The sequence below is a fragment of the Xenopus tropicalis genome, chromosome 8 (assembly GCF_000004195.4).
Source record: "Xenopus tropicalis strain Nigerian chromosome 8, UCB_Xtro_10.0, whole genome shotgun sequence".
NCBI classification, from domain to species: domain Eukaryota; kingdom Metazoa; phylum Chordata; class Amphibia; order Anura; family Pipidae; genus Xenopus; species Xenopus tropicalis.
Window position 1 is genome coordinate 113,242,284 of NC_030684.2, and position 122,476 is coordinate 113,364,759.

Sequence of the window (122,476 nt, forward strand, 5' to 3'; positions counted from 1 at the left end):
CGCTTGCATTTGCTTGGCTTCAAAAGCCGATTGAGACAACTGACATCCAAGGCTTTTGTGATTTCCCTTGTCAATCCACCATACATGCACTGAATATTTCTTATATACCTTGTTGCGTACGATAATATCAGTGCGTTTATGGGCACCTTAAGCTGTGGAGAAATTAATATTTGTAACATCAGAGTTTTAGTCCCTCCTCCCCCGCAGAATTTCTAATGATGCAGAAAGAAGAGCTGTTTTACAGCTGGATTTCAGCATATAAAAAAAATCTGTATTTATTCACACTTGTGAAGGAACAGATTACAATTATAGGTCGATTGGTAGCCGGAGTTCCCACTTAAATAAATCAGCATTAGGGGGCAGAACTGTCCCCCCCTTAGTACTCTAGCCCTTGCATCCTGGGACTTTTTCCAGATAAGAGCCTCATATTCATGTAGACTAAATGTACACCTTCCCTCGCTACTTACCAACAAACATGGTGATGAGATTTTTGACTCAAACAAAAATGGCAACTTTTGTTTTCAGGAACAAATATTTCAAAACAATTTCTTTTTTTTTTTTTTAATTTCTTTATTTGTTTTTTTTCTTTTCTTTTTTTTTTACTTCAAACTGCAACAAGTTAAATAAATGTTTATAATATACAAAGAAAATACAACCAGAGAGCAAAACTTGTTTTCAACCCCTTAAGTGCGTGGAACAGCTTCCTACACTGTAGGTTACCCTTGACATTAAAGGGGTAAATCACCTTGCACTGGTATATATCTATGTTTGTGTGGGGGCTGATATTATAATAGCTTTATTTGCACTTTGCACAAACACTTCATTTCGAAATGCATAGCAGGGACATATCCAAAAGAAATAGGCGGGGGGATCATAATATCCTCTTAGGCAAGAGGAGGAAACTAAAATAACCAAAAGGTGCTTGAGTACATTATGGGACTCAGGGTGGGAGGGGGAATCAAGGAAATAGTGCAGGCACCATTAAAAAGAAAATGAGAAAAGGCTAAGGGAATAAATTCCGATGTCCGTTAACGCTCTATGTTCCGAGAAAGCAGCTTTCTGATGAGTTAGTTTAAAGCTAGCGAAATGAGGAGCCAGATGCAATAGATGGGGAATGCTGATGTAGTGTTATGTTATTACAACAGACGCTACACTTTAACAAATGTCTTCATGGCGGCAAGCGTGGCCCCTAACAGATGCAGAACAGAGGCATGGCTCTGCGTTCTGATTCCTTTCATGGCCAGAGGAGGCCTAGAGAAAAGGGCTTATTTTAAATGGAAAGGGGGGGGGGGGGGGGGGGGGGGGGGGGGTCAGTCATGCCTTAAGAGACCATTTCATCATTAGCAGCTAACAAAAAGAAATGAAAGGCATTACACCCGCTCCCTACTTCAGATCCTCACAGAGAGAGTGTAAGGGTCACACAGCGAGAGGAAGAAAGGCCAGGTCTTTTCTCAGCACACGAACACAAGTGAGATAGGGAGTGCCGCTAGTGAAAAAAACACTGTCCCACAATGGCAGCTCTCAGTTGAGATGGAATCCTTTCTCCATGGTAGCAGCAAGCAGGCGGTCTCTCATGATTTCCTCGGAGGAATACTCCGGCAGCTTCAGGTAATGCACACATGTATTTACAGATGGGTAGCTGGCATCCGTGGCATCAACCTGGCAAAGAACAATATAAGATATGCAATCATTTGACCACGTATTATTACAGTTGGCTAAAGCATTATAGGGGTTTTGTGTTGCCTTCCTTTGAATTAATACTAAAAGTGGTTTATGAAAGCGTAAATTTGATGTACATCAGTCTTTTTCCAACCTCAACTACTATGTTACAAATGTGTATTTCTCTCTCTGGATACCAAAGTGCCATGTCGAATTATCAAAAGATACTGCCATGGATATGCCCTGTGGCACTTTGCACAGACCAGAAGTATAGTTCTGTAATGCCCATGCAACCCTGCAGGAAGCTAGGAACAAGATGGCAGCAGTGTGCTCTGCAGCTTGAAATGTTATGTATTGCTAAGAACAGGCAACAAGCAAACTTTTGGGTCTATGGTTAAAAAAGATTAGCTATGGCCCATGTGGTTGCAAAGGTTTAGCCCTGAAATTTAAAAATAGACAGAAAAAAGGGCCATCCTTAGAACACCAGGGTCTGCTAAATATTCTTGCCCCTAACTGCACTGTGTATAGGGTATATTTTGGGATTTCTTTGTAATATTATACCTTGCGCACGACTGTGAGACGCGGATGCAGATTGGCCAGTCCTCCTGGAGGCAATGTGGAGCACCCCGTTGTAAACTGCAGGAACGCTTTCCTCTCATCTGACGACATGCCACATAGGACTCTCACGAATCGAAGGAACCCAGGACTGTAACAGCAGCATAATTACAGTTAGATCACAAAATGGGTTCTCTAAGTACCAGCCATTGCGCTAATGGCACATACAGTGGAGTAGTTTAGTGGCCATAGCTCCCATGCCTTACCTCTCTCGGGTATATCCTAGCTTTGGTTCTGTGTAATTGATGATGTCCTCAGCGGACCAAGAGGGAGACTGGTTTCCACACAGTATCATTTGGACTTCCTCGGGGCTGAAGGAGCCCAGTTTCTCCATAGGGAACACTTTATTAAAGCCACCTAAGTAAGAAAAGAGAAAGTAATGACCCCTACAAATGAACTGCTTACAACTACTGCGTCTTTGTGAGTGCCAGAGATAAGCTGTGGAAGCGGTTTTCACAGTGGGCCAATAACTACGGAAATATAAATATATATATATATAGCCTAGTGAATATCAGAGCAAGAATCACTGGGAGTGACGACTGTCATTTAGATACTCACTTCTAAATGCTTCCATTTGCTTTTGTACACCAGTCTGCATGCAGAAATCAAACATAAGATCAACATACTCCTCAGCGTTGTCTATCGTCACCATCTGCAAAGAAGAATAAACAGGTCAGTTGTAAAAAGAGATTTGTTCAAATGAGGACTAATTACCGTTATGTAAATAAAAGGCAAACATTTTTCCCAGGAGCAATAACCCATAGCAATCAGTAAGAAGTTTGCTTTTTAACGGATGACCAGTAAATGCTACCTGCTGATTGGCTGTTATAGGTGACTAAGCTTGTATCAAACTTTGCACCTTTAATAACATAATCCAATAATTCTAAGGGTATGACACTTTGCTGAAGTGACAACTGACACTTGTATTTGTATTTCTGCTTCCCAAGTGAATTTCGCTAAACTCATAGTGGAGACAGTAGACGCTTACACATGCAAAGTGAAGTTGTAGGATGTAAATCTGCCTATATACCTTATGTGCTGGCCAAAGTGGGCTGATAAGATCATTGGCCCAGTTGGATCATACTGCAGGATTATGGAGAACAGTCAGGAGAGTATAGCACAAAGCACCAATGCTGTCCTTGGCCAACAGCATTTTTATAGATCATCACAAGAAAGGAAAATTTGTTTCCAAGTGAAAAGAGAAAGATGGCTGCTTGTACAAAGGCAAAATGAGTAGGCTATTCAGCCATTCCAGCACCAGAACAAGCACAATGGACAATGTTACAAAACCCATCTCTGCCAAACTATACCCACATAAACAGCATCTTGTGATGTCAGAATGTGCCATTTATTCTTATAGTGAGAAGGCCCATTGTAGTCCCCTGTCGAAGAGCATGCCCAGGACACATGTTGATCATTCAACCCAGACTGGACAGTGGGTCCATGACTAGGGCAAGCTGGGATTTGGCTGCCTGGAGGGAAGGAGCTTTGAGAAGGTAAGGTGTGATGCAGTGCAGCTGCGGGTGCCACCATTATCTTGAAAAAAGACCATGGGGGCCAATGTCAGGCCAAAGGTAAGCAAGGTGAATTAATAGTGAGGGGGTTTTGAAAGCAAACCGTAAATGTTCCCTCCAACTGGGAGGGAAAATGGGGACATAGCGGTAGGTATCCTTGATGTCCAGGACCACCAGGAACTCATTTGGGTTCATGGCTGCATTTACCAATCTGAGGCACTACATCTTAAGCACAAGAAGGGAAGGAAGGTGTTAAGTTGTTTTAGGCCCAAGACAAGGCGGAATGATCAGTCTCTTTTTAGGACAATAAATAGGTTTGAGTAGAAACTTCAAAACGTGTTGTCTGGGGGCACTGAGACTATCACTCTTTCATCTAACAGGTCTTGGACAATGGAGAGGAGTGCGTACTTTGCTTGAGGGGGGTCAAGACATAAAGAACTGGTTTGGAGAGGAATTCTAGGTGGTATCCTGACGACACTATTTTGAGTCCCCATGGGTGGGTCCGTGTTGAGGCAGAGCCATGCGTCCCTGAACAAAAAAATTTTCCTCCGACTAGGAGATGGCCTGCTTGTGGGAAGACAGTCATGCTGAGGAATACTTGTCAGTGGTCTTGGACTGGGTTCATTTGCCTTGTCAGGAGAACTTGGAGCGGTTCTGGAACCGGGTTTTTCTGGAAGGGTTTCGGAAAGAGTAATCCCTGGATGAGGTAGTCTTGAAGGTAGTCAAAAAAAGTTTTCTTGATGAAAGGATGAGGATTCTTTGGTTGAAGTAGAAGAGTGCTCTTTTCCCCTGTAGCCTGGCTAATGATCTTATCCAGTTGCCCTTAAAGGGAATGGCAGTGAGCAACTTTTTGGATGATAGATCGGCCGACCACAGCTTGAGCCATTAAGAGCAGCGGGTTGGCACTGAAAGGGCACCTGTTAAGAGAAGCTTCACAGAGGTATTAATTTGGGTCCCTAATTTTGGTTGCCAGGGATGTCAGTTCCTGTTCCTGTCTCCCGCAGAGATGAAGGCAGACCGAAGGAAGCCATCCAGCTTTTTGTCCAAAGAGTCCATAAAAGAAGAGGAATCTGGGACTAGAAGGGCTGTATTCTTAGAAAGACGGGAAACTGGTGCATCTGCAGAGGGCAGAGTGGACCACTTTTTAAAAACTTCCTACGGGAAAGGGTAAGAGCATTGAAAACGGTGGTTGGCCTGAAAACTTTTCTCGGGAGCGTCCCCACTCCAAATGGATGATGTTATCCAGCTGCGTGTTAGAGGGAAACAAGGACAAATGTATCTTTTGGATATCTTTGAGAAGAATTCTGTGTGGATTCTGGGGCCTTAAGGTCAAGGCATAAGATGACTGAGGCAATTAGCATGTCCACTGCCTCTGAAGGAGATTTCATCAAAGTCATTACGGTTGTCTGAGGAGATTTCACCCTCTCTCAACGATTATTCTTTCCAAGTGGCTAAGTGACAGACTCTGAGGCACTGCCATGCTCTATATAATGAGGAACGTGGCTTGTCTAAGAGCTTATCTAGGCATGCTGCTAACTTGGAATGCCAGAAGACCGTTCAACAGCCCATGGAGGAGGATCCCAAAACATCACTTTGCAGTTTAACACTAAAGAGTAATACCTGGGACTTAGCTGTCTGTAAACCAAACACCCTTATGTGCAGTCTACAGCCAGACTGCCTTGAGGTCTTAAGAGACCTTTATCTAGAGGTGCATGACAAGATTTCAGAGAGGGCTGCTATGAATGTAGTGTTGAAAGCCAATGTGAGCAAATTGTCATCAGACTATATCATTCTATCAGACCTTACGCTGCTGAGATGTCATAGGACTGCTAGCCATAGACTGTCTGAACCAAACAACTTGCAGCCTTTACCCTCAAATTCAGAGAAGACTGCTATCAATGATAGAGTTTTCTATGCTGCTAGATTTCACTGCATAAACCACCTATTGGGAGAAGGCAGAACCTATTATATACATAATAGTGTAGAGGGGACCAATGACAGTGACCATTTAACTTAAAGCATTAGAATATCCACCTACCTCATCCTCTCCATTTGGCCTTAGATCGACTGCAGAGAAGCCATAAACCCGGGAAGATGGACAGAACTGGAAATTGAGTCTAAAAACAAATCACACCGATAGCAGATTTAGAATTCTCCAAAATAAACGTAACGAAACACAGTAAATAGAGAATAACTTACTGTACAAAGGGAGCAGACATTTATGCCCCCTTTTCCTCCAATAAGGATTAATTATATCCTAGCTGGGATTAAGTACAAGGTATTTTAAAATGTGAATTAACTAACATGGAGTGCATGGGAAAAGGCCTTCCTGTAATTTGGAATGTTCTGGATAACGAGTTTCTGCTTAAGGGACCCCATACCTGTATATTGCAACTGGAACCGTAATATGGTGTTGGTTGATATTGGAGTCTCTACCTACAGAGCTTTCACTCTAAGGGTCCCTATCGCATTTGCACACAGTATGGTCTATGTCATCAGGAGCCAATTAACCTGCCTGTATTTCTTTAGGGTGCAGGAGGAAATCCAAGTAGACAGAACATATAAATTCTTGCAGATGCCCTGGCTGCAATCACACTCAGGGCCCCAGCAAAGCAAGACAGCAGTGACAACTGAACCACTGCGCAACAATCAGCCTTACCCCAAATCCTCAATGCTGACTGGAGGCCCAGATCCAGAAGGATTCTTTAGCATAAGTTCCTGAAGTTGAGTGTTCTTCTCATCCTCAGATAAGCAACGGTTCCCCAGAATCTGTCTCCTCTTTACAGCCAACTCCCTAATGTCCCTAAGGAAGCGAGCACGATGTGGGTTTATTAGCTCAAAGTCCTCCCAAGTTAAAATACCCTGAAACCAGGCTGGTGGCTTTGGTTTGGGTGGGTCTAGGATGAACTCAGATTTGCAGTCTTCCTCAAAGCTTCCTACTGAAAGGGCATCATGCCCATCCTCAGTAGAGGCCTCCGACTGGCTCTCCGTGCAGTGCTCACTCTCCTCTCCCCGAGAGGCATACAAAAGCTTGCTCATGTTGCTCTTAATGTCACCCATACACATAAGCTTAAAAAACGGCTTTGAAATGGGCAAGTCCACTAATCTATTGTCCTGGATGCACTTTGCAAGGAAAACACCAAGGAAATGGCAAAGTCTGGTCACTCGGTCTAGTTCCTCACTATCCTGTGGGTAGGGTGCAATGAAGAGGCCACAGGAACGCTGCACATAGTAACCAGGGGGCTTCAAACCACCACCTAGATCCACCTGTAAAACAAAGTACATTTAGTCTGTACAAGCAGAATAGCTACAATCCAAACCAAACACAACTGTGGCATAACTGAATACCATGAGATAATTTAGAGATTTTTGCGCACAGATAACTGGCAGCAGCCACTGGTATTCATGTGAGCTGTGCCAACTATATGTACCTATGTAAAGCACATTTAACCTAGTCATTATTTCTCTCCTACTAGCTAAACTGTTACTGAACATATTTTTTACCCAGCAGCTGCATGTTACTCCCCAACTAGTCCACAGAATCCATCATTACTTCTATGTTGGTGCTGAACTGGCGACTGATCTTATTACCTGCCGAGACTCATCATCTGGGAAGTCATCATCACATAACCAGATCCCCAAATCTGTTTTCTGGAACTCTGCTGCCACCAGGGCATAAAACTCAAGGGTAGGGCCCAAGCCTGTTCCTTCTTCTCCCAGAAACTCCACCTGAACATAAAGAAAATTATTACAGGTAATTATAGGAATTGAGTCGCACAGAGACAACAAAGTTATTTCAAAATCTACCCGACAACTGCTCAGAGACCTCACTGCTGCCCCTATGTACATGCAAGCTGGTCATGTTGATTTTATCACTGGTGCTTTTCAAAGTAAACAAAGCCCACTTCCAGGGCCAAGAATACTAAAAGGCAAAACTATAGGGGTAGCAACCCTATGTTGAGAAGGAGGGCCCAGTAAGAAATAGTGACTACCCTCCTACACCTGAAAAACAACCTAAATTCCCTCCGTTACCACTGGTCCAGCTGGAGGGCAAAGTACAAGGCCCGAGCATCCATGATTATTCCTTAAACTGGGTCACTAATTGTGCACTAATTGAGGAAACAGGTAAAGATCTAAGGTTGGCCACAGAAAGAAGTCAAGGGGCTGCACTTCAGGCATAATGAAGTTTATATAGCTCAATTTTTTTACATAACTTTAAAAAAAAGCAGGGATATTTTTAGATGACTTGTCGCTTTATGTTTACTTACCTCAAGCACAGATTTTCGGTCTGCGTGGATTTGCATAACATTCTCTGCCCACTCCATCAAAGACTCCCCTCGTGGGACCTTCACACGTTCGTGTTTTAGACGGCCCACTCTGAACTCCCCTGGGTCGTCTCTGCGCACTGCACTTGCTGTTCTGCTCCTCTCAACTGTGGCTTCCCGCCTGTTCTGCAGCCACACAATAGCCCTAAAGGAAGCACAATAATGTTACCATGCATCAGGCTACACAGAGCCCACAGGACACAAAGGACACCAAACAGGAGATTACCTTGAGGCACCAAATGCTGTGCATGTGAAGTAAAGCTGCCGGGTTTCAAAGGGTATTAAGAAGGGACATTTGCTGGTCAGCTGTTCACACCAGTCTGGCAAAGCTCCACTTGCTAAAGCTAAAGGTTCCTGGTAGAGGAAAAAAATTCACATGATTTCCGAGCCCCAGACTCAATTACCCCAATTACCCCATTCATACTCGTGTCCCTACCTCGATTTGCTGAACAATCTTTGTGGTGATTTTCTTGCTAGTAAACTCCTCTGGAGGAACACTGAAAAGGAGCATATCTTCTCCATCTAAAAAAAAAAAAAAATTATATATATATATATATATATATATATATATATATATATATATATTAAAAAAAAAACTGATACAACAGCTTGAGGCCGCAGAGTGGACAGTAACGATTTAAATGCACATTTACTAAACTAGTGCAATGTGTAAAGCAGGGAAGCACATTGTATAGTGGGTAAACACTGGGTCATGAGAAGCACATTTGCGCCTATGGGAGCAAAACCCTTGGAGTAATTCCAGTCTCCTATAATCTGAAAGAAAACGCTGCAACATGGAAGGGAATGCTGCAATGAATTGTGTTTCCTATGAATATCATAAATTCCAATTCTCTCACCTTCCTGTGGGGTCCTGGCAGAATATGGGTCACTGGCTACAATAAAGAGAATTCGCAGGAGCTGCAAAACATCTTCTACCCCGCAGGAGTTTTGGCTGCTGCCCGCTTTGGCTTGTGCCTGCTCTCGGGAATGACTAAGGATATCAGCACTCTGGAGTGTGGCAAGAGCAGCTGGCATTGAGAGAGACTTGCAGCCATTCTCACAGAAGTCCTGTTAGCACGAAAAACAAAAACAAAACAATATTCTTTTAAGGCACACAAATGGATTTCGCTCTCCTAACCTTAGGTTAGGGTCAAATATTTATCTCAAATAGATTTGTTCCTGATAAGCTTCTTAAACCTTCAGGCTGGAGCCAGATGGGAGACTTTCTAAAAGCTTTTAAACACGGAGAGAAAGTCAACAAACAAGCTCAGCACCATTCCTCGGAGACTAGAGTAAGGCTAAGGGCACACAGGGCTGCATTTTGGCAGAAAAATCTGCTCTCTGTATCTACAAACAGGGCGACACCTGTCAGTGCAGCTGCACAAAGTAGAGGATGGGAGCACAGAGAGAGAAGCCGAGGCACAGCTCCATATGCCCTTAGCCTAAGGGTGGAGCCCAATAAGCAATAGACTGCTGAAAATATTACTGCCCCAAATCCTAATGCTATTTATCCACCATTTTACATACATCTATAGCTCTTCTTCTGCAGGCAAACACTGCTCACTGCAGCTATCCCGATCCTCAAAGGGCCAATAAAGCCAATTTTTTTTTTTTTTTAAAGCAATTTGCATTTAATTCTTATTAACCAACCAAGTATACTGGAAATTAAAAGACAATGGAAAGCTAAAGCTAGTGAACCAAATTAGCATTACTCACCTTGTAAGCAGCAATAAGCTGGGAACAGTTGCGGTTTTTCCTAATGCTTTTGTTGGTTCCTGTCAGTTTCCAGCGTCGCAAGAACCCTGGATCTGCATTTCGCTGCAGGTAAGTGATCAGGTCATTCTTTGGCAAGGCATCTGTGCCTAGGGATTGTTCTACATGCTCTACAGACCAACAGCCCTGAGAATGAAGGGAATATTGTAACAATGCATGACACCAGCATGCACAACAGTTAGGGCGAAGACACACAAGGTGATTAGTCACCATGACTTTTAATTAAAACCGTTGTGGCGACTAATTGCGGCGACTTTTCGCCCATAGGCTATAATGGCCATCGCCGCAACTAATTGCATGCGCAATTTTGCTGTGCGGATTAGTTGCCGCAAAATTCCTTAAAGTCGCTGCGACTAATCGCCCCATGTGTCTTCGCCCTAAGGTTACAAGTTTAGCTGCAGAGATGTCTGCAAACCCCATGTCATTAAAGAGACAGTGATCCACTGAGAATCTAAGACCTTATTTCATGCCGCCACTTAGAGGGAAGAGTAATTAGGTTTTCAGAAATCCTGGACTGTATTGTTATAATCCTAATGATATAGTGTTAGTTTATACTCCTGCTGTTTGAGAGTTGTAATATTTCTGGAATGAGTGGCATCAACTGTACTTTAGAACCCCCCAACACCTTGTTTTTAGGGTAGCCTGGCTTGCAGGAAAAAACACAAGGATGGTAATCAGGAGTTTAGCTAACCTGTCCCCAGGTAACAATATTCATCATTATTATTTATTATTATTTCAGAAGAAACTCACCAGTCTGCCACATTCTTTTTGCTTATCTGAATCCTTCATCTCTCTGTACATAATCCTGTAAAGAAATGTGTAATGTGAGAACATGTAATGAAGTATGAGCAAATTATGCTAACAGATTATATATATATATATATATATATATATAAAATATGCTTTAAATGAGTTGTTTATTGTGAAAGATGGGCCTTAGGCCTAAACATGCAGTAACTGCTAAATACAAACAGAGCAGAACTTATTAACTTGGGACACATCACTAATTTCAATTGGAAAACAGGAGCCAGAAGATTTATCCCAACTAATACAGCCATATGCAAGAAGCAGCTTAGCATAAGATATCCCTTACGTGTAGGTGGGCTCCCAAATCCTTCTCAGCTTGTCAGTTTTGATGGCTCCATTGCAGGAGAGTTGCAGCAGTCTCTGTACATAGAAAAATATGGTGGAACGGAAATTGTTCAGGGGGAGCTCCACCTCTCTCCCGCTCCCAAGGCCTGTCACCTTTAGGGTGAGTGCTAATCGTGGAGCTGGGGCACATTCTACCTCCTCCAGTAGCTCAGAGTGGGGCGTGCCTGCATAGAGGAAAAAAAAAAAAGCTTAACATACAGACAATAAAAGCAGAAAATATACTGTGTCCTTTAAATTAGGAATTTAAATGAGGATGTCCAGTCTGATAATGAAGATACAACTAATGGTGCCCATTTCTGCTTCCATTTGCTATTTTACTATTTTAAAGGATGGAGGGCCATGCTTATACGCTTGCATACAGCAAGCAACAGAACAGTTGTGTTTATGCACCTGGAGCAGGAATTTCAAGATCAGTGGTCTGCTGAACATTAGTTCTCCCTGGGCGTGGGTCAAAAGCCGGGACCAAAGCAGAAAACTGCCTCTTCAGCACATAATCATCATCCCAGGTCCTGCGTCGGCCACCTTTGGTCTCATACTCTTCCTCCTCCTGTTCAAGGCAGAGAAAAAACAAAAACCCCAGACAATTACTAAATAAAATCTTTCATATTTTAACATTTTATCAAAAATCATGATAGATTATGTAAATGTGTTATGTGCTATATGCTTATTTTTTTTTTTACCAGTTTCACGCTCTAAACTAAAGGGTCATGATTTCTAAGTGCAGTTTTTAATATGGTATTACACTGTGTTTCCAAAAAACTCATTTAACCATTTAAAATTTTAAGTTCAAAATAATAATGAATTGTTAACGTTTTATTAAGTGTGTGTGGGCAGCCATTTCAGTTCATTATGCATGATCCTGTGCTTCAGCTATTCAATTTATATCTCCATATCTGACACAGCTCCTATTTCTCCAGGTGGGTGCTATGCTCATATTTACCACTAGATGGCATATTGAAGCACTTTCATCATTTTCCTTGCAGAATGCTAAACCTATTTCAGACTTTTGGTAATTTGTTTTTTTGGAAGGGTAAGTGGGTCTCTGGGGTGTCAAGACCCATTGCATCTCACTGTAGATCGTTTCTGGGGCTTAAGTTCCCACTCTCTCTCATCGTATACAGGTAACATCTGCCTCTTACTGTATAAATTACTTAGAACACAGAGACAATGGGGGTAATTAATTAACACTGGGCAAATTTGCTGCATTCATTGTTCTACCTGGAGCTGGCTGAAAAAAGCCAATCACGTATTGGCTGCAATGTGTTACTGCCCATTACTGGTAAATGGGCCTAAATGTTGTTTGCAACCACTGTACACACATTAGAGCATTTTAATAACCACCTGTACAAGCAGTGCCAGGCAGTTTCCATTATGGGCAATTTGTCCACGGGAGGTAAGTGACAGGCCAGGCCTGTGTATTAAATGTTGAGAATCAGGCAAACTGAGGCACTGCATCAGAAGTACAGAGCGGATTTCGGCACAGAAACACAAGTGTATTTGGTCTCTGCACAGACACGGGGGGGGGGGGACAGAGCCTAGCAGAATCTTAGAGAGAGACCAAAAGCTTTTCACAATTCACAAGTCTTGGGAAATGCAAGAAATTGCTTTGCCTCATGTTAAATTTCAAAATGAAATATAAAATAAAAAGAATATACTAAAAAACCAACATCAGGATCCTTAAAGGGGCAGTAGTAACTGATAAATTTTCAAAAAAACATCTCCCACTTTCGGCATGATAGCATCCTTTTAGCGCCACTCCCAGTCCTTTCATGTGACGTCTCCTTGTGTTTGCATAGGTTTTTTCCATACTTCAATTATATATACATAATAAATAGCTCCTTGAACATCTCTTACCATAACTTCTTCATACTCTTGCTCTTCCTGATTATCATCTTCGTTTTCATCATCTTCCTCATCGGGCTCAGGGAGATCCTCGTCATCATCAAGTTCAGCAAGCAAAGTGCTGGCACGGCAGCTATCAAGAAAGTCTGTGGAAAATCAAATAAGAGTGGAGATTCATACAGTGCTTTGACCATCATAAGAATGGCTCAAACAGAAGAACCACGGCCAAATCGGGCCAGCCAAGCTTGACACCTTTAGTGAACCAAGTTTGATATTGCTTGGACTTTGCAGTTCTTTAAAGGGGTGGTTCACCTTTAAGTTAACCTTTAATATGTTATAGAATCAATTGTTCTTCATTATTTATTTATTTTACAGTTTTTGAATTTTTTGCCTTCTTCAAACCCCTTTTGCAGCTTTTAAATGGGGGTCGCTGACCCCAGCAGCCAAAAAACTATTATTCTGTGAGGCTACAAATTTACTGTTACTTATTTTTCTATTCAATCCCTCTCCTGTTCATACATCAGTCTTTCATTCAAGCCACTCCCGGACTACTAACGTCATTTGGACCCTAGCAACCAGACAGCTGTTATACCTCCAAATTGGAGAGTTGCTGATCAATACAAACGATCAAATAATAAAAAACGAAGACCAGCTGCAAATTGCCTCGGAATATTATGCTCTACATCATACTAAAAGTTAACTCAAAGGTAAACAACCTCTTTAACCAAACCTTTTAACAAAAATAGTAACAAAGGGGGAGCAGTTCCACCCTTAGCACTTACCATACAGGGAGTATTCTGCCTCCTGCCCAGTGTCACTCTCACTGGATGTCGAGGTTAGGCTTGTAGTCAGGGTGTTACTGAGGGACTGACCTACAGACAACCCTGTAGTGGCTGTTGCCACATTACTGCTGGTGACACTGGATGTAGACATTGTAACGGTGGATGTGGTTCCTGTTGTCGTCAGGTTGGGAAAGCTCTGAGCTCCCATAAGTGGTGAAGCTGCAAGAAAGAAACATTTTTAAATCCCTCAGTGCTTTTCATAGCACAGCACCAGGATGACATCTTTCCCAGTTTTATTCTTCCCGCCCCCCACTTCCCAATCTAGTGTTTTCCCATCCCTCCATTAACATCAGAACTGCAAAATTTCTCAACCCCCACCCCACACGGATTAAAGCATTTTCCCTATATATCAATTATTGTTAGAGAACTTTTTCTACCCCAGCACTTACTGGCTGAGCTGACTGCATTCCTCCCCAGAGTGTTGGTATTGTTATCACTGCTGCTACGACTCAGGTTCATGTTGTTGGTTGCATTTGTCCTGGCGATATTTGCCACTCTCCTTACAAAGGACTCCAGACTGGACGTTTCCCTGGAGGACAAGTTTGGTACACTGGCGCTAGAACTCATGGGTGCCCCAGCTGCCAACAGTGAACTGACAGACAATCTGTTGCTGGCAGAAGATCCCAGTGGTCGTGGAACTGCCACTTCCTTGTTGCTGAGTTCGGAAACGGAACTGACATCAGGGGAGCTAATGCTCACCATACCCATTGAGATTGCTGGTGCTTCTCCTGCCTTTCTATCTCCACCTTCACCCACAGTCTCTCCTCCAGGGGGGCAGGTGGAGGAACCCGAGGCTGCTTGGTTAGAGGACAGAAGCAGGATGGGATCATGGTGAATGTCGGAGACTTGCTCCTCTGCCCTCCTCTCTGTCTTTGCACAGCTTAGGCTTACGTCGCTGCTGCTTGCCACGCTACAGACCGAGCTGCTGCTTCCTTTGCGGCTGCCTGAGCCCGCCACGCTTCCAACGACCACACAAGAGGATGAGGAAGAGGGAGGGGCTTTGTCAGGACAGTTGTTTTTCACCAGGCTGCTCCACGAGGGCGGTGTTCCTGCAACAGTGGATGAAACAGGTTTGGGTGACACCGCAGACTCTGGGTCATAACCCGGGGCCAGCTTCAGGTCAAATTTTCCTTCCGCGCCCATGCGGTAAGAGTTAGAGCCACCGGCATCCCATATGACATCAATCCAGCCTGGAAAGGGATAGTAGCGTGTAAGATGGAAGAGCGGACAGCAAAAAAAGGAATGATTGGAGTCACGCAAAGAGATAAAGCTAGCACAAGCATATTAACCACTCTGATGCCATAAAAGCCACCTGATGACATCAGAGGGGTTAACTTAACACCCTTTAGCAAATAGCATAAAAATTTGTTCCCAACAAAAGCAGACAGATCTAAAATTGCGGATCTGGTAAACATAATACGATATCCAGTTATTTTCTGCTTATGAATGGATTTAATAAATGGATGCGAAGGAAGAGAGGAGTTCAGCATGTATCTATAACAACAATGCTGATATATTGTGAGGACACGCAATATAGGGTCTCGCGCCTATAAGCTATTCAAACTACAAGCAAAGAGCAGCCTCTTTAGAAGAGATGATGATTAAGGTAAATAAAACCTAATGATTTTATCTTCCCTATGTGGAAACCCTATGGTTACTGGATTACACCATCCGCTTTAAAGAGAGCACTAAGAATTGTAGGTCTGTCTGAATTCGGAAAAGCCCAGCCCAAAGGTGCAAGCAAGAAACAGAAAGCTGAAGATATGGGAAAACAAAACAGCAAAACAAAGAGGCATTATAGGCATTAATACTGCAGTACTCGGTATCCCATAGCAGTACAAACTGCTTAACTCAAAACAATGATTATTATAGGGGGTCGGTTAATTCATACTGTAGATGTGTTACTGTGCCAAACAACGATATGAGTGCATATCAGCGCTGCGAGAGAATACGGCAGCCTGCCAGCAGGAGCGACTTCCTTGCTTACCATTGTGCAGTTCTCCTGTAACAGTGCCTTCTCCTTGAGCACTGCCATCTTGGTCTCGCCACTTCCAATCAATGCCCCGAATAACACGGGCTCCAGGCACCATATATTTTAGCACCTGAGAGCGTACCAGCCGCCTCTGGCGCCTTAAGTTGGCTTCTGCCTCTTTGGCAGCTTTACCTTTGCAGAAAATATGTGCTAATTAGTTTTAAGAGGAACACAAACACTTTAGCATTTGACACAGCATTTGAATAGCAAAGGGTATGTATCTCTTGATCACCAAATTACTAATGGCCAGTGCATGCTCAATATCTGCCAAGTAATGGAATGAGGATTCTGGGGAAATCAAATGCGCTTGGGAAGGATTTCTCAGTTAAAATGTAGTTTACAAGCCCAATTTAAGGGCCAAAAGCTTAAAAATCAATTAAAATGTACCGGATGCAGGCAATAACATGACAACCTCCCATTTCCCCGTGAACCCGGACAGCTTTCATGGCTATGAGAATGACAATTTATGGTCTTTTGTAACATGTATGCACTCATGTGTGGTTAGCACAAGTCCAGTATAGTTAAAGCTCCCATTTAAAGGGAATACTTTGTTAAAAAAATTGTGCTATGTGACCACAAAGCACTTCAATATGCATTTTCTTCATGAATTGTCTCTAACATGGTACAATATAAAGTGCCCTAAGTATGTGATTTGTTTGATAATCAGCTTTCCTGCCACAGCGATCCTTAGCCCTTACGTAGCATGAAGCATTAGGCCCTGTGAGGGCTAACACAATGACCTACATAGACCTTTCCACCAGACCAAAGTATTGGAAGCTATGTGCATCTCTGGTTTGTAGTCAGTGTTCCCTGTCTCTCTGGAAATGCATAACAAAAGATATTTCTTTGAGGAAAACAGATGCATTCTGAATTAAACATTCAAATATAAAGCGAAATGTATGCAATTTCATGATGTAAAAAAAGAGGCTGCCCTAAATCAAACACTTTGGAAATCATTCTATTTAGTCTTGTTGGTAGGTCTCCCTTCCCATCGTAGGTCCTGCTGCCCTTATGACTTACCAAGTTGGTCTTCACACACCCCAGTCACATTGCCATAAAGCTCAAAGCCAGAAAGTGAGAGGTAGTGGGTCTGGCCACTGGCATTCTTTCCCGTCTGCTTTATCCGGACATGACGCCAACCCTGCTTTTCTTCTCTCGCAGGGTCCAGAGGCCATGTGGCTGTGGAGCTTAAAAAAAATCAAAAAGCATCTTAAGTAGATATTACCCAACATCTGCTACCTTAGGTACAACTGCACAATCAAAGCAACACATGCCTCTAATACTGGTATCTATGTATAATAAGCAATTTATATTTACATTTTTGCCATAGATGTGCCCTCCTGTTTCCCTTATTATACAGAATACTAGTACTAAAATGAGTTGGAGTAAACTTATTCAGAGTGGTCCTCTAATCTGAGATTTAAGGATAGTTTTATACTGCTATGAAGGCCTCAGCCCAACAACTTTTTGAAGGCCCAGAGTGTGAGCGACGCCAACTGTCTATGTATTGTCTATACACATTCAGTTAATACATGGATTGTTGACTTTGTGTAGCCAAAAGCCTTCCATTAGCAAATATTTCAGAAGCCACAAAATGAATGTAAATTGTATACAACAATTAAAATTTTGGGTTTAGATCTTCTTTAATCATTAGTGTACCCAAAAGGTAGTAGCTGCAATGTGCACTGCTTAGCCCTACTGTTGCTTAAAGTAGATTACAGATGGCGTTAGGAATGAATTCTCCAGTTACCCAGGTTCATTCAGGCTGCAGTCATCCATGTGGGTGTAGAGGGTGGTCCAGTTCTGACCATCTTTAGACACCTGGAAGACCCAATTGCGAAGAGCGGAACGGCCATATCCACGAGCATGACGCAGTGTATAGGCAGAAGGCACAACCCACAAGCCAAGGTCAATGGCAAACCAGGCACTCTTATCATCATTAGTGTGGCAATTAAGGGCAGAGCTATCACGGCTCAGGATATCCTCAAGGCGGCCATATGGCAAATTGCGGCCTTCAGAAGATGTAACAACTACTAGTCCGTAAGCAGCAGGGTTGACCCACTCATAAGCTGTCCTAAAAGAACAGGAAACATGATAACTCAAGACAAGCTGATAAAAAAAATGACAGCAAGTTAAAAGGTATACTCTAACACAACAAGGAAGGAGACTGCTGTTTTTAGTCAATGACAAATCCAAACCATCAGTACAAAATAGCCAAGAACTGTTGAGAAGACCCACTCAGCAGCCTGAAATACACCTAAACTGATTATATGCTAAGTAACTGAATATATTCTTGAGTGCCAGATATGCATGTAAAACAGTAAAGTGTATTCTAGCTGTAGTAAACAGGTCACTGAGGTCTGCACCCTGGGTACAATTTTACTTACTTTGCATTGGTGCCAATCCAGTACATGATTCCATTATCATCAAAGTCATGCTGGTGGCGGAACACACAACTCTGGCCCTCGCGCAATTTGCGCACAAACACAAAGGACGAACGGTCAAAGTCGTACCACTGCTTAGCCACCTGTGCCGAAAAAAACGTCAGAAAGGTCAGTGCCAGCTTATGTATAGGTCATCACAAATGTGCTTCTCATTAACAGGAAGAATGGATTTTAAAACAGGGCATCTTTATTAGTTACAGAGTGGCAGGTAGTATACCCTTGCCATTGGCAGCCCAGCACTCACCATTTTCAGTAAATACTGCTCCAAGGACTCTACAGTTGCCAGTGGCTCCATTTTCAGCATCCGACCGGTACGGTCGATTAGAGACGTTTCTCCAGGTGCACGCTCCAGCCGAAACCGAAGCCTACGGGTCAGGATCTGAAAAGAAAGGTGGAAAAGTTGTTAGAAGAGAGGCTTGTGTGTAAAATGTTCTGTTTGGGCTAGTTTAAAGAGTACGCTGAACATGTTCCCAAAAGTAGGCCTATCCTTGAAACAGGGTAAGGAGGTCAGATGCAAACACAGTGACAATACTGTACCAGCACTTTGGGTACATCATGCAACAACAAGCAAGCTCCTGCATGTCTCTAGCCTAAGAGACACACTATTTTAAAGAGCTCCAAGGAAACGCTAGATCAAAACTAAAGGAAAGAGGATTCCAATGGCCCTGAAATATGCCTCTGCATCTTTCCAGTCAGCAAACCACCTTACTTAATCTTGTTACAGTGTGCACAGAAGCAGGAGAATCAATTTTTACTCTTCAGTCAGCTGACTGGGTAGTTCACCTTTATGCCAATTGTGAGCATGGTGCAGAATGTCCCAATCTTAGCAATTGGCATTTATATATAAGAGGTTACAAAGTATTTGCCTTCCTCTTTTTATTACTTATATTTCTATTTAAGCCCCCTCCTATATATTTTGTAGTCTCATCCCAACCATGGTCATTCTAGGAAGGTAAATTGGATCCTAGCAATAAGCTTTGAGATGTAGCCTAGCATATGGGGAATAGCCAACTTTAACTGTATTTATCACCAGAATCTAAAAAAGAGAAAAGGGAGAAAGACACAAGAAAGACTAAAAGATAAACTTGAGTTTGTTTAGAGCTTGGTAATATATCTATATATATTCTCCTGCACTAGGCACAACTCGGCTAAACACATTTTGAGCTTATAGTAACATAATTAAAGTCCTAAATTAGGAATAACAGAGGGAATTGGGGATCTTGAAATCAGTAGCATAAGCCCTTAAGACTGAGTTTAACTCTTTTTATGCTTCAGTTCAAACCTATTGATGGTGAAATAATGCTGTCGTAAAAAACAGCATCTTTACCTGCAAGTTATAGCTAGATCCAGGGGTGTCATACAGGTGAAGGGGCAGCCGTTCTATTGATTCAAGCACAGCAATCAACTTCCGGACGAGGGCAACGGCAGGGCGGCTGAGGAGGAAACAGATGCCAACATTTAACCAACCTTTTTATTTGTTTTGTTTACAGTTATGTACAAAGTCTATCACAGGCGTTTCCCATTTCTGGCTGGTACTAGGCAATACTGCGAATTCACCATTCACCATTTTCCAAAAATATCTGTGAGCATCCTTGCCTGACAGCTTTGATGGAGAATAAGAACAGATGTTATCTGCCGCCATTTATCTGCCTTAATTCTCATGTTCCTTACATTTTATACGAAACAGAGACGGAGTTTAACTAACCTTTCATCATCTTCATTTTCGCTGAAGGCAGTTTTAAATACATTAAGTCTCTCCACCAGCTGCCCACAGTCTTGTTTTATATCACAGTCTTCATTCTGTGTGAGGAAGAAAGCACCAGTGTTATAACCAGACAGTGATCAATCACAAATTCCCCAGCAGTGCACGAGGACCAAACACAACAAATACATGGCTCTTCTATGTCAAGAAAATAGAAGTCCAAACAGCAACAGATATTTTAAAAATAAAATCAAGACTGGATACATAGAATCAAATGACCCTTTGGAGGTGAAACAACTGGTCGCCCCTTAAAGGCATAACAAGGCTACAGATCTACTATAACACTGCTGTATCAGTCATCTTAGTTCTAGTAACAATATACACCACATCTGACCTTCACAATAAGCTTCCAGAAGTATCTAAAAAGAGCAGTTACAGATTATCCCCAAAGGGAAATTCAGGGTGAGTCCCAGCACCACTACTGCTGTGTAGCCACTGCGCACCAGTCAGTGTGGAAAACAAACATGTTATATAGCAGATAAGCTCTGTAAAACGCTATTGTATTTTACAGAGCTTATCCATTATCTGTCATGTAACAAGTGCCTTTTCTCTTTTTTCAGCTTGAACGGTTGTCCTTTTGGCTACACTGCAGCTTTATTTATATAAACTACAGTAGTGTTTCTAAGCAAAACACACCAGTTTTACCATTGCAGGGCAACTATAAATAATATTTTAATTACTTTACAACACATTCATTGTTTTGTGTTACAGTTCCTTTAAAGGGACAATATTCTGACTTTTATATATTTTGAAATCCCTAACTCTTTGTTAAATTAAATACCTTTGTAAGTCACTGGGGGCAGTGTTTTATTAGCAGCTACATAAGCATAGCAAGCAGTATCACTGCCACCGCACATAAATAGGATTCCGTTTTTCTTTCATTCAGCTAGTCTTACATTATTGAGCACCGTAAGCAAAGCCTGCACCAGTCCACTGCTGCACATCTCATAAGGGGAAATAGTATTCTCATCCTTCAGTAGCACAATCAGGTTTTCCAGGGCAGTTTTCATCAGATCTCTCCATGTGTTCTCTCCTTCAATACACTTAAGGAAGCAGAGAAAGCAGGTTAACAGGTGGACAAATTTAATTATTATTTACTTGACACTGTACATGCATGGTACAACTGTAACAAACATACATAAAAACCTTCTAACATTACCAGAGTAAATACACATACAATTAGCCATTCAGAAAAGGATAGCCAAAATACAGAATGCCCATGTACGATGTAGACAACTGTATGCTCGGCCATGTTCGGTTTACCTGTCTGTTTGTATGAAGTTCCCAAGCAGATTCCAGCTGTGTTGCAATATTTCGGAGCGTCACTACCACTCCTCGGGGCATGCTTTCCACTGCCTTAAAATGATCATCATACAAATCTCTTGCCATTGTCCGTACCTGATGGAAAACACAGTACAAAGATACAGACATCATTCTCTGGGCAATACATAGCCTTTAACTTCTTGTATATCCAAGGTGTGTTAAGCTACAAGAGTCTGGCTATCCTCATCTCTTACCTTCTGTTTAGTTTTCTCCAACTTAGACTTCAGCTTTCTGCCTCTCTTTCCTGTCCAGCCAGTTACAAATTCAGATCCTTGAATAAAGAAAGGGAATATCAATTTATATTCTGTAACCCATTCTACCTCCTATTATTTTACATTAAATTATGCTCCAGGGGGTGTAAAGATTTTTACTATAATGCTGCTCATATACAATTAGGATTATCTCCAATAGTGGCTCTGCAGTTGGTGCTGAATAAAAATCCCTTCATTTGATCTGGAATTGTGGAAGATGTAGTTCCTTGCACCCACCTAGTGATGTTTCTGCCGTGAAGGAGTGCTTGGTACCCCTGTTTGACTCAAACACAAAGCCTGGTAGATCCTCCTTCAGTATTGTAGCCTGCTGCCCGTCCGAGTTGTGGATTGCAATCTCACCATCTTTCAGACAAGTGAGAGACCAGTTGCCTACTGTTAGCTTTCCTGGACCAGGAGTGGACAAGATAGGCTGGCTAGAAGTGGATGGTTTGACCTGGCTGCGGGCCCGCTGTAACTTTTCTAAAAATTCACTTCTACTTTCTGCACAGATAAGAAAGGATAAGAACATAGAATGCACAATCAAATACAATCATGTAAAAGCAAAATTCACTATTTATTTATTTATTTTTTAATCCCGTTCCTGCATAGTATTTGGGCATGGTAAAGTGCTAACTACATTTACTCACCTGAGCTATCAGAACCCCCCTCTGGGCTTCCACTTGAATACATGGTTGCCAGTTTCCCATCTAGGATAAAGCGGAACCAGCCATTGCTACCATTAGAGAGCTCCAGAGCTGCAGCATCACTCCAGATGTACAAACAGTCCCTACCGCGAATAACAGACCAGTCCCGCCAATGGTAGGGCCGGCCCTGTTGCAACTCCTTGGCATCTTCCTGTGGCTCATCCTCCTACAAGGGCCATGTGTTAAAATATTAGTAGATCACTCAAAACATTATATATATGTAAACAATTTCATAAATCATAAAACTTCAAATAAAAATAGCAGTGATAATTTAACACTTTATTGCCTGAGTGACAAAGGCCCACAGTGACTCACTTTAAGTTGTGATGCAGCTGCTTGTGTTCCTTTGTGGGCACTGTACAGAGGAAATAGGTGTATCCTCACCTTCTCTGGCTTGCTATCCTCCTCATTCTCATCATCTGATGTAGGTCCAGCTAGTGTAGAAACCTTGCTTATAACACCAAGCCGGGCCAATTGATCAAGAAAAAGGTCATCACCTTTGTCCACCAAATCCCTAATGATTTGAAGTGCCAGAAGGTGACCATCATCATCGTCCTAAAAAATGGGGAAAAAAAAAATCCCACAAAAATTAAAAGGGAAGCGTTGGACACCAGTGGTAGGTGATTTACCCAGGAAATAGTTAAGGCACCTGAAAACTTCAATTCGGTCTATGCTGTATATACCCACATCCCAGTGTCCAACATGCCTTCAAGGGTTTTTCACAGTAAACCTCTTATTTAGTGTATTACTTACCTCCTGGTCTAAAACAGTGGCTGTTATCTCAACAAGAACAGTGGGCAAATTGTGTCCAGCGTCTGAGTGACAAACTTCCTTAAGCAGTGCTTCTGAGCAGAAATGGATCATCTTCCGAATAAGTGCTAAGCTTGCTTTCCTGCAAATCATAAAAAGCGCCAAATAGTTATAAAAACTCACACGCACATACAAGTGCCTAATATAAATTAGTACTGTAAGAACTCTGTAAGTACTGTGTTGAGGGGGGGGGAAAAAAATAAAAAACGAAAACAGCAGCACACAGCCACTGCATTCAGCATTAAAAGCCAGCACCCAGAGAGGCAGCTGTTCCCTTCTAATACTTCTGTTACCTGTAACTGAATTACTACTAAATGTCTTTTTCCCCATAATTTTACTACACATTATACCCATTCAAAAAGTAATTGCATCTTTTATGGTAGGTTGTACCTGATAGAGGGAAGCATGGTTTGCTGAAAGGTCTGTGCAAAGACAGGCAGCAGCCTCTTTAGGTAGATGGGGGCCATTTCTGGGTCTCCCTTTGGCTCATTGCATTCTTCCTCTTCCCGGTTAGAGTCTTTCTTTTTCTTTTCATCTCCTTTGTTTACGGGGCACATCCAGTCCCCTAAAAATTTCATAACATGGAAATAAATGTAAGCTTAATTTTAGCTTATATGCTTTAAAGACCAGTATGAGCCAACATATCCTGAAGCATTGTAATTAATAGGGGGAATACCTGAAATAGTTTTGCTGTAAATCATGGTGTAAATATGTCAGAGCTATATAAATAAAAGATAATAATGGATCTTGCTGTGTAAGCCAAGAGCAAACTCAAAAACAAATTCCTACTAATGTAATCCCCATTCATGTTCCATTGGCCATGTCGCTACCATACGCCCTGGGCTATAGCCCATGCTTTTGTTTTTGGCTTGGGGCAAGAATATTAAGACACAGCAGTTGAATAGGCAAGCTATGGCAGTGGAATGATGACAATAGCACATTTACACAACAGTGAAACTGGAAACTGCTTAACTGAACAGAGACAACAAAGCAAGAAGGAAATTATTAAATTTTTACCTCTAAATAATTTCACTTCACCAGTAAAAAGGGAAAATAAACAAAGTCATAGCCCAAAGAAAGATTACTATTGCTATATACAAACTAGACACATTTAAAGCAGTCGGTACATTTACCATAGCACCCCACCTACATCCAGCACATATCTTTTTTTAATCCCCCTGTTGTAGTTGTAGCAGGGAAGCTGTAATGAAAACAATTAGGAGATCTCTATCAGACTGATAGGTAAATCTCAAGAGCAATGAACCCTGTTGCTCAGTCTGGACTGGTTAGTTCCGTCAAACACATATACTGGTGCTAAACTGCACCTATCCACTTACCCACTGCAATCAGTTAGTCCTGTTTTCTTACTATGCGTTTACTTTGCTGGGGCATTTTAGCACTTATATTAGTAATGTGCTAGTTATGTGCTCTCTGATCATTTCATGCTGACTACCAAGATTAAGTGCTTCAGGTGTACCCCCTTTACTTTAACCTTTAGCAGGCCACTTCACTCACATACCAATGGTGCCACAATTCTCCACTCTATAAAGCCTACATCTCTAATATATATCCATTGTTCTATTTAAATATATGACCAGAACTTGGCAAAACAAACCTGGGGACTGCAAAATGGCCACCACTTCGCTGTGTCCTCTCTCCCGGGCTTTATCCAAAGGTGTTTTTCCATCCTCATCTCTTAAATCTGGGTTGGCTCCATGGCGAAGCAAGGTCTATGAACATTGGGAATCATATAAATTAACTGTCACAACACATATTTCCATTATAATATACATTTCCAACAGCAAAATGGGAAACTCTATGCAGATCACTGGAAATCAGGTTTAGAGACAATCTCTAAGAACAAACTGAACTATTTATGGATTATAGATGCATGCTGTCCTTTTAATTTTAAAGTGTTCAAATGTAATTATACTTTTATAATCTAAAAAGTATCTGACTTATTAAATTAAACAGTAGACATACACAGTACCATACTCATACATACTTGAACGAGTTAAAGGAGACACATAGGTTAAAAGGAAATACCTTAAATCTTGTAGGCAATTATGACTAATATATGGTGCTGGTTTCACTTTGGTCTAAAATTAATACTATCTGTAAAAATGGCCCTTTTATTGGAGCTCCCTATATCCTCCCAGGTCCCTGTCCCTGTTTTAAATAAGGGGTGGGCGTGTCCTAAAGGTCCCGGCCAGAAGCGCAGAAGGAGGGGAGTAGCCAATCACAGCCTTGCAGTCACACAAGCAGACAGGCTTCCATTCCCCATCAGGTCAGCCTAGCTGCTAAATGGCTCCTATCCTACAGTGCAGTGTGCTTAGTGCTACCAGGCCCCCCTGCACAGCCTGGGAAAGGAGGCAGCAGGAAGTGGAACAGATGGGGGGGAGACTAGTGGGTTTTTCAGACTTTCAATAAATCAGCCAAAAACACTATTTTATAAAGAACATTCCTTCTATAATTAGAAAAGTACAATTCATTGGCACAATATTGTTTTTCACACAATATGTCCCCTTTAATTTTCACTCATTTGCTAAAAGCAGCAAATTACTGAAAGAATGTCTGGTACTGACAGGCACAGCGAGTTTATAAATCATAAGGGCACATGAGAGGCCAGACATTCAATAAAGATTTAAGCTGCCCAATATAAGCTGCCCACTAATAGAGCTGGTGATTCAGAAGGCTTTCCCCAAGCCGTGCCACAGAGCTGACCCAATTCCCTGTGACACGACAATCCTAATGCCGACTGTGCGCATATTCAATCCTTTAACTTCCTACCTTTGCCACCTGAGGCCTTCCGAAGCAAGCAGCATAATGCAGTGAAGATGACCTCTGCCCTCTATTTACATCGGCACCTCGCTCACACAGGAATTCAACCTGGGGGGGGAGGGGGGGTTAAGAATCAACATTACTGGCAGTGTCCTTACAATAACAAAACTTCTCGCTCAATTACTGTTAAAGACTTGCTTCCAAAATAAGTTACCTGGCATTTGTCAGTTTATATAGTTTATATAAACAAGCTGCTGTATACCAAAGGAGACAACTGAAATAGGGCTAAATGGCACATGTAATATAGTGGATAACATATAAGCTCTGTAGAATGCCATTATATTCTATACAGTTTATCTGCTATGTAAAAAGTCTTTACTCCTTTGTATGGCTATATAGCAGCATATTTCGATAAACTATAGTAGTTGGGACAACAGTTTTACCAGTTCAGGGCAACAACACGTTACTTTAAAACACTTTCACTTTTTGGTGTTACTGTTACTTTAAAATTATTTTGTAAATGTCCTTGCATGCAGTATTTGTCTATCCATATCATTTTCTCTGGTTCAGATTCTCGAAACAATGTACCAGAAGTCAGTTCTCCTCTAGGTCTTTTAATCATCTGGCTTCTGCTAATGCTCTAAGAATGATAATGTACAAATACACCCCAGCATAAATGTACCTTTGTTTTCTTAGATTTATTAACTTGATATAGGCAAAAATTCTGGTTCATAATACTAAACACATGTTAAATGGGTGATTTTTGTCCCCTACATGAAAATGCCTCATGTGTCTATTAACAAGCCTACAGAATAATAACTTCCCCTTAAAAACATAGCAATCACTTGTTTTTCCAGTTTGACATTACACATCGCATTGCATTCACAAACACAGGAGTGTGTGTTTATAATTATATAATTAGTTCTCACCATTTCCTGTGTGCCAAAAGCAGAGGCCCAATTCAGAAGAGTCTGGCCAACATCATCCATAAAATTTACTTCAAAAGCTAAAGATACAATAACAAAAGAAAGATGTGTAAGGTAAGGAGAACCACCCTACAGCCTTCCTGTTAAGAATCCTTTGCAGTGCAAGATCTTTTTATTCCCTTTTGCTTTCTTTCCAAATGTAACAGTCATTTTCTTTTAAGACTCACCACCTGTATCAATGGCATCTATGAGAGCATCTGTGTCCTTGCTGCGGATGCAGTCTATCAGTTGGCGGTGAGATCGCTCTCCTGAGCTGTCAAGCCGCCGCAGCCCAGGAATACGACCTGTGGACCCAGCACTAGACTTAGGCAGAGCTTTGCGGCCTTCAAAAAGCAGCACCAAAAGAAGGTCTACAAGGCGCATGGTATCCAGCACACAACGCTCGTCACCTTGAAGAGCACTTTCCATGGAGTCTAAGAGTTCTGCCCGCAGTAAATCCTATAGCATAAAATAAAGATGAACAGTAATCTCAAAAACAAATATTATATATAAATATATATATATATATATATATATTTTTTTTTTTTTTTTGAAGAAGCCGCTTCACACAGGACATATATATATAGGTTTGTCCCTCTGTTACTTACATGTGTGACGACTGGAGAACCACGGCATAGTGTTGATAACAGGCTGACTATAGTGGAGACCTGATTGCTGATTTTTGAGTCTCCAGAGGTGGAAGGTCCCCCACTGGTGCCACGGCCTGTTTTACAGGCTGAAGATGGACCTGATACAGTGCCTCCGGCTGCTGCCATTCGGGACAGCAGTTCCTCAGTGAGCCCATGCTGTGCAAGAGGAGCTGGATCTACACCACGGCGTGTAAAGCGGTCAGCAAGGGAAGCAAAGCAGCGGAGAGCTCCATCTGATACCTGCAGAATGAAAACAGTTATACTGAAGCTCATGTGGGGGAATCAATATAGGCATGCTGGCTCCTCTGCTGTTCTAGGATGCTATTTTAAAAAAGGATTAGTTCTTTATTCAATCCCATCCTCACCTGGTGGTCTTCGTGCTTCAGCAGGCTGGAGAGAGACTCCACACACGTTTCTAATGATGCATCCTGTGGCTCCATCTTACCACACAATCGGGACACCACAGCCATTGCAGAATGCAGTGTATCCTTGTGAACTAGGTGTCCGCTGTCCCGAATGAATGTCAACACGCAGTTCAAGCCCCCTGCCTCAAAGACAGCCCCAGACTCACGTGTACAGATAAGCTCCAGCACCTTATGGAGAAAAGGAATTGTTTTGTTTAATTATATTTGATATTAATTCACTGTTTGTTTTGCTGTAAATTAGAGAGTGAGTGCAAATCACCAGGTCTACTGGGAGGGTAACCCATAGCTAATCTAACTTTGTACCTTTTATTAAAATATCCCTAGATTCCTTGCCTTAAACACAATGGATAGCAATAGATCAGTAAATCATTTTTAAAGGGAAATTTGGCCTTTAAATTATTGAATTACTGTAATTTTGTTTTGTGGTATTTTTATTCTTTTTCCTTTTAATGTTGCCTCTCTGGATCTTAACGCATTGCATTCTATTTAGCTGCAAGGTTTAGAAGAGTGACCCTAAACACTCCCCTGTTCATTCTCCACAGCAACATCTGAAGCCCTGACTGGTTGATAGCTAATACTGTATATTTTATGTATCTCGGCCCATCTCACCTTGACACACTGTTCTGCCAAATCCCGACTGGTTCTGTTGTTGAGCTCCACCACCACAAGCCTATTGCACAAAGCTTTGATAGCCCCTTCCACTCCCACAATACGCCTCGTGCACTCGGCGGACACATCTAGGTAATAGGTTATTGCACGGGCTGTTACTTCCAACACATTGTCTGGGGCGCTTTCATCCAGGAATATTTTACACAAGGCTGGCAGGAAGGTGCGAGGTGGGCATCTGGAATGGAAAGAGAAAGAACAATTCACACAAGAGCTATGTGCTAGCCTGTAAATCCAGGGTACCATAGCCTGGCAATCAAAACTAAAGAGCAGTAGGAAGCAGCAACATTTATTTTGGAATTGCTATGTGTATCATCTTCCCAACTGCCAAAAGCTGTATGTCCTCCATTACACTAGGTTCCAGGGCCTCTAAACCCCCTGTGTTCTTGCTGGGCAGGGTGGAAACATTGCTTGGGATTCTTCAAAGTGATACAGGCAAAAACTTTGATAGATCTGCATTTCTTAAAGAGATACTGACACCTAAAATTAAACAGTTTTCTAAATATATCATAACATTGTTCAACTTCCACAGCAGCAACTGCAGAATTTTGCCATAAAAGTACTTCCCGATGCTTTAATATTACCTATAAGATCCCCCAAGTTCCTCTATGAGGGGGCTGCCATATTTGTGCTACAGGAGTCCTGCATTAAGCTGGCCATACACACACCGATAATATCGTACGAAACCTCGTTTTGTACGATATTCGGTGCGTGTATGGCAAGTTGACCGATATCGCAGGAAGCTGCTAATATCGGTCGACTCGCCGATTGGGCCAGTTAAAAGATTTTGATTGGGCGCCATAGAAGGCGCCTGACCAAAATCTGCCTTCAGCGCTGAATCTGCAGAAGGAGGTAGAAATCCTATTGTTTGTACCTCCTTATCTGCCTGTTTCAGCCCTGAAGGTTGAAAGATCGCAGATCGCCACGTGTGTGGCCACCTTTAGCATTAGAAGCTGTAATTGACGGGCGGGGAAGAGATAGTCAGGTTGGCAAAACTATAAGGTTTAGGGACTTCAAGTAACAATTACTTACTAAATCAAACCTAAGAAAAAAACAATCATCATGACCTATAGGGAACTTTTTATGTACATTCATATTTTGAAAAACAGTTTTTTCATTTCTTTTTCATCATTTTAAAAGGAAAACTACAGACAAAGTGCACATATCTTCAGTGTGAAAGGAAATGCTGCAACGTCCATTAAAAAAAACACGTGGAATCGGAATTGCTCGCCCTGCACTGACAGCAGCATATAAACTTGTATGAGTCACTGCTATAGGAAGCAATCTATTTAAAAGCAGATTATGTTGTTACCTTGATTATACAGTGGTAACATGTCGCAGGGCTTTATAGCGATTGTTCACATTATAACCATACAAGCTCTCCACCATATCCATTCATAAGGCACATTTTATATTCACATTTTCGGGCACCAATTAATTTGCCTGTATGTTTGAGTGTTAGAGAAAACCCAAGCTAGGGGAAAGCCAATGGAGGAACTGGGAGAACACACCTTTGTGTTTCTGGAAAATGAATACAGCGTACTGCAGGTCTGCATATTTCACATTCACCAACCCTGAAGCAGGGGCGCAACAGGGAAGGATATTTTGAAGTTTTATAAATTGTACTTATGAGAAAATTGGTTCTTGTGCAGAACAGAGACATTCTGGGTTATTGCAGGATGACAACATCAGAAATTCAGGGACATAAATCAGTGTGGCCGGACATGGGAATGATCCACATTCCAAACGCCTCTTGCTATGTCATCAAAAGATATACAGCAATCATAAATAAGTTTAACAGCACTGACTCAAGGGTAGTGCTGGGCGGTATACCGGTTTAACCGGTATACCGGTTTTAAAAAAAAAAACGGTATAAGTTTTAAACATACCGCTATACCGGTATGCGCGCCTCCTGCTTTTTTTCTCCTGTTACTTCCGGGTTGCGCCCGTGCGTACGTGACGTCGGCGCGCATGTGACGTCAGCGCGCACGCTAGGACGCATCGCTGGAGCTGGAGGAACTACAAGTTGGGTAAGTTCTGCTGGGGGGTTGTGGTTGGGGGGGGTTGGGGCTGCGGTTGGGGGGGGTTGTGGTTGGGGGGGCTGGGGTTGGGGGGGCTGGGGTTGGGGGGGGCTGGGGGGGTTGGGGCTGGGGGGGGCTGGGGGGGTTGGGGCTGGGGGGGGGCTGGGGGGGTTGGGGCTGGGGTTGGGGGGGGCTGGGGGGGTTGGGGCTGGGGTTGGTGTTGGGGGGGGGCCACCAATATTTATTATTTATTTTTTTATTTATATACCGTCAAATACCGTGATACCGATATAATTTTGAAAATACCGTGATATAAATTTTTGGTCATACCGCCCAGCTCTACTCAAGGGTGATCTCAGTTTTGCTGGAGCAGGGTGCCCTCATGTCTGTAAGCGAGTACTTTGTATAACTGGTTCTTTCTGATGTCATTTGATTTATTCAAATTTGTGTATTATAAATAAATAAGGATATAATACACAGGAGCCATGAATATCCTGTAAATGATATCCCTATAAACAGTGCTTAGTGATGTCATTGGTTAAAATTTGTGCTTAGGGACGACATTTCTGTCACGACTCACTGAAACTTGTGTATTATAATAAATAATGTATCTCCTGTTGTAAAATATGAGGATATTAGAAGACACATCAGCGTTCCATGACCTGTATACAGTGTCGGACTGGGACCCCAGGGGCCCAACAGAAAACCTTAGACCCTAGGCCCGCTTTACAAACTATTTTACTGCTTTGCTCACCCAACTTTTTTATTCTCCCAGTGTCTTATTTTCATGCTCGTATCTATTCTTCCATCTATTTCTCCTCTTTCTTCCCATTCAGAAATAGGGAATGAGCATGAAACAGGCCAAATGGTGAAGAGCAGGAGGGCCCACCGGGAGTTTTCCTGGTATCCTGGTGGGCCAGTCCGACACTGCCTGTATATAAGCACTTGGTCTTCAGCCTCATGCCTTTGCGTGGTCCTGGAACTTCTTGGTGACTTATAATTTCTGTACTTTTTACTTTATTCACTAATTAAGTCTGTTTAAAATTCATGCAGAAAAGACCTCATTCTGCTGCCTTGTGTCTTTATATGACCATGGAAGTCCTTGGCATCCTCAAAAACCCTTATAATTTACCCCTTTACTGTAAAAATATGCCTTATATACAAAACTGTGATTAGTAATGTCATCAGATAAATGTTACTTGTGTCACACGAGGCTTAAACCTTGTGTATCATTTAAAATAGTTATAATGTATCTTGTATAGTAAAACATGTAGATATTAACAGTCACCTCAAGATTCCATGAAAAGACAGACAAACAAAGCCTTTGGCCTTTATATGGTCATGGAAGTCATGGCTACATCTTCTATATATCCATATTTACAATAGGATATTCCCTATATAAAGCAAAAACATAAGTATCCTTCTATGAAGATAGAATTTCTTGTGCTTATGAGGGTATGAGGGTAATGTGATGTGGAACAGCTTAAATATCATGCGTAAAGTAGGAGTAGGTACTTACAGAAAGCCCCAAGAGGTCAATATTAATTACTCACTTTATTGCAGAAAAATGATAGGATCATTACTACACATTGCAGGTCGAAAGATGTTTCAGTATTAAGAGGCTTCAGCACAAAACACATAAGATCTGTAATATGCCTAACATTTACTCATAACTACTGGCCTGGCCGTGGGGCCCTATGTGAGTGGCTCCTCCTCCTGTGGTCAGGGCTGTATGAAAATGTGGGGGCACCCTAGGCACTGCACCTAACTACGCCCCCTTAATGCATGCACCTACGTTGCAGAAGTCACATCTCGCACAGGGTGTGCTTTACATCACTTCTGCAGTGCAACCTGACTCTCCCCCTACCCCCCCAGCTCTGTGGCAAGATTTCCTTTGGCTTTTGTATATTTTTTTTAAATCCTAAATCTAATATATAGGGACCCCCACAAACCTGCAGCCCTAGACATAGGCCCACGGGTGCCTAATTATAAATACGGCCCTGTTCGTGGTGTCAGTTATAAGCTCAGGCATCCAAGCCCCAAGTTAGCCATGTTTAACTGCATTCCAATAACTACATACTGTGTGTGGATTTCTTTTTAGTTATTTAAGTATATTTTTCCGCTCCTAGATTAGGCTCCTTTCCAGGAACTAAGGAAGATTAATAGTTTCTATAGGCTGCAAAAAAAAAAAAAAAAAAAAAAAAAGCAGAGGAACTTCCATGTCTACAATATTCCATTTGCATTACAATCGGGCTCTTTCTGGACTGTACCATAAAGTTCTGTAAAGGCCTGTACTAGGGAAGTGTGCCTCCTGTGCTTGTGGTACAGTCCATTCTATCACAGTGGCTCTTTATGAGCAGCACTGTACTACACTTTCTCACTTTATTAAAGCCCGAGCTTCATGGCTAATGGAAACTATTCCGTGAATGTTATTCTGTCCTCTGCAGACCTGTTGTTTTAGCACTTATCAAAAACATTTAGAGCATCCGAGGGGCCACTTAGGCTACAGATCTAAGGGTGCTGTTTAGGAGTGACATTTTTCAGCGGTAGTTTTGGGAACACAAAGCTGGATATTCACAGATCTAATCTGTAACTGTGTGGGAAATAACTAGCATGGGAATCTGTATGAAGGGCTTCATGGACGGCACAAAGCTGCACCCCTTTTTCAGCTGTTGCACCTTACTACTAAACTCAGCATGTGGGATTTGCAGTGTTAGTAACCATGCAAATCCATTTCCCACAATGCCATGCACGTTCTGGCAATAACTGCAATGTAAGACATGGAGTCTTGGCTGGAGCAGAGGAGACTACTGCTACCTTCTTTCAAATGGTACATGTAGTCAGAACCAGCAGTGCAGATAGTGCTAAAGGACATACTGCTTTTAATAGCAGTTATATCTACACTAAAATTGCAAATGTAAAAGGGAGTGGCGAACAGGACTGCTTAAGGCAACTACTGCCCAAGAAATATCTAATTTAAGTCTATGGGGGTGGATATCTGGGTGCTCTTTAGATACTTTTAAAAACCCTGGTGTTACTTAAACACTAACTAGCCCTCTTTGTTGTATTTGTATATTGTAAGTAAAAAAAAAAAACTTTTAAACATTTCATGCAAAAAATAAATATTAAGGACCAAAGCACTGGACCAAAGCACTGATAGTAATAATAATGCAAAATTGTTACTCACAGCAACCAATCAGATCTTTGCTAACACATAGCACATCAGACACCAAGAAGCACATTTTTCAAAGGCCAAAAATTTCTCATCATAAAAATAAATAAATATCATTAACCCAGTTGGCTTATTTGTCCGAGTTCTGTGTAATTGAGCTATTTGTACCCTTTAATGACTATACCCCTTATTAAATAAGATAATTTTGTGCAGGATTTAATCATCTTATTTTACTCTGTCGCTCTTGTGTGTTGTGATGCTGCACAGGGTACCATTACTAAAAGTATAACTAGCAGGCAGATATAATGATAATATACAGAGACCACCCTGTGAGCTGCAACAAGATGAGGCGGGGGGGGGGGGGGGTAGGGTGGCCAGACCAATCACAAAAGGGAAAAGGCTTTGGGGCTTGGAATGGATTGGGTTGCTGTATACAGTCTATACAAATATGCAGGGGAAAAGTCTCTAGGATCAGGAGTCTCATAATAAAATGATAACATACAAAGCAGTCTATGGATCTACTATACAAGCTATGGGTATACTTAATTACACATGTCCAGGGTTTTTTTATTTTCTGGTGTTAACGGCTCTAAAGAAAGTTAGAGGAGGACACTGAATTAAAAATCAAACAAAATATTTTTAGAATAAGAGAGAACTTTATAGGCAAGCAGAAATTGCAGGCAGAGGGCTATCAGCCCCCAATCGATTGGCGATTATCAGCATGGTTTGTGATGCAAGGGAGAGAGTAAGGTCACAGGGGGTGTATTGCGAGCCTGTGGAAAAGCGCAGGCTGACAATATGTCCGTACGCTTCAAAAAAAACTTCTTGTTGTGCACCTGAAAGCACTGAATGTGTGTAGGCACACACAGCCAATATCTTTCAACTAATGCAGGTTTGTTGGAGGATATCAGCTGTGGGTGCAGGCACAAGTTTTTTTTTTTTTTTTTTTTTTTTTTTTTTTTAAAGTGTACGGGCATATTGCCAGCCTGCACTTATCCGCAGCAGGCTGACAATACACCTGTGTGACCCTAACCTGAACGCATTCCAGAGAGGCAGAAGCCTGCTATACAAAGAATATAGAGCAAATTGAAGAAAAAAAAAAAATAGACTTCTGTAAGGCTAATGCCACAGCGTGCAGATTATCAGCATATGTATAAAGGCAAAATCAGACCCTACGCTGGCATCAGCATTTCCCTGTGCCATTGCATGGGCACACAGAGTGGATTTAGGCACTACAATGAATAATCGCTCATTTTGAAGCCACAAACCGCTCTGTGTGGCTGTACCTGTGTGATGCAGTGGTTCCAAGTGAAGACACAGGGAGAGGCCGATGCCAGTGTAGAGGTTGATCCTCGAACCGGTTTCAATCCTTGTAAAATTCCACCTCCATAACATGAAACAGAACTCTACAGACACATTTTTCCATAATATGGACCAACTGGAGACCTGTGGGCTACATGTGACCCTTTAAAAGATTTTCTGGCCTCTCAGTATGTTTAAGGGCTCTACAGACTTTGTTGTATGACAGCATGATTTTAATATAATCCAGCCCTGGAACATGCTGTGTGACAGATAATCGTCCAACTACATGTAAAAGACAGCACTGATTATGGAGAAATATATAAAACAGTGTTTATTTAGAAATCATATGGAAAGCCCAATATCAGTAATTCTGGGCCCACACTGCAGCTGAGAAGATGCTCCATGAGAGTGTGAGCAGGAATTCACACCAAGAGTGAGTGAATGAGTGAGTGGAAAATGAATGCTTCCAGTGAAGTAATGGGGGCAAGGTGGGGAGAGCACTGCTGGAGGGCGCCAAACAGGTATGTCAAGGAAGTGCACACTCAGCTCTGATGCTCCTGGATGGGAGCCTTGTGGGGGGTGGGGGGGGGGCCTAGGTTAGATGGGCTATGATGCCATACTCTAAGAAGGCTGAGCTTGTGGAGATCTCTGGAACAACCCCTGGTGCCAGGAAAATACTGTCTGCAGAACATCATCTAGTAGCACAAGATAGTTTTAACTGGCATATTCAAATCTGAAAAAATCCCCCAAAAATTGCACAATGTAATAATACACTGTCAATTATCCACAGTGTTAAAGTCACATGACTTGATTCAAGTTTGACTGAAGTTGAGATTCAAGCTTTGACAAATTTACAAAAAAACAACTGAAAACTTGTATTTTACAGCTTCTTATGGCAGAAACATGTCCGTTCTTTCTAAATTGCTTTCCCCCCCCCCCATATACATTGGATAAAAAATAGAAAACTTTGTTGCATTCAGAGATATTTCAAAGCATAACGATAATGAGTGCACACAAAATAATTAACAGAGAAAGCAATAAAAAGCAATAAAAAGCTATTCCCAACAAGACTTGTGGTCTAAATCCACACATCCACTGGTCTTACTAAACATTTTATGGGCCAGAACAAGCAACAACAAAATGTCACTGAAATAAAATAGCAAAATCTAAATTGCAAAAAAAAAAAAAAAAAAGCAAATAAAATAATGTTCACATTGTAAAAGTGAACATAATTTAAAACAAACGAAACAATTTCCAGTTATTTGTAAATGTAACTATTCAGTATTGGACTGTCCTTTGCTAATTTCTGCACTGCTGGTACAAGCCCCATTAATATAATGTAGCGAAAGACAGCTCTTCTCTGGCCATGACTCAAATTTCCACAATGCCTTTCATGTGGCCTTGCAAAAATTATACAAGTGGTACAGCAAATATTAATCCAGCACAAGGCTGTTCAACTGGGACCCGCAGGCCAGCTATGGCTCTTTGTAGCATTACCATGAATTCCCCTTAACTTTTTCAAACTCATAAGAAAGTTGTATTTGTACTTAAAAAAAAAAAAATGACGTAATGGACAAACAACTTACGTTTCAAAACACCTATCCACATTATCCGACATGAGCAGCAGCATGCAGAGCTGTTCCAAGGCAATGAGCTGCATGTCTCTCTCATCCCCCTGCCCCATCTGCAGCCATTCCAGTAGTGTGTCTGGATCTACGTCAGCCATGGTAGCACTGCGCGGAGAGGGATTCCGCGCTGGCTGGAGGGGACGGCGCCCGACTTAAAGAGTTCTTCCTTTCCACAATCTGTAATGCTGTCAGCCAGGGTCCCTCACCTGCGGAGAAAGAAGGAAATGCAACCGGTATTAATGGCTTGCCTAAAGCAGGTTAATCCCTGCCTGACCACAGCAAGGCACAGGCGCCGGGAAAGTGTCAGAGTATAAGCCGATTATGCGTGTGCTGGACTTCAAACAGCAGCCTGCCGTGACACTGGCGTAGGACACTGGCAACGCTTACACTGATAGCTGAACTCTATGCTTGAATTTTACATCTTCCTGCTATATAAAATGTGCAAAACTAACCATAGCTGCATGGATTTCAATAACGGGCAGGCTGGCCGGATACCCAGGGACTTCCAGGTTTCCCCACGGGTCAGTCGGGGGTTAACAAGTGAGCCACATGCGCACATTATAGCCCATCAACACAACCATCTCCTTTACAATGTTAAAAACTGCAATTCAGGGCATTTTGTTGTTCTGCCAGTGAAGCTTCCTATTAATGTACATGATAATCACCTGGATCCAAGTGATTCAGACAGTCGTCTAACCCATGACGGACATTAAAACGAATTGGAAGCAATTTCAGGCATTTTATTGCCTTCCAGCTGAGCTACTAAATGTCTGGGGCCCAAAAGCCTGCTGTGTGTGCCATTGCCCCAAGACTATTTACTTTCACGAATATGTGGGAGCTGTCATATGCACGTTTTCATTTAACACCTTTTAATAAAACATTCATACCCGTTATAAATGTATTTAAATCTCTCAGCTATCAATCATATTTTGCCTGCCTTGCCTCTATGCCTCAGGCATTGAGGTGAGGCTGGCAATTACTTTCACTTTAAATTCTGAACTTCCTAGATGTCACTGCACCCGCTTATTTCCCCTCTCCTCTTGGGGCATGGGCCTCAGGTCCCCCATTGTGGCAGATAAAATTTAGGGGTGATACAAAGCTTGCCTTAATAACAGTGCCCACAAAATGGTGCCTGCCTGCTTGCAGGGATTATAAATTCCTAGACTGAAGGAAACAAGATTTAAATAATTTATACAGTCTAAAGAAAAGTTTATTTTGCTTGACTAACATGATAGAAAAGGATTTGCAGTTATTAGTGTGCCAAATCCCCTTCAATAGAACCTGAGCACCCAGGTCCCTGGCCAAATTAATCCCACACATCAAGGGCCAAACGGGCTAATATAATGCACAGTCAGCAGAATTACTGAATGTCTAGCCTCCAGGTAAATTAGAAAAGATTCACTACTCTCCTTTTCTATTTCCACCCAAATCTGATAGATCAGTGTCATCCAATTGGCAATGTACAAGCAGGGCTCCATCCAAATGATTTTTATTAACATATAGTATATGGAAATAGAAATCCTCCTTCAAAGGGCCAGGCAAAACATACACAAATGTAATAATAAATAATAATATTTAATAATAATAATAATAATAATAATAATAATAATAAGTACACTTTTGAAAACGCAGCCCCATTTCTAAAACCCTTATTAATTGTATCTGAAATGCTCATAGATACTCAGGAGGATGTCAATGAATATTCGTTACCTACAGCTCCACTGAACACACTGGAACTGGCTACCTATTAATGAAACATTCAGAAGAATTAGTTGTTAATAGGAGCAAATTGTGGTATCCAGCTTTATACAGAGAGCACTTTATACAGAGTGAGGCAGAATACACGTAAGTGGCAAGGCTCCAGCAATCTGTACAACAGGTGACCCTGCAGTAATGTGACGTATAACATTTCTACACAGGGACATTTCTATACAGGGTAGTAATAAGCATGATGTGGCAGTGCCATGCCAGACTTGAATTTCCACCCAAAAGTGAAATAGCATTTAGGAAGTTGCACCATACCCATGACACGTGCAAGAGCTGCGTCAGGGCCAATAATAAGCTCAGAGCTAGAGGTACCTCTTGTTTCCAAAACCAGCAGTACTTCCAGTCCTTCCTGTACCTGACGGAACACTTTATACCGTCATCGTCTATCAACACTGAGAAATGGTAATTATCACACATCTTTACAGCTCTAGGGTTTTTTTTTTATAGTAGAACACATTCATTATGCAGCACTCATCCTTGATTGGTCACAATGGCATGATAAACAGCTACTCATCCTGGGTGACTATGGGGCTAAAGCTCATACATAAAGCTGTAACTCTCAGTCCTTAGCACCCAAAGGCAACATTACTCACAAGATGCCCTTGCCTATTCACCAGAACACCATGATGTGTCTGGCAGAATTCCACCACAAGCCTAGGATACACCACACAAGACCCATGCCAACATCCTTTTTTGGTGCAACTGAGCTTCAAAGGCTGGGGTTAAAGGAACAGTAACACCAAAAAAATGAAAGTATCAAAGTAATTACTACATTATGTTTTATTGCCCTGCGCTGCTAAAAGCCATGTATTTTCTTCAAAGACCCTACTATAGTTTATATAAACAAGGCCTATATTTTTATTAAAAAAAAAAAAGCCCGCAGATTTCTATAGGAAATCCAATGATGGAGCTGGGGGTAGGGGTGTGTTTAGGTTAGGTCCATTTTCTTCACAGTTCCAATACAAAGACCATATCATTCTTCTTCTAAAGGCTACCATATATGTTAAGATTATTCTCTCCCCAACAACCAATTTTAGTGTGATCCAACAAAGGTTAGTGGGCACTAACAACTGCACATCTAGTGATTTTTCATCCGATATCAGATCAGAAAATCGATTGGGCAGGTTTAAAAAATTTTGCCCATTGCCCAATTGTATGCAGGACCAAGCAGGAGGTTTTCCTAACTTCAACTAGACAAAATTGCTTGAAATGGACATTTTCGTTGATAGGCATTTCATACTTTTAAACAATCGTTTCAGGATAAGCTTGGTCCTATGATAACAAAAAGATCTTTTAAAAATCTTGTACAGCCAGCTTAACTCCATTGCCCAACCATCCATCCCAACCACACAGTAAAACATAAGGCTATATCACACTGGCCTTTAAGGTGGCCACACACGTGGCGATCTGGCGATGTTTTGTGCGACCATCGGTCAGATCCGCCACACACCGTCAGGGCTGAAACAGCAGATAAGGAGGTAGAAACAATAGGATTTCTACTTCCTTCTGCCGATTCAGCCCTGATGGCAGATTTTGCTCAGGCGCCTTCTATGGCGCCCGATCAAAATTTTCTGACCTGGCTGATCGGCGAATCGACCGATATCAGCAGCCTCCTGCGATACCAGTCGACTCACCGACTTGCCATACACGCACCGAATATTGTACGAAACGAGGTTTCTTACGGTATTATCGGTGCGTGTATGGCCAGCTTTACTCCTTTTTCTAAATCCTCACATCTCTCCAATCTATACTCTTTCATTTCATCCCACAAAGCAAAGAGTGTGTTCCCTACATCCCTCCCACTTAGTTACTTGTCCTCCGACCCGTATTACTTCTTGTGTTTTGTTTTTGTTTTTTTTTAACAAAGCGAAACTTTTTAGTCCTACACAGGGTAAAATATGTATGTAAAACATTTATCAGTTGACAGAGTAAAAATTTAAACTGGTGGTGAAAATAGCCATCGTGGTCATCAAGCTAAGGTTAAGGACCCATGGAGCGGTTCAGTCGCCTTCAAACTTATCTGCCTATTATCAAAAGGAAGGTTTATCCTCGTTAATGACTTGGGTAAAAGTTTATCCAAAAATCCAGCTTTTCTAGTGCAATCTTGGACAAGCAACTTGCTTTTTTTACTTCAACCTGACTGCCCATTATTCACTTGTATTTCTCACAGTATCTTCAGCTTTATAACCAACCCCAATGTTCAGCCTTCTACTGTTTTTATCAATGCTACAGATGCCAAAACACAGGATTCAACCACCCATTGCTGGGGTTCTGCCCATTCTGTAATGGGGCTATATTTAGCACTCAAGCCTCTTAAATCACCTGTACTCCACTTGGACAAAACAAATAACTTGATGCTTTTCCCGATAGGGTGTAACCCATGCTCAATTGTTCAAAATTCCCTGCAGCATTCACCAGGGCACACAACATTTTACAAGTGTTCAAATCTTTAACTGCTGACATTACACAGCAGCAATGTATTTGTTTCAGAGCTATGTATATAGTAAAGTGACAAGTGACTCTGGCATTGGCAACTCAAAGTCTATTAACCCTTAAGCCCATCCTTTCCACTCTACTTACTACTCCACTGTTGAAGCCATCATTGTTGGAGGCATATAACCAGGGGCATTTCTACTTTCATTTTAAGGTTAATTTTGTTTTCAATGGTCAAGGTTAATGCCCACTTCCATAGGCACAGAGACCATAAAGGAAACAGTGTGTGAGAAACAAGAATGTGCCAGCGCATTTTAGGATTTTGATGTAATATTTGGCCACGTCCAAAATCATGCAGTATGAATTTAATAAAGAGATTGTTCATCTTTAAAGGGATTCTGTAATAGTGTACTTTTTATTTCTAAATAATAACCTATTGTTTCTCCTACTCCCATGTAACTGGAGGAGTCCCAAGCCAGACTTGGATTCCTTACTATTGAGTGCTATCCTGATATCTACTGGGACTGCTATCTTGCTCCCTTCCCATTGTTCTGCTGATCAGCTGCTGGGGGGTTAGCTTAGAATTTCAGCAGCTAACCGGTTGCTAGGATCCAAATTACCTAGCGGCCAGGCAGTGATTTGAATGTGAAACTGAAATATGAAAGGACCTGAATAGATGTAACAAAATACATCAAATTCTAGGCTCACAGAGCTAGTGGGTTCAGAAAGTTGGAGGCAAATAAAGGCAATTAATTTGAAATCCATTAAAAAAAAAAATTAAGACCAATTTAAAAGTCTGGCCATTCTAAAACATACTAAATGCTTGAAGATGAACCACCCCTAGACCTAACAGCTAATGCTCTAACCCAGCTAATGCCCACCCAACTCTGGGATGCTATCCAACTACAGTAAAAATGAAATATTGTTAACAAGCAATAGGTAAGTGCTATGCCACAATCACTTGCCACACACTTGAGGGAGGGGAGTTGTTTATACAAAGCAATATCTATTGTTTGTGCAAAACTGTCGGTTGTACTAACAGTAGTTATGTCCCCAGTTTCAAACAATGTGGGATAAAAAAAAACAGCTACCAAACAGGACAGGATAATTATAAGATACAAAAAGCCCCAAAGGTTCCAGAATGTAAGCTTTTAAAAGCAATTAGAGTACAATGTTATAAAAATATATACTGTATTTAGCTCAAATACAACAACAACAAATAGCTTGGTACAAAGAACCAGTGGATACATATTATCCAATGAAAATTCTGCTTGTCATTTGATATACAGGCCACAAACATAGCAAAAATCTCTTGCAGATTGACCAGATTTCCCCCCCGATTACATTCCTGTAACGGAGACAGGGTGCTTTTTGCTCTGTACAACTATGTGGTGGGATGAAACCAAGCAACACACACTCAAAAGAACTCCAACCCAAGGCTTAGCAACCATGCAGTCAACATAGGAATATCACTGAGCGCACATTCTCATAACAGTCTGGAGTGCTCTACCAGACCAGTCACTAAAACTTTAGGCAGGGTATAATTAAGCCCCTCTTCCCCACAGAGGGAAAGAATAATGCAGTGATCCCACACCAGTGGCTCGTGAGTAACATGGTGCTCACCTTCCCCTTGATGTTGCTCCCAGTGGACTCAGAGTAGGTGCCAGTTTTACATTTCTGGCTTGGAAACATGTTTGGAAGCAGAGACACAGTTTTACCCCAAGCAGAGCCTCCTGCAGGCCAGCAGGCCACATGGGGATACCAAATAGCCAAACACAGCCCTTATTTGGCATCCCCAAAAAACTTTTGTCTTTCTTGGTGTGGCTCACCAACACGTTCTAGATCTTGAGTGTGGCTCACGAGTAGAAAAGGTTCTCTGTATTAATATAAAATAGGTAAAAATGGAAAGCTGTGCTTTGAAATTTGTGCTTGAAAAAGGTCCTATTGCCGACTTCTGGGACTATGTAATGTGTTCACAATAAAATTGTGATTTTTTTTTTACATAGGGTGTGATGATTTTTGGCATGAAAGAGACACTCCATGAACAGAAAGAATTTATATATATATATATATATATATATATATATATATATATAATAACCAAGTAGGTCGGCACTCACAACAAATCAGTAGTGGAAGCCTGGGTGCAGTCCTCAAAGGAGTCAATCAAAAAAGGGGCCACTTCACACAGGTCTTATCACGAATTTTAGTAGTTTATTAAGTTATTAAGTTTCAGCTGAAATGTCAGTTCTTCGTTTTTCACTAAATAAACTACTAAAATTAGTGATAAGACCTGTGTGAAGCTGCCCCTTTTTCGATTGATACACACACACATATATATATATATATATATATATATATATATATATATATATATATATATATATATATATATATATATATATATTTTTTTTTTTTTTTTTTTACACACACACAGACATTGAGATATTCTGTGCATTAAGCTACTAAAGTTAGAAAAGAAGTAAGAAAAACGTGAAGATGTGAGATATTTAGATTACCAAGCCAGAACCTGAGCACAACAATGACTGTGCAGTCCCAAGTACACCAAGTACCACTTGCAAAAAACAATCCCTCATAGCGGAGGCTCCAGCAGGCCAGTTCTAATCCCAGCTGCACAATATTAAACAAGCGGAATACTTCTGAGAGTCACAGGCAGTTATCTAAGTAAAGCCATAAAGGCAAACTAAACAAAGGCACACTTACCTTGTATTCTGTGTGCTGTGCAAGGACAAATCCCTACGGTGCCCTCACTAAACACTCTGTTCCCGATCCCACCCCTCTCATTTGCTATAGAAACAACCAAGGGAGCTAGGGGGTCCCGTTACTAGATCCTATTTTTAGATGTTCGAAGTATCCTCCCATAAACTGATCTGCTGCCAGTAAACACCCTACTATGCTCCCCTGAACACTCACATAAAGCAAAAAAACGAGTAGCTGCTGCTAACACATCAGACATAACAAACATTATATAAAATGCCGTCTGCTTTCCCTCACTACTTCTTGGCGTGGGCAGCTGACACTGGATTTGTTAGGAGTTATTTTTTTTTTTTTTTTATTTAGTGGCGGAATGCAAAGTAAAAAGGTTTTTAAAAGGCATTTATACATGAAAAATAAACCCACACCTATTGTACATTTGTCACAGGCGTCACACATCTGCAGTGCCGGAAAGGGTCATGGTGGAGGTGGATAGAAAGAGAAACCGAGTTTGTTTACTTTAGAACCATAACCCATTAATTAGTCCTGATTGGTCCATAGCAGTTAGACCCATGAAAGCTAACCCCTCATTGGTTGCTATGAGCTACTCCTCCTCCTAATTAATGCTGGTTTTAAAATTTTATAACTGGTTCTTTAATTTAGTACAACCTTGGCACTAAGCCATTTATCTTTAAACCCAACATGTCTGTGGGTCAAAGATTGTGTTTTGGGGCCACATGCCCCTCATCCTCCGGCAGGACAAATATAATTAAAACTGAGTTAAGAATACTACATTAATGGGAAACTCCACATTAAAACTGTTTAATCTATGTTAGCATGCTGGTGAGAATTTCAGTTTCTTTCCTTATGCAAAAATAAAGTGGTAGTTATCCTTTAACTTAATATTTAGTATGATGTAGAAGGACCAGTTCTTAGCTACTTTTCAATTGGTCTTCATTATTTTTTTTTATAGTTTTTAAATCATTTGTTTCTTCTCACTCTTTTCAGCTTTCAAATGGAGGTTGCTGACACCATCAGCTAAGAACTATTGCTCGTTGAGGCTATAATTTTGATATTGTTGTTTTTATTACTTATCTTTCTATTTACAAGTATGGGATCCCTTATCCGGAAACCTGTTATCCAGAATCTTCCAAATTACGGAAAGGCCATCTCCCTTAGACTCCATTATAAGCAAATAATTCTAATTTTAAAAAATGATTTCCTTTTTCTCTGTAATAATAAAACAGTACCTGTACTTGATCCCAACTAAGATATAATTAACCTTATTTGAGGCAAAACAATCCTATTGGGTTTATTCAATATTTAAATGATTTTTAACAAACTGAAGTAATGGAGATCCAAATTACGGAAAGATCCCTTATCCGGAAAACCCCAGGTCCCGAGCATTCTGGATAATAGGGGACCTGTATTAATCACTTTGTGCTCTCTGGTACCATCTCTTGAAACAATGCAGTATTTGTCAGTTCATCAGCTGGCTTCTGCTGCATAGTTTCAGGAGTCAGAAGCAAGAGTGCAGAAAATGCAAACAGACAGATACTGCTTTTCATTACATTTACATGCAACTTTGAAACCAGTGAAATTGTGTATATTGGAAAATTGCTTAGGTTCTTCCCTTTTAAAGCCTAGCAGTTTTTAATGACAATTGATGCATGCTGGGAGTTACCACTCATCAATAATAAAAATTACAAATAAATAGAAACAGGAGCATCTCAGGTAACAAATTACAGTAATATGGTTACTGTACTACACACAGGACATTGTTTTGGGTTAATCAGACTTGATAAAGGTTATCAGCTGGCACAGTCACGCTGTCTGTGTAATAAGGCTTGGAAACATCTGTCCCATATGCCGGTATAGTGACCTGAGTCTGTGTATCTAGCTGCCGTGCTTTAAGAAGAATGCGTCTGTGCATGACATCCTCAATATGTATGGCCTCGCCATTCTCTGTGTGTATGAAACCATGAAGGAGCTTGTTCAAAGAATAATTTTCAGTTTGGGTGCTGAATGGATGGACTAACTGTTTGTTTAATCTTAAAGCCTAAGGCTACAGTCACCTGGAACAGCTTTGCTTTATTCTTGTGAGCAGCTCTGCACCTTGGTGTGTTCCACCTGCGCAGGTGTGCAATGTACCACATGGAAAGGAGGTGGCGCAGGAATGATCATTATTAACATGCATTTATATAGAGCAGACATATTCCACAAAGTCCCTATCAAACTCAAAAACACACTATGGCCAATTCTATCAGGTGCCATCCAACTTGTATGTTACTGGATATGGGGGCAAATACTCAAAAACCTCCCACACAAACATGTTGTGTTGAGTCCAAATCTGGACCCGAGACCCAAACCTGCAACATTTTTCACTTGTTGGATCCACTACCTTATCCAAGCTGCACATTCCTCTCCTGCAATCAGATCCATTGGCCAACTTGAAATTAAAACACTGGAAGGTGAAAAATAAAATTTGAGAACAGTGTCCCGGACCAATACCTCTCCACAAACACAAAAATACCCTCCTTGTTGTGGGTAACCCAGGGGTTCCCATACGGATACAGAATTCTAAGGGTGAAGACACACTGAGCTACTAGTAGCAGCTACTTTTTCACGGCTACTAAGGGCTCTGGCACACAGGGAGATTAGTCGCCCCGAACTACCATCCCACCAGCGAAAATGTAAGTCGCCGGTGGGATGGCACATGCTGCGCAGGCGATTTCGGCAAATCGCCGAAGTTGCCTCGCGTGGCATTTTCGGCGATTTGCAGAAATCGCCTGTGCAGCGTGTGCCATCCCACCGGCGACTTACATTTTCGCCGGTGGGATGACAATTCGGGGAGATTAGTCGCCCGCGAACATGGAGATTTGTTGTGGGCGACTAATCTCCCCGTGTGCCAGAGCCCTAAACTCCAGAAAATACCTTGCCATAGACAGTAATGAGAATTGCCTCTGCTTAAACACACGTAGAGACAATTATCAATAAATGATCCGCATTGTCTGTTTTAGAAGCCATGACAAGTAGCTGCTACTAGTAACTGTGTGTGTCTTCACCCTAACACACAGAACATACAAACTCCTAGCAGATAATGCCCTTGTTGGAATCGAACTAGATTACAGCTGCTAACCAATGCACCATGATGCTGCTTATCTTTCCTCTGTAATTACAGGACCATGAGAATGCAATGAAATAAGTATTTCAGATTTTTATTAAATTCTTGAGGGTCACATACTATACTGTACACAGGGTGGAATTTACCATAAGCCTGCTCCTACCAAATGCTTTGACAATGAACACCATGGCGGTACCCAAAGAACAAAAACTGAGTGGCCTAAGGTGCACAGAACAGTTTTTTTACTTAATTCCAAAAGAACTGGTCCATTGGGGAAAGGATCCCTGAGAACTCACTACTGATGCCACTACCCAACTGGTATGACAAGGCTTTGATAATTTTAGATAACCAATCTAAACGTGGGTAAAGCGGGTGCTGCAGATGGCACCCATGTTCCTTGCTCAGCAGGAGGCTATTGGACTTAACCTGGCATTTAAACCACCACCCCCGTAAGTAGCGTGACAACAGCTGCAAAGACCAACGTATCCTGTACTAGTAGTGCTTTAGAGCTTTAGATCAGACATTACGTCATCGGCAAAGGTAAATTGTTACATGAGACATAAATATTACCAATTTCTAGAGGTCAGAATAAGCCTGTCCTTATTGTTACTTTATCAAAAACACCAGACTTCTTATGAAAGGGAAAACAAAATTACAATTTACAAAAATGTAGAAGGGGTTACACTGCTAACATTCCAACCTAGACAAATACACAGGGGAATTCATTGGCCCTGTCTGGGAGGGGGGTACTGGGGGTACTAAGTACATAACTATAGAATATAGTAGTGCCAGGCTTGGAATACTGTAATGTCTAGAAAATAATCTCTAAAATAAATATTTAGCCAATGATGAAGTTATCAGTTAAAGATACTAGAACCCCCATAAAATCTCTTGATATCCCACCCGGGAGTTAATATGGGGGGTAGGAAGAGAAGGCTCTCAGGCCCCGGATTTGGGGTTAAGCAGGACTCAGTATAAAAATAGGACATTCCATCTGTTACGTTTCCCGAAAGTTACAGAAATGGGTATATTCCCCTACATCCCTGGTCTCCCAAGTGCGCCCCCTGTTATTTAACTACAACTCCCAGAATCCCCGCGGCCGGACCCCCCTGGTACAGATCGAACGCTCTGCTCTTACCTGCCGTCACATCCCAGGTTTCTATGTGAGGGCGAACTAACAATAGGCCTCTGTGTGACCTAAATCCGGTGGAGCCCTGTGTATCCGCCTCCTCCCGGATTAGGCCCCGGATCTCACACTGGCCCCTTAAACCACCCGGCCGGTGTTAGTAATTACGGGCGAGTCGCGGAGGGACGCGTTGTCTTACCGTGTCAGTGCAGGGCCGCTCTGGGCCTTGCAGCTCCGGCAGATCCACGGACAGTCACACGGAGCGTGTCACGGGCTCAGCTCTAGGCTCCGCCCGCTACACCCGGCATCCAGCAGGGGGCGCTCTTCCGAAAGGCAGAGATAATGCGGAAGGAACTGTCTGCGATTTGTTTCCTGTCTCTGCTGCCGAACCCACGTCACGTGAGAAGTCAATGCGCAGCCAATCACGCCACGAACTGAAGCTCCGCCTGCATTTATCAGCGAGTCATTGGGAACTGCCGCAAACACTGAAGTGGGGCATGTATATAGTCCCTCACAGCTGCCTGGGGGCTCCGTTAGCTGTGGGAGTGCTACACATGGAAAGCTCGTAACAAACAACACTAAATAGTCTTTTTCATCTAGAGGGGGAAAGTCAGAGCAGTCACAAGGGAAGAGATACGTGCAATTAGGAAACAGCATTTATATGTTCATATTATAAGTATTCCCAGAGGCTCTTAAACCTCAACTATGAACTTCTGAAGATTCATGGTTTGGGCGTTAGGATTGAGCTCTATTATGCCTTAAACTAGTGCTTCTCCCTTGGATAGACTCTCCAGCCACCATGGCACAATAACTGTTTGCTCTCCAACCCCTCTCCTTCTTCCCTCTTTCTTCCTACTCTATGTTATTGTTATGAAAACCAATAAAAATCAACCTTTAAAAAAAAAAAACTAGCAGTTCTCAACCTGTGGGTCAGGACCCTTTTGGGGGTCGAATGACCCTTTCACAGGGGTTGCATAAGACCATCGGGAAACACATATTTCCAATGGTCTTAGGAATCATTTAATGGTTGGGGGTCACCACAACACGAGGAACTGTATTAAAGGGTCGCGGCATTAGGAAGGTTGAGAATCACTGCCTTAAACAGTCTCTTAAAACTCACGTTTTCACTCAAACCTATAACCTAGACCCCCCCAAACATTCACTAACCACTGGTTTTCACCTCTCACTCCGCACTTTCTGTCACTTTACACACCTACATTAAAGGAACAGTAACACCAAAAAATGAAAGTGTATAAAAGTAATGACAATATAATGTAATGCTGCCCTGTATTGCTACAACTGGTGTGTTTGCCTCAGAAAGACTACTATAGTTTATATAAGTAAGCTGCTGTGTAGCCATGGGGGCAGCCATTCAAAGGAGAAAAGGCACAGGTTACTTAGCAGATAACAGATAAACCCCATTATATGGGGCTTATCTACTAGTTATCTGCTATGTAACTTTTCTCCTTTTTTCCAGCTTGAATGGCTGCCCCCGTGGCTACACAGCAGCTTATTTATATAGTAGCTTTTCTGTAGCAAAAACACCAGTTTTTTGCAGGGCAACAGCACATTATATTTTAATTACTTTAAAACACTTTAATTTTTTGATGTTACTGTTCCTTTAACACCATCTAACGCCATACTAGTTACCCTGACCTTATGTCTCAGCCCTCCCTTTAACAATGTAAGCTCTTGCGAGCAGGGCCCTCCCCCTAGTGTCTCCAATCCTCATCCAGTGTAACTGCAAATGTTAACTGTTCTGTGTTTTGTACCCCTCTATTCTGTAAAGTTCTGCGTAAATTGATGGCACTATATAAATAATAATAATAAAGGAAAACTAAAGCCTATCTAAAGAAGTAGGGCAGAAATGTTGTACATTTTTTTCTGGGCTTCTGTACCAGCCCAAGGCAGCCACAGCCCTTTCACAGGGAAGCCCCCAAAGATGCCCAGTAACTCCCCATCTGTTTCAATGCACATGCTCTGTGCTGCTTTCAGTTACTGAGCTTAGGGACCAACTCAAAATATACTGCATAAATAGAGTACACATGTAACAGTAAAAGGATGATTAGTCATTCATTCAGAGTCACAATGAATGACAGATCTGAAACCAGGGCTATTGCATCCGAACTGAATAAGTAACCCTGTAGAATCAGCTTATATGACAGACATATTTCATTTTCTGCTTATTAATTTGCAACAACCCCTAAACTCAGCTTCTCAACAGCTGCTCAGAGCCCACTAACCATGTGGACTGTCCCAGACAGTTCTAACAGAATCCAAGAGAGGAAGCTACTGTGACAACAATAAAGACCTATATCATTACTACTAGAGAGATGCTGAAACTTTAAGCCAGTCCAGCCAGTTTATTATATAAGATATGGCATTTCTAGCCATATTCATTTTTAGGGTTTAGTTCTCCTTTAAAGGAGATTAAATGCCCAGATCACTGGGGAGGGTGCAAATTCGTTAAGCACCCCCAGTGACTAAAATTACTACTGTTTCACCCTGGGCTGGATCATTTGTTCTTTATCAAAAATGGCTTCATTTCATAGAGAGAACTGCGTTGCCATTTTATTGTCGCTCCCAGGTATCCATTTAGCTGATTCAAGCTGGATTCATGAGCAGTACAGCAAGATCCAAAGAAATGGTGCAGCAAACAAATTGGCACCTCCAGTGATTTAAACTTTTCGTCTCCTTTAAACAGTCCATGTGTGAGGTACAAACCTGTTTTAAAAAAACTTGGTACACTGTAAAATATAAATTATCGTTTTCTGAAAAATATAGGCACATTTTGAATTTGATGCCAGCAACAGGTTTAAAAAAAAGTTGGATAGGGTAACAAAAGACTAGAAAAGGGGTATAATGCTAAAAAGAGCATCCCAGAGGGGGATGGGTTGCTCAGAAGTAAAGATGGGAAGGGGCACACCATTCTGCGCAGGGGCAGATATTAGGAATAACAATTCTCAAGGTAAAATTGCAAAAAATCTGGGGATTTCATCAACTACAATATATGATATTATTAAACGATTCTGGTGAAACCTCTACACAAAGGATGAGGCTAAATTTTTGTTCTTTTACTGGGCATCTTTAAAGGTATACTGTCATGATGTTTATAGTGTACTTTTTATTTCTTATTTACACTGTTTACATAGCAAATCACTCCATCATTTCAATTTTTTTTTCTTGAACCAACAAATGTATTTTTTTAGCTGTAATACTGGAGTGTAGGCGCCATCTCAGAAGGAAAGGCATTTTGGCATTTTACTGCCAATAGATTTGCCACATTAGTGCCACCTAGAAAAGCTTTACCATACCTGAGTAATCAGCCCTAGAAGCTTTCTCTGATTGCAGCTGCCATTTCAGCTTGTTGTTCATAGCTTCCTGTTTGCAGTTTAGCCCTTATAGCTCAGATCACACATTTCTAAGGGTGGGGGAAGTAAGTTTTATGAATTTTTATGGGAGGGGGAGCAGGAGAGGGGAGAGAGCTGCACAGACTCTGGCCTTAGGAATTAAGGATTTTTCTGAGAGAGGAAGTCAGATACCCTAAGAACATGTTTACATAAAAGGAGACAAAAAAATCCTGTGTTTCTTTTGATAGAGGACTCAGTGCAGCATTTCTATGAGTGCTTATGGCTGTATTTACATAGACCTTTCTTATAAAGCTTACTTAGTTTTTACCTTTCCGTCTCCTCCTTTAACCCATGGCCCCTCCCTTGGGAATTTACTTTGGCATGCTTAGTTCTTTTCAGCTCAGATTATTAAACACCCCACTCCAGTCTAGCAGCCAATGAAGAGATGGCATTGCTGGTTCCCATATAAACTCTGTTCTAGCTGTCTGCTGCTATTTTTTTTCTCCTAACCTCCTCCTCTAAGCTTAGTTTACACATTACAGTGCTCAATCCAACCAGGACCAACATAAGTTCTGCATGTGTAAGCCTGCTTTGATTGCATGAACTTTACACTGAATATGGCTCTTTGCAAACGTGCTGTTTGCAGATATAAATGTCACTGATGATGTGTCAGAGCCAAAATGGCCACCGGGTGAGAGCAGCTATTTGTTTTAGGAAAATGTGATGGTGCTGGCAAACGGAGGGGATATATGCAATAAAAATGGGGTGCTTTGGGTGGGGGAGATGTGTCCAACCTATATACATGGTAGGAAAATGAAGGGTTTACTTGTCCTTTCACAAAATAGTAAAGAAAGAGATAAATACAATAGCAAAAGTATTCATGTAGAAATTAGTGTTTATTTTTTTTTTTGTAAATAGAAAACAAGGATTCGTGTAGTGTCATTTCTTGTCATCCATAGGGATAAAGGCATTTACTGCTGCAGCGGAGAGCATAAAACTCCCTGCCAGCAGCAAGAGGGTTAATTAGTAAGAAAAACAAGCATCAAAGAGAAATACAGTACAGGTTTTCATGGTCAGACACACAAACCGTGCCTAGTTCTATCAGTGCTCAGACATGTTGTAAAAATCACAAGGGTGTATAATTCACAGTTAATAATACTGCAGTTAAAGTAAAACAACATGCACGGCAAAGACTGGGATCATCTTCCCTTACAGAGACAGGGAACATCACACACACACACACATATATTTGGTTTTCATCTAAACAAGGAACATTAATGCTATATAGATTGTGTGGGGTGATACTTCATGTATGTGAGCAGGGGAAATCAACACGGCAATATATTGCTATGTATAATTATCTGGTATGACTTCCAGCACTTCCCATTAGTCTGGGATTAATATTGTCATCTATTATGCACCAAAAGATTTCACAGTGATGTATAACAGAAGGGTGTATAATTCAAACATATAAATACTGACCAATACAGGAGGTAAGTGTGACCCTGCTGGTTAGAGCTTACAATCTAAAATTATTTTTGGTGTTTTTACTCTAAAATAGGATACTTTGCATGAAAAGCACAAAAATGCCACCCATGGCTCTGGTATGTAGTCAGAATCGCTATTATAAACAGCTAACCTTTCACAAGTAGTAATGTGTCTCAGGCTGAAAATGAGAGAAATCCTTCGTAAAGTGCAGTATTGCCTGACTGATGCCAATTCAGCCATTGTTTTTATTAGCTCAGAGCAACACAAGAGCAAAGGCATCCAGAATTACCATAACAGGAACATCACAGTTATCAAGGCAGTAGCACACATAGTATGTACTGCATTGAAGCTATGTAGCTTCTGTCCTTGTAAATGTGCACACTTTTTCCCTCTCCCTTGGTATACTCACAGGCTGACAGCACACATTGTATGTACTACATTTAATACATAGCTTCTGTCCTGGTAAATGTGTGCAGTTTCCTCTTCCTTATATTCACAGGCTGACAGCACTCAAGTATTCAGGCTGTAGCTTAAACCTTCACATGATTCTGACATCATAACAACATAAATAATGAAAAACAATTGAAAAGTTGCTTACAAAAGGCCCATCTACTATATGTTCCGGTAAAGGTATTCCCTTGAAGATCCTAGGAGGCAATGCTGTAACTGATTTAACCCACTAGCTTAAACATTTACCTTAATAATTTCACTGATTAAATAAATTGACATCATTTTAATTGTACTACCCATTTGTTTCATCAGTCTAAAAGTCTACATAAGAAAAAGTAATAATTAAGTAAAGTTCCTTCCTACTGATCTTGTGGATTTGGATTTCACCTCTACTGAAGGGGTCGCCGACCCCGTCTTCTTCTTTTAAGATGCAGAAGATACTAGTGGGGAGAAATAAACTGTTGTTGTCCATAACACTCCAGCACTGTAATTGTTAATTTGCATACAATTAATCCTATTGACAGCCAATAGGACTTCAATTCAGAAACCAACCTGTTATATCAGGGAAAAGGGTTTATTTTGCAAAGTCCTACCACTTTTGTAACACTCTGCAAAAAGATGGCCATGCCCTTAAAAAAAAAATTACTATACCCAAAATTTCAGGTCAAGGGAAATGGATAGCAGAAAAGTGTCTTTAAGATATTTTCTACTTCCAATAAGTACTTTTATGCTTTACTTATCAGATTCTACCTATTTTTAAAGCAAAGCATAAGATATAAGGGCCACAGGTAAGTCCAGTGCCCACCTACAACAGTGCCTTGCATTTGCATATAGTCAGTGCATATTTGTCAAAATTCCCTTGTGCTTTATGTGTAAATGAACTACCCTTACGCCACAGCTGCCTTTACAAGCAGAGTTAGAGATATAAGAAATCGGGGTAAGAAAAGCCAAATCCAAATTACTGTCCATATTTATATAATTTTATATGAGTGAAAATTATGCAATGGCAGTTTGTATTTAGTCAACGGCAAGCCTACCACTTGGTTCTGAGAAACTACCTAAACAGACGTTGCATTAAGTACTTGGATGGGCTGCCTATAGGATGCAGCACTGGGGTCCTAAATTCAAATTTAATCTGGCCACTATCTGCAAGGAGTCTGTATGTTCTCCCCATGTCTGTGTGTCTTGACCCGGAGTGCTCCGGTTTCCTCCCACACTCAAATAACATACAGGCAGCTTAATTGGCTCCAGTGTGTTGTGTAAATGTGATAGGTACAGTAGACTGTAAGCTCCACTGGTGCAGAGAATGATAAACTCTCCATAAAGTACTGCACTAATGGGTCTGGCATTATAATGAAAAATCAGAACTGTGTGGCCTATATGGATGCACAGGAGACCACCTGATAATCTTCCATTCCTACTTAATATACAGCACTGTATAGTGCTGCTAGTCCTAGTTTTTTTGGGGTTTTTTTTTTTGTTTTTTTTTTTAAATTGCTGAGGGGCATCCACTGTTTTGCAAAGGACATCACAGCCTTTCCTTGTATCTGACTAATCTGTTAGATGGCAAACAAGCAAACCTGGGCAAAATTAAGAGGAGGCCAGCCTGGTCAATATTAATTACCTGCAGTTGGATAAGACCTTTAACAATTGCTGATTGATTGCTATGGTTAAAAGCACTGGCAGAGCTTATCATCAACCATGACATCTGTTTTTCCATATAGAAATCTTAAAAGCAGACCTAGTAGCAGCCCTTTTTAATTACATAAGCTTGGTATTCTTAATCTAAGAACCAAGAGCAAAACACAGCAAAAGACAAGCAGTGCAAACCATAAGTGGCAGCTGGAAAAGCTTAACTTCTTCATTACCACACACATCAAAAGCATTGATCATCAGACATTCCTTCATTCTTTTCGGTGCAATTTGTGCCACGTATAGAAATTCACATCATCAAAGAATTTAAACACTGATACTACACAGTGCAAAGAGGAGAGGCACAGCTAATCTATTCACACAAATGGGTTGTATGTGACAATAAATTCACACTTCAAGTCCTATAGAACATTGCTTCATATAACTCCTACACTGAAACGCAGCCCTTTTGTGTTCAAAAACTACTGCACAATCATTACCCTAAAGACTTATCAAAAGGTATGAGATGCAGAAAAGCACAGCATTGCTTAGGGCAGGGATCTTTAACTTTTGGCTATTACAGAATATTGGGATTGTAGTCTTACAACAGCCAACAACCGGAAAGCCACAGATTTACACCTGATCAACTCAACCCTGTAAGGCATTTGGGATAGATCACTGCTCAGTATACTGTGCGACACAAAAAGGCAAATATTAGTCATTGTAAACAAATAGCTGAAAGACTAGCCTGCATTGCAAGCCTGCCTAACAACGGAGTAAGAATATGAAACTAAAAATATAAGTAACTTTAAGGCTTTAAAAGGAAATTGTTAAGTGACGGTTCGGTCTCTTAACGGAGAAATAAGGGAAATAGTGGTTATTTCACAGGAAATTGGTCTTCAGCTGAATGCTGGGGGAACCATGACTTCCTCCCATGGTGCCTCGGCTTGGAGCCTTAGGCTTTAAACTCTCCTGGTTGCCCCGGAGAGCAGCTTCCAGGCGGGATCGAAGGGCTGGGGAAGAACCCATCAACTTGCGAAACTGGGTCGGATAGCTGGCACCAAAACTGGTCAGGCTGTGCAAGCCAAAGTCATGGAGAGCACGGGAATAGTGGGGTGCAGAGCCAAGTGCATTTTCATCCAGGAGGAAGGAGATAAGAAGGTGCAGCAGCATGCACACCATGGAAGGACCTGGGGAGCAGAAAATAATTAGTAATGTGAAGTAATGCATATCAGTACAAACACAGAACACAAAAAACATAGTTGTCAGCACTGTCCAAACTGAGCCAGACCAGATGGGGATATTTATGGCCCCCAGCGAGTTCAAGGGCTCGCTCCTATTGTAGGTGTAAAAGCACATATATTTTAACGACAGCATATGGGATGCCGGCAAAAAAAAAAAATCTTTCAGGTAACTTCATCCAATTATCTCAGGGGATGGCTGCTGCTCTGTGAAGATGGATAATCTGATCTGATGGTGACTGTGCTTGTGTGTATATCTGTTCATATATGTGAAGCATCAGCAGATTCAGAAGTGATAGAGGGCACAGCTCATGTTACTTCTGGTCTTCCTGGACAAAATGTGCTGGCAAAAACTCCCAGACAGCACTTAGAATGTCTCTAGCACACTAGCTTTCCTGTTAGATTAAACCCTGTGGGTCATTCTTACGGTTCTGTTCCTCGACGGCAGACACAAGTGTTTTTAATAGATTCACTCCCTCCTGAAGAACCAATAGCTCTTCCATGCTCTGTGGCTTCCTGCTCTCAGCCTGACTTAGGTGTCTCATGATGCGAGGTGCCAGACTGCACACATATGGTGCCACCACCTCAGGCACAGGGTGTTTGAAAATGGATAGCAGCAGCCGGTAGCATTTTAACTGCTCCTAGAAAAAAATGAGATGCAGAATGGTGGCTATTTGGTATAAATACTGCAGCTGAATGTATTATCAGAAGGATCTTGACAAAAATTTGGGTACAAGCTACCTAATGACATTACTACCACCCACCACCTGATTAGCAACTTACTGTAGGATTCTTGCTGTCGATGCTGTTCTGGAACCTCTGCACACATGCATTCTGCAATCCAGGATCAGACATAACTTCAGGATTTGCTGACAGCAGGAATATAGTAAGGGCAGTCAGAAGGCTGACTGAGTCTGGCACCAGCTGCCGTTCTGCAAGACATGAGTATCGGTCAGTCATTAGGTAGCACAGGGCTGAAAACATGGTCAGAAACTAGTTAGAGGAGGTACCTAAGTGCCAGGAGTTGAGCAGCGTGGAGACGGCACTTTGCATAAGTCTGGTCCATGATGCTCTGCATTTCTCCACTTGGGACATGGGCGATGACACGATAACCTTCAGTGCTTGAAGGGCAGCAGTGACTGGCAAAGTCAGGTGCCCATCAGGGAATTTCACAGTAGTGTCTTGTAGTACACCCACTACTAAGTAGAGCAAGGTAGGAAGAACAGATACACTGCCTGGATCACAAAGCAAAGTAAAAAGAAGGAAAAAAAAAAACCTTTTAATTAATTATTACTGACCTCACGGTTGGCATTATAAGTACAGCACTGAAATGTTCAAAACAATAATTTCCATGCAGAATACTGCAGAGAGATTTGACTAAACTGCAGAACTGGGTGGCAAACTGTACAAATAAACATAAATTAAGGTTATACATTAAATGGTAGAGTGTTGGGGGCCCCCTTACTGCAGAAATATTTGCCATTTTTTGTGGAGAACGGACTGTGCAACTCCAAGTAGTGCCCGTTTGCTAAAGCTAATAAAGTACATAACACAATAAAATCACACTCTGTGCACTGGTCCTTTATTCAAGCCCTGAATAAAGCTCAGCCTCACACCTACTTGCACTTACCCTCTGGAGAGCACAGGGATGGCAGTTCAGCCAAAATGCCAAGTGAAGACGCAACAAGGAGTCTTGCTTCAGAAAACAAAGGCTCTGTTTTTCCTACTACTGACCCCCCAGAAAGGTGGGGGCTGAGCTGGGGTAATTGTCGGATGAGAATACAAAGACACAGTTCCAATGCCGCAACCACCAGGGAATGTCCAGGCACCAGGCCACCTGTATCATGTCCCTCACCAAACACCGGCAAGGTCTCCTTCTCTTCAGCTCCATCATCCACTGGGAAGAAAATAGAGAGGACAGGGATACATAAACTGATTCAGGCCCGACATGTTGAGAGATAACACTATACAAAAGAATTATCAGCTTTCAGAGGCAAGACACTGAATACTTTATATATACTTTATACTCTTGCTTCAGTTAAAAGTTTAAATGCCCCAGTCCTGTGTCACCTACTGCCTTACCCTCAGCACTCCTTCGCCTCTCCCTCACATGATCCTGTGCAGCATTCACAATCAGTCTCCCAACCTCTAGTACTAGAAGCTGCACCTCTGAAGATTCTCGCATAAGCAGCAAGCGATGCAGCACAGAAATTAACTCAATAGCCAGGTCCTGGGTTAGAAGAAATAAACAGCAAATCATAGTACTACAGTCAAATCCAACAGAGCACTGTGAAGGCTCATCAGAAGACTATAATGAGGACTTACCTGATCAGTTCCTATATGAGCCTTTGGCCACATGCCACTCAGTAGGGCCTTCAATGCCCGAAGACAGGAGGTAATCCGCTCCATTGGCGCATCTACCGGTGGGCAACAAAGGAACTCAACACTAATACCTGCAAATGTAGAATGGAAACATGATATCACTATACAAACTTATTGCAACTTAATAATCATTGCAATGTCTTCTGTACTTACCAAGAATGAGATGAAACCTCTCTAAATTTAGATCTTCTGGGGAATCAGCTGGCAACTGTGAACCCCGTTCCTGCCCCATAGAAGTTGGAGTGACTGGGCGGGATAAGTGACCGTTCCCCTCATCCTGATCAGGAAGGACGAATCCAGAGCTGCTTAGCCACAAAGAAGAGGCATGAAGGATAGGGGCCCAGGACAGGAGGTAATGAGGCCTGGCAGCATCACTGGTCTCAGCTGTGTAGAAACCTCCACCTATACCACAGCCACCAGCAGAAAATAAAAAGAGAAAGCATTAAAAAGAAAGCAACTGGGCATAAGTTAAGAGACTGTGTAGCAAAGCAAAAAAAGCAAGCAGTCAGGTAGGACCACTGAAAAAATTGATATGTTATGGACTTTCCTTACCCTGTGAAGGCAGCTGAGAAGCACACGCAGCTGGCAGTGTGAGTAGAGCATGATCTTGCAATGCTGCGAGCCACAGCCCACTAAGGGTCAGCAATTCAGCCTGGACCAGGGAAAGAAGGACTTCATTTTGGGCCTCAGCCATCTTGCTTTGCGTTACCTGCTTCTCCATAGCTGCTATATATACCTATAAAATAAAATCAACACATCTCTCATACAAATTTATTAGATCAGGGCAGATCCCACTGCAGATAATAGCATTCTGTCAGAGAGTATAATACAAATATCCTTGCCCTTTTTGTTACCTCTGCCCAAGCTTTCAGTACTGCCAGGCTCTCCATGGCAGTTGTGCTTTCACTGTAGACACTGGCAGTCTCTTTTGCTACCTGCACTCTCCTCAGGGAAGTTAGGAGCAGCTGCTGGACTCTTTGAAGGTCAGCAAGTTCCTTCACCACCCCACTTGCTAACCATGCACTGCAGACCTGAGTCAAAAAAACAAAAACAAAAAAAAAAAAACAGCATTTTGAAATGCCTTTTGTCTAAGGGACATGGAAACCTCAAAAATGGTGGCAGTGTGTAACAAGAATCAAGATGACCAGGGAATGGTTTACCTCACATGCTCTGGCAGTTACATCAGGAGGAGTGTCTGTGTTGAAGGCGGGTCGCACTGCTGCCAATACCTGAGAGGGAAAAGGGGAAAAAATTAGAACCTAAGGTTATGAAACAAATACACAAAAACCATCTTGTATTAAAATACTGCATTAATTACAAGGTGTGCCAACATCCTAATGCTTTCTAATCTGTTTAAACCGCTCTGGCCATGGCAAACAGCAACACTTAGAAGAATAAACTGCAATATGGAGCCAGTCTTAAGGGACACAAAGTCTCTTCATAAAATCATAATCTTTATTATATATCCTTCAAAAGGCAGGCAGGTATAGAGATGCTCAGGCTTGAGGTGTTTTGTGGCAGTAGCCTCTCCCTACCTGTCAGCCACCATGGGTTCTGAAGAAGTGGCTTCCTACTGCCACAAAAACTAGTCAAGCCTAAGCCTCTCCCTACCTACAGGTAACCAGTGGCAAAAAGCAGATTTAAAATGAAGTGCATCAACACAAGTACAGGAAGCCAGGACACATGGATAATAGCTTATTCAGGCTAGACATTGCAGTAGTTTCATCGTACACAGCAGGCACCAGTACAGTGCACCCATAAAATGCCCATTTGGATACCAGCTGTTGACTTTATGGTATAGGTCTGCAACCTCATAAAGTAGAGGTTCAAGGCACATAGAGATGTAAGAATCATTTCAGTGCATACGGTTATCTACTGGTCGGTGTTGTATCCTTACCACTTTGTTGCTTTTTATTAGACGGGGTCTAGAAAAGCACAGATACCCAAAGTTCATGATAACAGTTTCATATGATTGTTTTTAGAGCTCACATTAGCTTGAAACTGTTCCAGGATGAGGTGTCCAGGAAACTCTGGCTCTGGCACAGCAGCAAACCTGTGAATGACTAGTAGCAGCGCCTGGAGACCAACTAGACGTAGTTGCTCACTGTGATCTGTGGCGGCCATAAAAGACATGCGAATCAGGTCCTGCAGGTGCAGAACCAGGAAATCCCCTGGAAAATAAAAGAACATTTACAGTTAGACAAAAGATATGAATCAGTATAAAAGCATATATATCCCTGTCATTATCCAGCATTTACTCACGTTCCGGTTCCTTGTGCTTCATCTCCTGAGCCTGAGCCATGTCAAAGTGAGCGCCTCCATCTAATTCACACTGAGTTATAAGCTGACAGACACACTCCATGGCAAAGATTCTGGTCTTCCAGTGAGGGGTAACTGAAGAACCCAGGCTTTCTGCTTTTGATGAAGTCAACACTGAATCTGAGCATGCCACCTCACCTTCATCCTCCTGGTTTGTGTCTACAGAAGCTACAGCTGCAAAGTCTGAGCATGGGAAAGAAGCAAGTCCTCACCAGTCACATTGGTGGTTGTCGGCAGAGCACTTAGCACGTACAACACTGTGCAGCAATGGGAACTCACCTGCAGAAGCTGAAAGGATGTCCTTTAGCATTCGTAACCAAAAGGAAAGACGGGAAAGTCCAGTGCAATTCTGCATATGCAGTAGAGTCTCCTTAACATCTCGCAGCAGTTGCTGGTCACTCTCTCTATCCAACAGGCTTAGCAGAACGCCCTCCAAGCCCAGTTCCCTCATATTCATTTCTGTATCAGATAAGTGATTAGCTCAGACTGTGAAAAGGATGATTAGAAATTCTCATGTAAGGTTATCCTTGAGTTATGGCTGAGAATCTTTGGGGTCTAGAGTTCAGTACCCAAAGCTGACCACTGGGAACAAGGATTGGGTTCTGCCTTTGTTGTGTGTTAAAATTCCCTCACTCTCCCTATGCTTGTTAGAGCCTTCCATAAGTTGTGCTTTACAGAGATTTAGATTGATGATATAAAATACTTGCATCATTGCACAATTGTTATACCTACAGAGACATACCCATTTTTAAGTCCTCGTGGCCTTCTTTAGCTACAGTCATGGCATGTTCAGATACTTCTGCTGCCTCCCGCTGTGCCAGTTGCCGCAGGCATGCCAAGACTGCCCGGCGCAGAGGCAAATGTGGGCTGTACAGATGAACCTACAGGAGTTGGACAACATGACAAAAGGCACACATAACATTTCCTAAGGCATGTGCTGGAAAGAAAGGGTAACCAGTATACACCCGGTTCCTTTTGTAGCCTGAATCCAAACCAAACAGAGTACTCTTGTAGAGAGGCAGCTTTACTCACTGAATAACTGTGACCAACTGTAACAAGTGTCCAATGAAAAAAAGAACCTTGACATGTATAAGGTAATAAATGGTTGACTACAAGCTACACTGCCTTGCTGATATTGTATATTGCAGGAATATTTGCTACCTTTAAAGAACGGTTCAGTGGGTAAACATGCATGTGCATTTACTATACAGTTTAAAAAGTCCCAGGCCTTTTTGACAGTTTCAATATGTGGTGGGGCTAGGAAATGACTGTTCCATGCATGTACAATGGGTTAGGGGAAAACAAATAAATGGCCATTTTTCAAAAGTTTATGGGGCAGCACAAGCCATAAATGTACCCCACTAAAGACACATTATTCAGGAAAGCCTGGATCCAAGAGAAGTGTCATGTCCCCTTCAGACAATAGTCTGAAATTAAGCAGCCCCTGTCAGAAAAGACATTTTTTAATTCATCTTTATTATTTAAAATGGTTCATTTTGAAGTTACAGACCAGGATCAGCACTGCTAAAACTCACTCTCCTCTGCTCTCTCCTCACTCTTTGGAAGGTATTTCCAGAACCAACTTGCATTTTGCCCAAACAGGAAGTTCACACTGAACTGGTTACTGTGAATGCCTTCCCTCGCTGAATCTTGCCAGCCAATGGTATCAAAGGCATGCAAATGAAGCAGGAGAGGGAAGGCATGTGCATTAACAGTTCAGTGTCATTTTTTTTTCTTTATTTGGCTGCCTGCCAAGTCCTGATCAGGGTAAACCCCTACAGAGAGTGCAGATAGGTCAGAGTTTTAGCAGTTTTGATCCTGGTCTGTAGCTTCAAAAATAAACATTTTAAATACTGTATTAAAGCTGATTTACAAAAATGTTTTTTTTTCTTACAGGGGCTGTTCAACGTTGGACTATTGTCCCTTTAAAGGAAAACTATACCCCCAAACAATGTAGGTCTCTATAAAAATATATTGCATAAACAAGCTCATATGTAAAACCCTGCTTCATCTAAATATAAGATTTTCATAAATATATACTTTTTTTGTATTATACTGTATGCTATTGGACAGAGTTCTGCCTTTTGCCTCCAGTTACAGAGCTGCATTATTTCTGGTCATGTGATCTCTGAGGGATCACACAGCCTATCAAATGGAATATATTTATTCCATTTTGGAGAGATTCTTTAATAGTTTATATTATGTTAAGTGACCTATCTGTTAGTTAAGTATTCATTCTGGGGGTATAGTTTCCTTTAATGATATTTTAAATGGTCTATGAAACTCATTGTGCCAGAACATGCTGAAAGCATGCTGATCATGAATAAATGCTTAAAATGTGTTATTATAGATAAATACCTCTGATTTTATTTTCACCTAGAAATATTTTCCCTCTTCATTAGTAGAAGGCAGAAGTGAATGTGGCGCTTGGAATGACTGCATGGTACAGGTCACACCATCAGAATATGAAATACACAGTAGAAATCTAATGCATACTTGATGTTAGGTCACTCACACCAAGCTGAATCAAACTGAAAGGACATGTGCACGCAGCAGCCAAGGGAAACTCTCCTCATGCACTAAGGAAACAATACCTCTCATGCTGTTATTTCAAGGAAAGATCCCATGAAGCATGGCCTTCGTACAAACAGTAGGTTAGGAGGAATTAGGGTTCATAAAAGCTTGGAACCCACATACGGTATGGAATTTAAAAAGGTTGTAGATGATGCAAGGATGACAAAGTCACTGTATCAAAACAGGGACCACATATTTTGCCCCAAAATACAGGAGGCAAAGAAAGATTTGCATTCAGAGAAAGATTATGTGGGTTTGTTAATCGTGCATGTATTTGGCATCAAAAAACAAGGGAAAGAAACCAAAACCATAACTCAAAAAACAGTAACATACCAACATAGTATTATCCAGCAAGACTTCCTGCAGGGAATAAAAGAACAGGTCGATGAGGCAGGGATTGTCAGTGACTGTACAAAATCTGAGCCTGCTTACTAACTACTATTGGACATGCAGGCAGCACACTTCAGCACTAAAAATGGTACATTTTATTTGCACAATGGAAAAGGGAATAGGCCTCTGGTTTAGGGAAAGTGTTGGTAAGATAAAGGAATTGCTGCTTACTTACGCACAAAGTGGGCACTAAGCTGGATAGGTTGACATGCTTTGGAGCATACATGTGCAGCTGCTGCAGACAGCTAATACCCTGGGCTTGTACCAAGCAGTCTGGGTTCTCCTGCATCACTGAGCAGGCCAGCAAACAGGAGGTTCTCTGTGAAGACAATACAGCCCCATTTCCTGGAAACCAAAAACAGAGCATAGACAAGGGCTATATTAAAATGAAAAATGGAGTAGTATTTCAAAGTCACAATCAAGAACCAATTTTACATTTTCTGTCTTAGGCTATGCTTTAATCCAAGAAGCCATCTCCAGTGAACTAAACATGTCATCTGCAATGTTTTTACATACCTTGGAGTTCCGGGCCCAGTGCAGTGACAAGTGCACTTAAGCAGCGTCCCAGGCTGCGGTGCACCTCAGGGTGGGAAGGGGACGTAGTGATCAGTGCAGTGAGAAGGAGTGACAGTGTGGCCTCTATGTGCACATTAAACAGGGGTCCAGATAAATCAGTGATGACAGAAAGGGAATGCAGAGCCCAGGTCTGGGAAGTGGAACAAAATATATAAAAATGGTTGACACCCTCACTGTTCTTACAACAGAACTCCTCAAAATAATCCCTTAGACACTGCAAAGCAATCAATATCTCCTTTTACACAATTTTATAAAAGAACAGTACAGCCAGAACATAGGAGTGGTATATATAGAAACATAGAAATAACATATTCTCACCTGGACTTCAGGAGATGTGGTGTCCTGGGACAGAGAGTGTAGGACACCTACACATGATGCAAGGTGCTGTGAGGAGTTGATCCCCCCAAGATATCTGTGTAATGTGCCTAGCACTAAAGAATGACTAGTTCGGGCCACAACGTCTCTAGCGGTTTTTAATCTAATGAAAGAGAAGACAGAGAAAACTGGTGCATATACATTGCTTTCTGTAATAAAGTACATTTCAGCAGTCTATCGTGGCAGAGTTTCATGATAAACAGGCAGGTAACATACTTGTCAAAGCTGGCTTGTATAAGTCCAGCAGTAAATGTAGGATCATCCACCACCTGAACAAGCCTAGCCACGGATTCTACTCCAGCACAGCGGAGCCACAGGCTATTGCCCTCCAGCACTGCTTGGATAAGGCTGAGACAGGGTTTGCGCATTTCCTCCGGCCCCAGATTACTCCGGCTGGATGCTAAGTGCTGAGGGAAAGAACACCAAACCTTAACTCAAAAGGCTAGGATAAAGCAACTAATAACTCATATTGCCATCTATAAGGGCCTCCTTATCCAATTTAAATTTTCTGCACCAACCCACACCAACCACACTCAAATAAGGAGAAAACAAGATGCAAGCTTTCCTATATGCCCATGCTTGGAGAAGGGGGTGGTAAAAGTTTTGTCCACTTAGCTGGCCTTGTCTATGTTTGTTTCTCCAAAACCATCAAGAAGTGGGTCCTGTATGAACCTCTTTCATCCCTAAAGTGAAAGAAAGTCATGCCCAAAATGACCTTTTGTCACACATTTGGACTGCTATGCCACGCCCTGTCCTGACCTTTTTTAATGTCATAAGACAAAGACTAATGTCATTATAAGACAATAGAAGAAATCACCAAACCAATTTAGTGATTGAACCAAACACAGAGTCACATTAGCACAGAAGCATAATAAATGATGTTACCTTAAGGAAGTTGCAAAGAGAAGACATTGCACACAACTGAACACTTTGCTGACGAGAGCCCTTGGTCTGTTTAATAGACTCCACCAACTGCTGCAATATCTGCGGTCTAACAATAAAGAGAAACATGTATCAATTAACTGAGGCATCCTAACATACAGAGTACTTAAATCTTGAATTCAAACAAACTCCTTTTTCTCATAACAGGGTGATTGCACCTATCCTACCCTCACCTTTGTGATTCGGGCATGTGTGCCAGAAGGGTGCCAAACAGTAAAGATGCAGCCTGAATGACTGTGAAGGCTGAAGGCAGAGGCTTAGGCACAGACTCCCCTTCTGAGGGCAATTCATAGATGGCATGAAGGTCGTATTCCAAAGAACCACCTGGAATCCCACTGCTGAGGAGAAGCTGAGCAGCAAGAAATAGAAAGACACTGCAAATATTGATCTACCTTCCTCTTTATGTACTGATCTGTTAAACATACTACACAAACATAATGAGAAAATGTCAGAAGAGCTATTATACTTTAAAACCTTTACAAGGACAACATGTAAGTGTATTAATACTTAAAGGAGAACTAAACCCTAAAAATGAATATGGCTAGACGTACCATATTTTATATAATGAACTTACTGAACCAGCCTAAAGGTTCAACATCTCTATAGTAGTAATAATCCAGTCCTTTAAAGTTGTCACAGGGGGTGGAAACACTGTATACTTATGTTAGAAGTATCTGCTAGTGATGTGCTCCCAACCCTAACCCTACCCGGCTTGTTCGCTCTATTTATAGACCTGCGCCCGACCTGCCCCACAATGGTGTCACAAAAGGGGAGGGGGGGTGTCAGGGGCGCATCTATAAATTATAGAGCCGGAAGAGGAAGCCGGCAGTGTTAGGTCACAGGAGAGCTCAACCGAAACTGCCTGCGACCTGCAGTTGATGTGCAGAAGTCCGAGGGTATTGGGCCGACCCGCATGTCACTATCACAAGCTCAGTGCGCTCTGATTAGCTGTTGAGAAGCTAAGCCTAAGGGTCGTTGGAAATTATCAAGCAAAGAAAATTATGTTTGTCGGTCATATAAGTTGATCCTAACAGGCTGATTATTAAAGTCTGATGCCTTATGTTGTGACATTTATATCCTATATATACAGTATATTGTGTGTCGGTCCCTAAGCTCAGTAACTGACAGCAGCACAGAGCATGTGCAGTGAATCAGCAAAACAGGAGCTGGGAAGCTACTGGGGCATCTTTGGGGGCTAAAGGGCTGTGGTTGGCTTGGGCTGGTACAGAAGCACAAAACATAATTTACAACATTTCTAGCCTACACCTTTAGTTAAGCTTTAGTTCTCCTTTAAGTACAGGTGAGGTAAGCTAACCAAACAGACCTGGCTGTAACAAGAAAAGTGGAAATGGCCTACAAAATGCAAAAGAACCAAAGAATAAATGGTGAAAGCAAACTGGTAATTTCTGTATGTTTCTGTTGTACCCTAGAGAATTTGTGGGGGACATTGTGGTGCTCTAGCATTAATCAGCATAATGAAGTGACCTTCTTGTACCACCACAGGATGCCACTAAAAATGTGGTGTAAACTGTATAAACATTGGTCTCTTTCACAATCAAACAGGGCATTTGACAGGGCATTTTGTGAACTATTCTGCTTTCCATTCTCCATTTTTATTATCGTGAGCACTAGCAATACTTTAACCCTCGCTTATATGCACACATTATAGCTATGATCCAAAATGTAGCCAAAATTAGAAGCAATCTGCTTTGCCTTTAAACTCACGCCAGGAGCCTTACACCAAAAGCTACATTTCTATCAGTTAGTGCTGTCCAGCTTGTGGCCTGCCGCCCCCCACCTGTCTGGCTGCTGTGACTGCTTATCTTTGTGTAAGCTTCAAGTGGTATCTTTACTGTGATTAACTGGCCTCTGCATTGTTCCCACCTCAAATTCATGTTGTAAGCCCCTTCCCTGTTCACACTTATAGGTCCTTCCATTGTTCACACCTGAGATAATACTCTGCCTGCCCTATGCTGCCTGTGTGCCATACTCTGCATGCCCTATGCTACCTGTGTGTGCCATACCCTGCCTGCCCTATACTGCCTGTGTGTGACCATACCCTGCCTGCCCTATACTGCCTGTGTGTGCCATACGCTGCCTGCCCTGACCATATAAGTTACACTTCTAACATGCACACACAGTTCAGCATATTTTAGGGTTTACAGTTTTTTATTTTCAGAAAACATGTCCTAATAGGCTATGTTTTAATCCTTTTATCTTGCCACTATTTTACCTCCTCTTCTGTTGCCCTTTGGTCACATTCCTGAAAGGAGGGACCCAAAAGCACCAGGTCATCTGGATGACAAACGGAAGAAAGCAGGAATGCAGCGCCCCCAGGAGAGTAATCAGGGGAGGTCAGATCAGCAACCAGCTCCTTCATGACAGCACAGAAGCTTTCTAAGGAATAAATCTAGTCAGCCATGTGATGTTCAACCTTTTTGCTTCATGTCCAAAACACTGGCACTAAAACTAAGAGGTGCAAACATTTCCAGGTAAGACTACCGCCTATATATGCCATTATTTAATACCTTCATAAGTCTTGGGAGGCAGCAAAACTAACAGCTGGTAAAGCCTCTGTCTGTACAGAACCGAGCAAGCCTTCAGGGAATTCCCATAAAGTTTCTGTAGTGATGGAAGTCTGGTAACAGGAACAAGCACAAGGTGATATAATAAAAAGGCAAAATTTTGTATGTTTTTTAACAACACTAAACTCAGTACTGCTACACTGAGAACAGGTCTGAGATGGAAATAATTAGACTTAAGGGAAATTAATGCACATAAACATATATTCAAGTAGTACATTAGAAGAGATATAAATAAAGATGATTATTGCCAGCAAAGTGACTGTGTGAATATATACACTATTCCTACCATCCCTAATGAAGAAAGTAGATGAATCTAGATAAACAATTATGTCTCCTATGTTATAAGGGAGTTTAGAGGCAGCTGAAAATATCCCAGCCTATAGTTCTGCTTTATCTTATATGAACAAAAAGAAATGTTTACTTAGTTGTTACAGTATTGATCAACACGTTATAGTTTACCTTTCCCATTGTTAATAGTGGATGATGAAGCAAAACGTTATTACAACAGGTGTGTGAAATGTCACTGTAGGTTTGTGAGGAGGCAAGCTTACATGCTGCTAAGCCACACACCCTTTACCCCCTTAACCCTAGAAATACTCACAGTGTAAGCAAAGCTATGGCACAGGGAAGGGGCGGCAGCAGCCTTTGCAAAACCTCCTCGGACATAAGCTCGCCACAGTGGGAAACAAAGCTCCGCATAGCTGTGGGAAAAAAAGAGGCAGCCTTACTAGGATCTGATTGAGGGGAGGTAGTTTGTCTAAACCAGTAAAATAATGTTTGTCATCTTATTTACCACCCAGTGCTCCTGCACGTCCTTCTAAAGTCACCTGCCAGGTGAAAGCATCTCCCCTTCTCCGCTCAGTGTCTAGATCTTTGGGGGTGACAGGGAACACACTGCGCCAAAGAAGTAGGAGACAGCCCAGCTGAGACTGAACCACTGCTGGACCTAGTGAAGGAGGAGAAGCAAGGGTGCATAATTTAGTCTGAAGTCCATTAAATAAGTTTATCCTTTTACAGAAGGGTGTAAATTAAAGAAATTACTGCCAAAAAATAGATGAACATAATGTGAAGCTATTTACCTACGCTTATTCTAAGGAAATTGAGCAACGTGCTAGTAAATCCTTAGCTGTGTGCACAATCTGCCCTACAAAGAATTGTACTTACCCAAAGTCATGAGTGAGGCTATAAGCAGCCACCCTGCCTGTGTCCTTTGCAGGGAAAAGCGACTGTTCTGGGAGGCAGTGCACAGCAGGTCCTTCGCCAAACTCATCACAACCTAAACATATACACAATATTGCTCAAAGAGAATGCCATAGAATCAACTGCAATAACTGCAATATATTATCACATTAAAGTGAAAGGACATTGTCTGCAAGTATTATCATGTATTTGTTTGTTTGTGTGTATCTGTGTTTTATCATGTATTTCAATAAACTGATTTTTGTAAAAATAAACTCATTATATTAGTGTATGGAATAAAGTACTTCAAATAAACAAATATAAGAACAATAATAAAGATGGGAATAAAAACATAAAGCATGTGGATATGGGTAAGAATATATAAGTAAGCGGGCTACTAGCCCATAAACATTTCCTGTTTAACTGGGCATAATACAGGGTGCCGGCACAGTTTTGTGGCATGTCCCTGTGCACAGGCTATGAGAAAACCCAGGGATTTGTCCCTGCTATGACTAATTCTATGTATGGCCCTTATTCGACTGGTCATTCTACCAGACACTAAAATGAAAATACTAAATTAAAAAAGTTGCTAACATACTAAAAAGGTAACTTAAAGGAGAACTACCCCCTTAAAATATATGTGTGGGTCATACAAAAGACAGTATAGGCTTAGGAAAAAAGCCATATCTGCTAATTAAAGAGACCAATGATCTGCTGTTAAGATACCATAACAGGATGTCAATGACCACTGCTTTAATTCATGATTTCCCACTCATTGCAGCAAGCTGGAAATTCCTACCTTCCCTTTACCATGTGGAACACCGAGAGGGCACAGCCTGATGGATCCAAGCAGCACTGCTGCAGTTAGGCTATAGCCACTCACTGCTTCTGGAGAAGATTTCAGGGCTGTTAGCCGCTCAACACACCTGTCTAGTACAGGGGCAGCAAGTGAGGGCAAAGACACAATCACAGAGCGAAGACACCATGCAGCAGCCAAGCGGGCACTAAGGCTAGGATGAAGAGACACAGAAAGTACAGTGTCCAGGACTCCTACAGGATGAAAGGGCAGAGAAAAACAGTTAGTCTGGTCTACCACTACGGAGATGAAGCAGGTCTATACAGAAAATTCAAGCAGGTTACCAGCACTGGAGTCTTTAAGCAGGGGAGCCAGAATAGTACCCAGTCCAAGGAAAAGGTCACCAAGCTCCTGTAGGGCACAGACTAAAACATGCTGACTGGCAGAGATGTCAGTGGTACAGAAACGTGTCTCCAAGTTACTGTCGCTCAGCACAGCATCTAGTGAAAAAAAGACATATAGAGGAGATAAGAGTACAGTATTGTCCATCAAAATAGACCATAGGTTCCCAAATGTACAGCTTCCTTTCTTCCCTTTTGGCTAGTGGCACATGTGGCCTTTTTCGTTGCCTGCACCCAGAACACTTTCTTCAGCCAGGGAGAAGGCACACATGGCAGATTTTGGTGCAGAAATGTATACTTGTATGCCTGCATTTTTTTTCAGGCTGAGAATCTGCCCCATGTGGCATTAGCCTAATATTTATTTAAAAAAAAGGACAGCCTATTTATGGCTGATTCAGCTCTGCCCACCAACTCAGCTTACCTAATAGTGTGCAAAGCTACACTGCAAATTCAAACCACAGGAGGGATCTATATTATTCTTAACTTCCCTTTAACACTAAAAAAGAAGCAAAATCTTTTGCATTTTACATGGCATTTTGCTGAATACAATCTCCCACTCAGGCTGAAAGCTGACAGGAAATGGATAGGAAATTAAGGAATAAACCTATAAATGTGCAGATTATACATGAGCAGATTACAGCCCCTTCAATTTTTTTGTGCTCCTTCCATAAAAAGAGTGACAGAATAAGAATATTTATATGGTAACTGTGCCTGCTTACTTACATTGGCAGTGGCAAAGCCAAGAGGAAATGTTTATGGGGGATGCTTTTAAAAGGCACAAAATATTGAAATTCCCAATAAAATATAATAATGTAAACACAGACATTTTCTAGGACACAATGAACCATGCACCCATGATTTAATGTATATAATTCTGTTCCTACCCAATCCACTTTGATTGCTGCAGATTGCTTGCTGCGTCTTCATCAGCTAGTGTTGTACTACACCCTTAACAACTTACTTCTACCATTCTGATGTCAATTTGTAGTGAAGCCCCCTGGCCATAACACCCTCTAGGCACTCATACTGTGGCCTACTTTTGGAACAGAGCATTCTGAGACCTATATGTTTATTTCACAAGATTCAGAAGACAGAAGTCCCAAGTTTAATAGGATATGAAATAATATACAGGTATGGGACCTTTTATCCAGAATGCTTTCCAAAATTTAGATCCCCATACCTTAAGACTACTAAAAAATAATTTACTCACTAAAAAATAATTTTAAAATATTAAATAAACACAATAGGATTGTTTCACCTCCAATAAAGATAAATTATATCTTAGTTGGGATCTAGTACAATGTATTGTTTTATTATTACAGAGAAAAATAAAATAATTTTTAATGCTTAAAATGGAATCTATGGGCTTCCTGTAATTCGGATCTTTCTGGATAACTGAATTTCTGGAAAATGGATGCCATACCTTTATATTTTTGTTTGTTTTAGAAAACATTGCTAGAAAATCGCTGTTGTTATCTACAGAGCTACTAGTTGCAGCTACTCTTTACAGCTACTAAAATAGACAATGCTAATCATTTACTGATGATTGTCTCTATGTGTGTTTTACCAGAGGCAATTTTCAGTATGGTCTATGGCAGGGTATTTTCTGGCATTTAGTAGCTTGTGAAAGTAGCTACTATTAAGTAGCTCATTGTGTCTTTACCATAACTGTTCAGACATTATTCTCTGCTTAATTGACAATGGTTCAGACATTATCCTCTGATTAAAGGACATGTGAAATGTAAACTACATTTTTTTATTCAAAGGCATCTTTCCATCCACACCAAAACTCTCAGTTGCGCAAATAACAGAATTAAGGTTAATTAAACCCAGTTTTGTGAAGAAGAGTAACCACTGAAGCACAACCTCAGCATTCACACAGACCCACATACCTTCAAGTACTCATATACGTACCTACTGTTTTCATAAGCTTTCTTATGACCTCACAGATCTCACGGGCAGCTTCTAGCTGAGCCTTCTCTCCCAGGAGTTCTCCTACTGTGGCTCGCAGAATGTAGGAGATGCAGCAGCGGGAACAGGCAGCATCTGTTGGATTTTGAATGGCTTTTGGGTTGGATATCAGTTCCAAACTGTGTGACAGAAGAACAGGAACATTCCTAGCAAGCCAGTGTCCCCCTAGTGTTCTGATAAACACAATGTAGGCCTAAAGAAAACACAGAAAGCACAGGACATAAAATATTGCAGACACAAAATAATTGCATTCTATATTTAATACTATACTTAATTACATATCCACACCTACAGTACCCACCTGTGTTGCTCCCAATCGGACATGGCGTGTAGTCACACTTGTGCCTCCTAGCATGTCTCCTCCCCCTCGCAGGAAGCCAGAGTTGCCCCGCAGGAAGCCAGTTGACAGCAAGCCAAGGACCTCCTGCAGTGACAGCTTACGGGCATTTTGCCTTGGTGATGCTAAACACAGAAGCATACTGATTGGTTGTGCAGTAGTACTATATGGCAGACCTACCAGCAAGCAAAAGTATCTAAATGACTAAACTTTGATCAATATGATAACCATGGTTTTCATTTCAGCACTTGCTGTGTGTGTATTATGTGCCTTGGACAATTAATTCTCACTTAAATCCAGAAATTTTGGTTATTTAATGGAATGGACATTTAAAGGTATTTTAAAATTAAGTAATATACATTAGTGCTCCTATTACACGCCAACATGCCCCCAACTTTTAAACTTACTGGCTCCCTGCATGGCTCTTGCCAGCACTTTTCCAAGCAGCCTAGCTACCGCAAGCCGTACTTCATAACTGCTGCCTTCGAAAGCCTTGAAGCAAATGGAAGCCAGGCTCTCGAGATCAGAGCCCCACATAAAAGATGCCTCCTTCTGTAGAGCCAGGAGACACTGAAGACAAAAATAAAAGTCAAAAGTTGAGTTAAAACACGGTGCACTCTGCAAAAAATGAATTTCTAACACCTGCTTTTATAATACCCTTAATCCTTTCCCTTGAAAGATAGGCTGGGGATAAAGTCATCATGGAAATAAACCAAGATCTACTAGAAGGATGGATTCTTAATTGCAAAAGTTAACTGTGTGTTACCTTCCATGTTGGGCCTACATATCTACCCATCTGATTTATACGTTCAAAGGTCATCAAAAGTAAAAGAAACTAACCATTTAAAAGCCGCTACTACCCAGCTACTTTAGGGAATACTAGAGCTGAATGACTGAGGGCAGTAATTTATTCACATCAAGTATCATTCAAGGCAAGATTGAGGATACAAGAAAAAATCCAAAAATATTTAAGTGTAATTAAGGGTAATATGGGCAAACTATACAACAATGCAACTTAAAATTGTGTTTTCCAAGATGGGTACCTGTGCAGCAGAGCAGCGCACTGACATTGAACGGTCAGTCAAGCAGGAACGAGCTGCCTTGTAGATGTCCCGGTGGCAAGGAATAGCTGCAGATCCCAAGCCTTTGAGTATTCGTTCAAGGCTTAACATGATCTCTGAACGTCCTTGGGACTATATAATGATAGCAACAGAGAAGCACCATTAGCAGAAAGTGGATAACTTGATACATGAACCTTCTTATTTTACACTTTATTACTTATTATGTTTATGAATGTATTTATGAACATGCTCATGTTAAAGGAAAACTAAAGTCTAAAAAAAGTCTATATACTGAACCAGCAGTAGGGGCCAGCACCTCTATAACAGTAACAAAGTGCTCAGGGCAGCTGTTGACAATCTAAGCTTAGGGGTTGTTAGAAATTGTCAAGCAGAAAATGAGGTTCTTTAGTCATATAAGCTGATGCTGCATGGCTGATTATTAACTTCTAAAGCAAAATGCACTAATTTATTATAGGTAATGTAAATCTGATTTAATTATGAATTAGCCTGACATATATAAGTGTTGAATTTCTACCCTACTATTTTATTTAGCTTTAGTTCTCCTTTAATCATATATTATGCAAATGTTAAAAGATATATAAACCCTCACCTCAAAACAGATTAATGTGAAATTGCTTAGATTGCTCTTCTATGCACTTCATCAATTCACCTTTATTCAGTCCAAGATACTAGCCATTTGTACACTGCTAATATTATAATTTTGTGAACAATAGCACCACCCTGCTGGTCACGATGACCCACTCATTTGGCGCTGCTTAAAACTATATAAAGAAATATAAGATGACCCTTCTGGCTTACATTTAACACAGGAACATCCGAACATGTTTCTTTTCTTAGACTTATTTTTGTTCCTGACAGTGGTATAAAACAGGTGGTGCTGTTGTTACAAATTCATTATATTAGTCATTGAAAAACAGCCAAATCTTGAAAACAAAAATAAAATGAATGTAAATTGCTTAGAAGAGTGCATTAAGCAACTCTACATTCATCTCGAGGGTTTGTATATCCTTTAAATTAACAAGTTTCTACTTAAAGGGACAGTAGACACTCCTCTTCAACAAAAGCTCAGTAAATAGGGCTTGTGCTGAAAAAAGTTTTGGTCTAGTCTCTTAATTTAAAGAAATATATATGTTTTTAATATTTCTGGCACTAAGCAAGAAAATCAAAGCAGTTGCACTTCCTGTAACTTCAGGGTCCTGCAGAAAACAGGAGAAGCTGATAAAACTAATTACCAGTCCACGGAGAAGCCCCTGATAATGAGCTGCTCAAAGGCTGCTGCTTAGAGAAGGGGTTTGTGTGTTCAAAGATAGATAGGAAACTCTGAACAAATAGGCCAGGTTATAAGGGAAGATGGGTAGGAAGCTCAGTAAAAACACCAATCTTTATTTAAGTGTTTAAGAACAGCAAAACTATTAGAAAAATAAGGAATTTTTATTTGAAGAATAGGTAGAATACCTTTTCAACACAAGCCTTTTTTAGCAAAGTTGTTCTTCTAAATGGGGAGTGTTGTATATTGATTGTTGTCACAAAACCTCCTTAAAAATAACAGCAGCCCTACCATTCTTTAGGGTGAAGATACACAGGGCTACTTAGTAGCAGCTACTTGTCACTACTACTAAAAGGCAGAAAATCCCCTGCCATAGACAATACTGAGAATTACCTCTGCTAAAACACACATAGAGACAATTATCAGTAAATGATCAGCATTGTCTAATTCTGTAGCCGTGCCAAGTAGCTGCTACTAGTAATTCCGCATGTTTTCACCCTTAGGTTTGTAGTTTTAACATAGCGGTAAATCATTATAGTCTCAGATTAAAAGCAGCACAAAGACACCAATGTTTTTCCTAAGGCAAAATGCATACCAAGCAGTGTTTTACTTACAGTGTGTTTGTAATGACAGATAAAAGACTTGCATATGATACTGTTATCACTGACACAATAAAATCCCAACAGTCTCTGCTCAAATGAATACAGTATATACATTATGGGCAGAGGCACCTTAGGAAGCATATCCCCTGTTTATATCCCTTGCTTCTGACAGCTTCACTTTACCACACATCTAGGCTCAGCCTGTAATATGCATTTCTATTATAATAAAACAGTAGGACATCTGCATTACTTCACCTCAGCACTCCGCAGTACTTTCAGCAGGTTGGACACGGTGTCACTGAAAGTGCTTCCTAAAAGGCGGCCCAACTTTTGGTACAGTGCTCCAAGACAGGCAACAGCGGCACTGAAAAGAAGCCAAAAAGACGGATGTATCTTCATAAAGCAATAAAACTACATATGAGCATGCCTAATTCAAAGGACATAAAAAAAGAGGAGAGGCCACTATCTTATGATATATAGAGAGCATGTTTCTGTCAGTCAGTACCACCGAGGTATGATGGGTCAAGGGGATTTTCCTGAGAGATGGGCAGTGGCATTTTGGTTTCTAAGCTTGTGTACATTATAATGCAAAAGGTATTATACACACATCCATCCAGCCATCAATCAATCAGATGGGAAAAGGTGACAATCTGATATCATCTTTTGGTTAAAATGTGGTTTTGGACTTTTTACCCGCACCCCCCTCTCTGACCACCAACATCTAGGCAAGGCATAGATTACCCCTTAACAAAAGTTAAAAATACATGAAATTGTTGTATTAATCATCATCCTAGTCTTAAAGAAGAAGGAAAGGCTGAGTCAAAGGGGGGTGACAAAATGTTAGGCACCCCCCAGTGACTTTAATCGCTTACCTTTTACCCCCAGGGTACCTGCGAGAGAGCGAGCGAGCATCTCCTCTTTCTTCTGCAGTCTTGGCGTGCTTGCGCAGTAGAGAGAAAAGCCAAACTTAAACAAAAAAGTCAGCTTTTTCATCTACTGCACATGTGCCGGCCCAGGGATTCCGAAGACAGAAGAAATAAGGAAAGACTCGCTGCAGCTACCCCGGGCTGGTGCAGTTTTCTCCTAACAGGGGCACCAGCCTGGGGTAAAAGGTAAGCAATTAAAGTCACTGGGGGTGCCTAACATTTTGACACCTCCTTCTCCATTAAGAATACTGAGTTTTGTAATTATGAATTCACCCAAAACCCACTCTAATTAGCCTTTAGACTGGGATTAGAAATAAGAATTAAACCTAAATCTCAGCTTAATTAACCTTTAGGTTGCCCTTTCCCCCTACCTTAAAGGGGAAGGAAAGGCAAAGTCACTTGGGGGTGCCAAAATGTTAAGCACCCCCAAGTGACTTTAACCGCTTACCTTGTACCCCGGGCTGGTGCCCCTGTTAGGAGAAAATAGCACCAGCCCGGGGCACCTGGAGCGCAGCACTTCCTCCTTCCGCCTTCCACTTCCTAAACTGCCGGTGGCCGGGCATGCACAGTAGAGCGAAAAAGCCGACTTAAATGTTTAAGTTCGGCTTTTCACTCTACTGCGCATGCGCGCGCAGCGAAGCCGGAATGAGGAAGCGCCGGCAGCTACCCCGGGCTGGTGCTGTTTTCTCCTGACAGCGGCACCAGCCCGGGGTAAAAGGTAGGTGGTTAAAGTCACTTGGGGGTGCCTAACATTTTGGCACCCCCAAGTGACTTTACCTTTCTTTTTCCTTTAATGAATACACATGGAGCTACTTAGTAGCAGCTACTTGACATAGCTACTAAACACCAGAAAATCCATATGCCATAGACAGTACTGAGAATGCACAGATTTGTGTGTGGTGTGATGTTCTGTAACCCTATAAAGTAGGAGAAACACTCACAGTTTACTTGGGAGGTAGCTGGGAGAATCATCCTTACTGCGAATAACATCATTACATCGATCGATAGTCTCATATACTGAAAAGGTATCTCCAGAGCTGTACACAAAAGCCATATTATAAGCCAAGAGGCGACGAGCTGGTGGCCCAGGAAAGCCCATCATTACAAGCAACAACTGCTCAACCAACTGCTTCTGGTTCTCCTTTATTTCGGCCTGGAAATGACATAAACAAGCATTATATACTGGATAACTCATAGCCTCAATATGAGCACTTTCCTTGGAAATAAAAGACATTGAATGATATCCCTCGGAAAAGATGGCATCTGTATAATACCACCTACAAATTTTCTAGAATTCGGAGTTTCCAACAGTATAACTCTGTAAGAATCTTTAAGTTGCAATTGGCTACAAAAATACAGCATGATTACAGTAATAAGATATTGTAGAGATGGATATGAAGCTTTTGCATATTGCATATTATTCTACAATTAATATATAGTAACATTTTACTGCAATATTTAGCCAGAACAAACAGATAAATACTGATATGTAATACTTTTAGGCTGGATTATAGCACTTTTCCAAGTGACAGACGGGTAATACCCAGTAGACTCTGAAACTAAACTATCTATTCTGCAGTCAATGCAGTGGCACTGGGGCACAGAAGCTCTTTTGGGCACCCTGGGCCTTTCTTTTTATTGAGTGGGTGGGGACTTAAAACAGTTTTCCCGTAGGGCCCAACATGTATTTCTTTTTGCACCACAGTTCTTTACAGGTTTGAAAGGTAGTATTTATAAATTCTCTAACACTTTTCTAGAATGGCCAGTACCCTAACTACTGTGTGCGCTGATATGTGGTTCAGCACATGTTTTTCGATTTAAGCTTTAAAAAAATGATAAATAAAATTCTGTAGTGCTGGTTGGACTCTTCTGAAACAGACTTACAGAGATGCAGCACGGTGGGTATCATTCACCTGATCCAAAATCTGTAATGTTATGCCAGAGACCAAATCCCAGATAGGTACCATGCTTTCTATCAAGATCTGTATCATCTTGAGCATCACTTCTTTCTGCAGCACCATACACCATATCCCTCACTTCTAAGATCATGGGCAATAAACCCCCAATAGCAGAACTGCAGCATCATGAGAATCACTCCCCCATCAAAGATATGTATTATCATGAACATTTCTGCCCCCATTCCAGATCTATCTATCATCTATGAACACTGTTCTCGCTATCATATCTGTAGTATGATATCTGTAGTATCATGAGCAACAACCCCCGCCCAAAGCCAGTCAGAGGAAACATCACTTTCACCATGCAGACCTGCAGCATCATGCACATCTAATAAAATAAACCATTACCTCATATCTCCTCCTCCAGCTAAGGATGAAGACACACTGAGCTTCTAGTAGCAGCTACTTGCCACGGTTACTAAATGCCAGAAAATACCCTGCCATAGACAATACTGAGAACTGTCTCTGCTAAAACACACGTAGAGACAATTATCAGTAAATGATCAGTATTATCTATTTTAGTAGCCTTGGCAAGTAGCTGTTACTAGTAGCTCTGTGTGTCTTCACCCTAAAGGTGCCCCTTTGAGTCTGGGTGCCAGGGCACAATCCCTACCCACACCCAGCCTTGGCATCATGAGTACCCTTCCCACAGCCTACCAACCTAGAAGCACCCCCCCCCCAGCAGCCCAAGTTCTACCCCTGTATAATCACACTCCAGGCAACTTCCTTGACACGAAAGTTCTAAATCCAGTGGACAGAACCCTCACACACCTCCCGTACAGCTTCCCTGTTGCATTTAAACCTCCTGAACCGACACAGTGGATCCCCTTTCCCATTTGTAGGACTGTACCCGCGTAATAACGGGGAGCACTCTCCGCAGGTGCCGCAGCCATTCCAGCACACGGAGCCCACGCTGAGGCTCCTCCAGTTCCGCCACATCAAGCAGCTGTAGGCCCCTCTCTTCCAGCTCCATTCTGTTTCTAACAACTGGAGCTTTTTTAATAAACTACCAGGGCGGCCCCGTTGTATCGGCGCTCATCTGTCAGGTCTGCGGAAGCCGCTCTCTGCTCTCACTCTCCAGCCTGCAGAGTGCAGATGTCATGGATCCTAACCAGATCCGTGTCTGGCTGATACCTGTCACTTGGGATTTTCCTTCTCAGCCAACAGGAAGCTCTGATTGGGGATGACGTAGAGGAGCAGCATCATTTGTATGTGGCTAGTGATACCGAGACACAGACAACGGGTTTCTAAGCAAGTTCCAATTTTATACAAGTAATTTGTAATTACACATGATTTTTACAGGTCTGTTACCAGCTGGCTTCTGCTACATGTTTTACCTGTATCTATGAATATATATATATATATATGTAATGCTCCTTATGTATGTACACAGCGCTGTTACATACCTCCCAACATTTTGAAAGAGGGAAAAATAGATGCTGTGCACAGCGCAGCAATTTTTTTGACCACGCCCATTTTTGCAACCTCACCCCCTAAATACCACTCCCATTTGACTAAATTTGGCAGGTTATTTAACATTTTGACACATTTCTGGGGGGTTGGGGGTCCTGTTTTATGTGTTATTACAGTTTTGTTAAAAAAAAGCTGAAATTGCCATTTAAGGTGGCCACACATGTGGCGATCTGACCGATGGTCACACGAAACATCATCAGATCCGCCACACACCGTCAGGGCTGAAACAGCACATAAGGAGGTAGAAACAATAAGATTTCCACCTCCTTCTGCCGATTCAGCCGTGACGGCACATTTTGGTCAGGCGCCTTCTATGGCGCCCGATCAAAATTTTAACCTGGCCGATCGGCGAGTCGTCCGATATCAGCAGCTTCCTGCGACTCGCCAACATGCCATACACGCACCGAATATCGTACGAAACGAGGTTTCGTACGATAGTATCGGTGCGTGTATGGCCAGCTTTAGGCTGCAAGTCTCAGTTCCCCCTAGAGACCTATTTAGCTTATTAGTTCCAATTGTAGCTCAGTGCAAGTGTGGCTTGTAAACTTTCTGGGCTCTCTACCAAAAGCTAATTTTTAATTAAATGTAAGAAACAATGTCTCTAAGTGCAGGTGAAGGTTGTTAAGATTTCTGGGCTCTCTGCCAAAAGCTACTTTTAAATACATTTGTATCATTTTTAGCTTTCAGCACAGGAGATCAAAGGGAAATAAAGGACTTTTCAGTTAGTTGCCACAGGTTGTCATAGAGGCAAGTTTTGATTGCATAAAAACCAGGTGTACTGAAACGAGAGCCTTCTGTAGGCTGCCAGTCCACATAGGGGCTACCAAATAGCCAATTATAGCTTTTATTGGCACCCCCAGGAACCTTTTTCATGCTTGTGTTGCCCCCCCCAACACTTTTTACATTTAAATGTGGCTCATGAGTATAAAAGGTTGGGGATCCCTGATCTAGGCATTTAAATCCAGGAATGAACCCTCTGTGGGAGAAAGGAAGCTTGGCAGAAAAAAAACGCTTGTGATTCAGTTTTCTGTCCAGCTTTCTCAGCCTTGGGAATTGTTCACAAAGAAGCACTGAGGCAGAAAGCCTTTCTTTACTTAGCCTAGCTTTTGGTTTGTTCTCATGCTATTTTTTCCATAAAAAAACCTTTTTTATTTAGTCCCAGCTGAAATATTGTGTTTAATTAAACAAAAACATGTGTTACAGGTGCCCTTGCTTTAAAACACGGTTCACTTGCTCTGAGCAGTCCCATTCTCTCTCTCTCTATCTTTCTATATAAATATGTAATGTAAAAGCATAGCTAGTGAAATATATCCTTATAATACACGCAAGTGATAAAAATATTCCACAGTGCACTGTGAGATAATTTGTGTCACATGACACATTAAAACTTTTATATTTTAAGAAATAATGCATCCCCTACTTTAAAATATTAAGATATCCCAAATCACTTGGACTTTCATGGCCATAAACAAAACTGGGGCTGAAAAAGCCTGTGCCTGTCTGTGGAGCTATACAGAGCTACAGATGACAGCAGATCTACTTTTCTCAGCCTGTAAAGAAAAATTTCTATCCAAGCTGAGAAAATTGGATCATCCCTAATGGTTATGGAACTTTTCTCTGTGGTTACTAATAAAAGTCACAATAATGTTAATGAAGAAGGATCCTAAATGGCCAGTCAAAAAACAGCCACGGGATACAGCCCCCAGATTAAAGGGCAATCAAAGTGGTGACTTTTATTAGTAACAAAAAGTATCCCAAACTCAAACGCAAACTTAAATTTAATATGGATATTTGAATAAAAGTTTTTTTTAAACTGCAATTTTGCACTGAGTTTGGGATACTTTTTGTTACTAATAACAGTCACCTTGGAGTCCATGACTTGTAAAACAGCACTTGGCCTGTTGCTTCATGTTTAATATGGTCACAGAATTCATTGGTAACTTATGCTATAAATATATGTTGCATTAGGGGTTGTACGATTCCTTATATAAAAACACAGACTCCTCTTTTATCGCATTGCTTGTCATCTGTAACTACTGCCTTTGTTCCTACCTATGGTACATAATCATATCTGAAAACAAAGGCCGCACCCTTTAAAAATGTATCACTAACTGTGTACCAGTCACCTGGTGATAAGTCATTTGTATACCAATATAGGACTTTCACCTCCTTACTTACTCAGACTCTCCCTAACAACTGCAAGGCACCTTATAAATAATCATTACTTAACTTAACCCATTAGGTTGATTATACTGTACCAAAGCCTGCAGTATAACTCAGAGCTCTGTAGCCACCAACAGCTTAAGGAATATGTAAATTAAATTACTGACTCTATAATTAGGGATGCATCAAACCCACTTTTTTGGGTTCGGCCGAATCCTGAACCAAATCCGAAGTACGTAGTCACCCAGTGACTGACTGTGCAAAGTTTGGGAACCCTGGCATTAAACCAATAAAATTCAATAGGTGAAATCTGATTGGCTGTTGGTGGCTCCACCCTCTTTTTCAAAACTAAAACTGCAGTCCCCTAGTGACCAACTGTGGGGACACTGGTGTTAATACAGGTATCGGACCCCTTATCCGGAAACCCGTTATCCAGAAAGCTCCGAATTACGGAAAGCCCATCTCCCATAGACTCCATTTTAATCAAATAATTCAGAATTTTAAAACTGATTTCCTTTTTCTCTGTAGTAAGAAAACAGTACCTTGTAATTGATCCCAATTAAGATATAATTAATCCTTATTGGATGCAAAACAATCCTGTTGGGTTTAATTAATGTTTTATTGATTTTTTAGTAGACTTAAGGTATGAAGATCCAAATTACGGAAAGACCCCTTATCCGGAATACCCTTGGTCCAGAGCATTCTGGATAATAGGTCCTATACCTGTACTGTGAGAATGGCAGCAGGTTGAATTTCCCCATTGACAGTCAATAAGTAAAATCTGATTGGCTGTTGGTGGAAAATCTTCCCTGTCAAAGTCAATGGGAAATTTGGGGTGTTCAGAGTGGCGCCACAAAAAGACGGGGGATCGCTTAAAAACACAAGCAATCTGCTCCACTATGGGGCGAAAAAATGTGGAAAGTTTGGGTGTTGTACCCTTAAACTGTAGGAGGAGTAGCATTTAGAAAATGGGGGGGGCGCTAAGAAGAAGAAGAAAAAGCGGAAGAATAAGTCGAAGAACAGTCTGTGGGGTTTTTCAACCCAACATAATAAAACCCCTGGTATTGAACATAAAGCAATAAATAAGATGACAATTGGCTAAATGACAGGGACACTCTGTGGTGTGTAGCAAACGTTCCCTCTGCAGTTGTGTAAGGTGTAATCAGGTTGTGTCATTAGGAGTCCCTGATGGTCAAAGATAGAGCAATGCGCCTAAACTGGGTCTCATCAGCTGAATAGAATCTAAATCCTATGTAAAAATATCAGTAGAGTTAAACCTGCAGCCAGTAGTGATGCTGCGCCCCCCCCCCCCCCCCAAATTAAGTAAACTCTTAATCAGCATTCTTGACTTGTTTCACAATCCTATTCAGCTGCTTATGCAAAAAACAACCTGCTACAGCTGCCCCACAGACAAAGGACAGCCATCTTTCTTTATTAACAACTCTAGAGACCTATATAGGAAAAAGGCACACTATTTATACACTTTATTAAGCACACCAATAAATACAATTCACTAAATCTAAGCAACACTCATTGGGGCGTAACATAAGGCCTGCTTATTGACAACTGTCACAACTACTAGGAATCCTTCATGCTCAAAAATAGGATAATAGCATCCACAAACTGGCGGGTTTTTGATGCGCCTGTGCAGTAGGTAGCAGAGAACAGCCCCAAGGTACAAGATACAATCAAAAAGTGCTGTGTTCTGGCCAGCGGGTAAGAGGATAACATCAGCAGGAGATAAAAAAAACTTTTGCAGGGTGAGCAGAAGCGTTGCAGAGCCTGCAGGGAACTCCCCATGCTCGTGGCTCAAATGGGTGCTTCACCTTTTGCTATGTTACAGAATGTCCTATTCCTTGGAACTTTGCAATTGCTAATTTTTTTTTCTTTTTTTAATAGTTTCTGAACTAAGCCTTCTTTTTTGGACTATTTTCAGCTTTCAAATGGGAGTCACTTACTGACCCCCAACAACCAAAAAATTGATTGTTCTTGTTAATTTTTGTTACAAACTTTTAATTTTTATTCATTACCTCACCTATTTTTTTTATATATATATATATATACACACACACAGTGGCTTGCAAAAGTATTCAGCCCCCTTGAACTTTTCCACTTTTGTCACATTACAGCCATAAACAATTTTATTGGAATTCCACGTGAAAGACCAATACAAAGTGGTGTACACGTGAGAAGTGGAACAAAAATCATACATGATTCCAAACATTTTTTTACAAATAAATAACTGCAAAGTGGGGTGTGCGTAATTATTCAGCCCCCTGAGTCAATACTTTGTAGAACCAACTTTTGCTGCAATTACAGCTGCCAGTCTTTTAGGGTATGTCTCTAACAGCTTTGCACATCTAGAGACTGAAATCCTTGCCCATTCTTCTTTGCAAAACAGCTCCAGCTCAGTCAGATTACATGGATAGCGTTTGTGAACAGCAGTTTTCAGATCTTGCCACAGATTCTCAATTGGATTTAGATCTGGACTTTGACTGGGCCATTCTAACACATGGATATGTTTTGTTTTAAACCATTCCATTGTTGCCCTGGCTTTATGTTTAGGGTCGTTGCCCTGTATTTGGCTCCATCCATCTTCCCATCAACTCTGACCAGCTTCCCTGTCCCTGCTGAAGAGAAGCACCCCCAGAGCATGATGCTGCCACCACCATATGTGACAGTGGGGATGGTGTGTTCAGAGTGATGTGCAGTGTTAGTTTTCCGCCACACATAGCGTTTTGCATTTTGGCCAAAAAGTTCCATTTTGGTCTCATCTGACCAGAGCACCTTCTTCCACATGTTTGCTGTGTCCCCCACATGGTTTGTGGCAAACTGCAAACAGGACTTCTTATGGTTTTCTGTTAACAATGGCTTTCTTTTTGCCACTCTTCCATAAAGGCCAACTTTGTGCAGTGCACGACTAATAGTTGTCCTATGGACAGATTCCCTCACCTGAGCTGTAGATCTCTGCAGCTCCCCCAGAGTCACCATGGGCCTCTTGGCTGCATTTCTGATCAGCGCTCTCCTTGTTCAGCCTGTGAGTTTAGGTGGACGGCCTTATCTTGGTAGGTTTACAGTTGTGCCATACTCCTTCCATTTCTGAATGATCGCTTGAACAGTGCTCCGTGGGATGTTCAAGGCTTTGGAAATCTTTTTGTAGCCTAAGCCTGCTTTAAATTTCTCAATAACTTTATCCCTGACCTGTCTGGTGTGTTCTTTGGACTTCATGGTGTTGTTGCTCCCAATTTTCCCTTAGACAACCTCTGAGGCCGTCACAGAGCAGCTGTATTTGTACTGACATTAGATTACACACAAGTGCACTCTATTTAGTCATTAGCACTCATCAGGCAATGTCTATGGGCAACTGACTGCACTCAGACCAAAGGGGGCTGAATAATTACGCACACCCCACTTTGCAGTTATTTATTTGTAAAAAATGTTTGGAATCATGTATGATTTTCATTCCACTTCTCACGTGTACACCACTTTGTATTGGTCTTTCACGTGGAATTCCAATAAAATTGATTCATGTTTGTGGCTGTAATGTGACAAAATGTGGAAAAGTTCAAGGGGGCCGAATACTTTTGCAAGCCACTGTATGTATATATATATATCTTTGCAAAAATCGGCACTCACCAGTCCAAAGGGCAACGGCTGGGTGCTGACCCACAAAATCCATCCAATCTATAGAAAGCACTCACGGCATAGGTGTCCAAAAAATCATTTATTTAAACATACTGTCTACGCGTTTCAATCCACACGGGATCGTCATCAGGGTAGTGAACAGGAAGTGAGGTGTAGAGTTAAATACAAAAAACATCCAATCAGTGCAAAACAGAAACCTAAATAAATGAAAAAATAAAATAAATGAAGACCAATTCCAAATTGTCTCAGAATTTCTATGTCTACACCAAACAGGCAGATTCAGTACATTCGCTACAACATGACACAGCCAGTGGAAGCAGGAAAACATTGAGGGGGCCTATTTATTACGCTGTGGAAAAAAAATGGTGACAAAGTGCATCACTTTGAAAAATAAGGTGCACTTATGAAGCAGTAAAATGATTTTCAGTGATCGTGATGGGTGGTATTAGGCTGATGGCAGATGAGGCGTAGGGCGGATAAAAAAATCTATTCTACCCTGCCCCAATAATTGCCCTATCCTACAAACCATTTATTATTTTGAATGCTGTAGTACAAAAAGGTCAAAAAGTTGGCTTCCGGTCATTTGAAGAAAGGCGATACGACGATGCAGGTGAAGTATCAGGGGAAGCAGCCACTATGCGGCAACCGATTGATCGAGCCTAGCCTGACTCCCTCCTATACAGAAGGAAGGCTAGGCTCGATCAATCGATCGCCGCATAGTCAACGCTTCCCATGATACTTCACTTGCATCGCCTTTCTTCAAATGACCGGAAGCCAACTTTTAACAGGTTTTTTGTGCTACAGCATTCAAAATAATAAATGGTTTGTAGGATAGGGCAATTATCGGGGCAGGGTAGAATAGATTTTTTAGTTAAAGAACGGCAGCAATTTAAATTTAAACCAATAAAAGTCAATGGATAAAATTTGAGGCTGTTGTTGGCCCCTCCCACTTTGGGTAATTAACAAATGTAGCTGTTTCATTTGGGTGACCCCATAATTATGTTATTTAAGTTTGGGGGGTGTAGCTTCAAAGCTGTAAGAGTGGCAGCAGTTTGAAAATCTTCCCTGTCAAAATCAATGGGAATTTTTGGGTGTTCAGAGCGGCGCCACAAAAAGACGGGGGGGCGGGATCGCTTAGAAAAGCACAAGCAACCTGCTCCACTATAGGGCGAAGAACTGTGGAGAGTTTGGATGCTGTACCCCTAAAACTGTAGGAGGAGTAGTGTTTAGAAAATGGGGGGCGCTAAGAAGAAGAAAAAGCAGAAGAATAAGTTGAAGAACAGTCTGTTGGGTTTTTTAACCCAACATAATAAAGAAGATTTATAGTTACATTATAGGTATTTTATAGGTAATGTGAAAAGAAAGATAGAGGTAATTTATTGATGTTCCACATTTGTAACAGAGGGACTAAATTTGAGCCAATTTTATCACCAAAGGAATGATCCAAATGATTACTGTCTGCCTACAAGGATAGCATTAAACTATGGATCTTGAATTAATAGAAAACTAAAATTCAACAAAGAACAAAGCTGGCCATACATTATACACCAACACGTCTACCATGAGGTAGGCAATATCAGGCTAATCCGATTGTTTGGCCTTTAGTCCTGTTATTAAAAATGATGGGTAATTGCCATAATTGGCTTTTACTTCCTTTGATCATTCATTGTCAGTTCTCTGGCCATAGAAAGATCAAAACATTTGTTTCACGTAAACATTAAACATTTTTTAACAGCCTCTTTAATAAGAAATAATCTTTTTTAAAGATTAGGACACTGAACATGACAAAATGATTGGTAACTAACAGAAATGAGTGAGCACAATATCGTGGACTAACTGGTTTAGTTCATTTTCTTTAAACTCCTTGCAAGGATGGACTGAGTGTGGGTCAGAACTCCAGCAGGTGGGTATATGGTCCATTAGTGTCAAGATTCAGAACTTGTCTGTTTCCATATGTTCCATGCTTCAATACAGCTCCTGATTCTGCCCATTTTGAGTGAGCCTGAAGCTCCTCCTTACACTGAGCAATGAGACTGGAGTATAACTCCATGGCTAGCTTCTTGTCTGCATTTGAATGATACTGCATGCAGCGGCCTTTTGCCTTTCCACCTAGTGTTGCCTGAGGAACAATGAGGACATCACCAGGTAGGTCAAGAATGGAGACTCGTTTTCCATTGTCAGACTCACTCAGCTTGACGCTCAGTAGAGAACTCACTGTGAGACAATAAAACAGAAACATTATTTTGCTGGAATATATTTTGTTGCAGTGTAAAAGATGTTATTTGTTCTTTAGTTCTTTAGTTTAGTTGTTCCTAAACTGTTATTTTAATAAGGACCCATATACTGCTGAGTGCTCAACTCACATGAAAGGAGACATGCCAATACAAATTACTGGTAAATCTATTCATGTGTGGAAAAAGTGCAGAACTAAATACCCAAAGAAGAACAGTTCTACTATATGTTGCACAGGAGGCCTTGCATGCCAACCAATCACACTTAATAGCAGTAACATCTTTAGTGCTGCAGGCAGTCCAATAATGATGTAAGGATTTATAGTGCTTTTAAGTTCGCATTTTTGTGGGAATCATTTGCAAATATATAATTTTATTCTATATAATATTCTACCACTGAGATTGTTCCCCTGAATAGCTTCATCTTACTATACTTCCATTCATACCTATATATATGTAAGAAAAGGAAGTAGAGTATTCTTGTGAGATTGATAAAGTTGCCCATTGTGTCATAGTTGTCTGTTTTCATTGGTAGGGCATATTCGAGTGTCATCTGCCAAAGAACCCAGGTATCTGTCACCAGCAGTGTGTCAGATAAAGACCCTGATATGGCATTTGGTTTCAATAAACATTAAAGGCTGGTCAAAGCTCTCCTGTTCTTCTAAGATGGTGCAGAATCCCTATGTATGAAGCATATGATTTCTAATTCAATGATTAGTGGCACATTCTTCTCAAAATGCATTATATACAGTATTTTTATAAAATCAGAACATGGCCTCTTCTGTAGCCTCTGCTTTCCTCACAGGATTTGCTGCAAAATCACACTAGACTAGGAAGTATCTAAAATGAGCAGTTATGTTGCTTGTGATTTAAAAAGGAAACTGAATGCAGGGAGAAGGGGGGCTGTTTAAAGTCTTTTTAAGGGATTTTAAAATAAAAGGATTATTTATCCTTTAATGATAAAGTTAATAAACTGAATGCATCTGTTGCCAACTTCTTGTGCCTTAGATCCTGACAACGTCCACTAGACCAATGCTAATGCATTTGGTATTTATTACATGGTTAATAACATACTGCCATATCAGGTTGGTATAGGTTTCAGAAGATGCTATTAACAGCAGACAAGGTCACATGAAAGAAAACATCTCCAGTAATACATTAGGCTTATTGTAGTAATTCTGAACAGCAGCTAAAAGCAAAAACTAATATTGTTTGAATAAAGCTATGTTTTAAGGCAGGCCAGCTGCTAGAAACAATATTTTAGCAAAGAGCAAATGCACTGGCAATCTTTTGTTTTCATGGTAAATGACTGATATGATGAATTATATTTAACCCAATTCAGCTTCCACTCACCCATCTTTGCAATAACAGAAGATTCTGCTCCATTGAAAAAGCAAACATAGACGACCATGCCTTTTCTAATCTGCAGATATGAGAGAGGGTATTACAACAATGTTAAATGAAGAGTCTTAAAGGAACAGTAACACCAAAAAATGAAAGAGCTTTAAAGTAATAAATATATAATGCACTGTTGCCCTGCACTGGTAAAACTGGTGTGTTTGTTACAGTAACACTACTATAATTTATATAATAAGCTGCTGTGTAGCCACGGGGGCAGCCATTCAAGCTGGAAAAAAGGAGAAAAGGCACAGGTTACATAGCAGATAACAGATAAGTTCTGTAGAATACAATGATGTTTTATCTGTTATCTGCTATGTGCCTGTGCCTTTTCTCCTTTGAATGGCTGCCCCCATGGCTACATAGCAGCTTATTTATATAAATTATAGTAGACTTTCTGAAGTAAACACACAACTTTTACCAGTGCAGGGCAGCAGCACATTATATTTTAGTTACTTTTATACACTTTCATTTTTTGGTGTTACTGTTCCTTTAAAGGAGAAGAACAGTTAAAAACCAAGTAAGCTTTATCTGAAAGACCTATGTAAGTACAGCCATAAGCACTCACAGAAACACAGGATTTCTTTTCTCCTTTTGTGTACACATGTTCTATATCAGACTTCCTTCTCTCAGAAAAATCCTTCAGGGCACGGGCACAAGTCTGCTCTGTTTGCTCCTCTTTCCCTCTCCCCCTCCCTCATCCAAGCTACTGAGACCAAGCTAAAATGGCAGCTTCTATCTTAAAGGAATACTATCATGGCCTCAGCCATGTGACCTGTGCTCTGATAAACTTCAGTCACACTTTACTGCTGTGCTGCAAGTTGGAGTGGTATCGCCTCCTCCCAGCAGCCAATCAGCAGAACAATGGGAAAATATAAGTAGATATCAGAAAAACGCTCAATAGTAAGAAATCCAAGTCCAGCTTGGGATTCCTCCAGTTACATGGGAGTAGGAGAAACAATACGTTATCTGAAAGCAGTTCTAATGTGTAGGGCTGGCTCCTTCTGAAAGCTCAAACTCAGGCCCAATGCACCTACACCGATATTAAAGCTAAAAAAATACATTTGTTGGTTCAAAAATAAAAGTTTAAATGGCAGAGTGAATTATTTGCAAATAAAAAGTAAATTTAGAAATAAAAAGTATACCATAAAAATCATGACAGTATCCCTTTAAACAAACACAGGGATCTTCTAGGGCTGTTTACTTGGTCGAGCATTCTGCATAATAAATATAGCATTCTAGCTTGCACTAATGTGGCTAATCACTTGGCAGTAAATGCAGCATAACGCCAAAAAGATAGGGGGAAGTTACTAATAATTTAGCACTAATATAAAGCAATATTCTGATTTTAATCAGAATGACCATGTATTGAGAGCAATGTGTTTTATACAAAAGGTGACTTTAAGGCTCCCTGTCTGTTTGGAGCGAGACCAGAAGAGACAGAGGGAACAAGAGGCCTTGTGAGTATGTGCACTGCCTGCTGATCATAAAGTAGGGGACTTCATTAAGCTGTGTGCAGCCAGTTTGTTACAACAGAGCTGCACACCAGTGACAGACTTTTTGGTATGCCAGTCTATATCTGTGCTTGTGTGCCAGTCTGATTCTGAGAACACTGCGTAATGAATATGGCATGAGCATCAAGCGAAGAAGTGTAGCAACTGGACAGTAAGGACAGTTATGGGCATGAAAAGTAGAACAAGGATTTAATGAATTAATTGGAATTAATCAAAAGAAATACATGTGTGGGTTGAGTGGGGCACTGGACAGATCTAAGAAGAGCTCACAGCTATATAAAGGAGTCTATAAAGGAGAAGTTAACTTTAAATTAACCATTACTGTGAGTATGATACTGATAGTGGTACTAAAAAACAGTGTATAGATGCCCTTCTTTTATAGTTTGATGTTTTATTAATAATAAAAACCATCCTTCACTATACTATTTACTGCAGTGTCGATTATTTTAATCACCTTCCATAAATCAAATCCTGCTGACATATTTTTGCCCTATCTCAGTCATCCTTTCAAAGATTTGTTTTCTTTTTGAAAATTATAAAACATATTCAAAATAAGTTACCTCAACCCATTCAGCCTCTGAGTCCTGATCTGGAGGTTTGACTTGCAGCTTGGCATATAAACATTGCTGAAGAACAATCCGGCCAGTCACTTCCCTGCCTACCTCTGCCATTTGCAGTCAAAGGCAGCACTGATAGAGACACAAAAAATGGAATGTAAAAAATTTCAATGCGACTAGTCCAACCATGATCAATCAGTTCAGCTATAAGTGATATGTACTAATGTATATATTGCCTAGCAGTCATGTGACAACTTGAGGTGAATGAATAGGGCTTGTGCCGAACATACTTTTGCCTGTTGTTTTAATGAAGAAATATCTATGGCTTCTGTCATCTCTAGCACTAAACAGGAATATGAAGCCAGTTTCACTGTAGTACTTTCTGTCACTTCCTGATACAGCAAAACCTTATAGGAGCTTAAAAAAAAACTAATTACCAGTCCACTGATAAGCCCTTGATAATGATCTGCTCAGTGCTGGTGCTTATAGAAAGGAAAACTGCCCTGTTTATAAATGAAAAGATTAAAATAGACAGAATGTCATTTCAACACACTTTCTACTTAATTTGCTTATTTTTAGCAAAGATAATGATCTGGGTATTTTTGAGACATTATTTCATTTTGCCATTTATAGGATAGAGGAATTAGTTATAAAAAATTCAAGGACATGATTACTGTAATGTAATAGTGGGCATCACAGCACTCAGGCTACCATAGAAGTGAACAAGGAACTGCATAGCACATTGGCATAAGGTGGTTTGCCATTAAAGAGGTGCACCGTTAAGTTAAATTTTTTTTTTTTTGCATTATTTGCCTTCCTCTTCTACATCTTTCCAGCTTTCAAATGGGGGTCACTGACCCCAGTAGCCAAAAAACTATTGTTCTGTGAGCTTACAATTTTATTACTATTATTAATTTATAATCCTTTTCTTTCTGCTCAGTCCCCCTCATTCAAACCATTGCCTGGTTGCTAAGGTAAACAATACCCTAGCAATCAGATAGTTGCTGAAATTCCAAACTGGAGAGCTGCTGACAAAAAGCTTAATAACTGAAAAACCACAAAAAATAAAAAAACTGAAACCCATAAACCCTTAAATACTAAAATTTAATTTAAAGAGGAACAACCCCTTTAGTGCCAGGTAGCACAAGCAGTGACCAGCACACCAACTGCTACAGCTTGGGGCAGTGTAGGGAATTACCTATTACTTCTATCTGTACACTGAATCGTTTCTCTGCTTGTATTCCCTCCAAAGGACTCCTATTAGTATCCCTGTATGCTTTTAAGCAACTTACTATGGAAATGTCTCTCTCCCACGTTGTATTAGTTCCCAGCTGTATCTCTCTCCTTCATGCACCCATTGGTATCTTGCTTCCCTTCCGCACATGTGACTTTTCTTCTGGTGCCTGCAGGGTCCTAATGCTACCTCAAGCTCATGTGTATTGCCTTCAGGAAACGCGTTAGGTTGTGTTCATGAGTCTTACATGTAAGTCTGGATTTTTATGTTTGTGTTGAATTGATTAAAATTCTCATCTGTGCATTTTGATTCCTTGTGCTATTTTGGGTGGCTGTTAGTGAATGCTGCCAGTGGAGTGAGTGTAGCGGAGAGCATTAGGACCCTGCAGGCATGGGGAGGAAAGTCACATGGGCGGAAGGGAAGCAAGATGCAAAGCTGTGCATGAAGGAGATTGATACAACTATTACCTTATAGAGGTGGTAATAGGGCATTCCCATACTGAAAGTAAGTTGCTTAATGGCATAGCATGCAGGGGTGGTAGTAATCTGCTACGATATGAGCTCTGATTTAGTTTTGGAGGATGTACAAGCAGAGGAACAGAACTTGCTCATACACCACTGCACTTATAGTTTGGGGTCATCTGGAAGTGAAAACCAATAGGCTGTTTATTTCATACACATCAATGGCACAAGGCCCAAACATTTATCAAGAGGATATGCAAACCTGTGATTTCAGATAAGGCAGGTGCAATCACTTTTAAGACAATATAAAACTTGCACTCCTACATACATAAGTGATTATCAAACTGGGATGTGGCCCCTCAAGGGAGTCCCAGACTGGGGTGTGTTCTGTTCAGTTAAAATGATATTAAAAACAATCCACTTCTGCAAAAATTTTCCATTTTTTAATAGATATTCGGTGGGCTTAGTGCTAATAGTGTAATTTCACTGTCATTGCTAGTATTTCTATCCCCCTGACCCTATTCAAGCACAGGAGACATATGGGCAAGGGGGTGGAATTGGGTTAGCCTCCTCAGGTGGAGCAGAGCCACAGCTGTACAGCTGAATGGCTAATAGAGAAATGTTTTATATCGCTGCAGCCTTAAGGCTGATGCCAGACGTGGCATTTTTATGCTGCATATTTTCTAATTCTCTCGGCGGCTGAAAAACGCACAATATCATCATCCATAGAAATAACTTAAACAGTCTCGATGGAAAACACACTATGCGTAAATACGTTAGAAAACGTGTTACCACGGACTTTTCATGCTTTTGCTGAAATACGCTGTTATTTGCACAGCAACCTATTCCTATGTATACACAAAGGCAGCTGCCAGACCTTGCGGAAATACACAGCGTTTTTTACTATTTTGCACTATTAGCACCATGGAAACGGGATTTGCTACGTCACCAGTACTAGGAAAAACACCATAGTCAGGGGCTGTGTGGGTTGTGCGGCGTTTTTAGGCGGAGAAAATACACAGCGTAAAAACGCCCTGTCTGGCATCAGCCTAAGTGCAGTAATTCTGTATTACATACTAGAATTGGTAGAATAATCACCTGGGATTGGACTCAAAATAGAAAAATAATAATTTGTCCCAGAAACTTAATTACCAGCTCAGGTAAATACAGCATACAGGTATGTCATTCAATTATGCAAGATCAGGCCTAATCCAACAGAATACTGTGAGAATAAAATTAAATGTACAATCCTTGTAATGTCTTTAACCTGTTGATATAATAATTCACACACCTTTCTGTTTATCATTTTATTCAAGTACTGCCAACAAGCTCCTTGGAAAAGACAGAACGATGCCTGAAACGCACACTTCCGCAGTATGGTGAAACGCATGTTTCCGCCTAACATAATTTTAAACCCATGAGTAGGCCTAATTTAAGTAATTTAATAACTCCAGGTTGCTAAGCAATGGCATTCAGAGCATGCCTAGGAATGTGTAGGATTGAGTCGCTTCAGACCAGGTTTCTTTCGCTGCTGGGACAGCAACTTCCAGTCTGTGCTGCATTTATGAGCTCGGTAAGTGCAAGAGGCTGCTGTCAATATTAAGCAAATTCTATGTCTAAAAACTTGAGCTTACAGAGCCCTTTTAGGGCATTAGGGTGACTTTCAGCGAAGGCTGTTTTCTGGTTGGCACCATTATGCTTTTTTCTTAGATAGATATATAGATAGATAGGAGAAGGAGTACAAGTCAATACCTTGCAACTCAGTCAAAACCATGGAACCTTCATATATGCAGAAAAGTTATGCTGTCTTGCACCAGGGGCCCCATTGCAGGATCCATTATGTTCATCTTCATGCTCCCAAACAGGGGCTATGGAAGAGACAGTATTCTAAGCAGAGCAGTTACTCCCTATGTTGGCAGCACAATGTGAGAACTGTGGCTCTGCTGAATATCTGTTTGAAACATTCCATTAACCAGCAAAAGAAAATTCTAGTTATACTCCTGGTCAGCTGCACAAAAATTTACTATAGACAATAAAAACATGGTGACTACATGTTGTCGTTATGGTTTTTTTCTTTTCTTTATTTCTATCCTTAACTTTTTATCTTCCCCTCTGCCCACCTTTCATTACTATCTTCTTCCCTTCCCTTCCCCCCCCTTTCTAGAGAAAGAGAAAATTCTAGAAGGAGACAACATATGTAATTTATAGGTCATGCATACTGTATATCAGTGATCCCCAGCCAGTGGCTCGTGAGCAACATGTTGCTCGCCAACCCTTTGGATGCTGCTCCCAGTGGCCTCAAAGGAAGTGCTTATTTTTGAATTTCTGGTTGATTGCATAAAAACCCAGTGTAATTGCCAAACAGAGCCTTCTGTAGGCTACCAATCAACATAGGGGCTATCAAATAGCCAATTACAGCTCTCATTGGCACCTCCCAGAACTTTTTTCATGTTTGTGTTGCTTTCCAAAACTTTTTCCATTTGAATGTGGCTCACGGGTATAAAAGGCTGGGGATCCCTGCTGTATATTAACCAAACTATACTATTTCTCATTTGTAGTCCTCAGCGTTTCAAGAAGAAAAACTAAGAATAAGACAGGCCCAGCTTATGTCTCGTGGGTTACCAAAACAGAAACCAATTCCTGGTGTGAAGCATGTAGTGGTAGTAGCATCTGGCAAAGGAGGGGTTGGCAAATCAACAACTGCAGGTAGTCCTTTTTCTATGAAGCCAATTAATTGTAGGTGTCGCTGACCCTTGAATGGTCTCCACAGTAATATTGCCTCACTTTAATTTTTTCTTTCTGTTATTTTTTGTTTGACAGTAAATCTGGCACTGGGTATTGCTGCAAGTGACCAGGTGAGTGCATTCCTATTTTGCTCCTAATTATCCATGAGCATGGGCACAAGTTACTGCTGACATTAGCCCACCAGTACAAGAAAAAGTAACTACTTCTTCTATATCAGGAGAAATTTCAGGGATCCTGTTTGCTGATTGGAGCCCTTTAGAAAAAGATGTAAGCAGAGGCTCAAGGGTTTCTGCCCAGACACCTAGGACAGTACCATATAATGCACCATGTCTTTAGCAAGCTATCCACTTGCACTTTGACTAAAAGCTATTGTGTACATCAGCAGTATAAATGCTGGATTTATCAAATGTCATGTCCAATTTTTGTTGTTAGTCTAGTGAAGTGTGAAGACATTCCCACCCATTCACACTCTCAAAAGCAGGATTACGGTATATTAATAATGTAAACAGTATAACACTTTACCAGTATATTTGACTTGTGGTAAATAGAAGGCTATACTGACATTTTGACTCTCTAGGTTAAAGCTGTGGGCTTGCTGGATGCTGATGTGTACGGACCCTCTATACCACGAATGATGAACCTAAAGGGAAACCCAGAGGTATCCAACAGTAAGTTGTATTGCACTAACCACCGGCACAAGGCAATCCCAGCATACCATTGCTCGCAGCACTTAAAGCAGTGTTAGTATGAGATTCATTTAGTGCAAAAGAAATTATTTTATTGGGCTTTTTTTTTATTTTCCTAGAAAATCTGATGATCCCTCTGTTCAACTATGGCATAAGATGGTAAGAAATTCTGACTGCTCCTGTTGTAAGATGCCCATGCCAAATCTGCAGCATTGTCAAACATCACAAAAAGTTAATTCTGGAACAGTGCATGGAGTCCAAAACAGCAATGTTACATGCATATTTCAGAGAGTAAGGCAGTGAGCAAAAAAATAATAGCAGTTTGCCCCCATGTTTTGCACTTTGCATTCTTTTTTCCATAGGTAAGTTACCCCTTTGAATTTGTTTATATTTCATTCTTGCTTATGCAACTGTAGCTACAGTCCTGCATGAGAAACATAAGCATGTTAAAGAAAGTGTCAGATGGAGAGCATCTATAACATATATATAGGGGGGGGGGGGGGGAATCCCAGTGGAGCCAAAAATAGGGCAACCATTTGGGGAGTTTAACCTTGAAAGCAAGTAAATTGCAAGTAAAACTTTGTTTTAATGTTTTGCACATTTTACTGTTCTCAGTAAAAATAGAGGTTTCAACAAAAAGCCACCATGATGTTGCAAGTCACACATTGTTTCTAAAAATAGAGTGTGCATTGTAGCCAGGCCCTATGGGGAGGTCAAAATTTGAGTGACTTTTCTGTTAATGTCTGTAGGAAAGCCCTAATATAACACTGATTTACTGTTTAGGAACTAAGAATATTTCCTTGTTGTGGTATATGTTCAGAGACCACATTGCTGAGAAAAGAATTCTTGCTTTTACATAAATGCAGTTATAGATTGGAATGAGTCATGAAAATCACACATTGTCTCAGTGTGTAGTAAAAGCACAAAGCAATGTAATGATTCAGAAACATTCCCACACATTTACTGAGCAGACACAAACACAAATGCAGAATATGATCCAGTTCCAAATGGAAACATACACACAATATGAGTCAGGGACTTTCTGAATGCAAGCACAAAGAATGGCTCAGACTGGCACAATATCGTACTGTGTGATTCAGTGACTGCTGAGAGGTGGACACTGTGTGACTATGATCTTTTGTGCTTGTCCGTGTTAGCATGTCAATGGGCTTCCTTGTGGAGGAGACTGCACCCATTGTGTGGCGAGGTTTGATGGTCATGTCTGCAATCGAAAAGTTGCTAAGGCAGGTGAGAATCACAGATTTGTAGCTGAGATGTACAAAGACCCATTAACCAAACTAAATAAATTCACTGCCTGAAAAAGGGGACAGCATGAGCTCTTACATACTGATGTAATCTCTACTCATCACTATTTCTGTATTCTGCTTCTCCTGTTTGTAACCACCACCCCACCTTTCTTACTAGAGATGTTACAATGTCAGAAAAATTACTAGCTTCATATATGTTCAGCAAAATTGATCCAAAGTATGTGTTTTTACTGGCGTGGTCATTAAAATGCCAGGTGGCAAGTCTATTTTTGACTGTGGATAGGATGTCTGGCTTTAGGTCAGTGATCCAGATTAGACCCACACATACCTTGTACATCCCATTAACTTAATGGAGTCCCTTTCCTGCATATATTGCAATGCCAGGACTGAGCAGCAACAAGTTACTCTTGATTTGACAAACTGGATATTGCCTAATCTTTGTAGTAGCTAGCAGGGAGTGCATTTCATAGGCCATAATGGTTATAATTGGAAGCCACTTTTTTCTTCCTGTTACAGGTAGAGTGGGGAGAGTTGGATTACCTGGTGATTGACATGCCCCCAGGAACAGGGGATGTGCAGCTATCTATCTCTCAGAACATCCCCATCTCTGGTAAAATTTACTCTTCATTGACCATTCTGTTGTCTTGTTGTGATGTAACATCTAATTGTGATTTAGGCAGATCATATTTTGGTTATAATATGTGTGTGACCATTCATGGGTGTTTTTTTTTCTTTCCATTCTACTTTTTGTCAGGGCTCTCCTGCCAGGGGCCCTGGTGATTGGGTAATAATTGGACCCTCTAAGAAAAGAGGGCCCTGGTAAGTTTGTAGTATGGGGCCCCATGATTACTGATGGCAAACACGTGTTTCATGAGACTTTAAACAGGGAAGCCGCTGCAGGTACAGGGGGTAAAATTGTATTTATTAAAGAATTGCAATCCTCCTCGAAAATTAATGGTCTATAGTGAGATAGGTAGTAAATGCTCTGCACGAAAAAGCTTGCTGAGAAGCAAAAATAATCCCTTTCTCGGGCCCGGGGGGGGGGGGGGGTAAAATCTCTAGTGGCCCAAAATATAGGTTCTTTTATAGGAGAAGACAAGGTTTCATTCTGCACAACGATGAGAAAGGAGCTTAGTTATTGACTGATTACTCTTTACAGGGGCAGTGATTGTCTCAACTCCCCAGGACATTGCTTTGGTGGATGCTCGCAGAGGAGCTGAAATGTTCCAGAAAGTCAACGTGCCAGTAAGCTCCAGTCTTTATTATCCTAACAATCCCTTACAATTTGCAAGTAACTCAATGCATTTTGTGTACTGTTAGAGGATTAATTTCTTAATGTGAATATAATCGAGCAAATACTATTTATAAGCCCACTTGATACCATGAATCCAGCATCTACACAAGTCAATTGAAGGAGCTCTCAGTCACTGCATTTGTGCTGACATTGCATCTTAGTGATGCTAAACTTTCAGCCACAGTCTAAATTGTCTCTGTTTCTGTTGACAGGTACTAGGATTCGTTCAGAACATGAGTATATTTCAGTGTCCAAAATGCAATCATGAGACACACATTTTTGGAGAGGAAGGAGCCCGGAGATTAGCAGAATCTTTAGGATTTGATATTTTAGGTATGTGGAGGCAAACACTATTTTTCTTTTTATTTTAGGAATACTGTCATGGGAAAACAGAGCTTCTCTAGTATTCTCCTGCATTAAAATCTGTCTTTCTAAGGCACAAACAGATTTTGTTATATTTAATTTTGAAATTTCACATGGGTCTAGCTATATTCTTCATTTCTTCTTCAGTCACACTCTACTGCTGAGCTGCAAGTTGGAGTGATATTACGCCCCTCCCTTTCTCCCCCAGCGGCCAGTCAGTAGAAAAATGGGAATGTAGCAAGATAGCAGCTACCTGACAGCTGTATTGCTAAGGGCTGTGACACACGGGAAGTTTAGTCGCAGGTGACTTATCTCCCCGAAATGCCATCCCACTGGCTAGAATGTAAAACGCCGGTGGGATGTCAAACGTGGCGCCGCGATTTGCCGAAGTCGCCGAAGTTTCCTCTCAAGGCAACTTCGGCAAATTGCGGTGCCCTGTATGCCATCTCACCAGTGATTTACATTCTAGCCGGTCGGATGGCATTTCAGGGAGATTAGTCGCCCGCGACAAGGAATATTTGTGGCGTGGCGACTGATCTTTCTGTGTGTCACAGCCCTTAAAGTGGTAGATATGGGAATAGCGCTCAGTGGTAAAAAATCCAAGTCCGGCTTGGGACTCCTCCGGTTACATGAGAGTAGGAGAAACAATAGGTTACCTGAAAGCAAGAATAAAATTGTGTAAACAGTGTAATTTAGAAATAAAAAGTACACCATAAAAATCATGACAGTATCCTTTATTTAGATTTAGTGGCTAGCCATTGTTCTCTCATAATAGAAGAATCAGAAGGCCTGCACTGATTTCTGCCCTCACTAGACAATAAAAGCTAACAGACATACTGATCACTTCCCAGCTATGGCCATACATAATGAATGAACCTATTACATTGCATTCTTTAACAGGATCTTATCACTGGGATTATGTAACTTTATCTCATTACTCCTGGTGTGCTTACAGCTCTATAGCTTTGACAGCTATTTTCCTCTTTCCTTATATTTATAGGGTTTGGGCAACTTTAAAATAACTTTTGGTATGATGGGGACAGTGAGAATTTAGACAATTTGCATTTGGTCTTCATATGTTTATATAAAAAAAACTTGGATTGGCCAGCACTTACATCAAAAGACAAACATGCTGCCTGGGTGTCTTATCAAAATTGAATGAAGTAGAACCGCACTCACAGGTCTTACAGAAAAAACATGTGTTTATTCAAAAAAATGGACTAACTTTTCAGGTAGCAATCTAGCCTTTCTCAAAGTGACAAATGTTCAACAAGCAAAGCCAAATAAATCCAAAGTGGTGGGAAAGGAAGTGACATCATTGAGGCATCACTTCAGTGAGATAAAACTTACATCATGGTATACAAACATATCACCCAAAGAAATAAACAAAAAATATATATATATCAATTTGAAGAGAAATGGCACGCACTCCTTAGTGGACCAAGGAGTGCGTGCCACACGTGTCGCTTATATTCCCCACTGTATATATAACTGTAATAAAAAGTAACAGTAGCAATAAACTTGTAGCTCACAGAGCAATTATTTTTGGGCTGTTGAGGTCAGTGACCCCCTACAACCAGATAGCAGAAAAGTAAAGCAAAGAATTAAAAAATAAATAAAAATAAAACCAACTGGAAGTTTACCAGTGTAGATAAATCCATGCATAATAGACTCTTTGACAGGGGCGGGCCAAGCTGACCGGGCGCCCTAGGCAACCCGGTCAGCAACCTCGCTGATTCCCCCCGTGCGTGCTTTAGCGCGAATGCGCAGTCGCGGGGGGGGGGCAGTTCGCGATGCGCTAGCGGCTAGATCATTGCCCCCACCGCGTAATGACAAGCGGTGGGGGCAATGACTAAAGTGAGCGGGCTAGGGGTAGGAAGGAGAGGCTGCCTGGCGTCCCCCAATCGTTGTGCCCTAGGCAGCTGCCTCTTCTGCCTACCCCTAGTTCCGGCACTGCTCTTTGAAGATGTAAGAACCAAACATGAAGTCAGCGTTTTAATTGTATTCTAGAGAAATTTACATTTTGTTTTAATTGTTGTGGTCTTATTCTCTAAAAATAGCAAAGGCCTTTTTAGTGCATGGGTTTATGTTTCATTTAATTTGTATAACATTGTTAAATATGGCATCTTTTGTCACTCTAGGAGACATTCCTCTGCATATCAACATCAGAGAGACCAGTGACCAGGGTAGGCCAGTGGTGGTGTCAGACCCTCAGAGCAGTGAAGTATGGCTCACTAGGTTTGCATACATGTTATATCCCAGCTGTGTTGGAATACATAGATTTCTGCTAATAAATGTATGTTTGCAGGCCAAGGCTTACCTGAAGATTGCCAGTGAGGTGCTCAGAAGAATTTCCAAAACTGAGTTGTAGTCTGATCAGAAATGCACAACCTGACACAAACCCTCTCCTAGACTGCGTGTCGGCCAGTCATACAGAGAGTAGGATGAGGCAGTATGTGGAGTTAGTATGGTATCGGGGGCATCGTCCACTGCCGCTGCCAAGCCTCTATTAAACTTGGGAGTTCTGGATACCCGTATTGCCTGTGGGGCACTGAATATCAACGAATCAGTGGCCTGTGAAGCAGCTGCATATTCTGTTTTTTATGGACACAACAGCAGCTGCATATTCTGTTTTTTATGGACACAACAGCAGCTGCATATTCTGTTTTTTATGGACACAACAGAAATCTTTTATGTACAATCTAAAGTACTTAAAGGACTACTTTTTGCATGATAAAAGCAAATGGAATTCTAAGCAATTTTACAATGCTGAACTCTTTTATTGGTATTTAGTAAGCAGTATCTGTCTCTTTATAGGTATGTGTATTTATGCATATAAAATGTTTATGTACATTTGAATGCAAAGGTTTGGGGATATTACCAAATGTCATCTTTTTGATGAAGTAAAAGGTAGTACAGGTATGGGACCTGTTATCCAGAATGCTTGGGACCTGGGGTTTCCGGATAAGGTATCTTTCCGTAATTTGGATCTCTATCACTTAAAGTGGACCTGTCACCCAGACATGAGAAGCTGTATAATAAAAGTCCTTTTCAAATTAAACCGGAAACCAAAATTCATTTTTATATTAACTCATTCAAACCCCTTATAAATGCATTTAAAAATCCCAGCTGTCAATCATATATTGCCTTAGGCATAGAGGTGGGGCAGACAATCACTTAAAATTTCCATTCAGCATTCACTTCCTACCTTCTCACCATCAAATTGTGTAGCCAGTGCATGGGCAAGGGCATCAGGTCCCCCATTCTGGCACATACACAAGATTTTTGGGTGATACAAAGCTTGCCTTAATAACAGTGTCCACAAAATGGCAGCTGCCTGCTTGCTTTGATTGTATATTCCCAAGGCTGAAGGAAACAAGATTTAAATAATTTATATAGTATGTGAAGCTAATTTTGCTTAAAAACACAACAGAAAAGAAATTGGAATTATTTCTTTGGGTGACAGGTCCTCTTTAAGTCTGCTATAAATCATTTAAACATTAAATAAACCCAATAGGCTTGTTTTGCCTCCAATAAGGATTATTTATATCTTAGTTGAGATCAAGTACAGGTACTGTTTTATTATTAGAGAAAAAAAGGAAATCAGTTTTAAAAATTAGAATTATTTGCTTATAAAGGAGTCTATGGGCAATGGCCTTTCCGTAATTCAGAACTTTCTGGATAACGGGTTCCGGATAAGGGACCCCATACCTGTAATTGGTCTGTTAAAAATAAAGACGTATTTTCATGAACGTTTACATCTTCACAAACTTGGCCAGTCCGTTACATTCAATGGTAGCAGCTGCAAGTACCTCTTTCATATGCAGAGACAGCAGCACCCAGAGTAATTTTAAGCAGATCTGTGCATGTGTTTAATTCACAGCAGGGTTTTGCACAAGACAAGGCACAACAAACTAACTAACTGTTGAAACCAGAACAATATGGTTCACTGATTTACATTCTCGCCGGTGGGATGGCATTTTGGGGAGATTAGTTGCCCGCGACAAGGGAGATTTGTCTCGGGCGACTAGTCTCCCCGTGTGCCAGAGCCCTTAGCCACTATTGGGGGCAACTCAGTCGATTAAAAAAAATATTAGATTCCCAGCTCACAGATAATCTTCCTGAATAATAGATTTCTGCTTATCTGTAAGACAACACAGTGATTGAAGAGAGGTGGATATTTTCTGATAATGTAATGACCTTGCTTGCAAGAAGGAAGCATAGAGTAGCTTCAGTTTCCCTGTTTGTATTGTTTAGCTCAAAATTTTCATCATTAAACCAAAATGCATTGCACTCATGCTGAACCAGGGTTTATAGTGTCCCTTTAGGGCAGGGGTCTCAAACTCGCGGCCCGCGGGCCATTTGCGGCCCTCGGTACAGTATTTTGTGGCCCGCACCAACGCCTTCTCAAAAGCAATGAATGGATCGCGATTTTTATTGCGATTCAAGGGATAATGCAAGGCAGGGCGGGCGGGAGCTGCTGATTGCGGAAATGACGTTATGCCATCATAACAGTTATTATGGGAAGACGTTCTGTGTGCAGAAATTAGCTCCTTAGCAGCTAATTGTGCACACAGAACGTCTTCCCATAATAACTGTTATGATGGCATAACGTCATTTCCGCAATCAGCAGCTCCCGCCCGTCGTGCCTTGCATTATCCCTTGAAAGCCAATTTTTTGTGAAATCCCTTATGCGGCCCAGCCTCATCCTGACTTTGCCTCCTGCGGCCCCCAGGTAAATTGAGTTTGAGCCCCCTGGTTTAGGGGGTGGTCACTTCCAACTAAGTTTAAAAAAAAAAAAAAAAAATCCCTAAATAGATCCTGTCTGGTCGCACCCAGATATGGCTACACCCTGCCCATTGTGGGTTAACCTAGCCCCTGTTGTTGCCCCCCCCGACCTTGCTCCTTGAATCATCAGCACATATCTGCAGAAACTGAATGTTACTTCTGGTGTATTTTTAGAGAGAAAAAAATCATAATGGGCAAAATGCCTCAAACCACTCCACATGTCCTTGACTTTTAGATATATATCTATATAAATATACAGTATATATAGAGAGAGAGAGAGAGAGAGAGAGAGAACGATATAACAAAATAAATATCCCTATAACTACTGTGTTCTGGGTTGGCCAGAAGGTGGAGCAAGCTTTGTGTTGTTGCCGACCACAGAATACATAAACACCATTATAACAGTATATCATTTTAAATAGCATTAGTTTCCCATGTCTTTTCTTGGTTTTGTGTATTTAGACCTAGGTGTTTGATAGCACCATGGGCAGGTATGCTCATAATTGGCCCCCAATGCGTCTGGGAGTGCACCCCTCAATAACATATTATTGCCCTTCAATAGCAAGTGATTCAGAGCTGTTTTCACCCACTAAGCCAATCCAAATATTGCAACCAGTCCAGAGGTTGTCATTATTAACATGTATTTATATAGCACCAACATAATCCATGGCACGGTACAATAGATGGGTCTAGGCATGAAACACAGTTTACATACAAATTCTGATGGATATAGGAGGTAGAGGGCCATGCTCATTAGAATTTACAAACTAAAAAAATTCACTCAATCCTTAATGTGCAATGTATCATTAATGTAAATGCAAATGAATGATTTTCATCTTCAGTCGTTTAGATACAGTAATCATATATATGGCTTTCATTCTCCTCTCTACTCCAGTCCCAAATGTATGCACTCGGCTGAAGCTTTGATCTTTTACACCAGTCCTGTTTTAATCTTAAACTTTAGTCTTTGGCAGCAGTCAAGCCCCAGTTGTGCAATATAAGGAAAATATCAGCCATATTTGCCTTATTACTCGGGTCATCCATAATTTAGCTGTTCTGGAATACATCTACAGTAGTAGCTTGTTCTGTTTATAGCCAGCAGTGCACACAGTCAGACTCTTAATTAGCTTTCACTAATAACTTACTGACGTCAGTTGAAGTGCTGTTATTGTGTTATCCCAGACAATATCACCACTATTACTCTTTGTACTATAAACAAGTCTAGTTAATTTAAAGGGGTACAAGCCCAGACTGGCAATCTGTGGATTCTGGCAAATGCCAGAGGGGCTGCTCTAAGATGCCACAGGCACTCACTATTTGGGGGTCCAAATGGACAGGGCCTATTCTGAATCCCAGTCTGGACCTGAAGGGGTAGTTCACCTTTAAGTCAATTGTTCCTGTTTTTTGCAACTTTTCTTTTGGTCTTCATTTTTATTATAGTGTTTGTATTATTTGCCTTTTTCCTTTTCAAATGGAGGTGTCTAACCCTGGCAGCCAAAAACTATTGTTCTGAAAGGGCTCTGGCACACAGGGAGATTAGTCGCCCACGACAAATCTCCCTGTTCGCAGGCGACTATCCCACCAGCGAAAATGTAAATCGCTGGTGGGATGTCACTGAAATTGCGCTGCCACGTATGCCATCCCACCGGTGATTTACAATTTCGCCGGTGGGATGGCATTTTGGGGAGATTAGTCGCAGGCGACTAATCTCCCTGTGTGCTAGAGCCCTAAGGCTACAATATAACCTTATCTTTCTATTCAGGCTCTTTCTAGGCTCCTTATAATCCTTATCTTTCTAGTCAGCCCCTTTTCTGTTCATAGTCCAGTATCCAATGGAAACCACTGCTGTACCTGCAGTGTCGAACTGCAACGTGCAATTGGTCTTCTTTTTTTGTATTTTGTAAAGGAGACTTGTAAAAAAACAAATGTGCCTGTGCATTATGCTTATTTAAAGGAAAAGTAACACTAAACATTTTTAACTAAAAAAATCTATTCTACCCTCCCCCAATAATTGCCCTATCCTGAAAACCATTTGTTATTTTGAATGCTTTAGTAGAAAATACCTAAATGCTAATTTATTGATAATTTCTGCAAAAACTCTACTAGTCCTGCCCATCTATTCTGCTTCCAGCTGCCTCCTTTCCCAGGGTGCGCAGGGGAGCCGACGGCACTCAGTACACTGCACTGTAGGATAGGAATCAATCAACAACTAGACTGACCTGATAGGGAACTGATGCCTGTCCAAGGGCGATTCTTATCCCCCCCGTCATCCTGAGGCAGCTCTCACCTTGCTTCATGGCAGGAGCACCCCTGAGCCTGACTTTGCTTGTGTGAATGCAGTGCTGTGTATAGGGAGCTCCATTAAATGGGTCATTTTTAAAGATAAAGATTATTTTTGCCCAGAAAAAAACAAGCCCCATATAATATCCATTATTGCCTATAACGTATAGGGAGGGGGGTGCACTTACACTGTATGTCTCATTTAATTATTTAGCTTTTTGTTCATTGGTGTGGGACTGGAGACATAAGGGTCACCAGAGGACCTGACCTCCAGGGCCACACTCTTACCAACCATCCTGTCCCGTCTGTGTTGCCTCTTGCCCCACCCCTGGAAACCACTGCCTGCTGCACAGACCTGGAATGGTGGAGCACACTGGGTTTTCTTCTGGTGTCCCAAAGTGCCTCGCAACTCCAGGTCTGTGTGGCAAGCTGAGGATGGCAGCAGGGGTCACTGGCAGGGGGGGGCGGTCAGTGGCAGGGGGGCCCGGGGGTTTCAGGTCCTTGGGTCTTAAGTCCAGGGGCTTTCTGGCCCAAGCCACCTTGAGGCGACTCCTGTGCCGCGCCCCCCCACCCTTGTTCCCCAGCACTTACCTTAACTTGTGCCGGGGGGGCACATCACTAATGTAGAAAGTTTAAAAAAATGGGAATTGGAAAGATGATTTTAAAAAATGGAAATTCAGCTCTTAAAGTTACCTGGAGCTGCTTTTTGCTGCCCCTGCTAAATTTGAGGTTGCTGCTGCCAAAAGTTGGGAAACTTGCTTAAGCCCTGCCTAGTTGCTAGGGTAAATTGGACCCTAGCAACCAGATGCTAAACAAAAAGCTAAATAACAGTAAAAAAAAATATTCAACTGACCAGTTGCAAATTGCCTTACTATATCACAGTCAACATAATACCAAAACTAAATTTAAACGTGAACTACTCCTTTAAAAAGTTTTGTATTTGGTTAGAAGGCTGGCAGTTTACAGGGATCCCTTATGGGCCGAGGAGAAATAAAGCCAGCAGCTGAATAGGTGGGGGGCCTCTGCAAAGACAAATGCCGAGGGGGGATTCTTGGTGAGCAAGTTAAAAGAAATGCAGTTTCTCCCACAGCAACAGTTCCTTGGCAGCAGTAAATGTCAGTGTGCAGCTCTCTGCACAGGAGTGTGAGGACTGAGCTGACCTGCAAACTCTGATGGTATTTTTATACTGAGACCTACGGATCAGACTGGTCTCTGGGTCTTAGTGCCCTGAGGGCTGCTGAATTATTTCTCATGACAGCCCTGGAGTCTTTCTGACAGGGTCTCTGCTCCCCACGGAAACCTCACAAGTACAATACTCCTTTTACAGAGAGAATTTTGTCAGGTTGAGAACATTCTGTCAGTGCCTAATGGGAGATGTATCAGCCACAAACTGCCTTTTTCTGTTCTGCCCTACATCCTTTAGCTACTGAGAAATAGAACACTGACATAGAAAGAAAAATGCAGGGCCTTTGAAACGGTACAGATTTTTTTTTACCTGTAAATGTCAGGAACCTTCCTTCATCTGAAAAGATTCTGCTGCCAACAAAAACGATCATGTCCAGAATCCTGCATTGAGAGAGTGGTGCTCGGCTCCTCAGGCATTATGGAGGTATTCCTGCAAAGTCACCTCACATTTATGTGTATTTATTCATTAGAGATCTGGCAAAGTGGGTAAAAAAAATGTGCTATGTGAGGTGAGTCTGCATTTCATATCTTGGGCTTTACAGCTCTCTGGAAGATGAGCAGCCTTTGTTTTCAGTGTCTGATTGGGGAACCTTGGGCCCATTGAAGGACCTGACCGTAAGGGTCCCTGCTGCCATGCACTGCAGTTGTAGCTACCACTGTATGGACTCCCGCTGCTGCCTCTTCTTGGCCCATGATGCCACCCACCACTGCAAACCCTCCCCACACACAACTTCACCCTCCTTGCCAGGGCCCACCAGGACTTTTCCCAGTACTTGGCAGGCCAGTCTGACCCTGTCTGTTTTTAATAAAAGGGAACTTTAGTGAAAATAAAAGTTTTATCTATGCAGATTTCATAGAAATAGACTTTGAGTCATTTAGATCTAATAAGACAGTTAGCTACTGTAACCCTATCTTGGCTAGTATTTTGCCAATGTCCCACTAGACGGTATGAGCCCGGGCACACATGACACGCAGGAAGGGCCTTCACAAAGGGGAAGAAATGCACGTATGAGATGTTGTAGAACTGCAACTCACCACTGCCAAAGGTGTATATGATGGAATTAGGACACCAGAGGTTCTTTGCAAATAACTAGAACTTGGTTTATTTATGCAATACAAAGCATATGCAGGGTGAATACTCACAGCAATGAGGTATGGTAGCAAATTATCAGGTGCAGTTGGAATTATAGCAGAGTGTTGTAGCTCCACTGTGGAGACTGATGTGGGAAAGTAGACTGAAGTCCCAAGTGTGTCCACCTTTAATGGCCCGGATCCCTACAGCCGATGGTGGTTCAGGTATAAGAACTAACTGGACACCTGTGCCTTAACCGCTGCTCTTGCTACATAATACCGCACTCCTAGAGCGTGCTCTTACAGAGGTCTAACCTGCAACCCTCATTCACGGGGTCCCTGCTCCATGACCTAGATCGCTAGAAGGGTGCCTTCCTCTAGGGCTCACAGCTTCTGGGCCTAGTTGGTCCAGGCTCCCTGGAACACCACCTTCTGCTGATAAGAGGAAGGCCAAAGAGGAAGTGCCCATGCCCTACATATCACTATATTACAGTGTGCAGGAAGTGGTCATCCTATTAAGGGCCAATAAATGCACAGATGCAAATATCAAAAGTGGTAACATACCATTCTGCAAGGTAACAGCAAACTAGGAAGTGTAGGGGATTAGGCCATAGGGCCCCCCATGGGTCCCTACACTATAATAAATTGACTGTGCATATGGGGCATTGGCCAATGATGGATATACAGGTAACTGTCCATCAAAACTCCTGAATCCTACATGAAAAGAGACAGATAGCGGAGAGTGTGATTTCTAATTTCTAAGAGAGTAATTTCATGATAGATACCCTTTCAGTGGATTGATGCACTCTAGCCTCATTAATCATTGCATTCTTTTTTTGTGTGGCAGTATAGCCTTTTTGCACATCAGCTTAGTGCATAGGGCACATGAAGCTGAAACCACATTCACTTTCTCACTTCCTGGCTCTGACTGGTCACTGTTAGCGGAGGAACAGGTAGTAAAACTACATTTCAGCCCAGTGAAATCTGAGCTTTGTTTTTACAGAGCTTAATTGTTCAATTAAAACAATAGGCAGCGATTTTCAACACAAGTCCTATTTATTGTGTTCATGTTGAGCACAGGTGTATCACAGCATACTGTATATGGCATATTACTATTATTATTATTATTATTAACATTTACTTATAAAGCGCCAACATATTCCCATTATTAAACACTCTCGGATGCATTGTGTCATATGATGAGTGCAATATAAATAGAGGACAATAATAAAACCAATAAGGTTTTCTAGAATGATGACCATATTTAACTCCTTCACATTTTTTCTAATGTTTAGGAGAATAAAGGCTCACAGTGACCTTGCTCAGCTGTTCAGAGGACAAAAGAGACTCCAGGATACAATGTTTAAGAATCAGGTAAGAGACAGATTTCTTAGGTGACACTGGGGATTCCTCTACAGCAGTGTTTCCCAACCAGTGGCTCAGGAGCAACATGTTGCTCACCAACCCCTTGGATGTTGCTTCCAGTGGCCTCAAAGCAGGTGCTTATTTATTCATTCATGGCTTGGAGGCAAGTTTTAGTTGCATAAAAAAAAGATGTACTGCCAAACAGAGGCTCCTGTAGGCTTCCAGTCCATATAGGGGCTAACAAACAGCCAATAACAATCTTTATTTGGCACCCTCAGCAACATGTTTCATGCTTGTGTTGCTCCCCAACTCTTTTTATATGTGGCTCATGGGTAAAAAAGGTTGGGGATCCCTTCTCTACAGTAATCAGGCCAAAACTTTGTTCTGTTGAAAGTGTACTGTTACCTGGTTTAAAAAAAAACAAAATCCTGAAAATTGCCTCTCAGGGTAGGAACGCATGGCTTAGCAGTGATCACATACTTTGAAAGATGCTAATGGAGAATAAGCCAGTATTGATCTCTTGTCCTACTGCAAAACCATTAATGGCAAAAATTCGTTTAGAACTACCGGTTTGGCTTGTTTTAATCACTATGCTTAATAATAGGGAAAAATTCACAACATCTAGGGGAATCATGGCGATCTGCTTTAGTCTACCAAATGATAGGGTAAAATCTCTGACTCCCAGTAAATGTATCCTATTATTATTCAGGTCCATTCTCATCCAATTTTATCCTCTATTGTTACCTTATTGAGGACTAGCTAGAATATAGAAAGAACCAACCTGGAAACAAATATTATGTGGGGGATAGAGCATCCTTTCCAGGAAAAGCAACAAAGAGAAGCCTTTTTGGGACCTTACTGTATTGTCTGCTAAAGACAAGTTATCTTTGTCTATGGAAAGTTCTCCCATGAGTTCATCAATAGCAGCTACTCCCTAAAATGCATATGCCGTCCTCAGATTAACCACAGGCAATACGTCTGCCATGATGACAAAACACACCTTGTAGTAGAAGCACCTTTACAAGATATATTAGTCCTACTCACTTATAGACCCTTATTTGAAACAAGCCATTGGGCGATGGTAGTAGGTACAATTCAACCCCAATTTAATAAACAGTACACAAAAGCAAGGTTGTTGAGGCCCAGGCCTTTATTTTAGGGAGTTTCTTGCCATATTACTGAAGCTGGTTTTCTCTGTAGAGGCTGTGTGCTTATTTATAGCTGCTGTTACTGTCCCTAGGCAATAACACTGTACTGCTTCACTGTGCTTTTCTCTTCTATAAATTTTAATTTCTACATCAGTGCACACTAGATAACTCGCACAGGCTAGAAGCCTTTAGCTTGATAGCTAGATAGCCTGGAATTAGGACACTGATCTGCTCTGCTGCTTCCCATGGCCAGAAGCCCTCTTAACAGAAGCCTTCTTAACAGCTTGTTATGAAACCCCCAATTATCTTCTAGTTACCTTCAGTGTCTCCCTCTTCCCCCAAACCAGTAGATACTGAGTGCTCCAAGCATACTCTATGACAGAGCTGTCCAACTGGAGGCAAATTGGAAGCCTGTGGGCTGGATGTGGCCCTCCAGAGGGCATTTATGGCCCCAAGTGTGTTCATAAGTTCCATAGATTGTATAATAACAATCTGGCCCTTGAACACAGTGTATGATAAATAATTGGTTCATTACATGTAATGAGCACTGCTCTATGATATTACTGAATGTTTATTAAAATGGTTTCTAACTGCATTCCTTCTTATTCCTGTGTAGCATAAACCATGGACTAGTACTTCCTTATGTATCATTAGCTGCTTTGAACTAATTTCCCAATGTCCCTTCTAAGGAAAAGGGAGGCAATAGATGCTGGTAATTTAAATCTGAAACTCTGTGTTCTAGGAACTACTCTAGAGTTTCTTCCCCTTTATGTTACAGTTGAGCAAATTGTTAAGCAACTGCCTGTTTTAGTATGCTATTATCAACAAAGGGGTCTGGGGAACTTATTCTTTTAATCCAAAGAGGTGTAGCTTGAAACATTAATGGTTTCATATTCCAAATTTTGCAAATTTCTGAGTGTAGTCTTGACCACTCCAGGTAAAAGCTGACATATAAGGCTACATGGGAAGAGCCAAATTAGCTTTGAAAGATAAGGGTCTTCTAATGAAACCAGTTCCCAGATTTTCCCTTACAGCATTGGAGGGATCATAGAGGAAGTTCTTCCCAAGGGAACACTCACAATAATCAGAAATAATATTTACCAGTGAATCAATTCAGGACAAGATACATGTTTAAGACTTTCTACTAAATTACTATGTGTCCATCCTAATTTAAAAATATTCTAGACTGAATTGCTATTGTAATGTATAATAACTGCACTGTTTCCATTTAATTGTTGCAGGTAAAAATAAACAAACTACCTCCAGTGAAGGAATGCTATGTTTTCACTTTGTCCCTGACCTATTCCTGTCTATATTAACAGCTTAGTATATTGGATGTGACAGAAACCAGCTTAGCACAAATCCCTTACAGCATTAATGAACCTTCTTTGACTGAGCTGTCTTAAATAAGAACAAAAGAGAGAGAGTGGAAATTTCTTAGGCACCCCCCCAGTAATTCCTGTCACTTACTTCCTGGTGCTCATCTTCTTTAAAAAAAATCACTGGCCCAGGGTACTTTTCTTCTAAGCGCCACACTTCCATGTTGTTCTGGTTTCCCAAGGATCCCCAGCCTAACAAGATTACTTTAATACCTGAGAGAAACATTATTACTGTGGGGGCATTTGAGTCTATCAATGACATTATACACCACGTGTATAAAAATAAAGAGGTCATGCAAAGACATTTAAGAAGCCCTTGAACACCGCGGGGAGATATCATAAAGAATTTTTTGGAAGAGCAGATCAAGACTATGTGCCTCCTGTTGAACAGCCCTGCAATAACTAATCAGAGCAATTAGTATAAACACAAGCATGCAAAGGATTAAGTTACTATATGTTTGGCTATAGAAAGAGACCTCCTCCCCATAAATACACAGCCAGTCACACACAACTCTACTTAAATACATACACACCACCCACCCTGCTTACACAAACTGAAAAAACAACTCGTATACCAATGGCATTTCCCATAACAATAGTAAAAAAAAAATTATACCCCCAAACAATGTAGGTCTCTAGAAAAATATATTGCATAACACAGCTCATGTGAATTCCTGCTTCATCTAAATAAACCATTTTTATTAAAATATACTTTTTTAGTAGTATGCCCACTGGGATCATATGATTCACAGTGCACACAAACAAAACAAGGGCATGCATACATGTTAGGTCGCATCAGCCACTACCTTTAAAGGGAATGTTGACCTTTTGCAAAGTCCTTACCAACTTTGCAAAATAATACCTTTTCCAAATACAGGTACATTAATATATCAAAAATGGATCCTTTGAAATGATGGAACAATTAAAGCCCATGCTAACCCTAGAATGCCTCTGTGCCCTGGATCGCCGACCACATCCTCCACCATGTAAATGCAGAAATCGGTAGTGGGTAAGAATCATCCTCTGTAATGACAGCAAGGCAGCAAGTGCTACTGTACCTGTTCAGCCTCTAAGTCATGTAAGTAACATGTTGCTCCCCAACCCTTTGGCTGTTGCTCCCAGTGGCCTCAAAGCAGGTGCTCATTTTTTAATTCTTAGCTTGGCAGCAAGTTTTGGTTGTATAAAATCCATGTGTACTGCCAAACAGTGCCTTCTTTAGGTTGCCAGTCCACATAGGGGCTACCAATAGCCAATTACAGCCCATAATTAGCACCTCCAGGATTTTATTTTTGATTGTGGCTCACAGGTCAAAAAAATTGGGGATTACTGCTTTATGTCAATGCTTGGCAGCCAATAGGATTGCCACTGTTTGAGTGAACACCCCAGGTCTATGGGTAGAGGAATGCCCTTTGGATCATCATAAATGCTGGGCACATGTAATAAAAGTACATAGAAATCCCTTGCTGCTCAAATCATACGCAGCTTAAGTACTTCATATTTTCTCACAGATAATACTAATTTCTTCCATGTGGCTGTTAAATGTTATATATATGGTCTGGCCCAGGCAGGGCCTTCTTTCTATATAGGCATCTATGGGCAAGGGCCTAGGGAGGCAGCTTCAGGGGGGTGACGCACAGCTTTTATTTTACTTTTTTTTTTTATTTTATTTTCTGCCACCCCCTCACTTGCAGGAAAAAACTTGCAGAAAAAAATTGTAGTAGCTGAGCAGAGTTGCTCTTCTCCTCCCCCCTTAGCACAAAAGCAATACATTTCTCTTATAAGCATATGTCAATCCAGAGGCAACAAGAAGGGGGGGGTCACTTCTCTTTTGCCTAAGGCAATGCATGCACAAACACAGAAATGACCTGTGGGTGGATTCTGAACCATGAGGAGGCTGTTCCATATTGTCAGTAATAAAATTAAATAGCTGTTGAAGAGTAATAGCTGTTGAAAAAGAAACTTCCCTTTTGAAAAATGGAAAGCGCAGCAATGGGAAAACAGTGAAGCAAACACAGAAGACCAAAAAGAAAAATAGATAAGATGCAAATATAAAGCATTAAAATGTGGAAGTGGGTATGGAAAGGCTCAGTTACTTACACTTTCCCGGAGCTTTGTTTTACTGTCAGTACTGTTATTAGTACTACTACTGTTATTGTAAGTTAGGAGAACTTACATGGCATATTTTTTCTTTTGGATGTGTCACAGTTTTGTTGCATAATAAATGGGGTCACATTTTGCTCCACAACAAAATCATATTTTTGCTTTCAAAAATGACAAATCCTGAAAGAAAGACCCCCTTTAGTATATACAAAGAATATGAGCAGCTTCAGGAAGCAGTAGAAACCCATGTTTGAAAAATCCACTTGCCTGTGCAAATGTTGCATAGAGTGGTGGCCTTTACTGCCACCGGTAGCCACAGGACCGATAGGTCAGACAGGTTTTGGGTCACAAAGTGGGATTACTGGTGCAATTTCAGGTGGATTCAGTTATTGGAGTTAAAAGACCTGCTACCTTGACTTTAAACCTTTAATTGTTACCTTCAATGTTATTTTCCACTAAGCCCTCCCTGCGGTGATGTTATTGGCAGGCCCCTACCCCTACATCACCAGCAGGTTCAGGTTGACTTTAAGGGTGTGCATGCTAGAGTGGGTGCAAGTCCCCTAGGGGCAGGTTAGGGCTGGGTGTGAGGCATAGTTTCTGTCACCCACATATCAGTTAGGGTGTTACAGGGTTTGAACACCCATAATATGACTACTGGGGTTCTAGGAAGTCTCTCAGAAACTAGCTGTATTTGTAAAACTAGTTAAAAGAAGCAATTCAGTTTACATATGAAACTGGGTAAAATAGAAAGACTGTGCAAAATAAAAAAATGTTTTCAATATAGTTAGTTAGCCAAAAATGTAATCTGTAAAGGCTGGAGTGGGCAGATGTCTAACATAATGGCCAGAACACTACTTCCTCCTTTACCGTTCTCTAAGCTGTTAGCAGTCAGTAACCAATAAGAGACTTGAAGGGGTGGGGCATATGGGACATAACTGCTCAGTTAGTTTGCTTTTAAATCTGACATGTGTGCTTACAAACTAGTTGAACAGTTATGTCCCATGTGCCCCCCTTAAAGGAACAGTAACACCAAAAAATTAAAGTGTATAAAAGTAACTAAAATATAATGTGCTGCTGCCCTGCACTGGTAAAAGATGTGTGTTTACTTTAGAAAGTCTACTATAATTTATATAAATAAGCTGCTATGTAGCCACATAGCAGATAACAAATAAAACAGAACTTCTCTGTTATCTGCTATGTAACCTGTGCCTTTTCTCCTTTTTTCCAGCTTGAATGGCTGCCCCCGTGGCTACACAGCAGCTTATTATATAAATTATAGTAGTGTTACTGTAGCAAACACACCAGTTTTACCAGTGCAGGGCAACAGTACATTATATTTTTATTACTTTAAAGCTCTTTCATTTTTTAGTGTTACTGTTCCTTTAAATTCACTGACTAACTAAGAGGTAAGAGAGTTGAAAGCAGGAAGTAGAGTTCTGGTTATTATGTTAGACAACTGCTCTCTCCAGCCTTTATAGATTAGGCTATATTGCAAATATTTTTATTTTGCACAGACTATCCATTTTACCCAGTTTTATTTTTACACTGAACTGTTCCTGTAAGGTTTCTACAAATCAGACCAAATATCAGAAGAAAATATGTGTAATAATGCCTGAAACACACCAACAAGAATCTTGGTTAGGCACTCACTCATTTACGTTCCTTTACTTAACTTAGACAGGACTATTTATCATATTCAGGTTCTTTCCATCACCTAAGTAAGCACATTAGCAGCAAATAAATAAAGGAAATAAATTACCCGCAGGATGTAGCACGTACCTATACACTTAATACTTGCACTCTATGGTGCTGTTTACTAAGCTCTATGAACATAAGCACTTTCAGTGCTCAGCAAGTGTTAATTATGATTCAGAGCATTTTTGCTTTAAAGTCTAATCAATAAACAAATAACCAAAGTTCTAATAAATTCAAAATATATACAAAATCTGGGTATTCCTTTGTCATTAATTCACATACATGCACCTTCAGCATTATTCTAGGAATAAAATGCTTAACATCCAAGATTCTATAATGAATGGAAATGGGATGAATGCTTCTGGGCATTGAAAAGCTCCGATAAAACCCACAGCCAATTTGCACGTAATAGATTTATGTTCTACGTATCCTTTCTTTGTTCTGTTTAAGTGCAGCTTCCTCGTATCGGTTTCTCTTCTTGTCCCAGTGTTGCCTGTGCCAAAGAATGGTTCCGATTTTTTCACTTAAAAGTGTTTCACTTCCCTTTCAATGTGGTTATAATGCAAGAATTAAAAAAAAATACCCACATGCAAACACATAACACAACAATGTTTAATACTGTATGTTGTAATAATGACTAGATCTTGTCCTAGTTTTACTATCTTAATATTAAGCGGCCAGTATACCCCCTGTTCAATGTGAGTTCAATGAATAGAGCTTGTCCTCTATATTTGTTTCTACAGTTTTAATTAAGAAAAAGTAATGTAACTCTAATTTGGCTGACATTCTAGCTAGGTGGTACACATGGCTCTAACACACAGGATGGGCCTTTGCAAAGAAAAAGACTGAGGTGGGAAAGCAGACTGAAGCCCCAAGGGTTTGCACCTTAAATGGTCTAGATCAGTGCAGTCCAACTGGCGGTCCACTGCCCCCCTGTGTGGCCCCCCCACCTGTCTGGCTGCTGTGTCTGATTACCTGTGTAAAACATGTAATCCCATGTACTGTTCACACCTTTTAGTCCCTGTATTGTTTACCCCCCGCATTGTTTACACCTCAGGCTCAGACTGTATGCTGCCTATGTGTGCCATGCTCTGCCTTCCCTATGCTGCCTGTGTGTGCCATACTCTGCCTGCCCTATGCTGCCTGTGTGTGCCATACGCTGCCTGCCCTATGCTGCTTGTGTGTGCCATACTCTGCCTGCCCTATGCTGCCTGTGTGTACCATACTCTGCCTACCCTATGCTGCCTGTGTGTACCATACTCTGTCTGCCCTACCCTGCCTGTGTGTGCCAAACTCTGCCTGCCCTATGCTGCCTGTGTGTGCCATACTCTGCCTGCCCTATGCTGCCTGTGTGTGCCATACTCTGCCTGCCCTATGCTGCCTGTGTGTGCCATACTTTGCCTGCCCTATGCTGCCTGTGTGTGCCATACTCTGCCTGCCCTATGCTGCCTGTGTGTGCCATAATCTGCCTGCCCTTCCCTGCCTGTGTGTGCCATACTCTGCCCGCCCTATGCTGCCTGTGTGTGCCATACTCTGCCTGCCCTATGGTGCCTGTCTGTGCCATACTCTGCCTGTCCTATTGACTGTGTGTGCCATACTCTGCCTGTCCTATTTCCTGTGTGTGCCATACTCTGCCCTATGCTGTCTGTGTGTGCCATACCCTTTCTGCCCTATGCTGCCTATGTGCCTTAGTCTGCCTGCCCTATGCTGCCTGTAGGAGGTGAACCTAGCAGGGAGTTTGTTAGCATTTGGAAATAGTCATTATATGGTCCCCAAGGTGTGTAATTATGTGCTGGGGGTTGCTGTGCTCCACAGGGGAGGACATATGTATTTAAGAGATTTATGGATTTAAGGGTATTTCTTAATATGACAAAATATAATTCTTTCACATATGAAGGACGGGTGATATCCCTACAGTGAGCACCAACCATTTGGGTTTTTTCTGCGCTACCACCATTAATGTGGGTATGGTCTTAAAAGCTCTTGTGGTAACATGGGTGTGATTTGAAGTGGGTGCAGATAAAAAAAGGGAAGTAGTCAAAACTGGCTTCCATTATCGGCCCTCCACCATGTAGGCCATAAAAATTCCAGGCCTAGGTACCACAGAAGATGGACAGCACTGGTCTAGATCCCTACAGTCGACTTTGATCAGGGAGCCTAGCTACAGTATACCTGAATTCCCTGTCATTACTGTGGTCCCTTCACTAAGGCAGCAGAGACTTGGGAGTACTAAGCCTGCTAATTACTCCTAGTTGGAGCACACAACTGCTCTTTCTAAATAATCCTGAACTAACTCACTTTTCAACAACGTGGTCTCACAAAACCTGCAACTGACTTACCCTCATTCATGGGGGCCCCTGCTCCCCTACTTATATCTCTAGAGGTTGCTTCCTCTAGGGCTCAAGGCTTCTGGGCCTAGTTATTCCAGGCTCCCTGGAACACAACCTTCTGCTGGAAAGAGGAAGCACCTGCCCCCTGCCTGACACTATATTACAGTGTGCAGGAATAGTAGATAACAGTACTAGATAATAGTAGGCAACCGGGAGCAACATCCAAGGGATTGGTGAGCAACATGTTGAGAGTGCTATTTTGAGACAATTTGCATTTGGTCTTCATTTTTTATTATTTGCTATCTGGTTGCTAGGGTCTTATTATACCTAGGAACCAGGCAGTAGGTTGCAAGAGAGACAGGGATTTGACCAGAGAAGGGCCTAAATAGAAAGATAAGTAATAAAAAGTAACAATAATAATAAAGTTGTAGCCTCAAAATAGTTTTTTGGCTTTAGGGTTTGGGGACCCCCATGTGAAAGTTGTAAAGATTTAAAAGAAGAAGGCAAGTAATTCTAAAACCATAAAAAATGAAGATCAATTAAAAAGTTGCCAGGAATAGGCCATTCTATAACATTATAAAAGTTAAACTGAAGGTGAACCACCCCTTTAAGCACCAAGAGAAGGAGATAATTAATTGCAAGACTTGAGCTGGCAGCCTACTTTATTGCCAAACACTTAGGTTTAAGTCTTCTCTCAGTCATATCATTTCCATTGCAGAGTCATGTAGACAACCTCTAGGTGCAACCATTACTGCCAGATCCAACTTGTTTATCTTTTATGGATAAAAGATAAGATTTTCTGTTTGAAACATGAAGGCTGTTTGTAAAGGGCCTAAATATTAATGTTTCAAGAGACCCCGACATCAGAAGCCCAAGGTTTTTTTCATGAAGCAATATGGTATGTTTCTTTTTAAGCCCAGTATAAACCACTCAGGACTGTTCAGAGGAGGCACATGATCATAGGCGCCAACTTATTCTGCAGTGCTGTACAACAGATGGGTGTATAAAAGAAAAGGGATTACATACAAAAATACAATTGATAACTGATAAAGTAAAGATGCCACTGCTTAAAAGAGCTCAGATTTTAAAACACAAAAGGAGCCCTTTAGGGATTAATTAGGTGATTCTGGTCAGCTGCCAGGCAGCCAGTGGCTGTTAGGGCAAGACTAAATAGCAAGTTTAGCCAGTAATACTTTCACAGAGGCTCTGGGAAATAAGAAATACATTATTCTCTGCTCATATTATTTCTTTTAGGCAAATCCATCAGAAAAAATACAATTTTAAGACAGAATTGCCCTTTATGCTATGTCAGAAAGGTGTGTCCAGAGCATCCTTGGGCTGGTAACGCAATGGGTTGCAGGTGACGATTTTAAATCCAGCTCTGACTAAAAACCTACGTAGACTTGATAACATTTATACAATATGCCATGCAGTTTTGGTCTCCAGTGCTCAAACGGGACATTATTGCATTAAAGAGGGCCCAGAGAAGGGCAACTAAGCTGGTAAAGGGTAGGGAAAGTCTCAGTTATGAAAAAAGACTGGCCAAAGACTGGTCTGTTTACACTGGAGAAGAGGCACTTAAGGGGTGATACGCTAACTATGTTTAAAGGAGAAGGAAAGGTAAAAACTAAGTAAGCATTATCAAAAAGGTCTATGTAAATACAGCCATAAGCACTTACAGAAAAGCTGCACTGAGTCCTTTATCAAAAGAAACACAGAATTTCTTATCTTCTTTTCTGTACACATGTTCTTCGGTATCAGACTTCCTCTCTCAGAAAAATCCTCCATTCCTGGGGCCGATTTGCGCAGCTCTCTCCCTTCTCCTGCCCCCCCCCCCCATAAGAATTCATAAGAATTCACTCCCCTTCCCATAAGAATGTGTGATCTGAGCTCCCCAAAATTCCATCCCACTGGCGAGAATGTAAATGGCTGGTGGGATGGCATACACAGCGCTGCGATCGATGTCGCAATTGCGGCAAATCACCATGCCGCGTATGTTTCGGGGAGATTAGTCGCCCGCAACAAGGGAGATTTGTCACGTGCGACTAAACTCTCCGTGTGCCACAGCCCTAAAGCTTTCTGCAGCGGCTTCAGAATGGGTTGTTTTTTTGCCTTCCTCTACACTTAGCAGTTCAGCAAGTTATTTATAGGCATAAAAGGTTAAACTTGATGGACATGTGTTTTTCAACCTAAATTATGTTACTATGTTAGTATATAATAGTATATAATATCAGTATCCTATTGGTAGGTGCCTGATGGTTCAGATCCAGTCATCTTGAGAATTCTGTTACTAAGAAACCAACAGAATGTAAGGACAGGGGTATGTATTTTTCCAAGGGTTTGCTTGCCTGCCAGACACTGCAGGTAGAACTAAGGAATAGGGAGAAGATGGAGAAAGATGGAGTCAGGCTGAGGCTAAGGTCAAGGGCATAAAAGCCAGTATTGATAAACCAGGAAAGATATCATGGCAGGTACATAAATCAGTAAAACTGTGAATGTATAGGGAGACAGCATAGCAGACTGGTCAAGTTTGGGTTGTTTAAACTGGAGAAGAGGTGCTAGGGGTGATAAGCTAATTATGTTTAAATATGTAAGGGGGGTCATATAACAATTTCTCTAATGCTTTATCAGTAGGTCCTTCCAGCAGACACAAGGGCATCCATTCCATTTGGAAGAAAGGAGGTTTCATATGAATATTCAGAAAGGGTTTTTTACGCTAAGAGATGTGACGTTGTGGAATTCTCTCCCTGAATCAGTCGTGCTGGCTGATACATTAGATAGCTTCAAGAAGGGGTTGGATGGCTTTTTAGCAAGTAAGGGAATACAAGGTTATGGGAGATAGCTCTCAGTACAAGTGAGGGAATACAGGGTTTTTATGTGGTTTTATTAAAACTTAACAAAAGAGAATTAACAGAACTCAGACCGACATGCCGGCCAATAATTACAAGTTACGGGTAGGGGAGATAGCTCTTAGTACAAGTGAGGGAATACAGGGGTATGGGAGATAGCTCTCAGTACAAGTAAGGGAATACAAGGTTATGGGAGATAGCTCTTAGTAGAAGTTGATCCAGGGAATGGTCCGATTGCCATCTTGAAGTCAGGAAGGAATTTTTTCCCCCTTTGCGGCAAGCTAGAGAGGCTTCAGAAGGGATTTTTTTTGCTTTCCTCTGGATAAACTAGCAGTTAGGCAGGTTGTATATAGGCATATACGTTTGAACTTGATGGGCATGTGTCTTTTTTCAACTTAACTTACTTTGTTACTATGTTATCACTCACAGGTTGCCCTGTCTCAAGTGATGATAGTAATAGCTATCTCTGCTTAGTAGCTTGCTACTTCAAGTCTTATCTCCAGTGTCACGGGGAAGCAATAATGAAATGGGGGTCTCAATTGGGTATGAACTGAATCATAAATAGCTATAAAATATTCTTATGAAAATGTCTCATTCCTAAAGATGAA

The 122,476-nt window shown here is 41.3% G+C and overlaps 4 protein-coding genes across 10 annotated transcripts; 1 reads left to right on the forward strand and 3 right to left on the reverse strand.

Annotated features, from left to right (window-relative positions):
* Positions 1-549: 549 nt before the first annotated feature.
* hectd1 (HECT domain containing E3 ubiquitin protein ligase 1) lies at positions 550-48,218 on the reverse strand. 4 transcript variants are annotated; one of them, NM_001137613.1, is given in 42 exon segments: positions 550-1,659; positions 2,221-2,365; positions 2,481-2,631; positions 2,833-2,926; positions 5,827-5,905; positions 6,448-7,055; positions 7,380-7,517; positions 8,057-8,258; positions 8,340-8,467; positions 8,550-8,635; positions 8,971-9,181; positions 9,830-10,012; positions 10,637-10,691; positions 10,980-11,202; positions 11,429-11,585; positions 12,893-13,026; positions 13,663-13,881; positions 14,112-14,771; positions 15,710-15,886; positions 16,775-16,941; positions 17,505-17,828; positions 18,142-18,281; positions 18,443-18,577; positions 19,526-19,631; positions 19,904-19,998; positions 20,857-21,003; positions 21,224-21,358; positions 21,478-21,554; positions 21,772-22,035; positions 22,182-22,404; positions 22,554-22,793; positions 22,992-23,130; positions 23,439-23,613; positions 24,664-24,778; positions 25,839-25,937; positions 26,759-26,835; positions 26,983-27,253; positions 27,403-27,684; positions 27,810-28,037; positions 28,479-28,713; positions 36,617-36,864; positions 48,023-48,094. In NM_001137613.1, coding segments are annotated over 41 exon segments (7,602 nt in total). In that variant the 5' UTR covers positions 36,757-36,864; positions 48,023-48,094; the 3' UTR covers positions 550-1,521.
* A 3,832-nt stretch (positions 48,219-52,050) lies between these two features.
* Positions 52,051-79,768, reverse strand: heatr5a (HEAT repeat containing 5A). Of its 2 annotated transcripts, XM_012967786.3 has the most exons (36): positions 79,497-79,768; positions 77,630-77,841; positions 76,018-76,126; positions 73,855-74,004; positions 73,219-73,381; positions 72,776-72,936; positions 72,418-72,667; positions 70,447-70,602; positions 70,106-70,356; positions 69,292-69,403; positions 68,921-69,073; positions 68,729-68,828; positions 68,071-68,180; positions 67,776-67,939; positions 65,716-65,891; positions 65,486-65,591; positions 64,817-65,007; positions 64,544-64,703; positions 64,166-64,355; positions 63,825-63,994; positions 63,593-63,619; positions 61,428-61,566; positions 60,965-61,144; positions 60,629-60,868; positions 60,356-60,537; positions 59,527-59,595; positions 59,221-59,397; positions 58,919-59,102; positions 58,520-58,768; positions 58,310-58,437; positions 58,067-58,214; positions 57,615-57,881; positions 56,995-57,219; positions 56,768-56,916; positions 56,412-56,625; positions 52,051-55,933 (listed from the first exon to the last, which is right to left on the reverse strand). In XM_012967786.3, the coding sequence occupies exons 1-36, from the start codon at positions 79,617-79,619 to the stop codon at positions 55,626-55,628; spliced, it is 6,093 nt and encodes a 2,030-aa protein (XP_012823240.2). In that variant the 5' UTR covers positions 79,620-79,768; the 3' UTR covers positions 52,051-55,625.
* Positions 79,769-87,650: 7,882 nt separating this feature from the next.
* Positions 87,651-93,001, reverse strand: dtd2 (D-tyrosyl-tRNA deacylase 2 (putative)). Its single transcript, NM_001142087.1, is given in 4 exon segments — positions 87,651-88,141; positions 89,512-89,581; positions 91,631-91,759; positions 92,920-93,001. Coding segments are annotated over 3 exon segments (507 nt in total). The 5' UTR covers positions 91,742-91,759; positions 92,920-93,001; the 3' UTR covers positions 87,651-87,815.
* A 29-nt stretch (positions 93,002-93,030) lies between these two features.
* nubpl (nucleotide binding protein-like) lies at positions 93,031-102,433 on the forward strand. Of its 3 annotated transcripts, none has more exons than XM_031890459.1 (13): positions 93,031-93,110; positions 94,639-94,895; positions 95,881-96,028; positions 96,143-96,177; positions 96,645-96,735; positions 96,873-96,912; positions 97,911-98,001; positions 98,538-98,631; positions 99,181-99,266; positions 99,528-99,648; positions 101,820-101,902; positions 101,987-102,258; positions 102,327-102,433. In XM_031890459.1, the coding sequence occupies exons 2-12, from the start codon at positions 94,788-94,790 to the stop codon at positions 102,047-102,049; spliced, it is 960 nt and encodes a 319-aa protein (XP_031746319.1). In that variant the 5' UTR covers positions 93,031-93,110; positions 94,639-94,787; the 3' UTR covers positions 102,050-102,258; positions 102,327-102,433.
* Positions 102,434-122,476: the final 20,043 nt, after the last annotated feature.

Coding starts and splice junctions, on each gene's coding strand:
- heatr5a (XM_012967786.3), bottom strand. CDS start 79,619: ATGGAGCTGGAAGAGAGGGGCCTACAGCTGCTTGATGTGGCGGAACTG. Junction 63,620..63,824: donor GCTTAGTGCCCACTTTGTGC/GTAAGTAAGCAG, acceptor TATTCCCTGCAG/GAAGTCTTGCTGGATAATAC. Junction 58,215..58,309: donor CTCATATAGGAACTGATCAG/GTAAGTCCTCAT, acceptor CTTCTAACCCAG/GACCTGGCTATTGAGTTAAT.
- nubpl (XM_031890459.1), top strand. CDS start 94,788: ATGGCATTCAGAGCATGCCTAGGAATGTGTAGGATTGAGTCGCTTCAG. Junction 94,896..95,880: donor GTGCTGCATTTATGAGCTCG/GTAAGTGCAAGA, acceptor TCTCATTTGTAG/TCCTCAGCGTTTCAAGAAGA. Junction 96,029..96,142: donor TGGCAAATCAACAACTGCAG/GTAGTCCTTTTT, acceptor TTTGTTTGACAG/TAAATCTGGCACTGGGTATT.
- hectd1 (XM_012968095.3), bottom strand. CDS start 36,756: ATGGCTGACGTAGATCCAGACACACTACTGGAATGGCTGCAGATGGGG. Junction 22,405..22,553: donor CAGCTGCATCACAACTTAAA/GTGAGTCACTGT, acceptor TGGCCCTTGTAG/GAGGATGAGCCACAGGAAGA. Junction 10,692..10,979: donor ATTTGGGAGCCCACCTACAC/GTAAGGGATATC, acceptor ATTTCTTTACAG/GATTATGTACAGAGAGATGA.